Genomic DNA, 134,337 nt, shown 5'->3' with positions numbered 1-134,337 from the left:
AAAAACATCTTTTATATAAAATAGAATTTCAACAGTAGCTTTTGAAAAAATCCTAGCCCAATCAAACATGACCTTAATCATGCATCAAAGTAATTAAGAATTTGATTCTTCTAATCACCAAACGGCCGGCCAATTGTACTTTACTGATTAGTACGTGCCAAGTCGCTATCCGTTTGACAGCAACTTGAGCTAGAGAGTAGGTGTCAGGTCGTAGCATCCATGCCCATGCATCTTCCCCTCTCCATCGCTTCTTGTATCTTGCTGCATATATACCCGGCCTTAATCTGGGTATCAGCTGTTTGCAATGGCCTAACGAACCCATTAACAACACGATTAGGAGCTTGCAGACATGGATTCACATGCCATGGTTGATTGGTGTTAAGAATTAATCGTCAATACCAGAGGAGAGTACCATTGTCCCTGTCGATCGGTCGGTCGAGCTCAACCGCAGCAGCGACAGGATTCAGCAGATTCTCGACCCCGACCATGAACGATGCATCTTCTTCGTTTTAAAAAAATGAACAAAAGGAATATTTAAGCAATGATCGAGTCATGAATTATCCATCGATCTGGGAGTATCTGCATGTACCGATGGATTTGTTTGAACCACTCTTTTGGGTGCATGCATGCATCAATCGATCGTCCCTCTCGTGGAGGGGAGACAGGCAGGTTCACAAAATAAAAATGTTGCAGCATCTGTCATGCTCCTATAAATTAGTACTCCTATATATTAGTGGTCATAGTAATTCGCCTGAATTTCATACCCATTTGGCACGGTGTCGGATTTTCCTATAAACATTCAGTTTCTATAAAAACGTTTCTAGGATGAACTAAAATCAATTTGTACAATTGTTCTATTAGTTTAATAGATTTGAATTTTTAAAGATTGCATGTGAGGGAAAGATGATGCTAGTGAGAAACACCATTTTGAATGATCCTTTTGCTAGTAAAAAAGTTCTCTTAATTTTTTGCATGAATCAGAAACCAAACTACTTATTTAGCAAAAATTCTCCTGTTTCTGGCGAGAATCAAAAACGTTTCTCGGTGACAAACACACCTGAGCTTCTTCTGAATCCCAGTATCATTCAAATGACCCGACCAATGATTTAGTGATAATGCATGCATTGAAATCGATGCATTAGTTTATTTTATTTTGGGGACCCTGCAATGCCACTTGGCGGTCAGCACTGTTTTCGTGTCAACGATACAACCTGAAAGTTGTCCAGTATTAATTGTGTTTATAGAAAGGGTTGTTTTTGAATCATCAGTATAACTCATACTCATACATACATATTTATACCATAATCATACATGTGCTCATACAATATCTACTGAAAATGCGGAGTTTAAAAATTAACGAAATGGATAGATATCTCGTCTAGCACTAAAAAAATCATCTTAATAAGACACACCACGAGTAAACTTGAAGTTTAATATGTAGAGGTTCTTATAGTACAACCATCCAGGTTCTCATAGAAAGTGTTGTTTTTCTCCCCTCTTAAATGAAAATAGGGGTGCTCCTGCTTATTGTAAAAATAAAATAGAAGTGTTGTGTGCACCATACTATTGAAATCTCCACTTATAAGTAGGCCCTTGGATGAGAACATGGTAAAAAAAAAACACACAAATGTCTATTTGTCGATTATTGTGTGTTTGCAGACTCGTCTTAGACAAGTTTGGACTTTCCAGGCGCAGCTTGGTTAATGAGAAATTATGTAAAAAAATCTTGCACTTTTCAACACCATTTTACCTCGCCTATGGTCGACACACTCTTTCTTAAGATTTGTCGATTTTATAGCACCATTTTGGCTACCGGAAAATATTGAGCTCGCCGGACTTTGCCACAACTAGACCATTTTCAACCATTTTTATTTCATTTCGTTCACTTTTTAATTCTCTTTATTTTTTTTTATCTCCAACAGCTTCTCTTTGAATAGATTAATAAAGTGAAATAGGAGAGAATACCGTCATGAAAGGAATGAACTTTAGAATCCCTTCCTAAAGAAAATCATAAAGAAAAAAACTATTAAAATATTAAAAAAAATCTCTTCACAAAAAGATTTTAGGTTGGAAAGAGAATCCATTGAACATACTCTAACTCGTGTTAAAGCATGGTGGCCAATGGTGTGAAGCTAGCTAGTAGCTGCCACATCCATCAGCATTGCCACCAGGCTTTTAGGCCTGTTTTTTCGCTTTTTTTTTTTTTTTTTTGCTGTTGCCAGAAAAGTCAGAAGTCAGAATAAACGTAGTTCTCAAGAAGTGATTCTAGAAAAATTAGGAACTTGTGTTTGAGAAAAAAGAATTAAAGTTAAGAAGTTTACTGAGAGACACTGTCCTAGTAAGCTTTGTTGAGAAATAAAAAGTAATTGTATATTAACAACCTATTTTAAAAACAGTTTTTCAAACAAATTATAAACATGGTTTTTCAGAAAAATTCTTAAATAAAAGCCCAAACAAACAAACTCAGCTGGACGTATCAGATCTGGTCAAACGGAAGTAACAACTGCAAAAATAACAGCGATCTGAAATGGCGTTGTCGCAAATAATGCAGCATGGTCCCCCTGGCAAAGACTATCGCTGCCGACCAGGGCCATGTTGCTCTGATGGCGCCAAAAAAATATGAAAGGAAAAGGAACTCCATGAACCGCCGTCGTCCAAGGAGTAGGCGTGTGCTCGCCCATGCATGCTCTAGCTGGTGATTCGTGCTGTTGCTTTCAGTGAAGCGAGTTGGTGCCTGCTTTGGTTGGCTTGGCATGGGAGAGGAGAGGAGAGGAGGCAGTTCTTCGCCCTGCTCCCTTCTCCTAAACATCCACCGGTTCTTCCGAGCTCTTTAACCCGCACATAAATCGCACAACCATCCCACACGTGCCATGTCGGCCACACGAGTGTACCTGTACTTAAATTGGAAGGGTAATCTACTGTACCAGATGATTTGTGATGACAATAAAAGTTAATAAAGCTTCATTTATCAAAAACTATACCACATGATTCCATCTTGTCTGTTGGATGCATAAACAGGCCAACCAGTGACGAGTTCTCACACAAATCATGTATACTTAACAAGTGTGATTGGAAGATCATGTTCAAAGGGAGGACTGAGTTTTCTTTTCATTTTTTTAAAAGGTGTACTAGGGAAGCTATAGGATGATGCAGATGGATTAGTCAGATTTTTTTAAAATAATATTATTTATTAAAAAAATTGTAAAAATAATATCTAAAATCCGATATTTATAGAAATAAGTACTTTTTGACACTTCACGTGCTAACATACTACGCGTCAAATAGACCTTAGGGCTATTGGTCACGTAGATAATATTAAAAGAAAATTATATTTTTTATAAGATCTCAGAGATAGATGATCTTTATATAAAAATTATATCTATCGATGTATTCTACAACTTTTTAATTAAAAAATTTTCTATTTAAATCTATTTAGACGTCCAAAATAGTTATAAATAAATTGTAGATCTGTTCCGCTCACCAGTCCCGTACAAGCTACTAAGGGCCTGTTTGTTTCAGCTAGAGATTCTGAAAAGCAGTTTATAGAAGCTGGATTGTGAAAAGCTGGATTGTAAAAAGCTAGATTATGAAAAGCTTTTAGGTTGTAGATTCTAAAAAAAAATTATAGACAGTTTAGTGAAATGGACTTTCACAATCTATCAAAAGTTGAGAAAAACCAGCTTCTCAGATTCTCACAATCCAACCAGCAGATTTTAAAAAGCTATAACCAAAAGCTGTCTGTTTGTTTCAGCTTCGGATTGTAAAAGCTGAAAAACACAATCCAAAACTGAAACAAACAAGACCTAAGCTAGGATGAGCAAGTTGGATCAGCCGCGCACCACACGACCGAAACGAAGCAGGCAAGGCGAGCCCCGATGCGGCCGAGCACGGGACGCCGCTTCTCTCCTCGCTTGGTGGTCTGGGTAGCATGCACGGCCGCGAGCGTCCGATGAGGATCAAAGTCAAACGCGTATGAGTCTGCCAGCCCTTTCTTTTTCCTTTCCGATGGATACTCTCCACACGACTGGAGCACCATTGACACCGAACAGACCAGGCCGCGGTGTGGCCCCCAGGCGAAAGTGACGTCGAAATTATCCCCCGTCATTCGTTTCGTTTGTTTATTCGAGAGTGCATGATTGATACATACAGAGTATTTGTTTTGTGTTGTGGCGAGGGCGAAAGCGACTGTAAGACGCGACGAGATGGATGGAGGAGGCAAAATGATGTCGTCAGGCTGCAACTGTGAGAGGAAATTTTACGAGACTTGATCTTGCAAAGAGATACTTTCTAGTGTATGTCATATGTCTTCTGTTTTGTTCTTAGTTATATATATCAGTTATTATATTAGAGAAAAACAGTATATATCAGAATTTTATAGAAATCTTTCTGTGAGATTCTAAAGTTTTCTTTCGCAAAGTGATCATCTGCCGGTTCCCAAGGTACTCCACCAACAAAATCACCTGTGGTGTGACGCTGCTGGGCGCTCGCTTCCGCTTATTCCTAGACGTTCTTTTCCCTTCTTCTGATTCTGATGACCATGACGAGCACGGTAGATGCAGCTGCATCCTGCCGAGTGTCACAAACGGCACGAAATTTGTGGACACATTGGATATTTGTTTGATGTTTTCTGGTAGCTTTGTCTGAACCCATCCTCTTTTGATTTCTTGCTGGCAGCAGTACTAATCGCATCCCGGTGTAGCAGTGCTGTTTTTTTTTAACAGCAAATACTCCTCCGGTCACGAACCAGTGACGTTTTATCCCAAAACGGTTTAACAAAATTATCATAAAATTATAAATTCTTTGATAAAATTATCGTAAAACTGTAGATTTAAGCAATATTTTTATAAAGTTACAGATTTAGTATAAAAATATAATTTGGCGATAAAATTGATATTAAAATTGTAAATTAAATATGTAATTTTACGATATTTTTGTCAAAATATCTGCAATTTTATAATAAAATTGGTATTAAATTTGTAGTTTTTGTAAAACTATTGATTAAGCATGTATTTTTACGATAATTTTACTAAAATATCTATAATTTTACGAAATTTACTTGATGTTTTCATATCGACACCATCCCAAAACATAACTTTGATACTATTTTATTTTAATATATTTATAAAACACAACAACAATATACTATTATAAAAATAGATTTTAATAAATCTACCTATATCATATCTAAACATCCAAAATTTGAGCAGTGCGCATTGCTATGGGGAAACAAAATAATTTCTAACCAACATTTGGAACAGTCGACAGGTGGAAGTATATGCCATTGTTATAGGGAAACGTTAATCTGAGCAGTGCGCATACAATACTCTAGTCTCCAACATGAAGGTAAGGTAATCCCAAAACATAAACTCGACTATTATTTTTTATATTAATATATTTATAAAACAGGCAGCAGCACCGCAGTATCCGGTATGGGGCTTAAGATAAGGTAATCCAGCTAGTTGATCGCTATAAATACTGGATTTAGATTTGGATTTAGATTTAGATATGGATTTGGATGCCACCTTATTACCTTATCGTGAAAAGGGCCCGCAACATCATCAGCAACGGATCAAGAGGGGAGGAGGGGCCAATGAGTTGGTGCGCCCGTGTGGGTCCCAGTCAGCACCCGATATTGCAGCCCGTTCCACAGAAGAAAAAACCGTCTCGTCTACCGGTCGTCCCAGCATCGATTTCAATTCGATGAAACTCGTTCGAATACACGAATTTCAAACAAAACTATTCATAATTTAGCGAATAGTATCGATAAAACATAAGACAATTTATAAACTAGAGCTTGGAGTTTCGCGCAGCATGTAGGTGCTGTGTTTTTTTTTAACTAAAGACGGCAGCACTGTCAGTTTAGACCACCTAATTCTATAGTGCAGATATTTTCTTTTATTCCACGATTAACGGGAGATTTTCTATCCCTTGAGATTAAACGTGAAGTTTTTTTACCAATTACTTTGATAATAAATTTTAGTTGCTTTTGCGAGGTTCATTGCTCTGGGACATCTTAAATCATTTAGATGGTGACTTATGCATGACTCTACGGAACCCTGTAAGAACGTACTCCGTATATACCATGTGCTCGACATGGACGTGGAAATCAGGGAGGAACCATCTTACGCAAAAACACACAATTTTGTTGCGCATGGAACAGTGAAAAAAGAAGAAAACAAAGAACGGAAATAGCCAACACGGTGACAGAGGCCTGGATCGAGTTTTGTAAGATGGGGGCCACGGAGATCTAGATCTATCCACTGCTCCGCGCAGCCAAGAAAAAATTAAACAAAATGCACTCGAAATGCGCAAAGAGCAGACGAAATTCCGACGAATTTGCTCTAAACACCCCGAGAAAACGAAATTGGCATCTCCAGTGACTCGTCCGCCGCCCCGGCACCCCCCAGCCCGAGAAAGCAGAAGGCACACGGTGAAGAAGCTTATAGATAGATAGCGATGCAGCGCGAGGTGCGCACTACGCTCCTCTCCTAGCAGCATAGCATAGCACAGCTTGCCCGCCGCCGCGACCTCCGGGCTCTGGGAAATGGAGCAGCCACTCCAAGTGAAGCGTTGCATAGCCTTTTGAGCAGTGAGTTACTTGAGTTCACTCTGTAGTACAGCGGTGGGAGAAGAGGAGGAAGAGGAAGGACGGGAGGAAGACGAAGCTCGTGTGGTTGCTTGTTGTAGAGTAGAGTTGGCCATGGACGCCTACGAGGCGACCAAGGTGGTGTTCTCGCGGATCCAGGCGCTGGACCCGGACCACGCCGCCAAGATCATGGGGTTCTTGCTCATCCGGGACCACGGCGAGAAGGAGATGATACGCCTCGCCTTCGGCCCCGAGGCGCTGCTCCACACCGTCATGGCCAAGGCGCGCAAGGAGCTCGGCCTGCTCCCGGCGTCCGGCCCGGGGACGCCGACCTCCGCGGCCGCGCACTCGCCGTTCCTGATGTCGCGCCAGAACTCAGGCCGCTGCGGTACCGCACCCTCGCCGCTCTCGGTCTCATCGCCCTCGTCGTGGGCGCCCCCGCCGGTGTTCTCGAGAAGCAACAGCGTGAGCAATGGCGCGGTGGAGGAAATGGTCGGCGTCGGGGAGGAGCTGATGAGCCCGGCGAACGGAAACGGCCCGCCGTCGCCGTTCTTTCGCGGGCCCGGCGGGGACCCGCTCCTCGACGAGCTCCAGCTGCAGGAGCAGCTCGCGTTCCTCAACGACGGGGGCGCGGGGGCCGGGCACCAGCTGCCCCTGTTCGACGGCAGCGAGTGCCGAAGCCCAGGCGCTGGCGACGGCGGGTTCTTCCCGTACGGACTCGGGTGGGCTAACGGCGGCCCCGGGCACCGCCGAAGCTCGTCGGTGAGCGAGCTCTGCCTCGGCGGGGCCGACGGCCTCGGCTGGAAGCCGTGCCTGTACTACGCCCGCGGGTACTGCAAGAACGGCAGCGCTTGCCGGTTCGTCCACGGCGGGCTTCCCGACGACGCCGGCGCCAAGATGGACCCCACCTCCATGGATCAGCAGTGCCAGGACATCCTCCTCCGCTCCAAGTCGCAGAGCCTTGCCGCTGCTGCCTTCCCCTACTCACCGACCGGATCGCTCCCTGGCTCCCCGTCGGCGGCCAGCAAATGCTTGAGCTTGCTCTTGCAGCAGCAGAACGAGAGCCAAAGGTGCCACCCTTCGTTACCATCGCCGAGCTCCCAATTACACTCGCGCGTCTTACGATCTCTCCGATTCTTGCAGGGCTGCAGCTGCAGCGGCCGCTGCAACGCTGATGCTGGGCGGCAACGAGGCGCACAAGTTCATGGGGCGGCCGCGGCTGGACCGCGCCGACTTGGCGAGCATGATGAACCCCGGCTCGCGGCAGATTTACCTCACCTTCCCGGCGGACAGCACGTTCCGCGAGGAGGACGTCTCCAACTACTTCAGGTATTCTTCTACCAGCGCGCTGCTCCAGTTGCAAATCATGCATCGTCTCTAACGCGTGTGCCGGCGCTGATGAACTGAAGCATCTACGGCCCCGTCCACGACGTGCGCATCCCGTACCAGCAGAAGCGCATGTTCGGGTTCGTTACCTTCGTCTACCCGGAGACGGTGAAGCTGATCCTGGCCAAGGGCAACCCGCACTTCATCTGCGACGCGCGCGTGCTCGTCAAGCCCTACAAGGAGAAGGGCAAGGTCCCCGACAAATACAGGCAAGCCGAGCAGCGCGTCCACGCCATTTTTCTTTCTGCTTCCGGCAACTACAGCAGCGACAGCGTTGCTCCAGGCTTGTTGCTTTGCAACCCCGTGACCAATTACCCTGCTGTTACTCTGCAGGAAGCAGCAGCTGCAAGGTGAGAGGGTGGATTTCTCCAACGGGTTAGATGCCAGAGACCCCTTCGACCTGCACCAGCTCGGTAAGGCATTGCAACTTCTTCTGTTACAATCACAATGTTTGGTTCATGATTGATGCTGAGATTGAGTGTGTTATGATGGATGGTGTCATGTCAGGTGCGAGGATGCTGCAGCACTCCAACAGCGCGAACGAGTTGTTGCTGAGGAGGAAGCTGGAGGAGCAGCAGCAGCAGCAGGCAGCCGAGCTGCAGCAGGCGATGGAGCTCCAGAGCCGACGCCTCATGGGTTTGCAGCTGCTAGACCTCAAGTCCCGCTCCTCCGCAGCGCCGAGCCCCATTGGCATGCCCTTCAGTCCTACTCGGGCTGTCGCCACCCCTACCGTCGAGTCGCCGCCTGATTCCGGTACGGATGTTTTACTTGTCGGCCCAGCTGAATTGTTGGTGATATTTGCCGTGCTGAATTGCTTGGTTGATGTCAGTAGGGGAGCAAGGCAAGGGCGGCAGCTTCCTTCTTCCTCAGAGGAGGGCGGTCAACGCACCCGATAAGGAGGAATCTGCCGGCGAGGCGAGTCCGAACGGAGACAGTGACCAAAGGTGGAATTAACGCTAAACAAGTCATTATCTCCATCATTTGTTGCGTCCATCACACTTCCCTTTCATCCAGCAATGCAGAGCAGCAACATTGCACCAAACTGATCTTTTGGCACTCTTGACACAATGTGCTCTGCAGTGTGGATCATAACCTCCCGGACAGCCCGTTCGCATCGCCAACCATGTCCGCAGCGTTTGCTCGTGATCCTTTCGCGCCAAATGAGTCTGAGATCTCAGCCGCCCCCACAGGATGCCACGCATCCTTTGTTGGCATCAACAATGGCGGCAGCGTCACAAACCATCTGAGGCCCTCTGCACTGGATATACCTCCACCGAAGCCCTACTTCTTCCCCATGCCCAGGTACGCAAATATTGCATCACAAACCGCGCAATACTCTATCTGGGTGCCATGATTTTGCCGAAATGCATCATACACACTCTTGCAGGCTGTCCTCCGATCACGGTGCCGGCGCGATCGGGATGTAAAGTTGTCCTCAATGGGACATGGGAGTGAGTAATATTACTTGCCTAATCATAGTAAGCACTTCTTTCTCTTGCCTTTATAAAGCCCATCGATCTTGAGCTCTCAACACCATGCTTCCAAGATGATATGCTTTTCAGCTGTGGAATGATGGCGTCTTACTTTGTTTTGCTCCTCGGTTTTGCCGTTCTCTTGATCTTGCAGGAACACTAGAATCAAAGAAAGAAGATAGTGGAATATAGGAAAAGAACCGAGAAGTTGCAGCATAGTGTTAGTTCAGTTCCTTTTTTATTTATTTGTATTTTACTTTCGAGTTGATAGCTTTTGTCAAACCACAGTAGGAGAAGATGCCATACTGCCATGGCCAGAAGCTGAGAAGCAGCAGCAACAGATTAGTGCACTCCACTCCTATTAATACATCGATTACTACTGATTACTAGTATTACCAGTTACTACAAGTACTTACTGGTACCACCCAGCATAATCGTGATATGCTACTGCTACAGCCACTAGTTGATACACTTGATAACAATCTAGGTGTGATGTTTACCAACAAGACTGGTACCAACCACAAGATACATGTAACTCCGAGGCTCCTTGCTTCCTTGCTGTATGCAAACAACCATGCAAGGCAGTACACAGATGTGACAGGCTAGGAGGACAGGAAGGTCAGTCAGTGTATGTAAACTTTTCACAAGATGAACAGACAAGTCTCAGTGTAGGTGTGAGGGAAGGACCCCTGCTGATGCTGAACCAAGCTGTCGTGTTGTGCCAAACAGCCAACACCCACAGGGAGGAGAGGTGTCAGTGTTGGGGTTCTCGGCTCTCTCAGCAGTCGCTACAGAACATTTTTTTTTACTTTTGGCTCTGTCGAATGAATCTATCGCGGTGAACAGTATTATACAAAGAAAGGAAAATTAAAGATATGGAAATAATTTGCCCTCTTTTTTGTTTCTCTCCCTGTGGTTGCCTGTTGCTTTTCCATCGTCACTCGGTTCTTTTCAGTTGCTTTTTCATTCGGTGGCAGTAATTTTCTCCGTTCTGCGGAATCGAACTGGTTTCAGCAAAATTTCTTTTAGTGGATTGGCTTTTCTCCAAAGCATAAACCCAGGGCGTAAAAGTGATGCTTCCTGGCGATGTGGTAAAAACATTTCGCCACGTCCACATCTGAAAATAGAACGAAAGGGATCCGAATGGGACAGGAAAGCTAAAATAACTGGATTTCTCGAAAGAAGAGATAACACATAATTGTCTCCTGAAAATTATGCCACCGCCAATCATCATCTTAGGGAGCGAGCGAGCGAGCGATCGACCTCCCTCCGTGATCAGCGGCGATATGCAAAGGAGGACGGTGCCGGTGCCGGTGCCGGATAATGCTCTCCGGATCGGCGAGGTGGGGATGTAACAATGGCTCGGAGCTTTGCATCTTAATGCCGGGAGGCGGAAAGTGCATGACTTGCCGCTTTTTCCGATGCTTAATTAAAGCTACTAACCGAGAAAATAGCATTAAGATAGATAGGTATGCCTATCGACTTAGTAAGGGCGTAAACAATGTGCTTATAAGTAGATGTTTAAAAAACTGAGTATTAAGCATCATATCTAAAAAATGTAATTTTTAATAAAACAAAAACTATAGATACTTAAATATAATTAACTGTTCTATTAATAGTAATATAAATAACGGTGATTAAATAAGTACGTCCCCAAAGCATGGCATTGCAGCGGTGCCTACCCTATTTTATACTCCTGCACCGTTCCAGTTCACAGCTCATGAACACAGAGCTCATGTCGGAGCCTGCCTGCCAGTCGCAGAGCTGCAGCCAGCAGCAGCAGCATGCTTGGGTCAAATCAATGTGCCGAGACTCCTCCACAAGACACAGAGATCTGAAAGGATTTCCTGTTATCGTGTATGCATTGCATTGCCAGTGATACTACATGCACTAGTATTTCGTACCTAAACTTATTGGTTTAAATTTAGGTTGTAAATACTACCTCCGCTTTTTTACTTGTCACTATTTTTTATCATAGTAATTTTAACTTTACATTTTTTCTATGAAAAATTTACAACTAAGTTAAAAATACAATATTAGTAAAATGCATTTCACGCTGAATCCAATAATATGAAAGTTTTACATATTATAAAGTTTTGATGGAAAAAACATAAATTATACTTACTATAATAAAAAAACTGGTGATAAATAACGAAAACAGTGATAGTAAATCAGATAGATAATTCATGCACGTGAAGCATTTGTCTCACGCGGTACACCACCCTCGGACGAGACGAATTCTTCATGGGACATGAGTATCTTATCAAAGCAGGTAAATGGTACAGTAATTCTCATTTTTACCGCGGGTCATGCAAGCCAAGAACCACTTCACGGGTTGCAGATCCGATCGGGCGTAGTAGGTAATCAAATCATCAAACGGCGGTGGGGCTTAGTCACGCCCATGTGTCCCTCTGCTTTGATAAAATAAAACCAAATCAAATCAAATCAAATCCAGTCCAACTCGTGGCCTTGTTGCAATCTCGCGCCACTGCTCTCGTACCAGGGACACGGTAGCTTAAAAAAAACAATAGTGTAACTTATTGATACAGGTACACTCTCAGGTCACTATACACGCGCTTACACCACGTCTTAGAGAGAGACTTGAAGATCGGAAATGAAGAACTTAAAAGATTGACTAAAGCATCATAAATATTTGTTATCGATGACGATGAGTACATCGTTTAACCCTGAAAGAAAAGAAACAGAAAAAGGAAAACTAAAGTTTTATTCCTGGTAAATAAGGGTATAGACATCTCTGCTGACCAGCCAAGTCAAAAACTCGGTTCTTAGAGAGGGACACAATAGCTTTTGGTTTCTTTTGCAACAAAAACAACCAACAGGTAACTTTTCTTTTCTTCTTTTCTTTTGGAACAGTAGGATGCGTGCAATGCATCTAGTGTAGCAGCGGTAACTTGCCTTTTCCCTTTTGCCTGACGAAGCACAGCACTGTAGTTTAAAGGCCCCAACCTTTCGGCGCGTCCTCTGTTGGAACGTGAAACGAAGCAGAGCGTGAGAGAATCGCATCGCATCGCTTTCGGCCAAGTGCTATGTGCGTCTTGCTCTCAGCACTATTACCGGAAACGGATCCTCTGGCAACTGCAGAGAGCTACAGTGGGGTGCATTAGAAGCACTCCACAGCCTTTGATTTAGATGTGGATGGATTGGATCACTCGCTACAGTACGCTGCAGTACCTGATGCTACAGTACAGATTCGCGCTACAGTAGAATTAAACGCTGTATCTACAGTAATCGGCAGTAACCAGTAATTAATTAATGCAGAGAACTGTAGCAGCAGACTCATATTACTGTGCAAACAGTAATCCCCTGCATTAATCATGATTAAAATAAGTATGTCACTTACCTAAACGGATACAACAGTCAGTATCCATTGGACTAAACTATAGAGGTATATTACATCCGTCAAGTTAAAATAAAACAGTACATATAACAACTAAATATGCTTCTTACTAATATTATATCCATCTGACTTACTAGATATCTCCTGTAACCAATCACTCACTAAGGTAGTGTTTAGTTGCTTGTATAGGTAGGATGATCTTAGATGGGATGGTATGTTCCTAAATGAGATGGTACATGTATGATGTTTAGTTGTTTGTATAGGTTGATATATGTTTTTGTTTAGTTAGTTGTATGGAATGGTACAAGCTCATACATGATCTTTTTTGGTTGTATGAATGTGTCTAGATACGGTAACCTTCTTCTTAGGGATGGTAACTTTATCTTCATCTGCTGTTGCAATGGAACTTTTTATGTTTTTAAGTCTTTTTCTTACATAGTTCTCAATTAATATTTCTATTATATTTAATTGTAAAAAAATTATGGTATTGACACCGTCAATTTTTCAAATATGTATCAATTTTGAGTCCGTATAGTATATTTATATGTTCAGATCATAAAAATTATGCAAGATAGAGAATAGACAAGTACAACATGGTATAGTGGATGTATGACAAAGAGAAAAACCAATAAAGCATGATAGAGGTCCACAATGCACTAGATTAAACACAACCAAATTATCACAATGATAGTTTTGGTTGATACAAAAGCAAAGACAAGTCTTAGTTGTCCGTCATATGTCCTGTTGTCTGTAGGACTGTATACATAGGCCAAAAGGAGGTAGATGTAGTGGAGTTAAGTTTGTTGGAAAGAAAAGAGTTTGGTTGGTTGTACCTATCTAGACAGATTGAACTGAATTTCTATTTGTTTAACTGAATTTCTATATGTTTGACTGAATCTAAAATCGTATGAGTGGATGTAAGAGTTGGAATTTTGATTGGTTGCTCGTATAAAGATGATTTACCACATTGATAAGTGGGTCACCTACATGAATGGATGCAACAGTCAACAACCGTTGGACCATACTACAAACGTATATTTACATCCATCAGGTCAAAATAAAATAGTAAACATAACAACTAAACACGCTTCTTACTAATATTATACCCATCCGACTTACCAGATATCTCTGGTAACCAATCACTCCCTAAGGCAGTGTTTGGTTGCTTGTATGGGTAGGATGATCCGAGATGGTATGGTACTGGATGGTATGATCCTAAATGGTATGGTACATGTAGGGTGTTTGGTTGTCTATACAAAATGATACATATTTTTATTTGGTTAGTTGTATGAGATGGTACAAGCTCATACATGATCTCCTTTGGTTGCATGAATGTGTCTAAGTATGGTAACCTTCTCCTTAGGGATGGTAATTTTACCATTTTTGTTGCAATAGAACTTTTATGTTTTAAGTCTTTTTCTTACATGGTTCTCAATTAATATTTCTATTATATTTAATTGTAAAAAAATTATGGTACTGACATCGCCAATTTCTCAAACATGTATCAATTTTAGGTTCGTATAGTATATTTGTATGTTTAGATCATAAAAATTGTACAAGATAGAAAACATATAAGTACAACATGGCATAATGGATGTATCTGGCAAAAAGAAAAACCAATAAAGCAAGATAGAGGTCCACAATGCACTAGATTATACATAACCAGATTGTCACAATGACAGTTTTGGTTGATACAAAAGCAAAGACAAGTCTTGGTTGGTACAACTAAACATAAACCACCATAGCTTCCGTTTTGATAGTTAGAAAAAGACCCAAAAGAGTTCATACATGTATCAGAAAAATAAAAACACCAATATAGAAGTCAATAATGCACTACATTAACCTTTAGTACATGTCCATAACACGATCAGATTGTCATAACCAGATTACACACCATAGAACATCATTGCTTAAGTTTTGGTAGCAAAAGAGACAACACAAGGTACCAAGCAGTCATAAATTATCATAGTTACAGTTTTGGTAGTTAGCAAAAGAGAGAATATAAGACACTGGTCATTCATAAACCACCTGAAAGGTACTTGTTGATGTACCTAGCAATCCACATAATTTTGCTTGATAGAGACAACTTGTGGAATACTCTTGCTTATGTAGGGTTCTCACACAGATGAGTATAATAGTGGTCAAGATGTGCCTTTTTGAAGATAGGTATACTCATCAAATCTTCATAAAGTCCATCAAGAATGTCATTGTTTGAAGAAGCAGCCTTATTGAAAGCAACGGCCATTGGTGCAAGGCTCTTGCTCATCATAACCGTCAAGTCCTCATCATTAGCTAGCCTAGGCTTCTTTGCAGGAGGTGATTTAGTACCAGAGGAGTCTCTAACATTGCTACCTGAATGTGTTCCACCATCACCACCTAAATGCTCAATTGTGGGGTCCAATTTCAGCATCTATGGCTTTTGGTGCACACTTAGTTTTAGTCACCTCTGTAGCAAGAGGATCACTTGCTCCCTTAGCATAAGCACCAGTTGTTAAACTATTGTCAAATATTGTGGTCATCTCATGATAGTACTCAATCGGAGTGTTCAAGTAATTAGCATCATCATCGTGCAAATTTGCTACACTAAAACCAGTGGCGGACCCAGGATTTAGCGATTGGGTATTCAGTATTAAAAAAAATGTTCAATCCAAAATACGAGAAGTCCATAGTAGCGTAAATTTTAAAGTATAAATTGTTCATAGTAGAGAAGTTTCAACTAATTAAAAGAAATTACAAAGCATTTAAACAAAATTACAATTTAACTTTGTGTTCCTTTATGGCTTGGAAGCGTTTAATGATGTCACTATCCTTAACTTGCACAAAAAATTTACGCTCAACTGCTGATTGCCGAACTGGGTAGTCACAACATAAAGATCATAAATACCTGATATTTGTTGCTATGTGGGCTCTTTTCAGTTAGGGAAAAATGCAAACCCCCCCTAAAGTCACTTGGATTTTAACTTTCCCCTCCAAAAATTGTTTTGTTGCAAAAAAAAACCCCCAAAGGTTTGATTTTGTTGCAAAAACACGTCCAAAAATTTAAAAAATTTAAAAAAATCACAAAAAATTCTAAAAAAAACTAGAGACAATTATAAGACCTTTTGTGAAATTTGTTTTCAAAAATAATATCCTTTACATCATATTACATGGAGAGTAAGTTTGAAAAAAAAGAAAAACGTGCAACTCATTTATTAATTCGAGTTAAATGCATAGTTAATTATTTACTAATCCAAAAATTATGAAACAAAATTTTTTAGTCTTCTTACATGATCCTCTATATTGTAAAAATACATGAAATCTTGAAATAGTTATTGTAACGTGCAGGATTGAGTAAATATGTTGCAGATAGATTAATTCATAACTAATCCATAACACCCCCAAAATTAGTGAAATCACTTTTATTAGTTTACTAAAACAATTAGTTTACAATTTGCTGAGTGGTCTGATGAATTGAAGCAGCAAAGATATATATACGTAGTATATATGCTATATACTTAATTTTTTTCAAAAAAGTTGGGTATTCGATTGAATACCCATGCATCATGGTGGGTCCGCCCATGACTAAAACATAGAACAATATACATGTTCAGATCTACCCATTTTTTAAACGAATCAACACACAAAGTGCTAGATCTATCGAGATAGAGCACAAATCCACCTCCACAACCAAACCATTTCATGGGACAAAGAGCACTTTAGGAGGTCAAATCTAAAGACTCGAATAAATAATCCTTTTACTGTCGTAAAAACAAAAATCAACATTAGCTAGGTGTGCTCCGTCCACAACAGGAAGTAGAGGGAGAGGCGAAGGGGAGAGGGAGAGGGGAGGGGGGCGTACCTGGTTGTGGCCTAGCGAAGGACGGTGCAGTTGCCCAGTTGTTGCCACAAAAGAGAGAGTGCACGCGAGGTGAAAGGTAGGAGGTGAACTGAGGAGAGGAAAAAGGAAAGAAGAGGCACAGAAGGTGAACCCAATGCATAGCGACACAGTCGTCCCATCTTAGATGATATGATACGTCCAAATTTCTCGTACAAGATGATACAACATCTTCTAAACATATCCTAAAATTTATATAAAATAATCATAGACGAACTCATTCAATTCCACAAACCAAACACATATACAAGGCCTCATCCTAAATGGTTCAGCATAGATTCAACCTAATACAGACAAACAAACCCTACCTAACAATCTGAGTATGAACCATGCATATGCCCCAGCCCAATGCTTCAAAGATACCACCAAACCTGTCCCACTTCTCAGCACCTTCTATCTGGACACATGCCTCTTCCTTCCCTGTTCCTGTTGAAAATTTGCCTAGTTCTTTTGATTTTGATTTCCGTGTGTGTGAGCATGCAGATGCATCTACTCCTAGTACGTACGGCATGGCAGAGCCGTCCTCGAGAACCGCATCGCATGGCATGTGCCGCTCCTCTGCCTTTGTCCCCCGTGAAGTGAAATTCATAGTAATTCCAAGTCATTTGTTCATTCCGGTCTTGCATCATTTCCTGACCAAATTCAGAGTTTTTCTTTCGTAAAGCGTAGCAAAATTTGGAGCTGCATTGCATCTTACATGTCGCAGTGGCTGATCTGTGAATGTGGTCGATTCTGCCAACGCGCTCGTTCAGGTTGCAGCAACAAATGGCTGCATGCATCTATCAGGCGCTGCATGCTCGCGTCAATGGCGACGAATAGCGTTTTCTTTCGTTCCCCTGATCTGAAAGTTTCAGCTGGCGCGATCCATACTGACAACGGACGGCACCATGACTGATTGCAACAAGATCTATTCGCCGGAAATCGGAATAATCCTGGCCTGGGGTTTGCATTGGTCACTCACGTACCGCTGCGGGCACAGCTGCAGATGAAGACGGCAAGGCAGGCAGCGACGGATAACTACGGTGCACGGCATGCCACCGGGGGATCGTTATATTAATTCGCCGGCACCGGCAGCCATAAATCTGTTCCCCGGCCCGGCAGGCCGTTGAACGAAGGAGATCCAAGCTTGTTTCTTTACAAGCTTCCGAGGTGAAAATGCGCGTGGAAGACCGTGTTTCTCTGGCCGCGAGTGCTCGTGGTTTGCTTCCGATGCACGGTGTTCTACAGTACAGTAGTTTTTTCTTTTCTCTTTCTCTTCAGTGCGAGTTCCAAGCTGGTGCTTGCAATGACCGTCGAATTCGCGAGGTCTCTCTCTCTTGCATCCTGTATTTGTGTTTCTCCTGTACGCAGTAGCTAGGCAAGGTCCTGCTGGTCCGTCGTTGGCGTAGGTTTACCGCGAACGATCGGCTTGCACCGTTAATTACTTAATTAGGTGTTGCGCCTCTCTTTTTTAAGAAACTCTAATAAAACATGCAGACGCTCACGCAATCACATAATATTTATGAAAGATTGATGAAGATATTATAGTCGCGTTATCGACAGGTATATAATAAAACCGAGGTTTGACCCTTAGAGGGCAAAGGCACAGTAACCTCTACTAACCACCAAGGTAGCCATCCCGATGCCGGTATCTGTGGCCTGTGTTTGTGTATGCATGTGCTGAGGTCTGAGGGTATGTACGATGGTTCAGATGGCTGTTGTTTGTAATATGATTTTATATCACTTATAAATAATATAATAGATAAATCATTATTAGGTTGATGGTAAGTAATTTAAATGACATCTAATTGTTAAATGACACGTGAAAAATTGAGGTTATAAATAACTTACGATATCCATAAAATATTTTAGACTATCTATTAATTAATAGATGATATATTTCTTTATCTTATTTTTTTTTACATCAGATACAATTTAAAATTTAAAATAGCTTTTTTTTCTAAACAACTGACACCACGTCATTGTACACGCCCTAAATGCGAATCTCACATGCACGGGTCACGCTTATTTATGCCGCTAAAATACACCGTGCTGCCAGAGAAAGTTGCGATGTGCGCACGGCGCTTCTGGGCTTCGATCGTCCTATCCTACTGCGGCCCACATGGAACAGTCTCTCATGAGCCCATATATTATATCTCGTCGGACTGCGTTCCGGCCGGCTTGGTTCTCTCTCTGCCGAATTGGCAAATTTCATGGCGAACAGCCCATCTGTGTAATTAGAATTGTGCCTTCCGTCAACATTCTACTGAATCCTCAAATGGTCAAGAACGAAACTAAAACAATCCACCACTTGTCTGTTTGTTTACACTAACACTTTTTTTTATTCTGAATAATCAGAAAATGCAAATATTGTTCATGGACACAAACACAGACGGTGCACACAAGACGATGGATGAAAAAAAAACTACTCGGTGCAATTGCCAAGTACAACAAAATTCCTTTCTATGCAGGGGAAAATGACTCTTGGAGAGCTAAGATTCAAGAAGCACAGTTAAAATCATCACATGATGGCACACGCGCTGGCCGGGTACTCTTCGTAGCTGAACTTGCTCTCGTGGACGATCCGGCAGCCGTTGCACCCTCTGCACGCCGACGGCCCAGGGCAGCACATGGGCTGCGGCGGCGGCGCCCAACCGTACATGCCGCCGTGGCACGACCCGCACCCTCCGCAGTACGACGGGCCCCCGCACGGCGCCCATTTCTGAGCGGCAACCCAGGGCGGCTGCGGGTTCTGGTGGTGGCCCGGGGCGGGAGACGGCGCCGCCGCCATCCCTTCGCACGGCCACTGAGGCGGTTTCTGCCCCCAGTGCGCCGGGTCGCTGCACGGCCACGGGTAGCAGATGCCGCACATGTGCGTGAACTGCAGGTTGACCGTCGTGGTCGACGACGGCGGCGGCGCGGCGGCGGCCGTAGCAGTTTTCGCGTCGTCCTTGGGCTTCTCCTCACCCTGCTTCTTGTCTTCAGGTTTCTTGCTGTCGCCGGACTTCTTGTCGTCCGCCGGTTTCTTGTCGTCGGGCTTCTTGTCCTCGGGTTTCTTGTCGTCGGCCTTCTTCTCTTCCGGCCTTTTCTCGTCTGGCTTCTTGGCCTCGGTCTTCTTCTCTTCTTGAGGCTTGACGACCTTGATGTCCTTGATCACCTCGCAGGCCTTGCACCTTAGCTTCTTGCACAGCTTCTCTGGGTCGAAAGGACCGGAGATGGTGACCGTGTTCTTCGTGTTGTTGAAATCAATCTTCCTGATGTTCTCCTTGGCTGATGCTGCATGCAGATGGAGAAAAAAGAAACTGAATAACGTAAAGTGACGGCCTGAAATTAAATTTAACAAACAAGATACTAAATGAGGTAGCTTACGTACACTGGAGTTTGAAGAGGACTTTCTCAATCTTCTTGTGACATTTCTCGCACGCGAGGTCCACTTCAATGATCAAAGTAGAATCCTGGTAATCAACGCAGAAGAAACCAAAAGTTTTAGAGCCAAACGTTGTAAAATACATATGCAATTTGTTTTGTAAACAATTCGTTGATCAGAAACCATGGAAAGCCACAGCTCACCTTCGCTGTCGTCATGGCGCGCTGGAGTTGATGCACTTCAGCTCGTCTGCAGAGATTAGAGAAGCCGGAAACGAGCAGAGAGATATATAGGAGACTCAAACCCACAGTCTTCCAAGAGAGAACAAAATACCAATTCCCATAGTCGGTAAAGGAGAATCTCTCATCACATTGGCGAGCTCTCCCGAACCTAATCTCTTATTTATGCGTGATGAGATTCCAATCACCAACCTTGTGCGCCATGATTAGAACAAAGAGTCTTCCAAGTCCAGAACATTTGGTGTGCAGGTAGTGGCATTAGTAGACTCCAAAACGTGGCGGTTGGTTCAGAAACTACTTGCTATAGAAAACCACTGAACATGCTCAACCACCGAGCGCACGCAGGCTCTGCATCTGCAGGCCCGGGTTATTGATCCAAATTTCCCTTTTTCATGTCTACCTACACGGATCGTATTAGACCCCGAGATTTTGTATGATGCTCCTTGGATCTATTGCCCGTCTACATGATTTTTTTGGGGAATTTCCCCGCGCCTGTGTCACCGGCAATTTGGGCTGTTCTCCTGGTCGGTATTTCGGATACCGTCCACCCCGGGAAGAAACTTCTCCTTTTGATTTCTCCCGCTAGAGAGCGAATTGGAGCCTGAATTTTCGCACCTGATTTTGCACACCCACACAGCATATCCACGATTTTTCATGGGATTTGAAATACCATCCACCCCCCACCCACCTGCAGTTCATTCTCTCTTTCATTTATCCCACCCACCTGCAGCGAATTAGAGTATGTAATTTTGTATCATACTGGAGCGCTCTACTCCCCATCTCCATGAATTGCTCCAAGATTTTTGGGCATTTGTGACGCCAGAAAATTAGAATGTTTCCGTGGTCAAGAGTTTGGTTCTCCGACCCCGAGCACCTTTCCCTCTCCATTTGGGTCACTGCTGCGAGGTTAAATGCAGGTTCAGGCAGATATGGCTATGCATTTGGACGAAATTAAGGTTGGAGCCAATTGGGGTGATGAAACTAGCTTGGAGAAAGGAGGAGCTGCAGGTAGAGCACTAACAGCCTAGCTGAATTGAAACAAGCCTAGCTGCAGTTTCTGACTTAACCAGCTGCACCTCTAGTGACACGGGTCCACCATGGTCCTTGCTAAACCATTTGGAGGCTCCGAGTTCCTGTCACACTCTCAATGCCAAGACATGGAAGAATTATTTGTGGCATTTGGAGAAGAAACGAAGCTATATATATAAACTGAATTATTGTCACATTCTAGCTGGTCAGTGCATGGCACTCGATTGACAGTATTATGCTGCTGATTTGCGTCGCAATAAGCGAGCATGGACAATCAGGGATTCAGGATAACGTTCTGTGATGAATTTAACCAAACGGCCGGCAATTAAACTGGAGCATGCACGTACGTACGAACGAACAGACTTATAAGCAAGTTGCAAGTGCAAGGCCCCAAAACAGCTCGGCTCGGCAGCAGTCAGTCAGCGGAGCAGAGTCGCTTACCGACACAGCTGATGCAGCTTCATGATGCAGAAGACGAATGCTCAATCCGAGCAGACTGACGCTGATAGCGTGTACTAGTGCACTCATCCCTTTGAGTACTGTATTATTTACAGGTTAATCAGTCGGTTAGATGGATGAACGTAACAACCACCACGACGCATCGTCATCGAGTATGCATGATAGACGACGGATGACCGATGGAGGAATGGTCGTCGAGCATCTTGTGAGCTGGTCCTTCTTTGCTATTGCAGTGCATGATGATGAGCCAAGCTCCGTTGCGGGAGGATATACCTACCGTTCTGGCCTTCTCCTCCAGCTCATGGCATTTTCCCTCACCGACCAACTTTGGCTAGTAAACATTACTAGCTTTTAATAGTTATCAAGGGCATTTCAACATACGTATGTATTGTCAGTAATTCCAATTAGCTATGTCTGTCCATGTCGTTGCATAGAACCGACCATTGGAGCTTCCGTAGCCTCTTGTCAACTTTCTTCGCCCATGGTGATCGCAACAAAGTCAGCCCTCCTGACACCATTCGAATATCCTAGCATGTCGAAATCTTGCACACTTCTTTGTGTCGTCCATGTATAAATATACCTGCAAACTAGCTTGGAGACGAAGTGTATATGCAGCACACACAGCGCTGACTTGCTACTGTGATATGATCCAAATGTCCCTAAAATACCTCCTTGTCATTGCTCTCGTTTGGCTGGGCGACCTAGCTCCACGTCACGGCGTCCTTGGAAGATATCTAGAGAGCCATGGCGAGAACGGCGGCATTCTACCGGGAGATGCACGGCCTGCGTTGATGAAAGTGCCTGACGCAAAGGCTGGTCGTGATATCAGCCACGTAATAATCCTCTTGCTCAAATTAAACATGTGCTGTAATACATATGGAGTACGTACGTACTTAACTATTTGGCCAGGCAATATCATGCATGTTCAGAGCGAACAACAATACATAACATATCCATTAATTTTATTTGCTAATTTTGATGTAGTGGGCTGGCTATCGGACAGCAGAGGGAAAATACTACGGCACGGTTGCCAGGATAAACGCATGGGACCTGAAACTGAAACCTGGTCAGATTAGCAGTTCAGTCATGTGGCTCTCAAGTGATGGAAACAATAATCAGATCATGGCAGCAGGTTTCCAGGTAACTACTTGCGTGCCTAGACAATGAATGCACTTCCTTGCTGTTTCTTCTTCTTCTTCTTCTTCTTTTCTTTCGAGCAATTCCATCCTTGCTGATTCTAAGGAACCCGGCCAGTGGGAAAAAAAAATCTTCAGACACATTATCTGAAAATAATTTTCAGTACAAAAGAAGTCAGAACCTTTCATCGCACTCCTTATTGTATGTCTTTGTTTTGCAGATTTCCCCAGATGCCTACAACGATACTGATCTTCATTTCTTCGTATCATGGACAGTACGTGCAATTGATTTCGCATGATCATTTCCACTAATTGATTAGAGGGTATATGAAAAATATATGTTTGCGTGGAAAATAAACTTTATGTTTAAGATTTGGTATTCGCTAAAGTATTAACCTTTCTTAAGATTAACGACTCCATATCATTCACGTTATTTCTGCATGAGTGCATGCGTGGGAGTCCATATCAATTATGATGCATGGCACGCTATTTTTTTAGGTTGCATGGACACCGGACTCCTCCTTTGTTACATTTAGAGCGCTATTAGAAGTCCAGTAGGATCCATCCGTCCTGGTTTGTTAGGCGGCTAAATCAACAGGTCTGATGTTTTTCTTTTTTGGGGATTTTCTAGTATGGCTCTTTTTTCTAGCTAGCACATATGGCTTACTAGCTTAGGTTTACCGTGGAGCCCCTGTAAGAACCTCCAATTACTAAATATAGAGTTTGTTTGGTAGAGTTTTTAAAATAGCTCTTAGAGTAAAATCAGTTGAAGCTCTGTTAAACGATAATTTACAGCTTTCAGCTCCCAGAGTGATTCTACGAGAGCAATTTTCTAAAATGAACTAGATGTTAAGAGCTGAAAAAATCAGGTTCCTCTTATATACTCTTACAGCACCATTTTCTATATGGAGTTTACCCTAGAGAATCACTTTTAACTACTAAATCACTTTAATTAGATAATCACTTCTCTCAAAGAATTTAGACCAAAGATAACTCTACCAAACAAACCTATAAACATGCACTGATTTCTCATGGACTAATATTCTCGGCAGGCTGATGGGTTCAACTCAACGGGGTGCCTCAACACACAGTGCCAGGGATTCGTGAGCTCAACGCCGGCGGCAAGCATCTCCCCGGGGTCTACGGTGGCACAACCGTCGGTCTACCATGGCAAACAAGCCGACTTCACCATCACTATTCTCAAGGTTCCACTCGGCTCAGGCTCCTGATCTGATGCGTCGTCTATATACGTCAAACTGGATGGGAGCAAATGCATGCAGGACGTAGGAGCAAGAAAGTGGTCGCTGTACGTGGACGTGTCGGGGACGAAGCAGGAGCTGGTCGGACACTTCCCCGCCTCACTCTTCACCGGCCTCCTCGCGGACCACGCGACGGAGGTCAGCTGGGGCGGCAACGCGTGGTCGTCCGCGTCGGCCGGCGCGGCGCCTCCGATGGGCAGCGGGCACGGGCCGGGCCAGGGGTTGGGCGGGTCGGCGTACATCGCGAGCATCGGGGTGTTCGACGCCGGGGGCAACTCCAGCACGCCGGCGGCCGCGAATGTGACGTCGCTGACGGACGCCAAGGAGTGCTATGATGCGAGCGTGTTTCAGGTCACGAATGATGATGGCGCCTTCTTCTACTACGGAGGGCCTAATGGTTGCGATCACTAGAAGCTGTGGTCCATCCGTCCATGGATGGTTAATTTATGAGATCGTATATATATATTCGTGATGAACAAACGCAGGATGGCTGTTCTGATCGATTTTCTACGGAAGGTCCAATAAATAAACTTGTTTCATCACGGCAGAACATGGAGAATTCCGATGCGTTCATAGTAATAAACGTAGCAGCAGCGTGCTGATCCCGCGGTCTCACCTGTCGTACGTGGCGCCGAGACACAGCCCAGCGACCAACTCTCGGGCGGTTCCAAGGCGCCCGTCCGTCTCCGCGCGGCGGCCGAACAACGTACGTACCTTGCTCCCCACACCGGCGGCCAGCGCGGCGCTCCATCCATGGACAGGCCAAGTCAAGGTGCCGCAGCAAACAGCAACGACCTTCAATTCTGCGGGCAACTTGGGGTCCTCCTCCGGTGGCCGTTCGTGCTAATCATTGCTGTCATGCCATGGCGCGCGGGAGCTCAACTCGTTTGCAGAGAAGCCAGAAACGAACGGAGGCTTATACGCCTCTCGATCACTGAGCTTCATCTGCACGAGCCCAAGCTAGTGATCCCAAATTCTCCTTTTCATTTCTCCTTTTGATTTATCCCTCTACAGATCGTCTTGGAGTCTAAGATTTTAAAGGATGCTGCGGTTCTATGCATCCCGGCTTCATGATTTTTTTTTTTCGGGATTTGTACGCTCTTGTATCACCGGCAAATGGAGGATCTGCCCTGGTCGGTGTTTCAAATACCGACCACAGACCAGCTCAGATCCTGAAATTTTGTACTATGCTTCACGGTTCTACACTTCTACTGCCATGATTTTTTCAGGAACCATGCGTGCATTTCGGTCAAACTAACGGGGGCAATCAAAATCAAACTAGCTTGGAGAAAGGGGAGCTGCAGGAAGATAGAGGACAAGCAGTTTGCTGAAACAAGACTCACGGCAGAAAAGGCATTCCAGTAGCAACCGCGGCCAAAAAATGCATACAAGTTATCCACAGAACTGTCAACAGGTTTGGAGAACAACCTTTCCAGGATCGTACTTTTGATAAATAACCATGCGCTACAACTAAGAACAAAAACATAACTAAAGAATACATGTAGGTGCCCTTATTGGCAGAGGGGTAAATGGCAACAAAAAATCAGCATCGACGACCGTAACACACTGGTTTGAGTAAATGTGCTAAGACTCATAAAAAATCCTATCTATTAATCTGGACGATGTGTTTGACTGTTTACTTGAAGCATAACTCTTATCATCCTTGCTTGCTGGTGCATAGTCATCTGATTTATGACTAGTCCCAGAACGCAGAAACTGTCAATCAAGCCTGTTAATTCTTTGAACAGATGAGCTGCATCTACCCACTCCTTTCAACACTGATAGCCAATGACTGCACCGCTTTTCCTGTTCAACAGCTGTGTTTGTTGTTCTGGTGCACAGTGCCACTGCATTAGTTTTGGGGCTTTACATGCATCCAATCAGCCGATACAAAACTTTAGTGAGGCCAGCGGATGTAGAAATTCAGTTCTGATTTTCAGGTTCATCTGTGTTATGGATTTACATTGCACTCTTCCATAAATCGATCTCCTTGAATGAGAAACCTCCTCCAGTATTCCTTGTAGTCCGGTATACCTAGTTCAAGCCAAGGTTTCATATTACCATTGTAGTGCAATGATGCAGATCTCTGAGCAATCTCTTCATCAATTCCATAATCATATCCAAGTCCAGCCAGAGTCAACTTTTCATCAAGGGGATAGATGAGATGTTGGAAAGATAGCAAGCTTAAAGGAAATGCCGCTGCTCGCAGAGATTCCTCATCCTTGTATTTGAACTGCAACAAAACAGGAATTAGATAAATATATGCACCGTGCTGACCATATGAAGCAATATGTACTAAAAAGATTAATATTTTTGACAGATATATCAGAGAAAATTCAAAGAATGCCAAAGAAAGCAACTTGAAGTCCAGAATTGACAAAATAGTGAAAAAGAAAAGAATGCAGCATTCTAAATAGTTGTTGCAACCTGTAGGTCACACCACATGTGCACCGTGCAAAAGTTCTTCTAGCCTGTTAACTTGCAAAAGAAAAAGAAAGGCAGACCACCCAATGTGAGCGTCCCCTTTTTATCATATATGCTGTAGCATGACAGAACAATACAGACCTTTTTCATGAGTAGCAGATAATTCTCTGTAACATTATGTTCCCTCCATTTATCCAAATTAATCAAATTCACCCCTGACATCCATGCACATGACTTGGGATCATATGCTGTTTTACCAAAGAGATTTCTCACTTGACCCAGTTTCAGACCACAAAATTTGATAGCACCGTTTACCTTGTCCCCCATATCAATATTCCACAAGAAAGACAGATCACGTTGAACAACTACATCATCATCCAACACAACCACCTTGTTTAGATTCTTGAATATTTTTGGAATAAGGAAATGCGAGTGGCTGAACAGTGACAGGTATTCCATTCTTGTGTTCTCAGTAGGCTGCTTAATGCTCCTAATGAGAAAACGAAACTCCTCTGGCAAATAGAGCTGCCGGATACTATATTTTGGCAACTTCTCCAAAATAACGCCTTCATAGTTTATGATATGGAGTGCTGCTTTTTTATACGAATTCCTGGCAAACCAGTGCTTCATGGCATAGAAGTTCTGAGCATCAGTTAGGATATGAAAAGCAAGGTTGTCTGGCTCCTGCAAAAACACACACACACACACACAAAATAAGAACACTAGGGATGCCCAGCCCAAATGATAGTGCAAGAATTGACATTGTAAATATCAGTCAAATACCTTACAGCTGCTCACAGTTGAGTTGATCACGACAGAAGCTGCAAGAATGTTCTTAGACAGTATAACATAGTGCCTATATTTTGGATCGCTGAACTTGCGAGAAGGAGAATCATCTGAATTCAACGAAGACGATTTGAAATATTCTAATGTCAACCTCATAGAAAGACAATGATGACTTTTCGGCAATGTCTGGGCACCGAGATTGTAGAGGAATGCACTCTGCTTCATATGAAAATGAGCTTCATCCTCGGTCATATCAAGTATCTGGCGAAGCTTCCTGTCAACATTGTTACAATCCACGGTGCAAGATTTGGCTCTCACTATTGTTTGCTCCATCTGCTCTATCCTCTTGTTGATACTGAAATCACAAGACGAATGTCATTCAATTAATCTAAGTAGTAACCCCTAAAGATGATTTAGAAAATTATTCGTAGGTTGAACTTAAATCCCTTTTGACTCTTTAATGCATAAATTCTCATAAGAGGCATCCAGAAAAAAAAACAATTTAATTTATACGACTCCCAAAGTCAGCCCAATGCAGTAACACAATCATCATACGATGCAGCTTTAAGACTAATCACAGTGAATTATGTAAGGATCAGAAAGCTTAAGCACCAAATTTAATTCTCACAAGGATGGTAGATCAGCATCAACTGTAGATACACTAAGAACCCTCTCATGGTTTTGTATGTTTTGCTTCATTTCCTGAGTCAGAGCTTCCTGTCCTTGAAGTTTTGCAATGCTTGGATAGTATGAGCGCGCTACAAAGAGCTGGTCCTTCAGCCTTTTCACTATAGAATCTTTCATTACTTCTTTGTGTTCTATGGACCAGAGACAATAGCTCCCAAATTCAAGTTGACAAGCTTTCGCCTTTTCCACTTCATCAGCTTTTGCACCTTTTTGTCGCCCATTTATATCTTTGCCAACCTCCTGAAAGGAATATATGTGCACTATGGATTGTTATATCAGCATAGCTATGGCCGATGCAAAGGTCAGGAGGAACAGGAAGGAACACTGACAGGAAATATGAAGTTATGCTTCAAAAAAGTACTGGGATGCACTATACTCAAGATTGTCATAAGATTATCTTGACTTTTTACATTATTGGTTATCTTGACTTTTTACATTATTGGATTAGTTCGACTACAATGACGGGAAATTATTCAGAATGTTGCATCATGTAATCTTTGATCTTCAAGGTGTTTGAGCTAAAAAAAATTAATATCTGGTCATTTTTGTGTTATAGTTGCTGCCAGCCTGCCATTATATGTTTCTATTGTGTTCAGGAAATATTTTTTAAAGTATAGCTTCATATAGCCAAAGCAGGACACCAGACTTTCATTTTAATGACAGAAAATGTCTTAGAATAAGCAAATTTTGAAATGACATATAGTAGCGGTTCTAAAACAACAAAATACAACTTTGAATGCTAAAGATCCATACTCTTGTGCCTCGAGTTGATTCCGTCACAGCCTTCGATGGTTTAACTTTTGGTGATGGAAGAACTGCGTATGTTGCCAACTATTGAGTCAGATGTCAAGAAAAGCAAAATAACTACAGCATCATACATGGAAAAAACGGATACCCATCCAGAACGGATGGACTGGAACCTATAAATAGCTTGACCAAAGACCACGTGTGATAGTGACAACTATGCGAGAGTCAAAATAAACCAGTGTGACTTGCCTGGAGATAGTTGGGTACTTGGGTAACAATAATTGCTGCTAGGTTCTAAAGTAAATCTTGGAAAAAGGAGGGAACCAAGAGGGAGGCAATGGAAAAATTAATTCCAAGAATGAAATCTTAATGAACATCAGAAAATGAAATGTCGAAGAGCTATGAAGGTAAATCACGTCCGCATATATTTTACTGTAGCACCATTGTGCCTCATGTAACCGGAAAGACCAGTTTTCTCCTAAGTTTACCGGATGCATAACTTAGAGCCTGTTTGGATGGGAGGGATTGCAATCAAATTACTAGGATTTTGTTAAAATTTAACCTATATCCTAAAATTTCCTAGAGCAATCCTCCCTACCCACACCCTTAAAGTTACAGTCCATGAATTATGTTCTAGCATTAACAACAATGGCATTTGCGTCTAGAAAGCCTAACCACACAACTTACATTGAAATCAACAGTGTTGCACGTATGGCCTTTTACTACTATGACATACCTTTTGGTTTAGCACGACCACTGGACAAGTGGTGATCAATCTGCTTATGATGCTGAATGCCTCCAGCACTACCTTTAGGTATCTTCTTTGGTGCATCCTGAGGAAAATGCAACTGTTATGGACTGCAGATGCAACCTTCACAATTCTTGAACAACTTTCTCGGATATATTATACTTCACGAACATGAAACGGTAAAATGATGAATAAACTTTTTTAACATGTATAAAACATTATCCCCCAGAGCCTTAAACAAGTTTTAAAATAAAACATTATCCCCAAGAGCCTCAGATAAGTTTCAAAAATCCTTGTCGCTCTTAAACAGGTGATAACGAATGGGCATTGTGGCACCCCGAATAAAGTTGCCATTCCGAACCAAACAAAATTACAAAACAATCGCCATCACTGGATAGGAGTAACAGCCAAACAAACCTGTCTCACTCCACCGACAGCACCACGACCAGCCCTCTCCTCCACGTGCTCGAACGAAGGGAGAACGACCTCCTGAATTCAAACGTAGTAAAACACAATAAGAAAAGGTAGCGGAAATCGCTGACCCATCTCCCTCCCACATCTAGAATTCCAAATCAATCGACATCAGTCATCAACAACGGATGGGGGCAAACAGTGCTCCACCTGTCGGTGCCGCTCCTCCGTCGTCACATAACCTGCATCACGAACCAATCGGAAAGTAAGCCAACCGAATCTCCAGGATGAAGCAGTTAATCAAAAAAGCCGCGCAGGAATCGAACAACCGCTAGGCGCCCAGATCCACCCGAGGAGGCCGTGCTCCGAGCACGGAGGCCACACCGCACGCCCCCGCATTGAGACTTGAGAAGGAGGGAGCCGTCAGGGGGGCTACATACCGGAGGGTGAGCGGTCGAAGAGGAAGGTGAAGGGCACGAGCAGGGAGCAGAGGACGAGCGCGAGCACCGCCACGCGCGGGCCCATCCGCCTCTTCGCCGCCGCCGCCGGTAGCAGCGGCGGCGCCTTCATGGTATCCTACTCCTCCGGTTCCCGGCGCCCGCCGCCCCTCGGCTGATCATCGCACTGCAGGCGACCGAGTTGGAAGCAGTTGCTGCGGGTCTCGGCGGCCACTCAGGGTTGGGATCTGCTTGATCGCCGCGGCGCAGTGCGGTTCGGTTCGGTGCGTCAAGTGAGTGGACCGGGCTGGGCCAGTGACTGGTTGCTGGCCTGCGCGCCGTACCAAATCAAGAACGAAAGCTGCGCCCGGAAGCGTCGAGGATTAAAACTCGCATGAGATTTGTTCTTTTTGCTGCACAGGATTTTTGGAATAACATTTATTTGATAAACATTGCAAAAATATTATCATTTTCAAAAAATTAAAAAAATAGTACCCTATCAGCAATTAGCCTGCCGATATCTACGATTCACCATCGAATAACTACTGATTCTACAATCCGTCATCGAATAAATTCTGTTTACTTCTATACCATAAAATAAATGTTTCAGTTCCTTATATACCATGGCTTTCGATACTGTCCTCCGCTGTACTGTTCAAGAACAGTACCTGAGAATAAAAAAGTTGCAAAAAAATATGTCAATTTTTGTGCACGCTCTATAATTCATAATCAACCCATTTTAACTATATTCACCTAAAAATACTGTGTAAAATTCAAACTAAAAATTCTCAAAATGAGCTACTTTTGTAATACTGTGCATTACAAAGAACTAATTTTTTCACCGCGGAAGATAATTTTAGAAATTATTACATCACATTAGAGGAATATTAGTAAATTTTCTCAGATTTTTTGTAAATTTTTATGAGGCTTAAAAATTGCAAGAAGTTACAAAAGTAGTACATTTTGAAGAATTTTAGTTTGAATTCTATACAGTATTTTTAGGTGAATATAGTTAAAATGGGTTGATTATGAATTATAGAGCGTGCACAAAAATCAACATATTTTTTGTGACTTTTTTTATTCTCAGGTACTGTTCATACTGTTTATGAACAGTACAACGGAGGGTAGTATCTGAAGTGGATGGTATATAGGAACTGAAATATTTATTCGATGGTATAGAAGTAAACAGAATTTATTCGATGATGAATTGTAGAATCGGTAGTTATTCGATGATAAATCGTAGATTTTCTCTTAATTTATCGACATGTGCTTTATGCCCGATAGACTCCCTACTTATGCCTCAGTACCTCTCGATAGGTCAATTACCGATAGGTCACATATAGATAATTGATTTACCGACATGATATTATTTTTTAATTTTCTGAAAATACATAATACTAAAACTCTGCTGCACAGCCTGAATTCTGCAGCACCAGCCAGATTCAAGCCACGTGTCCCAGTGACTGGTTGGAAGCGTCGAGGATTAAAACTGGCATGAGATTTGTTCTTTTTGCGAGGCATCAATCGATTTTTCTTAAGAAATTTACACTTGAACACCCAATGAAAACGAACGGAGTGAATTTGTAATGGAACATTGGGAAAAGGTTCCGGGATTCCTGATACTCATATACGAGATTAGGGCATTAGGCAGTGTTAATTTCATAGGGTCCAAACAAGCATTCAGCATCTTCTGGCGAGTCCCCGAAACGTGTACGTGCACACCAGCCAAAACAACGCTGGGTTCACCAAACCATAGTCCAAAGCCACCACCAGCATATGTAGAGAGAGAGATCCACGTACAAGCGACGACGACGAGCAACCTCAGTTTGTTACATGATCATGTAATGCCCTTCTTTCTTATAAATCGAAAAGTCGGATTCCAGACTGCTCAATATCTCGACCACAGATTCTCCCTTGGATCCCTTGAAGCGCTTGACAACATCCTCTAATGATACCTGAAACAATATGAATTGTCAACACAGGTAACAGGAATAATATGGGTTTTCCTTGGCGTAAGAATATATCTTACACAAATAAGTGCAGCTAGAGTATACTTAAATGTACAGGGTGTAAATATACAGATATACTCTTACAGAGATAATATACAAACAATCGCTATCCCACAGGGACATAGGACCGATCAAATCACTCGGTATGTGTCTAGTTAAGGTGTTTTTTACCTATAATCAGAAGATATAATCTATCATAGCAATACAGTAATACAAATGTCCCTAGGAACGTAGCGCCCAGCCGATCGTCTATTACGGTGTCGTACTATCAAGATGGCCTACACTTACGTTGGGATATCAGGATAGCCTCCACTTGTGTTGCATTAAATGTATGTCACTTTCTTGCAGGTGGAGGGTGGCTAGTGGGCCCTCTCTGGTCGATCTTTCTCCTAGGTTAGATGACTCTCCCCCGAAACTTCGATGAGCCTGCTTAGACTCCAGAAGGCAAGGACTTTGGAGGCTGATGTTTCAGAAGGCTAGGGCTTCGAAAACTAAGGCTCTACAAGGTTAGGGCTTCAGAAGGTCCCAAAGCCTGGTGATTCGCATAGCCTCTAGGGACCTGTTTTATCCACAAGCGTGGTCCACCGGGGCCAGCCATGTGCGGTGCGCTCCTTCGCGGCTTTTCCTGATGCCTTCGCAAACCTTCCTTTTTATATTCGATGAACTTGTGGCCGACGGTCGTTCAGTATCTTAGATGTGTCCTGGTGGTCCTTGGGCACTAGATAATGCAGCAGTTTCTAAGGATTGAAGTCTCTCGTCGTGGCGGTAGTGGAGCTCACTCCGGTGCTGGTGGTCACCTTCGGCAGCGGTGGACGGAGAAGCTGGGCCCGAACAGGAGAAGACCTACAAGGACTGCAATGTAATTTTACTTTTCTTAGGGTCTATGATGCAATTTGGGGATGTATTATCCTTACTTTAATATAAAATCCATCCCTTCGGAAAAAAAAAACAGTATTTCTCCTTCTAAAATAGATGTTTTAGATTTGTATCTAAAAGTAGAGCATACACTCCCACACACACTCTGCTCAGGATGAAGCAGAATCCACCACGCTCAGTAGAAGTCAGGGATCAAACCCGGATCACGAGCTTAGCGCCCTTGCGCCGCCTTGACCGTCGCGATCTCGCATCGGGTCATGCTCACTCCAAGACGTGTCTGGACAGCAGAAGTTGTGGGGTTTAGGGGCAGCATCATCGTCCATCGAGCACGCTGTCGATATGCATGATATGGGACCAGTTGGTTCACCGGATTAACATACGTTACTTGTAGTCAATATGCATGATACGGGCGTCGGCAATGACGCATACGATCGATTGACGAGTAATAAACCTCGTCTGCACTTCATGTTCGCTTGAAGCACAAGGACTTACGTTAAAAGTTCACTGCTGAAAAAGAAAACGAAATCTCATTATCCTGACATAGCCATTATCTCATACTAATAGCATATTTTGACTTATGCTTGTCAAAAGAACACTTTTTTGGGACGAAGGCAGTTTTTTTTTTTTTGCAGCCTCAATATTAAGTATAAATTGTAAAATCTAAACTCAACACTACACTCAACACACGTGCACACCTATACATATTAAAATCTACAATCTATACACATATATTTTACTGAAAAGATTCACAAAGGCTTCACAAGAACACGTCGCGTTTTTATCGTGGTCTACGTACCCTTGAGGCTCCCGAAAGAAATCCATCTGGGACGACGGCAGTTTTGTCTGAAAACAAAAGCAAGAGAGACGACATGGGCCACAACACGAATATGAACTCAGGCCGATCAATACTAATCAGGCCCACTACATACTGGGCTGTTTCCTCCGCCTCGGCCTTTTCTTCTCCCGTCGTGGATACAAAAACAGCAGCCCAGCCCATGGGATCTTGTGGGGGGGGGGGGGGCATGGAACTTTCGCTCTCCCTCCGAGGTTAAGATGTTCCAAAATACATGTCTAATTTTAAGTGTTGAATTTTTTGTTACTTTTCAGTCACCTTTTTTAACCATTATATCAACAACATCTAAGACTGTTGCAATTTTGAGCTATGCAGTTTTTTTTTAACATAACCGGCAAGAGAGATGCCCTAGTCCCGCACCAAGGAACAAAAGGTATATTCTCGCGCTATAATACACCCTAGGTGGTGCGCACCGGTAAAGACCCAAATCTGGTTTGGCCTTTGATTCACTTAGCAATGGCAGTCACAGACCGCTCCTTTTGCTAAAAAACTCTTCGGTTTCGTTCACTCCAAATCTCTCTAGTGACCAACTTGACTAGCAATTTAAGGCATTTACTTGAGTTAGTGACACAATTAGCTATGGATGTCTATCATGCATGCACCAATGAAGATTGGGGCCGGTTTACAGGCATGATGGATGGTTGATCGACCTGCAGTGCCAGAGTGCACCACACCATCCTGGTGAAGACGCACTCCGAGAGAAGGTGAAGACAATCTTCATTCATCTGCTTACAGAGGGAGCAGAGGGTGTTGCAAGGTCAGCTTCAGCGAGCGAGGTGAGCAGCAGTCCAAAGCCTGTTTTGCAAGGCCAACCAAGCCAAGAATTTACACTTGGGCGGCACCTATGCCTTCCAAAACAGCTGAACGAAGTCCTATGTTTTGCGTGGAACCTCGAAAAAGCAAGTCATAGGCCGATCGGGTAGAGTATTTCCCCCTGTCAAGAGAATTTCCAAGTGATAGAGTCAGGCAAATTCGGTTGTAAACGAACAGCGGTAGCCACGCTCCAAAGCCAGATGATAAAGCAAAAAGGAGCGGTGACGTGCCGTAGGGCGGCCACGTTCTGAATCCAGGATTCAGAATAGACCGTGCCTGGTCTTTTGGCCTGAGGCTCTGCGCCCAAGCCGAATGCTGGAAAGATATGTCCTCTCCACATCCAATCAAAATTGAATCTCCGTTCCAACCCAGGCCTTATGGGGGCGTCCACTCCTGCCAGAGCGAACATTGCCTAAGCGCACGACCAAAAGCCTCAAGGTGAAGGACACCTAGGCCACCAAGGTGTTTTGGCCTACACACCCTCTCCCAAGTCCCAACTGACCTTGCATTTGCCTCCTGACAGAGCTATGCAGTTGAAGTTTTAGGTGATTGACAGACAAACAAGAGACTTGGCGATTGAAATTTAGCCAAGCTGCCAATCTGAACAAGGTGAGGTACAACCACGCGTGCATCAAATCATATAGGTGAATTTTCAAAACCATCAGCCCACAAGACCATGAGATAATTGAATAGAGCATGCACAGCACATGAGTTATTGAGCAGCTATGTGCCTCTCATGTTTGATAGATGATACAATTTTGTGTCAGACGACAGAAGCCGAATTTTTAGCATTGGCATGGTTGTGAGACAAGAGGTCGAAGGCATTCACATCACCACTGGATTAGTAACGACATCACACAACTAGCCAATTAGAAATGCATTAAGGCCACAAGACAAAGATCAGGCCCTGCATTCTGACGCACACACAGCCAACTAGATAGGAGTAAGATCGTACGTTCTTGACGAAATACGGAGCTAGCTTCTCTTGTTCCGTGTTCAGGAGCTAGCTTCTGATGCCTACAGTGCAGGAGAAGCTGGAGCTGATCGACCATCAGGCGCCCCAGACGGTGATCCCCTGCATCATGCACTTGAACTCGCTGAAGTCGACGCGTCCGTCGCTGTCGCGGTCGACGTTGCAGATCATCTGCCGCACGTTGGCCATGCTGCTGGCCTCGGGGAGGCCCAGCTTCTTGAGCACCTCCTGCAGCTCGGCCGCCGAGATGAAGCCGTCGCCGTCCACGTCGAAGACCTTGAAGGCCTCCCTCATCTCCTCCTCCTCGTCCTCCCCCTTGCCGCCACCCTGCTCGTCCTGGTCCGCCAGCGCGCCGAAGAAGGCGTCGCCGAGCGCGCGGTGGAGGGCGTCGTAGTCCTCGAAGCGGAGCCCCGCGGCGCCCTCGGGGACGTAGGCGCCCACGGTGGCGGCCAGGCTGGCGCGGTCGGCGTCGAGGCCTAGCGCGTCCAGCGCCTGCGCCAGCTCGTCAACGGTGATCTCGCCGTCGCCATTGCGGTCGAAGAGGTCGAACACGCGGCGCAGGCGCACCGCGTTGAGGCTGCCGTTGCGGAGCCGGAACGACGCCGAGGGCGTCGCCTTGGCCAGCGTCGGCTTCACCACCGCCACGCTCTGCTCCGTGTTCATCTTCAGCTCGATCGGCCTTGAGCGAGTTGCTCTCGTTCTCTCCTATGGTGTCAAAATCTTTTCTTTTATTTCGGGACAAGGACACGCGAGAGCTTTCGCTGTTTATGGCGTGCAGGAGCCCAGGCCAAGCGCGCGCGCGCGCGTTGCCACCCTGGGCGATGGGACGAGCGCGTCCGGGGGACGCGGAGCGAATTGGTGAGCACTTGGTTTTCTTTTCCTCTCTGCCATCTCTGCCGGAAAATCGATCGCCTGCATTTCATTTCATCTCATTCCATTGCAACACCTTCCAGGTCCAGCCATTGCAGAAGCATCGCCGCTTCACCAGGGTTAGGTGAAGCTCCAACCGGGAGACATTTTTCTGCTCTGAAGATGCTTTTTTTTCTTCAAACATGCAGCAGCGCTTCATTGTATTAACAAGAAATAGTAACTCAATTTATAAGAGAAATTGGTTCCGAAAACCTTAACAAACAGTGCAATACAATCGACGGAGCTTAGCTCGCGTGCAAGACAAAAAAGAAAGGAAGAAACCCCGAACCTCCATAACAACCAAACGACGAAGATACAGAAAATAGCTACAACTCGACAACCACGCAACAAACAGCAACCACACCGAACAACACTACACCGTAAGCAACTATAACCTGCTAACACCTCGACCAGGATAACCCGACAACTCAACAGGCGGAGCCCTACTCCCACGCCTAACTACCCGACTCAGTCGGTGGCTACCATGCCAAACCACAAGCTTAAGGAGGGGGTTCTGCGACGTCAGAGCATAGCCACTGCCGTGAAACGCCGAAAGTGATAGGTAGCCCCACCAATCAGGAGAACGAAGGGGAAGGGGTCGGATCAACAGTAGAGGATGTTGTGCCCTCTAAGGAGTGCCGCCAATTGCAATACAAAATGGCAGAGGGATTCTCTGAAATTACGTCTTCAAGAAGGTAGCGACGAAGGAACCACCGTCGCTCTTCCGAGAAACCGAACAAGGTTTTCACCTGGAGAGATCTCAGGGGGAAGCTTCGTCACGGCGCCTCCAGTGAGGTTACGACACTCGCAGGTGTCACCGTCGTTGACAAGGCATGGAGCATGTCAGGGCTTTCGCCCATAGGTCCCCCTACCACGGCACAATCCCTAAAGCCAGAGGCTTGATGGATCGGCTGAACCAAAGCTTAACCAGCAGCACTAGAGCATAGAGCATCCGCCAGAAAGAGACGACCAGGGACGAAGCCCCAGCTTGCAGCAATGAATAACATGACCACCATGGTAGTACCAATGTCATCTTCAATAACAACTGACCACCACAAGGAGCACAGAGGGCCAGCACCCCCCAACGGGAGATGGTCGAATAGCGCAAGGGCCCTAGAAGGCCATCAGATGGCCAAAATGGCACGGACGACCGTCGCACGCATGGTGCGGCACGACCAGTCGAAGGCCCGATCAAGGCCACTGGCAGAGGCGGCCCGGAAAGCGAAGGAGAAAGCTCGCACACCCAAAGCCCTTCCAGAGCCAAAGCTAGACGATGAGGGGCGAGCAAGCGCACAGGCACGATGCTGCGTGGATCTGAACAAGAAGCGGAGATCCGACAGTCTATAGCGTGGATCTGGCCAGAGCATGCCTCCACACCAGCGGATCCGTCCGGAGCAAGCCTCTACGCCGGTGGGACGTGCCGGAGCAGCACACAACAGGGGCTGGGGAGGGAAGATGCTTCGAAATGGCTAAAATTATTCCTATCCTACCGAACGTAGTTAGGCTACCCATAACTAAAAACCTTGAGCATCAAGCTTGGCTGACTAAAATCTGATCAGTGGATGCTTTCGTTATTTCTCGGCATCGCCAAGACTTTCATCCAGCCCTTCTGCTCCTTAGGCTGGAGTGTTGGTTTTGCTCTACCTCAACTTCATGCCTTACTGAAAGGAGGAAGTTTTGGGGGAATTTCTAATAATTCTCATTGATGTTTACCATGTATATATAAAAAGAGTACACTAGGGATTAGAGAGCGTTGTTGTCTAACTAATGTACAACAGAATACAGCCTAAGAGCTATACTGGTTAAGTTTATAACAAGTCATAAGAATCCGTCTGTTATCATGTATAGCTGGCTGTTGTTGCCGTGATTGTCGAATTAGGATCGCCAATCTCGCCATCTAGATGAGGACGAATCCTGAACCTTTTTCAAGGTACAGAATCCCAAGTCTGAATATGTTATGCATCCGAACTTTTGTTACTTTTTCTTTTCTTTCTATATACTTTTTGCTAAACTCCTTTCTATGAAAAATTCGGCAAGACTCATGCCGTTGTTTCGGAAAAAATAATTCGAAAGCCTACTCTGGATTCGAAAGTAACAGAAAAAGTTTCTTGCGGTAGTCTGCCTGATTAGTTGGGACAGAAAAATCGGGAGGCTGGATGAGAGAAGACTGCTTAATCGAAGCTTGCTCGGCAGCTCGCTCGCTCTGAATTTACATGCGCTTCCTTCTTCTGTCAGATAAAAAGGTTTCCTAGAAACGTGCTCCTGCAACCCCTTGTTGCCGTGGACAGGTTTTCTAAAAAGCTTCATGATTTAACTGTAGACAAGGCTATCTATCGATTATCATTGCGCCGCTCTTCCACCTACTGATTCAAGTCTAAAACTGTTTCGAGATAATGTCAAAACGTCAGCTCAAGTACGTCTACACGAAACAATGCCTGCAGAACCCGTGACGACCGTTTTTTAGCTCATGTCGCAGTCATCGCACTATGAAATCGGCATGTTTTGTAACTATCGGCATCTAGGAACCAGTGATAATAAGAGTCTGCAAAGATTTATGATAAAGTGGTAAATGGTTACAGGGACCCAGGTAGAGACATCCGGGAACCTAGCACGTTCTGCCCCAGAGTCTCTCAACGGAATTAATTATTTAACTATTTGCTATTTTTATCGTGTATCAATTCGATTTTTCATTGACATATAAAACTACTTGAATCACTCAATATAGTACAGAATGACAAATTTGTTGTCACCCACCCCCGACATTCCGAACCAACCAACCCAATCTGTGCGGGCGATTGCGGCAATTCCATCGTCACCATGTGTACCAGATTATTAAAGGTGCCAAAAATAGTATTTAAACGAGGCCCAAAATGCACGAAAACAAGCAGCACATCAACTTGCGGTCTCCCATCAGGCCCAGCTAGATGCTCCTGGGCATTGGGCAGCTGGGCTCCACGTTCTTCAGCACGAGCCGCACGCCGTGCTCCGGCTCCACGATGAGCCTGAGCGCCGGCGAGTGCTCGTACCTCGGCGACAGGCGCAGCTCGAACCTGGCGAGCACGAGCGCGAGCACGACCTTGAGCTCTGCCATGGCGAAGCTCTGCCCGAGGCAGGTGCGCGCGCCGGCGCCGAACGGCAGGTACGCGTGCGGCTGCGGCCGCGCGTCCGCGAACCGCCCCGGGTCGAACTCCCGCGCGTCGGGGCCCCACAGCTCCGGGTCCAGGTGCACCGTCGAGACCGGCACGTAGATGTTCACACCCGCCGGCACGCGCACGCCGCCGAGGGTGATGTCGCGGAGCGCTTGCCGCGACACCACCGAGCCGGCCGGGTACAGCCGCAGCGTCTCCTGGATCACCATCGTGAGCTGCAACATTGGGGCACAGGGTCCGATATATCAGAGCACGTACGATACGTGCATGCATGATACTGTAATGAAAGTGTACCTTCTTCATCTTCTGGAGAGACGTGAAGTCCGGTGCCGAGCCGGCGCAGGCATGCCGCACCTCGTCGCGCACCCGGTCCTGCCACTCCGGATGCAGCGCCAGGAGCAGCATGCACCAGGCAGCGGTAACGGCCGTGCTCTCGTACCCGGCGAAGTAGATGTTCTTGCAGTTGTCCACGATGAAGTCCTCCGCCGCCGCGCTGCGGGCGCTCGCCATGCCGGAGCTGGCCGCGCTGCGGAGCATCGCGTTCAGCAGGTTCCTGTCGTCATCCCCGCTCTCCCTCACGACGTCCAGTATCAGCTCGCGCACCAGCCTCTTAAGCCTCCACGCCTCCCGGTTGCTCCTCGTCGGGAGGAAACTCAGGCCAGTCATCTCGGCCAGCAAGTTCGTCTTCGACACCGTCTTCTGCATCTCCCTGATCATCGCAAAGATCTCCTTGCCCTTGACGTAGCTGCTCCCGAAGCACGTCCTGGAGATCACGTCGGCGGAGTATGCCCGGATGTCGTCGTCGATCCTAAGTTCCAAGAAGACTCCATTGCTGATCTCGCCGAGCAGCATGTCCTCCCACGACTCCACCAGCGCCCGCGCAGAGACCGCCATGAGATCCACCATGCTCTTGACCTTGTCGGGGAAGAACTCGGGAGCGATGAGCCTCCGCTGGTGCGCCCAGGCCTCGCCGCTGGACTTGAGGATGCCGTCGCCGAAGAGGGGCCGGTGCGTCACCTTCATGTACGAGCTCTTGCCCAGGTCCAGCGACACGCAGAGGCTCAGGTCCCGGACCACGTCCGCCCGGCTGACGTGCAGGAACACCATGTTCCCGATCGAGTAGCTGAACATCGGGCCTGCACACAATCAGGAGAGCAGTTAAAAACGATCGAACGAAATATTCTATCTATGTATCTTTATCTTAATATTTGAGATGAAAAGAGGCACTACTTTCACTCTCATGGTCATAAAATTATCATGTTAATCCTAAAAAAAGCATCTAGATCACTCATTATTATAAATGACACTAATTTCATTAAAAAGACTAAAGAGACTACTTTTAATTAAAGATTATCATGATAAAACATTATGACGAGACTAGTCACATTATTAGCATATGTCATCTTGCTAGTTTCTTAATATTCGAGAAGAGAAAAGAGTAAACAAGTTCACTCTCAAGGTCATTAAAAGAAAACATAAAAATATCTAAATCACTCATTATTATAAACATCTAACGATCTAGATTAAAATAAAGAGTCTTTATCAAATATGATTAATAAATAGCTGAATTTAAAATTAAAAATTATAAGAAAATTAGCAGTTCGATTTTCGTACAGTTTGGAAAGCAAAATATCCAAATAAAGAGTTCGAATAAAATAAAATAAATAATAATTAAAATTAGGGTTAGAATAGAAAAAAGAAAGATTCATATCAAATATAGTCTTAAAAATCAAAGTATTATAAAAATTAAATATCTAAACAGAGAGTTTATATAAAATACAATTAATCACATATTATTATAATAAAATATTATAACAACATTAGCTATGCTATTAACCTGAGTCATCTTACAATTCTTTCAGGAATTAATTTCCACTTGATCACCGACGTCGACGGTTAATCAACCGGAAAATACAAGACGGTGATCACTGCGTGATGTACGTTTGATTCGACACATGAACATACAGACAGACAGAGGCCAGAAGAAGTTCGTTGCGTGGCAGATTGGAAAAGGTCGAGAATTTCTGAGAATCCGCAAGCACTGCAACTTTTTTCCATAGGACAAAAGAGAGCAAATCAAAGGTGAAATCTGTGCCTCAGTTTTCGCTACTGTGCGCGAGATATCGATGAGTGAGAACCAAGGGAGCCAAGGACAGCAAAACACCTTGTCGCTTGTGCGGGGAGGATCAAATCGAACAATTATTTTGGGGAACAGGATCAGATGTTCAGATCGAACAATCTTTGGATCGATCAGGTGAAGCGCGACCGACAGCGACGGGGACATGGCGCCGACTCCGAGAGAGCGTACGTCTCTGTCGATCAGCTCAGGCGCGTCCAGGTGTGGGACAGCCATATATAGGCAAGGTAATGGCCATGTGGCCATGTGTCGGTCAGCCATACGGCGTCCATGTGTCCGTCAGCCATATTTTGGCTCGTTTGGAACTTCACGGCGACTTAACTCTACCGTGAGCGTTGGATCGCCGATGTAAGAGTAGGATTCTGTGATACACTGTTTGCAAATAGTAAGAATTAATATAGCAATTTGATAGAATCACTACAGTGTTTTTGCGGCTGTTGGATGGCATAACATTGTTCATAGTCTCGCGGATCACTGTTCCTCCCTGGTTTAAGCCGGAGGATTTTGATCCATTTTGGATCGTCTTTTTCAAGGTAAAAACTAAACACTTCCTAGCTTATTGGCAACCTCTAAAAGTGAATTACAACGCGATATGAGATTGATGGATATTATCAGAAATGTACAGGTAGGTAATCATTGAAACAGGGCCAAAAATGGAGGAGGACTGAAGGTGAAAACCAGCTCGCTTCACCTGGGTGAACTTTGGAGTCACCATCAACGATGACAACCTCTTGAATAATATGTCTATTTTTGTGATACATACGCAAACATTGACTGACCGATTTAGAGGAATTCTGAAAAGGATAGCACTACTTGGTCATAATTATGGCTTGTCGGACTGATAGCAGGAACATCTTAACAAATCATATCATTTGCTACGTCATGCGTATGCTATGCATTTATTAAGGTGGATGCTAATAATAAGTTGCCTTTTTTTTCAATCAGACACTCCTGAACCATCGTCATATTCGAATCCATTGGCAAATCTTCTTTCTTCAACGTTCGTCTCCGACTTTTAGCTCCCTCGCGCCGCCGATTTGCATCTGTCTACGACGGTGCTCCCGCCGCTGGATCTATTGGCATCGCTTGCCGCCGTGCATCCTTGCCTCTCCAGCACCTGCCCACCAGATGTCCTCTGTCACCCATGGCCCGCCGCCCTGTCCCTGCGCCTGTCTCTTTCGCCAGGGCCGACTTGCTTCTCTAGGTATCCCTCTAAGTCCGAAATGCACACCTCAAAAATCTCCTTCATGAAACCTAAACCTCTTTAGTCATGACGTACAAGACGGTTGCTGTTGCCTAATCGCCGCTCCTAAATTTCATATGTGATTAATTAAATACACGTATCATAACCTAGATATTTCTCTCACTCAAAAGAACAACCCCAAAGATCGGATTCTGATGGCAAAGAAAGCCAAACACTAGCCACCATCCAATTGTTTTCAGAAAAGCACATTTTGAACTGAATATATATGATACTCCAGCAGGTAAAGTAGATTAAATACGGTGCATGGGACTAGTTTAATAATTCATCGGTGTAGCAATATTCGTGGATTAGCGATTCAAGTAGCAATGCTATTCAACTGTTGTTTTCTGGCCCTCCTTTTGGACCAGATTGATTGATGTTCGCCACGAATTAAGCATATAGCTAGCTCTAGCTTGTATAGCCAGAATAGTTGGCAGTGTCATTCAATCGTTATTTCTTCTTTCGTATCAGATTACTATTTCTGTACAGGCAGCAAGCATATAGAGCTCCTTTCAATCAGCAATATTGTCGCGATCCTATGCCACTATCGCTTCCACTCAAATCTACGAAAGCACTATGATACGCAAGATCGATCAATGCCCATTAAAAATTATACCTTTTTACTTCTTAACCTTGGAATTTTGACTACACGTGGAAGCATGATCAGTAGTACTGCTCGATCGAATTAAGCACCCATGCATGCCAATCAATCATAATCCATGCATGAACAGATCGATTAGGGGCTGAATGACCACATCTGATGCGTACCGTGCTCTTTCCTCCACTTCTCGTAGTAGGGAAACACGGCGGGCCGGTAGTCGTGCACGATGCCGCGTTGAGACGCCGCCGCCGCCGCCGCCGCCTTGGCTTCGGCAGCCGCCTGCCTCATCTCGGCGCGGTTGCCGTAGGGGAAGGACGGGCGCGGGCCGCCGACCCCTTGCATCCTCAGCGCGGCGCGCAGCCTCTCGGGCGCCAGCCAGAGGACGTGGTAGAGGTACAGCGCCAGGGTGCACGCCCCCACGCAGACGCAGCACAAGGTCGCCGCCACCTCCATCTCCCTCCCTCTCTCTCTCTCTCTCTCTCTCTCTGTGCTCTAGTGTAACTGGCGTTGGTCCGCAGAGTGCAGATCGATGATGGGAGTGGGGATTGTTTGGGAGATCGATTGGTATATGTAGGCCGACACAGAGTGCTGGTGCCGGATCGAGTCGGCCTCAGGGAATACGTGCTGGGGCTGCTGCACGGCGCACGCGGGCGAGCGCGGTGCTTTGGTGGAACACGGACGTCGCGGTCACGTTTCATATGCTGCCGCGGGGGCCGCTGTTTCGCCAGGGAGGAGATGGCTATGTTTGCCAGATTTTGTTTGCGGATTTTGGAGAATTATGTAGAAGCCGTGTAAAACAGTAAGTTTCTGTAACAGATTATCAGTAAGCGGATTTTAAGGATAAGTTATACAATTCAAATAAACATAATCTGAGAAATCAAATTAAAATGTGATTTGATTTGTATATGATGGATCATTTACAAAGTTGGATTTGAAATAATTTTGGTTGTCATGAGCTTGTATGTGTGATTTTATTTATGGTTAACCAAAGTTTAAATTGGAGCAGACTGCTTTAGAATCTAAAAAATTATGCTTCACTAGAACATCCGATGTATAGTTTTTTTACCACACCAGATAGTTCGGTGTTACAATGAAGTAAGCACCAGAGTATTTTTAGTGCTGAAGCAGAAATAGAAGCAAATATCGGATGATCCGGTAATGGATTTTAAGAGCGTCAGAGTATTTTCTGCACAGAGGAGATTTTTAGCACCAAGTTTGATTATATACGCCGGATAGTCCGGTGTTGAGATTGTGAACACCGGAGAATGCACCGGACTTTTTGTTACAGATAGGTTGCAGAAGGGTGGTTCGGTAGATTGGCACGTACCGGATTTTCTAGCGATAGATATGAGATCACCGAAAGTTTTCACTGGACCTTTTCTTGCATAGAGCAAAATTTTCCTATAACAGATAATGTTATACTCACCGGATGATCCAGTGTTCAGGAGCAGAACGCATCGGAATATCTGGTGTTCATGTTTTCTGTAGGATGTGCTCTAAATTAAAGTTTTTGATTTTAGGCTAACTTGGAGATGTTTTGATGTATGGAGAAATATGTTTACTTGTTTCAAGGTGTATAGGTGATGGATGGAATTTAGCGGTCGATGACGGCTGATCGAGGCTAAGCGGGTGCTTGGTGCCGGACGATCAAGGAGGGTTGGACGGAGTCAAGGGTGATTCTAACTTTGCACATAAAGGTCAAGCACAATATGAAATAGAGGATGAAGACAGAGTGTTGATAAAGTCAAACGAAAGAGATATCGGTGTAAGTAACAAGACGACCCGAGAGATCGTGAGCAGGAGAGACTTGCTCGCGATCAAGATCACAAGACGAATAACGCACATCATTATCGGAGCGCTTACTTCAGGTGGAAGCAAGTGACGGCTAGTCACGCTTTGAGAAGCTTGCTAGGGTTTCGCGGTTTTGCCTTAAAATCGTGGGAAAACTCAAAAGCGTGGGAAGACTGTCACATCCCAAAATCCGTAATTACATGATTAAGTCTAATAATGTGTTATTAGTATCGTGCTTAATTTTACGCAATTTATTTTGGCACAGTATAGCACTTCGTTTAAAAGTTATTCGTGCGAGAGAAAGAAATTCGGGAGAGAGAAAAACTAAATTTGTAGTTAAAACAAACCTCCTTTCTCTTCCATGCAGGCCCCACCACCCACCACTCCAAATAGGCACCACCACCTGATCCCCCTCTCTCTTACTCACTCCCCACGCTCTCTCCCTCTCCACCCGAGCAGCTAAGCTGCTGCTCTCCCTCTCTCTCAAGCTCTCTCTCTCTCCCTCTCTCCCTCAAATCCGCCCTCAAGAACTTGGATTCGAGATGAGTATGTGGTATTCATACGATCTCTAGCTTATGAGCTTCCCATCCCTCCAGTGTTTGACCTTTTCTGAAGGATTCAAGTCGACTTCGACTCGTTTTGGTGTCTAGGGTTAAAACATGATGAACACCGGATTTCTTCGTCTCCCGAGTGATTTCCTCTGTTTTCTTCATCACCCGATGGTCACCGACCTCCACAAGTACCGTGGTTAAATCCCTTAGTCTTCCTTCGGCATGAATACGTGATTTGGTTGGTCAATTTTGAGTTAGAGTGAAGTTCTAGAGTTTTTGAACTTTGGAGCAAAATGAGGATTTAGATGAGATTCGAGTTAGGAATAGAATTTGCTAGTTGTTGAGTAAGTTCTATACTCTATGAACTATCTCAAATATGTTCCCTTTGATTTGGAGAAGCTCGCAAAATCAAATTAGCCATTTTTTTCGCAAATAAATGCTTTCTGCATAACTCCAAAGACTCCAAAAAATTGTACGGAGACTCCGTTGTTACTGTTCATCAGCCATTTTCCTTTTATGATGATAGCTTGTAAAATTTGTAATTAATTCATACGAACTCCAAAAATCATGAAACAGATTGCGTTAGCTTCTTATGAGTATTAAATATATGTTAAAAATATTGAAACTCATTAAATAATTTGTGATAGTTAATTACATAAGTAATTGTGTTTCAGTTTAATGAAATCATAGTTAATTTATATCATGTCTTAAAATTATGAAACTCCTGGAAAATTTATGTTACGATTAATACCATCTAGGAAAAATATTTTCATGCATTACAAAAGCATAGTTTTATGTCATTTTATCTTATGTATATTGTGGCATACTTTATTGCACTTTATTTATGCTCATCATTATGCACGTTCTTGTTTAGTGAACGGAGAACTGGCACATGACCCGACCGTGGTCGAATGCGACGCCAATCTCCCCGAATTTTACGAGTGCTGAGCGGGTAGTATCTGGCGATCACCTGAGCAACAAGGTAAGCATCTAAGCATATTTCTCTCAGTATTTTGGATCATATGTAGGGTTGAAAACGGACGGGAACGGTCAGGAAAATCCTCTAACCGTTTTCACTTTCACATTTTATCTCGAAAACGGAATCGAAAACGGGAAAGTCAGAAACGGGAACAAACTCGGAAATATCGGGATATCGGAAACGAATTAAACCGAACGGAAATACGTCGGTATCGGTCGGGAACCGGTAATTCAAACCGGACATAACCGATCAATTTTCATACACTAAATGTTTGAATACTGTCACACTAGTACACCACATTCAACCATATTCGTTCACATAATGACATATGAGTCTGTTATATTTAAAACATTTGAATTTGGTAGTACACTTATTACTTTACATGCTGTTGTTCAACATGAGTCATCTTCCGATACTTAGTTTCAGAACGAAGGATCACATTTAGAAATGGAATATGGATTTCTTCAAAAACCTCTATAACAGTTGTGATAATTCCCTTGTCCATTCTGATATAGTATTTTTCAATGAAAATTCAAAGTTAAATATACACTATAGATACCTTCTGAAAGGTTCGTTCTGAAGGAAGACGGCGTGCTGACTGCTGAGTGTCGGGACTGTCGAAGGCCCGGCCGAACCACTGCTCCGCGCGTTGGCCGCCTGGCTGGGGATGGCGCTGCCGCTTGGGACGACTGACGAGCGGTGTAGCCTGGAGACAGGAGACGGGCGGCGGCGCGGCGCAGCCTGGGGATGGGAGACAGGCGACGCAGGCTGTGGACGGCGGCCGGCGCAGGCTGGGGACGGGGCGACGGGCGACGCAGGCTGGGCACGGGCGACGGCCGGCGCAGCCTGAAGACGGGGCGACGGCTGACGCAGCCTGGAGACGGGGCGACGGCCGGTGCAGCCTGGAGACTGGGCGACGGCCTACGGGCGGCGCCGCGGCGCAGCCTGGGGACGGGAGACAGGCGACGCAGGCTGTGGACGGTGGTCAGTGCATGCTGGGGACGGGGTGACGGGCGGCGCAGCTGCGCAGGCTGGGGACGGGCGACGGCCGACGGGCAGCGCTGCCTGGGGATGGGGCGACGGGCTACTGGCGACGCTGCCTGGGGACGGGGCGACGGGCGGCGCAGCCTGGGGGCGGGAGACGGGCGGCGTTCCAGCGTACGACGTCGGCTGGGGAGTGGGGATCGCCGGATCGGTAGATCTGGCCCTGGCCGGAACTGCAGAGCCGATCCAGCCGCCAGCCGGAGTGCGGCCTGTGGTCTGTGGACATGGTGTGGTCGTGTGGGACTGTGGGCTGTGGGCTGGGCTGGGCTAAAATTAAAAACGGGATTTCGGCGGAAAAATCCTGAATAAATACAGTATTTCGAAAATACGGTCGGGATAACAGAGATACCGTTTTCGATCCCGTTTTCGCATGCACTTTCCCGTTTTTGAACCGTTTTTGCATAATTCCGAAAATACGAAATCGGTCGGGTTAAAAGTAGAAAACGAGACGGGACGGGACGGGATTTTTCCCGCCCGTTTTCAACCCTAATCATATGTGTCTAATGTGATAAATTGTGCTTTATATATGTTCGCATGATGATGAGTCGAGGTCAGGTTTCAAATGGGTAGAACCTATATTAATGCATTACATTCCCTGTCTTAGATATTGACGATCCATATTCTTGTAACCAGGATTTATTTTAATGTTGTCTATTTCAAAGATTAACAGAGATGCTTAGCAATGCATAGGTTATCGGTAGAAAGTTGAGTGGTGAAATGTTCCATCGCTCGCGAGCTATAGGTTTAATTATTGTTCACTATGATAGTGTGGGTTATGATGTTGATGGTTGGATGAGTGGTGAGTATGAAACGAGATGTGAGCGGTGTTAGTGGTACTTTATGCCTTGGATGATGTCTCTAGGGTAGGTCGAGGAAGGAGCCCGCGTGTCGTAGACCACTTGCATTGTTTAAGCACCGTCCGTTAGTGCCGTTGACTTTAGCACTTTCCGTACTCACCACATGCCGATATAATAGTAAGACAAGCCGAATACCTCTGTAGCTGTGATCATTTGGGCCTGAACATTGACGGTGTGAGCGGGCGTGCTAGTAGAGACACTTGTGGTTGCTCCGGGAGTTAACCAAAGTGAGCTCCGCACTGAGCGATGCACGATCCAAACGGTTGGAGCTTATTGGGAAATGTTGACATGAGTACCTCTTGCACAGACCTGTGTGGTCATGTAAGCCATATGATCCTCAAGTCTTGTGGGTTCAAGAGTACCCTTACAGGGTGCAAAAATAATTCGAATTGTCACGCTCTCGGCTATGAGAATGCTTCTATCCATCCGCATTGGTCGTAGAGTTACGAATCTTGGGATGATATGGTGGACATGTCAAGATGGTTTCTTCACACATATGTTTACTATGGTTATTGTTACCGGTATGTTCATGTGGATGGTTCTAGAATAGAGTGATATTAATTTTGGTATGAGATAGGTGCTCACATGTTTATGTTATTTTTCTTTTGCATGTGATTTTTTGCTTAACTATGTGGTCATGTTCTTGACAATATCTAAATATATGATCCTTGGAATCGAGTTATTTTTATAAGTACCTATTATGGATTAAGCCTTGCGAGTAACTTCGTACTCAGCTGCTATATATGTTTTGCAGGTGAGTAATAGGTGGTGTTTGACTACTTCACGCATACCGAGGGTGCTGACGGGCATAAGTAGTACATCCTACTCTGTGGATGTGTTTTGAGGTGGAGCCTAAGGGCATACGGCTCCACCCATATTTTGTTGTTTAGCTTTTATTTCGGCTGCGTAGTTTCTCTTTTATCTAGGAATTGATCAGTTTTAGTCTCTTGCTAGCTATTTTGCTGTAAATTGTTGAACTTGCAAATGCTTAAAAACTTGTAATATGATGTTAATTACTTGCTCTTTCTTAAGTTGTGTTGTGATGCTACATGTTGTAAAGGTATGTGTTTTGATTTTGGGCATACAACACATGCCGGGATTACCGGAACGATATTCTGATTAATCATTGAAGTTGTGATTAGGTAAATGATCGACTTAATGATTAATTAGAATACTGTTTGGGCGGTTTTTTTTACAAAGACTAGAGGAATATGTGGCATCATCGTATAAGCTTACGTCGAGGCGAAGCCAAGTCATGAAGGCGTCGAGGCCGTCCGATGAATAGAAAATAAAATAGACCAAAATATCTTTGGTGGTAGGTATGAGTATTCTACAAGAGATGAGTATTTTGGGGAAAAGCTAGAAAACATAGAGGTCAAGTTTTCTAGGCTTATAAATAGAGGGGTAGAGCTATGAGAGAGGATGATCCAGCCATTTGAGCCCTTTACCACCCATATGAGATCATTGTACTAGGATTTTAGAGGAGATGAGGATAAATAATTAACCTATGTAATAGATAAGAGTTTTTAGAGAAAAATATTTATAATCTATCTAAAATAGGGCTGACCTCTTTGAATAATGAAGTTTATTTTGTTCCATATGCTTGAATTCCCCCTTCTAGTTTCTCTCTCTTGGTTGCCTTATTTTGTGTGCAAGTTTTTCTCTTTGGTATTGATTTTTGTTTTTCTTTTTGAGATAAATTTTTAACACCTTAGGAGTTTGTTCTTCTTGATGCTAAAGGTATAAAATCCACATATACATGCATATGTGATATAGTCTTGATTTTTCTTGCCTTTAGATCATTATCTTGGAAATCTTTTTCACTTGGTGTTTATCTCTTGATTCTTGAGTGATCTTTTCTCAAGATTCAACCTTTTGTGTAGGGATGAGTTATAAATTGGTTTGCTGTATAATCTAATGTTCGATTCTAACCATGAGACTCACTTTTTTGTTGAATATTCTAGTTTGTTTTTTTATTCTTTCTCCGGAGTTTATGGAATTTCTGAGTAGGTGTAGTTTTTCCGTTACATATTTGTGATTATCGTGTAGATGTGCGTTAGATGTTTGAAAAGAGAAGACCATTAATTTCGCAAGAAATTTGTGAAGACGTGTATTCACCTCTGTAGTTGTCACTCTCGATTTTATATAATCTGTTTTTCGCAGGATTCGAAGAGAATTATGCAGATGGAGCCAAAGCACAGGATTCTTCAGGAAGAGAATATCTCGAGCTGGAAAGCGATGCTGCCGCATCTCTGCCTCCTCCTAGATGGCGAGGGGAACAAATCTGAAGCATGCTTCGGTCAGTCTTTGGGCCAGAAGGAACGTTCGTACTTTTGGCTGCATCCGTCCATCCACGTGTAGCTAGCGAACAAAGCAATCCTACGTGCCCAGACCACACGCACGCCTTTCGTGATGACCTGACCCATGCAGGCAGGCCGTGCCGCGGTGCACAGCTTGGCCGGAATTCGTCAGTATCTGCGAGCAACTAGCAAGTTTTGGCGAGTCGTCACGGGACGAAGTACATGGGGTTGGGCACTTTGAACACGCGGTCCCCGACGCAGTCGCCCTGCAGGTCGCTCCACTGGTCGCCGACGTTGCCTCGGATCCGGTAGCCCTCCTCCACCAGCTGCTTCCGCACCGCCGACTTGAACGCCACCGAGCTCTGCCCACGGTAACCAGCACCTCTGCATCGCACACATGCAAAAGCACATCAGGATCATATGCTGCAGGTTAAACTTCGAATGCAATCCTTACATCTAACTACACTGATTATTCTGTCGTCAATACTACACTGATTTCCCTTTTCTTTTACAACCTCACGGTTGATTCGTCATGGTTTGAATCTCGTCGCTCACGTTCATGCACGTACTTGCGCACATTTGGGGGAAGTTTGTGCTCATGCTTCGTGTGGTCGTCAGCCTATACCTCCACAATTTTAGGTGTATGACATCAGTATGCATGCATCGATAGATAGCGTGTGTGCATTTGCATAAACTCTCGTCACCTCGGTCCAGAATTCTGGGTGTATGTCAGTTAGGCGTGTGCGCGCATCTGCATAAACTCTCGTCACCTCGAGATTTTTTTGGGCAGAACACAACCACAGTGAGTCGATGCTGCCATCTACCGATGGACAAGCGAGCAAGAGGCAAGAGCTACTCTACATATATACATATACCTGGTGATGAGCCGGTCGTAGCCCGAGAACCCGGCCGCGGCCAGATTGGCGGCCGTGCTCAAGCCCAAAGCTTCTTCATCCCTCCCCGTCACAAGGAAGACCCTGAACCCTCTGCCTTTGAGCGCCTGGAACAGCCACTGCATTGCAGGTATCCCCGGGCACATCCCTCTGCTCGCCCACATCTTAAACGCCGCCGGATCATACGCCCTGCAGGACCAAATACAGGTTATACCAATAGCATCCATCGTATCTTTTCGCTACTCTCCAACCATAATCAGCTTGCTATATACTGCATCATGCATGCACTTACCCGAACTGCTTTGCCTGGTAGTAGGGCAGATTGGACAGGCACGTGTCGTCGACGTCGAGGACCCACGCGTCCAGGCCGTCGGCGGCGGCGGGCGCGATCTGGGCGGCGTAGGCGGCGACCTGGTCCGCGACACCGCCCACGTCCCGGTAGTACTGGCCCCAGGCCATGTAGCCCCGGACGTAGCCGACGCACGGCGCAGGCACCGTGCGCCACCCCTTGGCGTTGTTGGCCTCCACCATCAACCGCCAGCTCAGGCAGTAGGGGTCGTCGCCGCCGCTCGGCGGCCACAGCCACGGCGTCCCCTCGGCCGCCTCAAACATGGAACCCAAACACGGCATGGCAGCAAGCAGGACCATGAGAGCCGCCATTTGAACTGCTTGCAGAAACTTTAATGCCCTCCGGTGCAGCGGCCGTCGAAGGCGACTGATGAGCGAAGCAGCAGCTGATGCATGGGTTTTATAGGCATGTACGCCATCGCTAGCAGCTCGATCCACAACCTTTTGGTCGACATTGTCCTGTGGAAAAGTAAGCTGCTGCATGCGTGTGGTGGATTAAAGCATGCATGAGATCTCAGCCATGAATTAGGAGGAAGATATCGTCCAAATGGAATCGCCTTTGGATTAGGTGTGGTGAATCCAGCTCAGCCAGTGCAATACGCGCCATCTGCACGCACCGTCGACGGCTCCGGTAATTTCTGTTCTCGATTGCTTTCTGCAAACGGAACAATTGTGGTATGACGCCGAGTGTCAGGAGTATATGTGCGGTGTTAGAAATAATAATTGAGTCACGAAACATCGATACAACGTTTCACTGTTTCAGTGAGACGAGATGGAGGATCAGAGGTTGCAGATGCATACGGCGCCACCGTTTTTCCAAAAGCAGTGTCAGTGAGTGGCAGAGTGGGCGTTGTTGGTGAACCTAGGCTAGCTCCTAGCCGAATGGTAAAATACAAAAATAGATAACATATGTCAGCGTATTTACGAAAATAGATAATATATCGGCGTATTTGTAAATCTAGCACCTGTATTCGGCACCTTAAAATCCGAAAACTCAATTTCGGTACTCAAACTCCGAAAATACGTCGGGCCCACTGATTTTGGCAACTGAAATACCAAATACGGCACTGTTCACCGTATTCAACACCTTAAATACCGAAAACGCAATATATTCGGCAAGTGAAAGTGTTGCGATCTACCGAGGAGTGACAAGGTTTGGTTGGGCACATTTTGCTTCCTTAGTGCAGACAACAAAGGTGCATGAAAAAACAATCTCAATATATTCATGTTGATTGCATCACATGAGAAGAATATTAGCACATCTCATCGTCAAATATGCTGGGTGAGCTTGAAATGATAAAAGATAATGTATGTGTTTATTTTTATTCAAATTGAATTAAAAAGAGAATATCACATGAAATGATAAGAATGCATATAAATGAGGATGTGAAACAGAGGGGATATTAGCACATCTCATCGTCAAATGTGCTGGATGAGTTTGAAATTATAAAATATTAGTACATGAAATGAAATGAATTAAAAAGAGAATGTCACATGAAATGAATTAAAAGAGAATATATGCGTTTATTTTTATTCAAATTGAATTAAAAAGATAATATGACATGAAATGATAAAAATACATATAAATAGATCATTACAAAGGAACTCATATTTTTACCAAATAACATAGGGTTAAAAATATTTTTATAAATTAGTACATCACATTAGAAGAATATTAGTGTTTTTTTCTAGATTTTTGAGAATTTATTTGAGCATTAAAAATTGCTAGAATTTATAAAAGTTAGCTTATTTAGAGAATTTTAATTAAATATTGGCTCATGCTTTTTGGATCAAACCAATTAAAACGGATTGCTAATGACCTCTATTTTGCTAATAAAAATGGTTAGAATTTTTAGACTATTTTTATACTCTCAAATAAAATCGTAAGTTAAATAAAAAAACATGAATTTTTAAACTACTTTCTTTCTTTTACTGTAGCTTGCTAGCTTCTCTGGAGCGCGCACGGCAGCCCGAATATGATTTTCGGCACCTCAGATGCCGAATGCATTACGTTTTCGGTGTTTGAGGTGTCAAATACGGTGAACAATTCTGTATTCGGTATTTTAATGCCGAAATTAGTGGGTCCGACGTATTTTTGGAGTTTGAGTACCGAAATTGAGTTTTTGGATTTTAAGATGCCGAATACAGATGTTAGATTTGTAAATATATCGATCTATTGTCTATTTTCGTAAATACGTCAGCGTATGTTGTCTATTTTTGTATTTTTTCCAATCATCAAGGGAGAAGCAGGAGCGAACCTAGTAGCAGTCGCCATGAACTATTTGCAAGTGGACACTGAAGAAGCTTCGTGCTACTGGAGTACTGAGAAAGAAGCAAAACTAAAGCAGAGGGCAAGTGTTGGGAACTAGCTAGCACTAACGCTAGTGCAGCAGGTACTAATGTTTTTCAGGCTTGTATTCCACATAAGAAGCCCAGGATAATGCACACCTACTGATTGTGTCTGATCCTGCTCGCTTCGGTTCGGCGGGCACAAACGAAAGGCAATGGAAATCTTCTGTTCGAGGTCAAATTGAACCAGAGTAAACTTCCACTCCCGGTCGGGTCGAGGAGCGAAAAAGATTTGGTGCTTATTGGACGTGTTACCACTGAGCAAAAGGAAAACTGATAAAAATTGGAACTCGAACACGGGAGGCCACTCGATCAGCCCTAGTGGCTGGAAGATGGCAATCGCATTTGAGTCTAATGCGCCAGAGCTAGCTATTATTAGATTTAGATACGTTACGATCTGAACATTGCATTGTGGATCATCCGAATCGCAAAAGCCCAGCGGAGGAGTCATGTGCAGCAAGAACATAGACGACAGACAGAGCACGCACTGATGAGGAGTCAGACGCCAATGCAAGTTGCTCGAAGGGAAGATCCATCGCACCGTCTATCCAATTACGTTGAGATTAGTGCTAAAGAGTTAGGTGGATCAACAGACGGATGAGAGAACTGAACGATCCAGATAGATGATGCGTGCGTGCATACGTAATACGTTGCAGAGTTGTATTTCTCCAAGTTGCTACAGCGACCTCGATGGAGCAGGGAAAAGGAGGAAAGAGACGAAGGCGCTGTACATTTCGCCAGGCCTAGTTAGTCCTGGGCTTTTTAGCCCAACTTGAAACATACCAATCGGACCGACCTGCTCTACCATTTTCTCAGTCCGATCCCATCTTGTTACCAGTTACGGGTATAGAACATATTTTACTAATAAAAATAAATGGATAAATTATGAGAGAAATTAGCGGATAATCATCTCCTCATTTTTCAAATCTAATCTAAAATCAAAACATGACATCGCTTCTAACGTATTCGTTCGACATGGCTCATATGGTACATCCACATCTTTATCTTGATTTTATGTTTGATATTACCACGCCCAACACTTGTATTTGTATTATAACATATGGATACTTAGCTAGTACTTAGTAACCATAAATATGTTACACTCACGTAGAATCAATAATATTGTGCCAGGAGCAAAAAAAATTCCTAGAAAAAATAATTTAAAAACAAAAAGCTAATGATATATCACTAAAGCTTCTGAAGATAGCGAATCAAAATCATTTTTACACATGTAAAGTAAATGACATAGTATGTAAAGGAAACGACAAAAAATAATAATGTATTAATACTTTATAATGCTGGTAGCATCTATTAATCATATATTTTTAAATTGGTTGGAGGTTTTTAAATAATTAAGAGGAAAGGAGACCAGATCAATTTTGACGGTAAACTATTTATTCATGTAAGATGTACTCACGCAAATTGTTCTATCTATCCTGACTCATGCATTTTATATGAAAAAAAAATAAAAAAGATAATTCGCAACTCGCAAGGATCCTCCGAGAAAACCCTAGCTGAAGCCCGCGCCGCCGTCTCTCTCTCTCTCTCTCTCTCTCTCTCTCGCGTGCGCGAGCTATCCACCCGTAAGAACTCCCAGAAGCATCTCGCGTCAATCGAACCAGCGCCGGGCGTTCGATCTGACCGGTCTCTCTCCGCTCGGTTCGTGCCGTTGCAGGAATCGGATCGCGCGGTTTCGGATCGGGAGGGGAGGAGGTGAAGGCGAACGCAGCCATGGCGGATGAGGAGCATATGGAGAGGAAGGAGGAGGCCTCGGAGGTGAGCGGCTCACTCGTTCTTCCTTTCTGCCCTGATCGATTAGGCGCTGTCTCTGTCCTGATCGATTAAGCGCTGTCTCTGTCGGTTTTGGTGTGGCTTGGCTTGCCTTGATGCGATGTTGTTCGAACTAGAGCTGAGCTTGCCAGTTGTTGTGGATTGGATTTGAGGGTGTGTTGAGCTTGCTGTCGCGCTAGATACCAGGATCTAGGCTGGATGTACTTGGAGTTCCCTTACAGTGTCATCGATGAGAGAGACTCGTAGGTGCAGCCTTTTGTTTGAAAAATGTGTAGAGTTAGAACAGTGTGACGCTGTATCAGGGGGCATTGTGATTGTTCAAGTACACAAGTTGTGATTCTATGTCTTGTGATATTAGCCTGCTCCCACTTTGAACAACAGCAATTTTACCCGAAATCATTCAGAGATGAAGTAGGCAAAGGTTTGGGATGTTAATTACAAATGGAATGACTACGATAGTTACTTGGTCTGAGGTGGTCAAGGATCGGATTTCATGTGGCTTATGGTTGTATTCAAGTTGTTTAAAAATTATGTACTAGATTTCACTACCCTCTTTCCAGTACCCCGCAAGTTAATTGATCGATGGCTTATGCTTTGTCTCGTTTTTATGACCTCGTGTTTTATTTTCATGTCCTACAGCTTGCTCCGTTTGATCCAACCAAGAAGAAGAAAAAGAAGAAGGTTCTTATCGAAGATCCTTCTGATGAGGTGGAAAAGCTGGCAGAGAAGACAGAAAGCTTGACAGGTATGCATTCCTGCAAAAATTATAACCCACTGGAATAACTTCATTATTTTGCTTCTTGTTATTCCTCAGTCACAGAACCAGCTGAGCTCAACTTCACTGGGATGAAGAAGAAGAAGAAGAAACATGTTAGTTTCTGGACACTTAAGACTATATTGTGCATGCTTGAGAACCAAAAGTTGAATTGAGGCTTAACATTTACTCATCCTGCAAAATTTAGGTGGATCTTGATTCATCTATTGATGATCTTGGAGATGGGGAGGACACTCTAGGTACTTCCACCTATATTATTAACTTAAAATGTATTTTGGTGACTACTGTTGCAATATATGAATCTCTGCTCTTTAGATGATCAAGCTGCAGAGGAGGAAGAAGGGAAAGGCATTGTGCTTGGTGGTGCCCCTAGATATACTTGGGAGGGGACTGACAGGGATTACAAATATGAAGAGGTGGTTAAATATTTTTTCTGCCAAAAATGTTTCCTTTGAAGCATGTGCATTAGTTACAGAAGGCACCTGATTATTCAATAGTTTTGGGGGGAAATGTTATGCAATTTTTCCAGAGCTTTACATCCATGTTAGATTTGTGGTTTCATGATATTACAACCACATTTTATTGTTCCACTTTATGACTTGCATGCTGTTGCCATTTGTTGCTTTTGGAGCATCAAAATGTGCATCACTCTGTTATTGATTTTGTTTACTTCTTTCCCCTGTGGGTCTCACATACAGTACTAGCCGGGAGAACCAAATCACTAGAGCGCCAGGTTACCCTTTTTTGTTTGTAAAATACTAAAACCTTGGGTATTCGTGTTGCAGCTTCTGGACAGAGTGTTCAACATTCTGCGTGAAAACAACCCAGATCTTGCTGGGGACAGGCGAAGAACTGTCATGAGGCCACCTCAGGTTCTTAGGGAGGGCACAAAGAAGACAGTTTTCGTGAATTTTATGGACTTGTGTAAAACGTGAGTTTTGATGTCATTTAGACTGCACATTATACCCGATACTTTCTCGAGTTCTTTTTCCAATGGATAAAGTTATGATGAACTCACTGTAAATTTTATCTCCAGGATGCATAGGCAACCTGAGCATGTGATGATGTTTTTGCTTGCTGAAATGGGAACAAGTGGATCACTTGATGGGCAGCAAAGGTTGGTGATCAAAGGAAGATTTGCTCCAAAGAACTTTGAAGCAATCCTGAGGAGATACATCAGTAAGTTATCCAATTCAATTGCGTTGATGTTTGAAGTTAACCTTGTTTGCACAGATGACCTTGCATTCTGTCCTTTTATAAGCATCTGCTGAACTGATTATAAGGAAAATGGTGGTGGTTTACTGTTTCTGTGACTGTGAGTTGCATTAAGTTCCTGAACTCTACATTTGTTTACACCTTTCAGATGAGTATGTCATCTGCAACGGATGCAAGAGTCCTGATACAATTCTATCAAAGGAAAACCGTCTGTTCTTCCTTCGCTGTGAACAGGTAAAATGTCAAACAAGACCGTGTCAGGGTGTGGACCCTGCATTATTGTATCTAACCTTTATTTTCTCTGGCTCTAGTTGCGCACATATTCAGTTACATCCTGTTTCATTTCAATTTCTACATGACTGTTCAGTGTTCAATGTCACTTGGTAAACATTTTTAATGGACACTATAATTCATCACACCATCACCTCCCTATGGTTCTGCACTTCTGCTGCCCCCGCCAATGATGAGTTGCAACTTTATTGCCTACATTGTTTGAACAATCTTCTGTGATAAGAAGTGCAATTACTGAGGCTTAAACAATGTCATAACTTTTGTGACATGTATTATCTGCATCAGTTTCACTATCAATTATTTTACATTTCTAGATATATTTGCATGTGATTTCCGTATTGTTTCTTGAGTTTTCCTTTACAAATGAAGCATTTGCTGTGCTGAAATTCTATACCTCATTTTTGTGTACCACTGCCCATTGTTTTAGCCTATGATGAGTTGCAGAATTATTTGCCTACATTGTTTGAGTGAAAGAGTGTGATAGTATCTGCAAAATTCTGAGGCTACCTTTCTTTTTTATCATATTGGAAAGGCTGAATGCTCTCTCACTATCAATTATTTTACATTTCTAGATATTTTTGTATGTGAATCCTGTATTGTTTCTTGAATTTTCTTTTACGAATGAAACATTTGCTTTGCTGTTCTGAAATTCGCCACCTTATTTTTGTGTACCACTGCCCATGCTTTTAGCCTATGATGAGTTGCATAATTATTTGCCTACATTGTTTGAGTGAAAGTGTGATAGTATCAGCAAAATTCTGAGGCTAGCTTTCTTTTTTTTTTTCCATTTTGGAAAGACCGAATCCTCTATCTTGTTAGTGTTGTTTCCTTTTTTCTCATCGTCTAAAATTCTGGGTGCAACTCTGAACGAGCCTCATCTTCTGCCGTGTAGTGTGGATCGTCAAGGTCTGTTGCTCCAATCAAGGCTGGATTTGTTGCTCAAGTTGGTCGTCGGAAGGCCTGAACACAAGCCAAAGTTTTGGATCGTTTATCCTGTGTGCTGCCATGTGGTGTAAGAATTGAATATGCGCTCCATTTGGTTACCAATTTTGCATAGTGCCCTTCTGTGGCCATGTGTGGCCTTTTTTGGGGTCATGTGAATGCAATGAGGTTTCAGTTTTGATTATCTATATATGTCTTGTTTTGTGGCCGTATTGCTGACTATGAACAAAGGTAGATGGTGGTTGGGCGTGTCATGGGCACAGGTGGTGAAACCGACCGCAGGTCGGCGTCGGCAGGCGAAGTGGCTGCCCGGGTGCGCTAGCCATTAGGTTATACTGGTGCTAGCAAGTTCTCAATGGCAAATCCCCGAAACTGCTTCAACACCCAAACCGGACCGTTACCATGTTTCGCCTTACGCGGATTTCCCAGCACTCCATTATACACCAACTATTTATTTTATTCCTAGACTGAGTGTTCCCATGCAAATGGTACACATTTGGTATACAACACGTTACATCTCTCTTGTAGAACAGCACTCTGCAGTCTGCACAGCTCGGCTAAAAAAACAAAAGAAAAAGGGTACAAGACTCTGCAGATACGACGCACATAATTATTAAGTACATGTCACAGTCGATCAAAATTGCACGCACATTTCCAATGCGCTAATCGTCCGAGTCCTCCAGCCTAGAGCTGGATGGATTGACCTCCTCAAGGATCGGCGCCGGCCTGACGTAGGTGAACCCCGCGAAGTTGCTGTGCCCGCCGGAGGCGGGGGTGGTCACCGGGGAGTCCAGCACGGGCGTCCTCGTCCAGCACTCATCGAAGTTGGCAATGCAGGTTAGGCCGGCGACGTTCGGCCGGAAGCTCGGCTGGATCTGCCGGGCCTCCAGCTTCCTCCAGTTGATCGGCTTCAACCACTTGTGGTTCTTTATCTCGTCGCTGCCGCTGGGGCCGCTGCCCAGCCGCTTGTTGGCTTCCTTGTGCAGAAGCTGGAAAATGGATTGGGTTAAGCACGTCAGCTGGAAACAATGCAATGCTTCTACCAACAATGAGATCAAGACAAACAAATGTAAAAAAACTTACGCCTTTCAAGAGGGAATGAGCTTCGCTAGACAAAAACGAAGGAAGCTTCAGTTTCTCTTTTACAATTTTCTGCCGAACTTTGTCCCTGTTCCCAACATATGGGGCCTGCAGCGGGTTGCAAAGAGCGGAATGATTAGCCATGAAAGTAAACGAGATGGCAACATTTGCCATGCAAGGCCTCTCTGATCAGAAGATTGCCGTCTCATGCAGCTCACCTTGCCCGTAAGCATTTCAAAGAGGAGGATTCCCACACTCCACCAGTCCGCAGCCTTATCATGCCCCCGACCAAGAATAATTTCCGGGGCCATATACTCGAGAGTACCACACATCGAGTTGGATCTGGTATCCTCACGGAACTCTTTTGCAAGGCCAAAGTCAGTGAGCATGGCCTAGAGAAAGCAAGGCGAAGGAAGATATATCAACCGATATTTGACGTGGCAAATGGAGATTATTGGTTTCCCGAAAAAGGATTATTACATGGCCATCAGCATCAAGAAGGATGTTTTCGGGCTTCAGATCTCTATGCATAATTCCGTTGGCATGAAGGTGGGAGACAGCAGATACAATTTCTGCAGTATAGATTCGTGCAAGTTCCTCCCTGTCAAGTAAAAACTGTTTAGCTTCAGGGCCAGGGTTACTGTCTTCAGACAAACAAAATTGCTAGCAAGGAATGGAAACAACCTAAATAATCCATGCTTGTAGAGCTGGAAGAAGAGATGCCCCCCGTTTATGAAGTCCAGGACAAGGTAAAGTCGATATTTTGTCTGCACAGGTAGAACATTGAATTTGACAATTTGTACTAGTATTTCACCAAACTCAATGGCATATCTAAATCCATTCTTCAGAACAGTGAATAAGAAGACGAGAGTGTGCACACAAACAGTTTACCTGAAATGAATACCTCAGTTGCACTATGAAAGGGTGGTCTACTTTTGTCAGTATCTCTCTCTCAGCTTTCATGTACTCGGCATGGTTATTTTCCAGGATTTTATCCTTCCTCATAACTTTCATTGCATATATCTCTGAAGTCCCTTTCTTTCTCACCTGAAATACTTTGCCGAATGCCCCTTGGCCAACAAGCTTCAAGATTTCGAAGTCATCAAGCCCAACACCCTCATTCTCTGCTGTAGCATTATCAAACTCTTCATCACTAAGCTGCCCTAGGTTCCTTTCCTTTTTTTCCGAGGGGCAGCTTACAAGTTCTGATGATCCCTCTGTTTTTTCTAGATTAAGCTTGCTTAGCCGCAAGGACAGGCTAACAAGTGATGTTGGACCAACAAGAGAATGGGATCGCTTGACGATGACAACAGGATCATTGTAAACCTCTTCATTGGACTCGACAAAAGCTGCAGGGCTGTCCGGATAAAGAACACAAAGGCCTGTTGGCGTCTGGACTGGAGTGGAACCAAAAACATCTGAGAAATCATACTCGACATTTTCAGTGGAGACGGCATCCAGGGGACCCATTGGGAGAAGTACTTTTACCGGGCAGAGGTTGGGGCCCTGCTCAAGGGTTGCAGTCAGAGAGGATGTTTGAGAAGGAACCATCTTTCAAAGGCCTAGGAAGGCAAATGTTGGTGGCTCCTAGGACAAGGTTCCGCACTAACTGAATCTAAAGACTTATGCTACAGTAAAGTTTAAAGTAGGTTCCCTCCACTGCGAATGGTGGCTCCTAGGACATCAAGTGGAAGTTTCCACCAGGAATTCCCAAGTATCCTGCGAAGAGGCAGAGCAAGAAGATGCTGCTGTTCCCTGTTGAATAAGATGATACCAGTGTTTTTTCGGAGCTCATGAAGCTGAAGTTGCCTAAGCTGCAGACAAAATGGATATTTTGTTAGTCTTCTCTCTTATGTGAAGAGGACTAAAAAGGAGAACAAATGTGTAAGGAAAAAAATCAGAAGGGGATACCCTAAGTGAAATTGGCTGTAACTCTGACCAAAATAATTCTTTTGCGGGAGAAGCTACAAGCACAAATTAAAAATCCTAGCTAGTTCTTGGAAATACTTTTCTTACGAGCATTTTAACATTCTCTCAAACTATACATTATGAATGATGCTAAAAAGTAAAAGCAGAAACAGGCATACTGTCTAGCAAAAAATGCTATAGGAAAATTCTCTGAAACCTCCAGAAAAAATGCTGGTCAGTTAGCCATTGCAACTTGTCACAGTTGAGAACGCAGGAGTCGGCACTGCTCACACAACACATCAAAACTCCAGTGCTCAGTCAACAAGCAAACGGGTTAACTATACAATTTTGCGGCTTGATTAAGGCACAAAATCAAGATTGCTCCCAGTGCCTCCCACAAACATTCTTGTCAGTCTGGTAATAGTGCTACAACGGCAAATCTGAAGCTTCGGAACAGAGCAACGAACCATCAATCCCCAAAATTTAGCTCCAAAATTTTAGAATAGACGCACAGACTCTGCTTTTATAGAAAGCAACAAATCATAAGAGTTCTTGCTTTCTAACAAAGCAGGACATATGCCTATAGTCAAAAAATTTACCTCGAATCAACCGTGTAACAGCCAGTATTCGTCCACAGTTCCAGATCCCGGCTGCCAACTACTCATAAAGTCCCAATTAAGCCAAAATCACATACTAGATACTAGCATGCGCAAACAATTGACACTTTGTCTGGGATAACCAATCAATTGGATTAAGAACTTGATCCAGAGTAGGATCCAATTCACATCCCATTGACCGGTAAGGCTAAAAAGCACAAACTCTTCTCCTCCGCTCAACCACATCGAAATCGTAACAGTGCAAGCAATCAACCACCCAAGAAACAAGAAGATTTACACTGGGAAACGAAAGAGCGAACCAATCGATCGAACGCGCCCGGATCAAGAAGCAGGGCCGGCCTGTTCTGTTTCCCCAACTGCTGCGCCTGTGAATTGTCACTTGAGAAAAAGGAAAGGTATAACAGAAAGAGAGCAGGGAGCTCTCGGAGAGACCTTTCTCCGAAGGAGTGATGGATAACGACGAGGCGCCGGCGTGCTCAGCTCCGTTCCTCCGGCGGCGGTGGCGAGGAGGAAAGGGAAAGCGGAAAGGAGATGGGTGTCATCTGGCTTGTGAATTGGCGCACGTTGGGGAAGGCGCCGCGTCCGTGATGGGTCCACGTCCAACTATCTACGCGGGCGGGGGAGGCCCACCGTCAGTAGGTGATGGGCCAGGCTTTGCCCAGCCGCCAGGTCGTTGCCATCTGGATTCTCGCGGGAAATCTTGTTGACCACCGCAGCCGCCGAGTTGTCACCGCACAGCTGTGCAGATGAAAATATTAGGATTTTTTTCTTTATATAATTTTTATTTTCAACATAGTAAAAATAGACTCTTTCCACTCGTTCAACGAGCAATCCATGAAAACCATGCTCCTAGTGGATCCAAGCAACGGATCCCTTATTAAGAGGGTGAGATTTAGAGGGAAAAAACTCTCTTTCAATAGGTGATCTATTGTGAGGAGCAATTTCTCGTCTATTTGAGACTGAGAAATGCATAGCTGCTATGATCAATGTGACTATTGTACTATCCAAACGTATAACTTTTAAGTATAACATGTTTACATCGCATGTTAGAATTCAATTCAATACTTAACTTCAAATCCAGAAGGAAATACAAATTTTATAATAAAAAAGCATCTGTTCTCGCCCACTCAAGAAGAACCTCTGCACAAGTATGTTGGTATGCCACATCATTTCTCATCCGTTCAACGGGTGACAAACAGCTATTTTATAAACTTTAAAAATAGATGTATATTTCTATTAATTTTAAAAAATATATATATATAAATAAAAAAGTTCAGATACCAGGATAGAGTAGGCGAAATCCGTCACTTCGGAGATGGACTACGAGTCCAAGTGGCCCAGCTGTGCTAGGCCATTTTCCAGCCCAGTTATATTGAACTTTTTGGTTCCTGAAACACGTGAGGCGTTGGCCTCTGGTGAACCTCTTGCACTTGCCGCGGACTGCAACTTGCTGAAGATTTGCATGGCATCACATTGCTAACAAGTCATCAATAACTTTGAGGAGATGCCACAATGTGTTTATATGATGATTCTCCAAGAGATCAAGGACAACATTAAATTGTTTTATTGTGCCACGTTTAGTAGGCACGAAAGTAGGAACTCCCAACTGGGAAGCTCACAATCTAGCAAAATTTGCTCACTCATTGTTACGAACAGCTAACATTCTAGGTTAAATCAAAGAATCCATATCAAATACGATTAATAAATAACTAAATTTAAAATTAAAATTATAAAAAATTAGCAGTTCGGTTTCTATACGGTTTGGGAAGCAAAATATCTAAATAAAGAGTTCAAATAAAATAAATAATAATTAAAATTAGGGTTAGAATAGAAAAAAAAGAAGGTTCCATATCAAATCAAATTATTATAAAAATCAAATACCTAAATAAAGAGTCTATGTAAAATACAATTAATAAAAAATTATCGTGATCAAATATTGCAAGGAGATTAGACACGTTATTAGCGTAGATCATCTTACTAGTTTTTTTAAAAAAAGAAAAAACTACATCGGACTGGCTGGTAACACAACCAGGTACATTTAGAACCACTACTATGAAAAAAGGTACATGTAGAACGGCATCTCATATAAATTTACTTTCAGAATGGCCATACGGAAGTGATGCTAATACATAGATCCACCAGCCGTAAAAAAAAAAGGTTTCATAGCGCTACATTTTATAGCCTTTTTATCTATGTACACCAAGCTAGAAAATTGTTATAAAATCGTATACTAGAATTGGTATACTGTAAATCATATCCATGTTGGAAACAACGTATATTTGTAAACAGGGTCGATAAAAACCATTCTTTCAACCGAAGGCCCGATACATACAGCATGGAGGGAACCCTGCCTTTCAACTTTCAATTGACTGTCGCAGCATTGAGCTATCCTTGACTTGCCGCCGAACGTACGTGCAGTGTTGCAGACTTGCAGGCGGCTGGGCCGGCAGGCACGGCACCGTCCGGCGGCGCCTGTGCGACTGCCGGCCGACGATCTCGCATCGTAGTCACTGGCGTCGCTGTCCCATGCTCTGACTTGTGCCACCGACGACGGGTACCAGCTGAGAAGCGCCTTTTCCGTTTCGAGGTCAGGCGGCGTCGCCTCATTTATTCGGCCGCCCCATCCTCACCGGCTATTGCGTCAGACCATGCGACCTTCTGATCAGCCATTGCCGCATGGGCAACAAATACAGTCGCGCCAAGCTAGAAAATTGTGGTCTGTACGCACGGTCTGGCTTCTACTAGCGTTGTACCGCGACGTCTCCTCTGCCTACCAGCGTCATGTGCTGCTTGCTTCTTTCCTTTTCTCGGGTGAGCAATGGTTGGGCAAACGCAACTCCATAACAGGCTGCGCACGTACACTCTATCTTAATCATTATTTATTCTCATTTATCTATTAATTTTCTTATATATTTATAATTTTTTAATCTAACTTTTCAATACGAATCTTAACATAAATATAAGACTGAGATAAAGAGTGTGTGGGTATCATGTTTAACTAAGCGCCGGCTGCCATCTTCTCTTCACTTTACGCCACGCTGCTCTCTGGACTAATCATGCTTCTGGCACACAACCATCTCAGATTTTCGGCCATGCTAGTTTGTAGTTTCGTGATTGCGTCGTGCGCAAGCATGCTTAATTGCTCTCAAACCCGACCTTTGAAATCGTACCAGTTTCCAACTGCGACGAGCCTACCTCCTTAAAGAAAGACGGCACCGCATCGGACCGCCAGCGAACGCGAAATGTTCACATGTCCTTGCGCATAGCTAGCTTATTATTGTTGTTTCAAAATATATTTTAGCAACTTTTTGATTAAATTGATATTGAATTTAAACATAATTATCAGAGCTTGACAGGCATAATGGAACGCCATAATCATGGCAATCATGGAACGCCATAATCATGAACGTGAGCATTTCAACACAATATAAAGCAGGTAAGATGCTACTCAAGTTCAAACAGATACGATGTATGGCAATCAATAAAATAAAGGTAGGATAACAAAAGAAATATATCAACATGCAACTAACAAATTTATAGTCTTGTTATCAAACAATTAAGCTATCAGTAATTAAGAGTGGTTCTAAACAGTCTAACAGAACAAATATAAAAGATTAATTGCCAATAGATAAACAAGAATATACACTAGAATATAAAATTCTACATAGCTAAACTCTAGAAGAACTGCTATATTGTCACACCAATCTACCTAGGCTTGTTATCATCATAGAGCAAACACCCACATTACTAACATGTAATTCTTCCCAATATCAACACATGGATAAACAAACACACGATATAGCAAATTGCAGGTTGAACTTTAAAAGGGCAACCAGAACTGTCTTATTTTTCAATGTAGAAGCCGAAGGCAAAGCACGCGAATGTGTATACCAAAAAACAGAATCACCCTCTCTGTACCAAGTTCAAGGAGTAAATGTTCTGAGTGATATAATCCCAAAGTGTCAATAATAGAGCACAATACGATCAATACTCGAGGAGCGGTACAACAGCTGTAATAGGGAGGGGCCTTGACACCGAGCCAGGGAGGAAGTTGTTGACCACCAAAGCGCACGACGTATCAAGGACAGAGCTCGGGCCGCACAGAGCATGAGCACAGTTAGAGAAGATGGCACATGCACCACACGCAACGAGCATGCGCACAACAAGGACACTGAGCATAGTAAGATCACTGACCGGGAGAAATAAAAGCCTAGATAGAATCTTCGCACAACGATACACACATCACACCACCGCATGCAAATCATGCACAAGAGCATGACTACACAAACCACCCAGGCAACAATAGTAATACCGCCAGTGGACACAGGTCGAGCAGCAAACCACCATGCAATCGGGCACCCCACGGACGAGAAGGCGTACGTCACGACATGGCCCAACCACAGGGACTAGGCTGTCAATCATCATGGGCACCACCTTATTGGAAAATCAAAGCGTAGAGGTCCAACGGCTCACCGAAGATTGGATCGTTGGAGAGCGGAAGAGATGGGGATCGAAAGACTCTATTGCGTGTAACCGAGAAGGAAAGAAGATGACCCACATATAACTTGACCCAAGCTAATCGAGGCGTCACCAACATCCTAACGTCCTCACCCATGATTCAGCCTTGGCCGGCTATGACGGAACCGGTGGTGCAAATGGGATGCTCAGATCAACTGGCCTTGAAGTAGCCTATTGGTCGACAATCTTCTTTTTTCTCTATTTCTTTTATTTTTTTTAATTCATTTAAATTCAATTTTGACTATATTTTAAATTCGAATTTAAAAGAGAAAACCTCTTGAAATTCCAACAATCATAACCATTTATTATACTAGCGCATCAACCAGTGTGACTGCACAAGCTAGAAATTTAGCTTACGACTAAATTGTAGATATTTGTGTTAATAATGGTTGTATGCTAAGATACATCAACTATTTATATTTAAATATTAGAATGTAAAATATAAATATAATTTTTGTTCATAATATTGGAATCATGTTTATTATTTGTGAATAGATCTAATTTATAATTTTCATTTTATGTGTTATGCAAATTGATTTTTATTTGTTTCTTGATTTTTTGAAATTATTATTATTTTTAATGCCGTCACCATATGTCATATTATTTTTTGGAAATACATTATAAAGTCTTTGATATTATTTTTGTGTGATAATCTGTAATATGTTTGCGTTCTGTTGTTTTAATTTTGTAATATTTGATTATAATTGATTTGAAAAAAAATGTTGATTACTAACGTAACTAAGTTGGACAAATGATATCTACAACAAAAAATGGAAGGAAAGGAAAGGCAAGAAGTAGTCTTGGACTGGACTCTATGATTTTTTTTAATCTTATTAGTCAATTAATTAATTTGATGGTTGGATGTTTTATTTTGTATAAAAAAATTTAGAATTTTTTTAAATTAACGTAAAGACATCAAAAAGAGCTACATAAGATTGACAAAACACGCGGCGCCAGCAACCACACGCACACAAGACACGGCTTCACCTCCACGGTGGCATCCAGGAGGCGTACGATTCCTACGTGGGCAGCAGCCGCGCGATGACGACGCGGTGGCAAGCGCGACTGGCCGCTGGCGTCGGCGACACGGTCTCGCCCTCCTCCTCCGCACGGGCGACCCGGCCCTCGCCCAAGCACTGGCCGTCGGTGTCGTTGAAGCGGTCGCCCGCACCCTTCCCCTTTCCCCCCTCCGCATATAAGTATTTCCCCAGCACGCGCCATCGTTTTACATGAGCTTGATGAGCTCGAACTCAGCTAGCCGTCTCTGCTTCTCTTCTCCCCCTTCCTTTTCTATTGCTCGCCCCGCAGGAGCCCTCTCCCTCGCTCCCTTGGCACTTCGCACGTGCCCGCGGAGGCGGAGCTGCCGCTCAGCTAAATTAAACCATTTGCCCGTGCAGTGCTCCCGCAACCACCGTGAGTTGGAGGCCGGGGAGGGATTGGATTTGGAGGGGCGGCAGCCTCCTCCTGCGACTGGGGACCAGGGAGACGGCGAGAGCAAGGAGAAGAAGCTTCTCAGGAAGGGGAAAGGTGAGGTGAGTGGCCGGCTCTGTTCCCATACTTGGCTTTCCTCTTCAGTTCTTTCTGCTGTGCCTTCTTCTGCCTGTTTTCGATTTCAGATAGCAATTTCCTTCTACAATGTTCCGGAGTTTTAGTTCCATCATGGGTAGATGCAGTATGTGGTAGTATTAGGTTTGGAAATTTTGGTTGAAATGCACAGGAATTTTGATGTCAAACACCTGGTTTCTTTGGCTTGGATGTTCTGTCCAAACAGAAGTTATTATGCAACTTTTCTCCTGGAATTCTGTACTGGCCTAGTGGCAGTTTTTTTTTCTCTTTCAAGTAGGCGTAGTGCCAGTTTTGAGTGCACTTATCATGTATTTATCTCAAAGAACAGTTCAAACGTTTCCTTAAAAAAAAGAACAGTTCAAATACAAGGGTCGCTTTTACATGCTTACCGTGCATTTTATGTCATCATTCGAACTCAAGTCAGACTTAGGCCCATATAAGTACAAAATTTCTTTCCGAGTTATAGCTCATAATATTCATTTGTTCTTCAGTTAGAAGGTGCAAATTAGATGAACAGAATGCTGATAAGTTTATCTGTTAACTTTTGCCGACACAGGAGCGTCTCTAACAATTGACAGCGCCCAAAATACCTGTGCTGCGAGTGATGTCCTGGGGCCTGTCGGCTCATGGCAAATTCGGACGCCAGAGGGGTTCGCCGTGTGAAATGTCCGAGGTGCAACAGCGTTCTTGAGGAACCCAATGCCCCAGTCTACCAATGCGGTGGATGCGGCGCTAGTCTTCGAGGTAAAAATTCAAGCTTCACTCTGAACCTCTGATTTCCAGTTCCAGAGCTTGCATTTGGATGACTGCTCAGTGCTTACAAGTATTAGTTTCTGATGGATCCTCTTGTGCTTGTGCAGCGAAAAACCGCTCCAGCGACACGCAAGACGTGGCCAGTGCTTCCCCTTCAAGGAGTGGACTGCCTCATCAGAGCGGACACTTGGGCTCCAGCGATGTCGCAAGCACCAGCAGGTCCAGCACCCCCACTCCTGATGCCACAAGTAGCAGGCGCCAAGCCACCGACACGACAGGCCGACACGAGTCCGGTGATCTCGTGTCGGCGAGGAACCATGGTTCCGGTGATGTTGCAAGCACCAGCAGCACTCCTGATGCCACAAGTAGCAGGCGCCAAAGCACTGGCGCGCCAAGCCGACGTGAAACCGGTGATCTCTTGTCTGCGAGGAATCGTGTTTCTGAGCCAGTGGAAGCGATCGAGAAGAGGGGACATGATCAGAGCGCTAATCAGGGAGTCTATGACAACTCTGAAGCTCACAGGCAAAGAAACACAGGAGATGCAGAGCGCAGTGTTACTTCTCCCAGCGTTATTGTCCCCTTCCCCGGAGGAAGCAAAGATGCTATTTCTGAATTGCAGGATGATACAGAGACGAGGAGAAAAGGCCAGGCTGAATTGCCTGATGCTGCAAGAAAGAAACATTCAGGTGAAGCAGCGCAACCGCGGCCCCGTGATCGCGAAGAACTTGCACCGAAATCAGCTCAAGCCGCAGCTGCGCAACCGGAACCTGCACGAGATGTTGTTGTGTCGCGACAGGAAGATGCTGCTGCTGCTGCTGCCGGGGGGAAGGCGCCGAGCCCTCCTTGCCATGAGTTCCAGCCAGAAAACTTGGCGCCCCTGCGGCAGAAGATTCTGAAGACGGTGGATGAGCTGAAAGGTGACCTCTCTGAGCTCTTCAGGAAATCTCCAGAGGTCAATCCAACGACGCGCGCGCGCCCTCCTCGTCTTCCCAAGCAAGAAGGCTACGTGTCTCGCGCGGCCATGGCCGCAAGCCTCCCTGCCAGAGCTCGTCATGCTGCTGCTGCCGCCGTCAACCACCCCCGCAGCGCAGCTCGTGCAGTCAAGCCCGGTCAGGTCGCTGTTGCTCCTCCCCGTGGTCTGCCGTCGCGACGCTACCGCCGGTGCAGAGCCGATCCATGCTGCGACAATGTGCAGCCAACATCGTGCCATCACGGTTGCTGCCGCCACCACGGCAAGCCGGAGTGCAGCAGCTGCCGTGGGCACTGCTGCAGGCCCAGAGCACAAGAGCCACCTGCGCTGCGGAAGCCACCGGCAGCCAAGGAGGCCAAGCGGCGGCTGCCACCCCGCCACCACTGCCGGCCAGTCCTAAAGGGCGCGCCGTTCATCATCTGCTCCAGCTGCTTCAAGCTGGTCCAGGTGCCCGCCGACTTCGCCGTCTCGACCAAGACGGTGCGGAAGCTGCGGTGCGGCTCCTGCTCTGCCGTCCTCTCCTACTCGTACAGGGATCCCGGCAGGAAGAAGCCTTATGAGGAATCCATTGATCAGTTCAGCACAGATGGTTCCGAGGTACACGGCGGCAAAGGCTACGCACAGCCGGACCCGTTCTCGCCGTTCGCCGATGTCTTCGGGCTGAGCAGCTACTCGACGGAGGACGAGCAGCCGCTGCACGTCTCAAGAAACACATCATTCGACACCGTCGACGCGACGAACAGAGTGGGCAGGCTGCACCGGCTGATGGGGTACGGGTCCGCGAGCGAGCTGCTCCGGCATTCCCCTGACCTGTACGAGAGCTTTAGCGAGCGGGCGACGCCTGACGCAGGACAGTATGACAGGAAAGGGAAATGTGTCTGTGTGGATGCTGACGTCGACATCGATGACGACTCGGACGAGGAAGACAGTTGTGCGCTGAAGAGATCGGCGGTGAGAGGGTCTGGTTGGCCACTACCAGGAATGCTCGGCGAGGGGATTCCTGCACCGGGAGGCATCAGGATCAAGTCCTAGCTGCGAAGACTCGTATATATTGCAGAGATATATAGATAGATTCAGGTGTTGGAGTTCTAATAGTATTTTCAGTCGTTAGAATCCTTATAGGTATAGTGAATTACCATTCATTTAGGTGCGATATTGGATTGATTGTCAGTTTTCCATCCATTTTTTATAATGTGATGCTGTATAACGAAATGTAAATATTCAGCATTGTGAATCTCAGAAAGGCGGGCATGCAGTCCCTGTTTGGGATCAAGGAAACCGAAAATGGGTGATTGAATTGAAGTGCCAAGGTGAAATAGTAGTGTTTTCCACCAACTAGGATACACTTAAGTCATGATCCATTGCAAGAAGATGGCAAAGCGTATGTCGAGGATAATGGGGAGTTGACTAGGCTTTTGAAGATGAGTTTTTTTTCGTCCTTGTAATAAAGGTACCAAATTATAACATTGGAGGTACCAATTTTCAACACCTCCTAAGTTATATACAATTAGTGGTGCCTTATGTTGTAATACTTGGACTTATTAGTGTTTATGATTTTGACTCGTGTGACTCACGAATTCTGATGTGATGAGTTTAGTATCATCTTGATAGTTTAGATAAGTTAAAGTCAACGTACAAGCATTCGTACTCCAAACATAGCATATCCGAGTTAACGTTTTTACATGAAGCGAGAGCGAAAGTGTACGAGATCTGCTATGCGTATATGGGTCCGCCTCACAGGTGGATTGAGTTGTAAGCAATTTTTGAATATGATGTGTTACAGATAGTATTCAGAGCCAACTCTCGCTGCACGAGTGTATATATGTTGGCCCGTGAAGGGGGACATGGCATGCCGTGACACTCGGCTCATTAGTATTTATGGTTTTAGCCCGTTTAGCCTAAGTGTTTTGGTGTGATGGGGTTTAATACTATCTCGATAGTTTAGATAGGTTGAAACCAACTTATAAGCCTTCGTACTCCAAATATAACACATATGAATTAATACTTTTACATAAAGTACGAATGAAATTATACAGTCTCACCCCACAAATAGGTTGAGCTGTAAGCATATTTTAAACGCTGAGGTATTGCATATGTGTACTCACTTCTCGGTAGTATTCTTCAAAGAATTTTGGCCATTGTTAAAAGAAGACAGAGGATGAAGAAATATATTCTGCGTGCATACATGTGAGACGAATTCTATGGCTTGGGGCCTCCGCTCACTGGCCGAACTCTGCACGCAGGCTGACTTGGGGCCTCCCGCCCTCACGTGCTGGGCCGCTGTTGGGCTGTCCGATGCCGAAGCTGATTTCGGACGCCTGAACATCTCGGGGTGTCCTTTCATTTACACAGATAATTTCGTCTTGGCCACATTATGTTGAGACCATCTTTTTCTTCCATGAAAATCTCCTGCAAGAGTGCTTTACCATATTCAATTTTCCGCCACCATTTACAAAAGAAAACTAGTATCAAACTTGTGGGATTTTGAATACCCAATTCACCTTCTTCAGCTGAGGGGGCCGTGGAGGACGTCAGCAGTAGCAAGGTCGACGGAGGATGGCCGATTTTTGTGGGCGTACGGTGGGGAGGCGGGATGAAACAACTCGCATCTAACGCACAGAAAGAAGGGATTTTATTGGCGCCCCTGTGATTCCTTTAATTTCCGACTACTTTAGCCCTTCTTATAACAAATCTCATGAAAATTATCTGGCTGATTCTGTATTTTTCTTCTCCAAAGGATCTACCTAGGGGCCTACGCACAGGGCCATGGGAGTTGAGGCGGCTGCCAGTGACCTCACCGAGGTGCGTCACGGCGATGACGACCAGCTCCCGCTCCCAGCCTCGTCGCCTTGCGCTCAGCGCGACACACCCACCAGGGCCCCGCATGTTCTTCCACGTCACTTCCTCTTTCGCCGTCGTCCTCGTCCTCCCTTCTATTTCCTCCCAACTTTCCACCGCGCACACCAATAAAAACCAGCTGCACCCTATCGATCGAAGACCCTATCTACCTATAGCTACTCTGCAGTCCGCGGCTCCGCAACTGCAGCTAGCAGCATGACGTCTTCTGGCGGCAGCCGCTCACCTGGGGCGGCTACGCCACGGGCGGTGGTCGACGACCTGATCGAGGTGCGCGAGTGCGCTGCGATGCTCCAGGCCATGCTTCAAGGGTCGAGCACGCCGCCGAGCGCGGCCGGGGAGCTGATGGAAGGGATGATGAGCAGCCTGTCGAACGCGCTGTCGGCGCTGAACACCGGCAGCGGCGGCGGCGGCATCGGAACGTCGTCGTCCGCGGGAGGCCGGGCATCGGGCGGAAGGAGAAGGAAAGAGGCGGTGGCCGGGCCCGGGCCGCACCGGCGGAGCAGCAGCTCCAGGACAAGGTGAAGAAAGTTAAAAACCCTTAATCAACTGTGTTACTAGCAGCTCACAACATGTATTAGGATATGACACTATGATTACCTTATGCTGCCTGCTTTTGCAATTTGGGGTATAGCCTAGTTAAGCAGTGGAGTGGGGCTTAACCTTATGTGCCATTGATAGGGGAAGAGGGTGAAGGTGAAGAAAGTTTATTACAAACCCTTAATCTACTGTGCAACTTGCTTTTTTTCTGACAAGATTGATCTCACCTGCCATATATATGTATTCCCTTTAAGATTTGGCTATATATGATGTGTTCTAAATTTTGCATGATTGTCCTACATCTACATGTTTATGATGACAGATCGAACAGCCCCTTCTTCAAGACTGTCACTGCTAATACGCTCGACGATGGCAACTCATGGAGAAAGTACGGGCAAAAACGTATACAGGACTCCCCTAACCCGAGGTGTGCATATATATATGCGTGCAATTTGTATATATTTATCAAATGGTACGTATTTATCCTAGCCTAGTAAAATGAAACTAAATTAAAGGCATGTATACCAAACACTTGCAACTGGTTAGCTAGTATATTAGAAAGCATTATAATTCATTGATAAACACTCGAGGGCAGCCGAACCCAGTGGTTCCTCGAGGCTGCTCTCAGGTGGGAGACCCGGGTTCGATCCCCGGCTCCCACCCCCGGAGACGCTGTGCAGCTCCTGTGCAGCTGCATAGCGTGGGTCTCTACTTTGAAAAAAAATAAAAAATAAAAAATTCATTGATAAACACATGCACATGGGTGCTTCTATACATAACATAGCTAGTTGTTGTTATATATTGCTCAAACTAACAACATGCTATACCTTAAAAACAATTAACAAGATACCACTCTTACACCTTCAGTAAGCCACGTGTCGTCATTCGAATAAGATCGAAGCAAGGTCTAAAGGGTTGATTGGTCTCATAGTTTTTTTTTACGTGCTTCCATTTATGCATGTGTGCACAGGAGCTATTACAGGTGCGCCTACAGGCCAGACCAAGGGTGCCGAGCCACACGGCAGGTCCAGGCCTCCGAGGCCAACCCGTCGGAGTACCTCATCAACTACTTCGGCGAGCACACCTGCCGGGACCCCTCCACGATCCCGCACGTCATCGAGGTAGCCGCTCCGCCGGACTGCGCAAACCTCATCAGCTTCGGATCGTCCACCATTGGCGCGACCACAAGCGCACACACTGTTCCTCAGGGGGGTTTCACGAGAGACCGGGCCGTTGATCCGATGATGCTTTCTCGCTTTGTCAGCTACAGCCGCTCACTGCCGGCACAGGAGTGCTGCGGCAGCGAGGAGGCCTTTAGCAGAAGCTCGCCGGCCGGGGAGCTGGCCGCCGTGGTGGGGTCAGCGGGGACGACCTCATCGGCCACCGTGGGGTCGGCGCCGGAGTACTGGCTGGGAGTGGCCAGCGACATGGCCGGTGTCAATGACACGGGCAGCTTCCCGTCGTCTCCTAGCAGCCTCGGATTCATGACCGGCTCGTTTGGATCCTTTGGGAACGGCTTGGATGACGACTTGTTTGGCTTCGATCCCTGACAAAGGCTGATGCATGCATAATTGCATATTTGCATAGCCAATAGCCAAATGACATGTTTGAAATTTGCATGCATGCATGCGTGCTCCTCTTGTATGTACGGATAGTACTGCTAGTGTACTAGTAGTGGCCTGTGGCCATGAATGGATATCCACATGGATGTATAGCAGTAGTAGTAAATAAATAAGGCTAGCTCTAGGTAATCTGAGCTGGCTATTGTGTAAAATATATGCATATTTGCTGGTGATCACTGTACTCTGTACATAAGGCCTTATTTTGTGCTTTTGTACATACATGATTATATATGATAATGGAAATAGTAATGAGATTTATGGTACCTAACCCTATTCTAATTAAGCAAAAGGTAACAATTTGATCGTTTAATTTAGAAATGAACTTCACAAATTAAGGACTCAATGCACGTTGAAAGTGGAATACATTGATCTCAATATAGACAATGACTTCAGTTGAAGATCTTTTGCCAATCAGTTGCAAACTTGTAATCAAACGCGTTCTAGTAAAGATGCATTTGTTATCTTATGAGAAGTACAGAAATTTCCAATCATCTTCATATTTAATTTGTTCAGCATGCTGCATATATATACATGTTCAGGTTTAGTACAAGAGGGATCTATGTAGCTATAACCTTTGGTACTCATGCAGATGCGCGAATCGAATCTTAAACGGAATCGAATTATGCCAATGGCAAAATCTTGGCAAGGATTCAGAATGTGTATACTTTAGTTAGCTGCATACACTGAACTGAATAATTAAGTAGGAGTACATTCATGGTTTGGTAGAGTCAGTCCGGTTTGTGGCTAGCTCTTTAACCTTTTTTAGTTAGTAGTGGAGTATATGGTTTTGTTTAGATGATGCCTGTCACTAGCCGGGTAACCACTAGGTTCTTTCTGCATCGGCGCTTGGTTGAACCAATGGATATCCACGTAGGCCCTGCCTCGTGACAACAGAAGTAGAAAAAGCTTTTCTTGGCAAAAGTTAGTGTCAATGCAGCTTCAATATTGGTCTTGTCCATTTCCAATTCCTTCACTACAAAGACTTTGACTAGCACATTATATAGTGCAGTTTTTTTTAATAGATAGTGTGTGTATATATATTATGCATATGGACTCAACTCTAGTTACTCTTTTGTCACCTTCAGTTACAATCTAAAAAATAGTAGAGTTAAAATCCACGAGACAGGGGTTACAACCGGATGTAAGTAAAAAAAAAAATTACAATTGTGTTATAGATGAACATAACTTCTAATAAATTCCTTGCATAATGATGTACAACCTAAGAAATACGATTGTAATCCTAGTACAATTTAAAATGTAATTCGTTAGTTTTTCATGTTGCAATTATATACTTCTGTATATGCGGTTGTAACTTATCTACCTAGCTGATTGTAACTGATAGTTTTTGAGTTGTAACTAGAGTGACGCAATAGCCGTATGTGTGTGTGTGTGTCTATATATATATATATATATATATATATATATATATATATATATATATATATATATATGAACGTCCTGACCCACTAAAATATCAAGATAGAGTATATGATGTAAGAACAGTTAATAAATCAATTTTTTTATCATTAAAAATTCTATGACGAACTAGACCATGGTTATTAGTATTCACGATTAGGCACAGATTAGAAAATTTTCAGTCGTCCAACAACTGCAGCTAACTGACTTTAGAGTTTAGCTAGAGACTCCGGTCAGCGGTTACTGGTTAACATTAATATGCTTGAGGTCGACTTTGTTGATCTATTTCAGATTGAGTTAGCTTAATTTGATCATTTCAACAACGAGTGCAAGGATGGGCCCTACGACAGATTAGTCGTTTCGCTAGATCTCACTACTCTATGCACATCTCGAGTGCTTAATAAAGATAATGAGCTCATTCTCTAGCTGTTAAGCATGAGAGAAAACCAAAGAAAGTTCATGGCAAAGTAGTGTGGTCTGCTGTTCCCAAACAATATATTTCTTATCGTACATAAACTTTATAACTAGTGTATGTATGTAAAAGTATATAGTGCTTTTTCCCTTGGCGTATCTACTCATTAAAAGGAAATAAATACATCTGTAGACCTTCCCACTGAAGACTAAAGTCTGATGAAGATAAGCTCTTTCGGTTAAAAGTTTCTGAAGAGGTTGAAACTATTCTGAACTGCTTCTATGCATAGTGCATTGCTAAGTAGTTCTAGCTACTTTACTTTAGTTTGGATCCTTTTGAGTCCTAGTGTATTAGTTTCTTAAGTTGAAGGCGCGCGTGCTCTAATAATAGCTCATGGACTTTGTATATAGTTAAGCAATGATATCAGTTGTTGTCTTTATGAACTTTCTTTCAGTGAATCCACATGTTTGGATATGTGAGACTGATGTGTTGCACTTGATTATTCACAAATGACAGCTGCTTTTTAGGTCCAAAGATTTTACGTGCGGATGCAAACCACCTGCCACGCATGTAAAAATCCCACTAGTGATTCAGTGTTGTTAGATCTGATTATTTTCAATTCACCAACTCCATCTAAAAGAACATTGGAAAAGTAAACCACAAAACATCATGTGGCATGGGTTCATTGGTGCAATAATTCTGAGCTTGATAGACATGGACACTAGTGGTTCTTGTCATTGTTCTTTTGGTCGTGCACAACTGAATGCTTAACTGATTCACTACAGCATATTTTGTCCGATACTATGTCAAGATGCTGAATGCTCAACTGACTTTATATTATCAAGCAATTCCATGTATTTTTTCCTTCTTTCATGTGTCACGCTCTCAAATGGTCGTGTTACGCTACTTTCAAGAGCGTGTTTGGACAGGGTGCTTCGGAACCAAATCCTCAAAATTCGATGTTTGAGTAAATTTTAAAAGTTATTGCCGAAACAATCCGCTCCAACCAGAAATAATTTTCTTTTTTATTTAAGTTCAAATCTCCAACCTGAGCTGATCGCTCACCCACTGATCAGGTCATATGTTAGTATGTTTACTGGTGCAACATCTGATCATGTATGTTATCGGCGATGCAACCGTGTTATAATTTTGGCACATTCTTGAACAACGTTCGGCCCAAACAATAAAACGTTAAACGGGCCAATTCTTATTACTCGGGCCAGACCATGTACCAAGTTAGGTTTATTTTGTTTCTATATTTTTTATTTAAAAAATTATAAAACTATGTGGTTGTTTTCGAATTTTGTATAATAGGCTCCTCCTTCCCATTCAGTAGACAAAAAATAAAAATCACCTACTAAATAGAGGAAGGTTAAAAAATCACTCTCTAATTAGGCGAGTTATCTTCTCACCCAATTAGAGAGCGAGAAGGCGGCACGATGGCATGCCACCATGGATTTTGTAAACCATATATATTACTGTCATCCTAAGCATTTAGGCAGGCTCCCTTGCAGCTACCCAGGCCACAACCTCTACCTACGAGTTAGGGTGGTCTGTGCCAGGTCCTTGAAACATGCACGCACATTGCATCTACATTCACTCGCTGCACCAATCTCGATCCCGCCCATTGAAAGGGTGGGAGACTGGTGTTACGGGGCGCGCCACATCCTACCTGATGGATAGGTAGAAGTTACTTCTCGCCCATTCAACAGGTAGAAAATGTCTCTGCTATCCTTGCTCTGTCCAGGCTAGTATCCACGTTAAACCTCCCGCCCGTTTAGTAGGAATACGCTCACGGAACAGGGGAAGGAGCTTATTTCTGCAAAAAATAAAAAATAGACGCATAGTTTTGTAATTTTTAAACTAAAAATACAGAAACAATAAAAAAAATCCTAAGTTAGATCAGTTGGGCCCCAATAGATAGGCGATCCGTTCGATTTCATGGGCCTCCCAAATTCTTCCCAATCATGCTCTTCCTTGTCTTTCGTAGGCCCACCTGCAGCCGTCCACAGAAAGGGGAACCGAGAAAGAGAGACGACGACGATACGAGAAGGGTGAAGCGCGATTAGCGGCGGCGATGGCTCTCCAGGCGTCGAGCTCCGGCCTCTTCCGCTTCCTCTCGCCCCGCAGCCGTCCCCAGTCCACTGACATCGCCGCCGCAGCCACCTGGGGCGTCTTCGCCGGCACCGCCGCCATCTACCTCGTCCAGGTCAGGATCGATCGGCTGCTCGTATCTCCTATCCGCCTTCAACTTCCACCGTTTTTTTACCTTTGCTTGGGTAGTTCCGCAGCTGTCGCTTGATCCGTGGATTCCTTTGCTGCGTCGTTGTTAGGGTTTGGTTGTTGTGGATTGGATCTGTGACGTTTTGGTTCTCGTTATTGGTCTGAATCTGCGATGTGTTAGATCGGTCCTAAGATCCGTGGCCTGAGGTCTGAGCGACGATTAAACGATATTTTGGGGTTCAGAGAGAATATCTAGATGCTAATTGCGTAGTCAAACTTGATCGCTGGATCTAAGGAATAAGGGATATAACGGGGATGAGCAGCCCATGGTTATGTGATGACCTAACTCACAAGTTTATCTATTGGAATTGGCGAATTGCTATGCCGATTGTCTTAGGACACTTGCCACTTAAATTTTGTAACACATATGGATAGCACAAAATTACAGTTAACCTAAGTGGTGGCATCATTTTGCATTCTCTTGATCCTGTTGTTTTTGCTGCCTGATGCCTTGATTTGCATCGCCCTTGCTGGTTCTTTTTATTGCAATACATATCCTGTGCCTATATGCTCCTGTCCGAGGAGCTTCTGTAAGCATCAAGGGAGTTCAAATTTTAGAGCAATAAGATCCTCTGTTCTCAGTGAAAAAAATATACTTCCATCGAATCAATTAGTTTTAGGAGCATCATTACTTCTGCATTGCACTCTACATGCTTCCCTGTACTAAGTTCTGATAATTTAATATTGTTATTAACTCAGACACTAAATGTGTCCTAAATTGCCTAAAAGTGTACTTGTGAGTCCCAACAATAGTTTTCTACTACCTTTGTTCTCAAATAGATGTCGTCCTAGAATAGGTGCGGTCAAATTTTAGAAACTTTGATCACTAATATACACAAAACTATTAGGTTTTGGCACATTTAAATGATAGTAGTAAATTTATCATGAAAAATACTTTGACATCATCTAATTTTTATCTACTTTTACCAATAGGTAGTTGTCAAAAGTAATAATTAAACGTGCTTATTGGAGACCTTGTTGATGTCCTAAACGACAAGTAAAAGAGAATGGAGATAGTAGTATTTGGTGACTCTCAAACCTGTACTCCTTATAGTACAAGTTTTTTATGGTCCATAGATCATCTAAGGTTGTAATGACAATAACAATGAAGCCTAACTGTGTAGCGGAAGTGGTGTTTCCTTTGGCTTAATCCTTAAGTCCGTGGTTTTGTCCTTTTGGTGAATCTAACTCTGTTCCTCTCACCATAGTGGCCCCTCATGATAAAATTCTGGAGACATCTGTATCTTTTATGAAACTCGCAATTAGGAAGTTTGGTGAACACATGTCATTCGTTATGTAACCATTTGGGGTTACTCTGTTTCACGCATTCCTTTAGTTACTTGATTAGTTATATTAGAGGTACTGTATCTTGATCTCCGGTGTTTGTTACAAATCTTAGTTTCTTTCATTGATGTATGTTCTTCTGCCTATTTTGCTGTGAACCATACTAGTAGGTTTAGTGCCTATTTCTCCAAGATTCTGAAAATCCTTTTGACTTCTTTTGCAGCCATTTGACTGGATTAAGAAAACTATCTTTGAGAAACCGGAACCAGAGGCATGAGTCACCAGGCATAAAAGGCTGCAAGTTTGATACACCACTTTTTTCGAGGATGATTTCTGAGTGAAGAAAACTTGGATAACTCAGCAAATAATATAAGGCCCTCATGTTTCCTTGTTTAATTTTATTCAGATGTAGGCGTTCCTCTTGCATGTAATCCTCGCGAGGGGAGTGGTCATGTGTCTTCTTTTTCATCACAGTGCAACTGTCTTGTGTTCAACTGTGTTATATGGTATTGATCTTTCAAAATTATTGGCCCAGGATGCATGTTTTCATATTTGGGAGCCTGATTATTGCAATATAAATTGACCCGTCAATATCCAGCTCATCGATATTGAACAGTTGAATTGTGATGTCATTTTCTCGTCATTATCATCCATAGATCTTATCACATAATGTAAGGATAGCATCTTCTCTTGGTTTCGTTTCATATCCTTATCGGTGCACGGTGCTCAACGATTCCATTATATCTGTAAGATAGGTGACTGATGTGCAGCTATCGTGCCCAGATTTTGTTTTTTCTTTAGAGTGACGTTGGTTAAACGGGGAGGTCTTGATTGGCGGCTACATGGAAGTGGACGGTGCGCGTCTCACCTCTTTTGCAAGGTATGTAAACAGTAAATTTTAGAAAACTACATATACTTTACCAAAATTATCTCTAAACTATAGATTTAAATAATAGTTTCACAAAACTATAGATTTAATGTTGATTTTATTGTAAAACTACAAATAATTTGAAAAAATTATCGCAAAACTACAGATTTAAGCAATAGTTTTACAAAATTACAGATTTAGTGCTGATTTTATCGTAAAACTATAGATATTTTGATAAAATTATTGCAAAACTACATGTTAAACAAAGTTTCATAAAGCTACAAATTTAGTGTCAATTTTATCGTAAAACTACATATTTTAGAGGAGCTATTCTCAGTCATATTACCATGATGATCGGATCATGTTTGCAGTCTTACAACAACTATCAGTTTATGAAATACACTATCCGGAAGCTCATGAAACTGCATATACTTTGATAAAATTATCGCAAAATATAAAGTTACAGATTTAAGCAATAATTTTACAATACTCCTCTACAATCTGTAGTTTTACAATAAAATCAACGCTAAATATGTAATTTTGTGAAATTGTTATTTAAATCTGTAGTTTTATGATAATTTTACTAATATCTGTAGTTTTGCTATAAAATCGACACTAAATCTGAAGTTTTGCGAAACTATTGTTTAAATATGTAGTTTTGCGAAATTATTGATTAAATATGTAGTTTTGTGATAATTTTGTCAAAATATTTGTAGTTTTGTGATAAAATTGATACTAAATCTGTAGTTTTATAAAAACTATTGTTTAAATATGTAATTTTATGATAATTTTATTAAAATATCTATAGTTTTACAAAATTTACTATTTTGCAAAAAATTGTTCTGTATGAATGCAGATGGACAAAAAGTGCAGCAAACCAACACTAACCAAATGAAGTCGCAAATGTGTCTTTCTTTGTTTAGCTTCGGTAGTAGTGCTTGGAGGGGTGTAGAATTACCGGAGGCAAACTACTCCCTTGATTAAAAATTAAGTGATGGTTTGGGCGGTAGTGAGTCCTTTTGAACTTGGTCTATCCACCATAAATCTACGAATATCTTTATTTATTATTGAGCATATAAAATGATATTTGTCAATATTGTAGTTTTACTAGATATTTACAGACCAAAATTAACAGAAGCCCGTGGTCCGAATTGCAGCGAGACAAAAGTAAAACTTGCATGTAATAGCTAAGTGCTTGTACGTTAAAAAAAATACAAATATTAGATACAATAGCATCAATCATACACTCAATTTTATAGAGATGTGGATGTATTATGGGAGCACCGTCGATGAATATCAGGAGCGTTTGATTTCAGATAAGATCAAAAAGGAGAAGATTAGCTGCTAATTTCACTCCTATTTTTTTATTTTTGCTAGTAAAACGAGTCATATATCTACGGCCGGTAACGATATGAGGAGGTTGGAGAATGATGATGAGTAACAAAAGTATGTAAATTATTCAAATTTTATAGAATTTTATTAGAAATGAAAGAAGTAGGAGATGATGTGATGCATGAACCACTAGTATTTTATATATTAGAGACTGTGCCTAACATGACAGTTTCAGAAGGACATGAAGAGGATAGCTATCGCGTAGGCGCCGAGCCCTGCAAGAAATGACACTTGGGAGCGATTGATACTGGTCGCTGCGGATGTCGACTGACCTGGCTGCTTGGGAGCGATTGGCTGGCCCTCGTCAAGAAAAAGAAACCCCGTTCACGGCGAGCCGTTGATCCGAGGAGAGAGCGCGCGCGGCCGGACGACGTAGACGTAGTAAAGGCGCCCGCGGTCGCCGAAACCCCACGTAACATCACACGACGTTGCGCTGCATGATCTCACCCGGCGGGAACCTTTCCTCGTCACGGCCACCGATACAAAAACCCGCGCAGAGCCAACGAGGAAGAGACCTGCAATTGCTTCCACGAATAAGCTTGCAGTCTGCAACTGCCGTGGAAGCGTTGCAACCCACGCGAGGACGACCCCTCTCTCCTGCGCTCTAGATCCGTCTCACCACTCACCAGCTGCGCTGCTCCCGGCTCAGTCAAATCAAACCCTTCGGGGACGGGGCAGGTTCCTTCGCTGTTGCTCTCGGCTCCCGCAAAAGCCTCGCCTTTCTTGCCAACAAGCCACCCAAGCCGCGAGAGAGACCCCCCAGGCTCTGACCCAAATCGCACGGAAAGCAAAGGCCGCGCCTTGATCGGTGTCTCGATCCAAGAACCGTTTCTTTTCTTCTTCTTCTTGTTCCTCTGCTGTTGTTTTTGTCGGGAAGGATATATCGATGGGGAGGCTGCCGCTGCCGGCGTGGTGGTGGGCGCTGCTGGTGATGGCGCTCACGGCGGGGGAGCAGGCGGCGGGGCGGTTCGTGGTGGAGAAGAACAGCCTGCGGGTGACGTCCCCGGCGCCGCTCCGGGGCGTCTACGAGTGCGCCATCGGCAACTTCGGCATGCCGCAGTACGGGGGCACCATGCACGGGGTGGTCGTCTACCCCAAGGCCAACAGGAAGGCCTGCAAGCCGTTCGACGACTTCGGCCTCTCCTTCAAGCCCAAGCCCGGCGGCCTCCCCGTCTTCCTGCTCGTTGATCGCGGAGGTGAGGGTTCTTCGGTTCTTGGAATCTCGAGAGGAAACAAAATTCCACTCGGCAATTTTTAAATGAGCGGTTATTTGTTCATTACATGTACTTTCTCGAGATGAATAATTTATGATACTGCACGAGTGCACGTTTTGGATATATATCCGCCAACTGCGTTTTCGAACTTGGAGGTTTAGGTACCTTTATATTATGACCCATTAAATCTTAAGTCATGATCTTGGGGCCCAAAACTTTGTCAAAAAGTCCCATTATCAGAGAGAGTTGCATAAAAATCAATAGTTCTCACATTTTTAGTTGGAAATATATGGTTAGTTTTGGATCTTTCCTTCCATTCGCCAATTGGTACTATTTGTGTTACTCGCTATTGGTATTTGGTCCCAATTAGCACTTGTTTGCTGCACCTGGTTCCTCCTGCTCCTTTCAGTGAACAGTACTGTGAGATTTCGTTTAAAAACAGTTACTGTCAGACGTAATTATGTAAGAGGTGATTGGAATTTTGAGCAAGTAGTCTGTTTTGAGAAAGGATTGGTTGTGGCTCCAGAAGATGTTATGTAAGAGGTGATTGGAATTATGTAAGAGGTGATTGGTTGTGGCTCCAGAAGATGTTTCTCTTTCTTGCAATACAACAAGTCTTGAGCGAGCTGTGTCGTCAAAATCTACAACTGATGATGTTGTACCTATTTCCTTTTTCGACCCTAAGACTTACTGAAACGTTACTTTGGCTCGATTATCAAAATTGAAATTGTACATGGAGGATGATGTAAGGCTGTATACGGGAGCTGAACATAGGTCATTGTATAGCGTAAATACCAGCAGAGTGGCGCGCTTCGTTACGCCCATTCATACTACAATGTAAATGGAGGTGTAGAGGGAAAAAAATACATGCATATGTAATTGAATAGTAGCACAACATACATATTTGTTGTCTAAAATTATTATTTCATGGGAAACAGGTTGCACAGTAATGATTAATATAAGTTCTAATTTGAGAAAATGAGGTCGCAAAGATTTTTTGGTCGGCGAATGAAGTTTTCAGAGGGAGGAATTGGGTTTCTATGGTACCACTTGTATGATGGAATAAATGAGTGATATATGGTGTTGTTTTTTTGAATGGAATAAATATCTCTTTAGTTTTTTAAATATCTAAGGGAACAGTAGCTACAGTGGTACACAGCGTTGGTACAGTAATACACTGTATTGATACAGTGATACTACGGTGACAGGCCCACGCATCAGGTACAGTAGCTACATGAGGGAGAGGGACTGGAGCTCGTCGATCCCCGGTCCTTTAGTATATAAGATATATATACGCGCATGGGTGAAGCTAAATAGGACGGAGGGGGTGCAGATGCACCCAGGCCTAAAGAAAATTTCAATGTTGTTCATCCTATATTCACCACATTGCATCCTTCTTGGCTCATTTCAATGCACCCACATGGCCAGAAAGCCAAGCCTGAATGGCCCAACTTAAAGTTGTGCACCCTATCTAGCTTCGCCACTATATACACGAACAAGTTAAGTGAGACCTAGTCTGAACATTAGGTTAGACTGGAGCCAGGAAGTTCTTATATAGTAGCTGTCCATAATTCATCATTTTTCAGGAAAGAGACAATACACTATTAGTACGCGCTGTGAAAATATATAATTGTGTCATTTGGATTTAGGTCCCATCTTCCTTATTCTATTTCTTAGATAACTTTCTCACTGGCAAGTTGTTTATAATCATTACATGAAAAGGGATCTTTAATCCTTTGTGATACGCAGACTGCTACTTCACAACCAAGGGATGGAATGCACAAAATGCTGGAGCTGCAGCGGTTCTTGTTGCCGACAGCAAAGTGGAGCCTTTGATCACAATGGATACTCCAGAATCAAGTGGCAAAGAGCACATAGAGGACATCACTATTCCTTCAGCACTTGTAACAAAGAGATTTGGGGATGACCTTAGGAAAGCACTGGAAAATGGAGATATGGTTAATGTCCTTCTGGACTGGAGGGAATCTCTACCCCATCCTGATGAGCGTGTGGAGTATGAATTCTGGACAAACAGCAATGATGAATGCGGTGCTAAATGCGACATGCAAATGAATTTTGTGAGGAGCTTCAGAGGAATAGCTCACGTGCTTGAGAAAAGGGGTTACACCCAGTTCACTCCTCATTATATTACGTGGTATTGTCCAGAAGCTTTTGTCCTGAGCAAACAATGCAAATCACAATGCATCAATCATGAGAGATACTGCGCACCAGATCCGGAGCAGGATTTCAACACTGGATATGATGGCAAAGATGTTGTGGTTCAGAACCTTATTCAAATTTGTGTGTTCAAAGTTGCCAATGAAAGTCAGAAGCCGTGGTTGTGGTGGGATTATGTGCACGACTTTGCAGTTAGGTGCCCAATGAAGGAGAAGAAATACACACGCGAATGTGCTAATGGTGTTATTAAGTCACTCGGTGGGTCTAGTTAACTTTATCCATGAGAGTTTCTTTGCTGCTTACATCGATGGTTGCTTCATTATACGACAAATGAAGACATACTTCTAGGACATTTATCCATCTGCCATTTTTACAGGATTGGAAATTGAGAAAATCAATAAGTGCGTTGGAGATCCTGAAGCCGATGAAGAAAATCCAGTCCTCAAAGCAGAACAGGGTGCTCAAGTACGATAAACCATTATATTTTCATTGTCTAGGGATGTCCATTCATATATTTTCGTTAGTTCATGGCTGGCTGATCTTTATTCTTTCTATCCTTCAGATCGGCCGTGGTTCTCGAGGCGATGTCACTATACTGCCTACTCTTGTCGTCAACAATAGACAATACAGAGGTGCGGACAGTGTCGTAGTTTACAGATTTTCTTATATAGCTCCAGCCAATGCTGTTTTTTTTTAAAGAAGAATCAATGATGTTTATGTTATCGTTTTAACCTTCCCTTTAGGTAAGCTGGAAAAAAGTGCTGTTCTAAAAGCAGTATGCTCGGGATTTGAGGAGACAACTGAACCTGATGTCTGCTTGCGAGAAGGTTTGTGATCTTTGCCCTTTCTGTTAAAGAAATGTACCTGGACTTCTTCTGATGCTGCATTCCTCTTTTGTGGGGTGGCTACTCTCTTTTCTAGATATTGAGACAAATGAATGTTTGGAGAACAATGGAGGTTGCTGGTTAGACAAGGCTACCAATGTTACTGCATGCAAGGTGCTGCAACTTTACTTGGGGGGGATGCTAATACTGTCGTTTAGCTTATTCATCATTGTTCTTGTCTGTGTGCACATTTCTAATCTGTTGGATGTTATATTCTAGGATACCTTCCGTGGTCGCGTTTGTGAATGCCCTATTGTCAATGGTGTGAAGTTCGTTGGTGACGGGTACACCCACTGTGAAGGTATATTTTCGCATTTTACTTCTTGAAGCTGTGTTGGCAGCATCTAGTCCCATAAGGGCCGTGCTCTCATGGACTTCTTTTTTTTCACTATTCTAATGAGCTTGCCTTTGGCAGCTTCTGGTGTCGGTAGGTGCCAAATCAACAACGGAGGCTGCTGGAAGGAAACTAGGAACGGGAAGACTGTTTCGGCCTGCTCAGTAAGATAACCTCTTTCAGAGTCTTCTAGCTTGCAGTTTGCTCGTGCCTGCTGTTTCAAGTATAAAACTAATTCTTGAACTATACAGAATGAAGAAGCTAACGGCTGCAAATGCCCACCAGGTTTTAAGGGTGATGGCATAAACAGTTGCGAAGGTATCACTCTTACGGAAAATTTTCTGCAACCTTGTGGGAGATATTATTCCATGTCAATATGATACGCTCATGCATCACTGTAGAATAGCATAATTTATATTCAAAACTATGCGGATTTTTTTAACTATATATATATATATATATATATATATATATATATATATATATATATATATTGCAACTTGCAAGGCTGGTATTTGTTCTTGCGCTGACAATTTTTGTTAATAAATTTCTCCAAGAAAAAGCTATTAGTTGAAAACTGATTGATGGCTCCGAGTTTTGCAATCGATAGAGCTTATTAAGTAATTGCTTTTGTGTAAAATCTTTCTGCTTGGCACTTGCAGATATTGATGAATGCAAAGAGAAGCTTTTCTGCCAGTGCAAGGATTGCGCTTGTGACAATACATGGGGAAGCTACGAGTGCAGCTGTGGTGCAAACAATATGTTATACATTAGAGAACATGACACCTGTATCAGTGAGTCGTCTAGCCTAATTTTTTTTGTAGTCTTGTGGTTCAATTATCTGCACATCTGCAGTCTGGGCCTCAATACTGCAACTTTTTGTTCTCTGCCATATTAGATAACAGAAGTAGCTTTATTTCCATTACGCTAAAATTAATGTGAAAAGAAGTGCAATCTTACTTCAAACAGTACTAGTAAAGTGATGCTTTTGTTTTCCTAATGCTGCAGGCAAAGAGTCTACTTCGTCAGTGGGTTGGGGCTTCCTATGGGTTATTTTCTTCGGCCTCGCCTTGGCTGGAGTTGGAGCATATGCCGTGTACAAATATAGGCTACGGGTAAAGCAACTCCTCCATCCGGACCTGCAAACTCTCACAAAATTGCTAGTTCTTTTGTAGATGTCGTGCACGCAATTTACAGCAGACTCATAATTTCCTATTATCGTGCCATTCCAGAGTTACATGGATTCAGAGATTCGTGCGATTATGGCTCAGTACATGCCCCTGGAGAACCAAGAAACTCCGAATCAACAGCGCCCCGTCGAGCACGCAGATATCTGAGACAGCATGGAGCAAGCATAAGACCTATTAACATCGCATCGGTGGTAGTCATCTCTGCAGAGACATCGGCTTGGAGCTGCCCTTTGTGCGCAGAATATTGATAGCCTATGATTCAAAAAGACAGGATAGCCTGTTGCACAGCCTCTCTTTTTTCCCCTGAAAATTACAGAGCAGACTAGGATCTCTCACTGCAGTTAGAATTCATTGGGCTCTAGTTACCTCTTGAGCTTGCGGTCGTGTTTTGCATTCCACAGTAAATGTTAACATCCTGTAAATACTGTTGTTGTTCAGACTTGAGACTTGTAAGGCTCGTTTGGTCGCTTCCCTTATCAAATTTGCCTGGCCTGAGCCTTTCTGAGAGCTCCTAAGTAGTGTTTGATTGGTGCCCTCATGTGCTGCCGGACTCGGGCAACGAGCTCGGGCTCAGGCGTCTGAAATCGAGCGTCTTAGCTCACGCCTCTCACTCGCGCTCGCGCCTGAGTCCTCTCTTTGTTCCACCAAACAGTTTTTGATCAGGCAAGCTTTTCATGCCTGAGCAGACAGCTATTTTACTCGGGCATCTCCACTAGAGCCGCAACCAGGCAGACTCGTAGTGTTTCGATGCCCTGAATAAAAGAGCCCAGAGAGAGCATGAGCCTACTATCCCAAAAGGCATCTGCATCCTTTAACTGTGTGACAAGATAGACTTTCTGCTCCGTTTTGTCATCGCTCCAGTAAGATTTGCTATTTAGAATCGCTGCATCAATAGTTTAGCGAGCTACGGCTCTGACAGGTTAAGAGGCTGGCCAAATGTGACAAGAACCATGATGCGTGTATGAAATGATATGGGCAAAATGATCCTCGCAATTGGAGCACTCCAGCAGTGCTTCAGTGGTGGGCCACAGGGGCACTCCAACGCAACCAGTAAGATTTGCAATGCCTGGGATTCGCTTTGCCTGCGTAGAGTAGCCAAGCTGCCCAAGCATGGCTAAAGAAGTTCAAAACTCCAGCTAGAGCAAGCTAACATAAACCACACAGAAAACAATCTAGTGGTAGAACATCCAGATCACAAGACAAGACAAAAGGAACAGTATATTTTGCATCAGGCGTCGTTCTGTGGTGGTTGGTCTTCCTTAGCACGGGCATCATCCGGTAAGAGCATCAGGTGATGATTAGGAGGGCTGCTGTTGCGCGTTCAGCGCCTGAAGTCACTGTCTGCAGAAGCCCTTGAGCCCCCGTAGTAACTCTTTCTTGCTCTGTGGTACAAGTACGGGACTGGATCACTAGACTAGACTAATCGTACTCATACGTAGTACACATGTCCAATCAGTTTAACCATGATCCCGTCCCTTGGAAACAAATGACCATCGGACGCGTAGGAGTAGCTTTGCTTTGGCGGACAAAATATTTTTTCCTCTTCCATGGACAATTTGGGATTAGACACCATCACACCACCACGACACCATTTGTCTGGTTTTACACAAGTGCTTTTCACACACTCGATCGACCTCTCGCGCACCGAAAGGCGGATTCCCAGACACTGTCATCGCCAATCCAGATCCCGACGTAGATTTCCCAACAACCCACTGAGGATTATTTCATATTATGAGGATTGTTGTGTATGTCGGTGTACAAGATTTTATCAATTACATTATGGTGCTAACTACTTTGTGGATGATTGATAAAACCGATTATATAAATATTTATTTTAAAAAAATAACTGGTTATTAACTATATTTATGGAAGAGGACACGAGATTTTATAGGCCTATATCCTATTTTATCTTGATTAATCTTATGAAAAGATAGTTATAATAAGAATATGTCTAGATCTAATTATACAGATCTTAGCGAGTTCTCACGTGTTCTAAATACTAAAATTATTGTCAGATGAATCTAATCATAGCTTAAATCTACTATTAATCTTAATAGATTATCTTTGCTTCTATCCAATTAGACCTGCCTCGTATTACTTGATTGGCTACTGACTTATCTTAGGCCTTTTGACTCTATCTCTTTTCCCCCTCCTCCTGGGCATAGCCCCTCCTTTTTATATAGTTAGTTATGGTATTTGATGGTAACCTTTTCAAATTGTGCTATTTTTAATATCTAGAGAATGTCGTAATCTAGGAAGGTTTGCGTGTGGAATATGCTAAACTGCTTGTAATATCAACACATGGTTTATTTACTTTATGGTGGTAATACAACCTATCGTATTGGAGTAATGGCACATGTGTAGTAGATATTCATCTCTAAGACATACCTTATTTCTAGTAAATTCTTTAATTATTAATTATCTCTTTGCTTTCAAGCCTACGTATGCAAGAGCGCACATCTTTTTTATTTTTTTATAGCTCAGTTACTTCTTTAGGAAGAGCTCTTGTACCATGTGATTAGGAAAATTCCTATATTTGCATCTCAACACGGTGAACTTCATGTAATATGCACACACATCTTATATATTTACCTTATGATGATTATTAAATCTACTGTATAGGAATATCCAAACATGTTTTGTATTTAACATTCTTGACTTTTTATGGCCTCTAAGACGTGACTTTGATCAATAAATACCCATAAAATTATACTTGTATGAAAGTGTTTACAAAGACAAATAGCTGATCTTGATAGTGTTTAACATATTAATAGTTGGGAACCACATCTTGGTAGGATGATGGAGGCGTACGGTACACTCCATCCACCAAAGTTCAGATCTAAATACTCACGATTTACACAGGCAAATATTTTCAATGGTATTATTCGTGGACTCTATAATAAAAGTGTTATGTCTATGTATGCATGACATCACTTGTAATCGCAGTACGGATTCAGGACGTAAAACAAAAAAGAATGAGGGAGTAGGTGCTACTCACATCAACTTAAGTAGTTGGAGTAGCACGTCGAATCAACATCGATCTGATGGCTGAAACGCATGATGTGCTGTAGCAAATTTATACGCCGTTTGATCTGCAATTTTTTTTTTCGCGAATGGATGGCCGGAATTTGCTATTGTGTCGCCGTAGGATGCCCACCGCAGGCGACCTCCTTCCCCCGCAGTTGTCGTTACAACCGAAAGCAGAGAGCATCGCGGTGCCCTTTTTTTGGCCTTCCATGCGGACGGCGGCCGTGCCGGCGTGCCCGACCGAGCTCCAAAAGCAACGCAGCGCTGGCGTCGGCATGCCCTGCAACCGCCACGGCGCCCAATCGGCGGCCTCCGTCGTGCCCTCCCGCGTCTCTCACACGCACACGACCTACTGCAATGCAGGCAGGCTATAGCTAATAGCGAGGCCGAGTGAGCAGTACAATGAAATATATTCGTCCATTCCTCTGTCCCCTTCAACGCCGCTCATCATTCCTCCCCCCTCCACTCGTTCCACCAACGCCGGCCGCCTCGTGACCTCACTTCCACGCCGGCCCGGAGACCCGTACGCCCCGAGCTGTCATTGTCCGCGATGGATACGCATGTCGGGTGCACGTAACCTCTCCTCGTGGCCCGACGATGGCTCGTGGGTCCCGCGGCGCACCGTTCCGGCGGGACCCGGAAGCCGGTGGGTGTGGATAGGTCCGGCGAGTGACGGCAGCGCACGCAAACGCAGGTCAGGGCAGGGCAGGGCGGGCAGCTTCACGCCGAGACTTCCGGGGGCACGACGTAAGCAAACCGCGACGTGAAGGCGGGAAAGGAAGAGCGAGGGCCCCGCCGCCGGTTGCGGTGTCCACGTCGCCGGAGCCACACCCACCCGGAGGTGGCCTCACCGCCCTCTCGCTCGCGACACGAGGCCGCAGCAGCTGACGACGAACTGCGCTGCACTTTTTGTTTGTTTGTTTGGCACTGGATCGATTTTCCATTCACCCAATAATTCCTCTGAATATAGGCAAAAAAAAAGCCTGGAGCGCAGCGCGGCCGGCTCGAGTCCCGCGGCTCGGGTTCCCACTTGAAGGCGACGTTACGATACGTGGGAGCAGAGCCCGGCGGCTTCGATGGCGCCGGCGCAGGGACCGTGCTGTTGGCTGCTGTGTATTGGCACGCCACATCTTGGTTTCTTACCGGATAACACACGCAAACTGAGAAAACTCTGCTCAGCAATGTTTGTATTTTGCGGAGCGGGATCTACCCGCAGAATTTGAAGCCGTACTAGACTGATTGGCGCCTCCATTGTATCCACAGATTTCTTTTTTGTTTCCCCATCAATCAGGCAGGCCATGACGATGCTACAGGCACGGCAGACAGCAAAGTACCACGCCTGCGGCACAGGCACCTGCAGTCCAGGCCGGCCGGCCGGCCGGCAAAGTCGTGGAGGGGAGCAACACAGCACAAGACTAGCTCATGCATGCTCATCTCTCAACAGCCAGCGCAGCAGGAAGAAATACAAAAGGCCGCAGAGCAGAGCAGAGCATGTCGTGCGTGCGTGCATCCCAAAAAAAGGCCCCGACACTTTGCTATCTGCCTGTGGTCTCTACTCTGCTTTCCTGCCATTTTTTTTTTCTTCATGGAAAAAGAATTCCTCCACCTCCTCCTCTTCTCTCCTCCGCGAGTGAGCAAGCACAGAGCACTGCTATATTTTAGTCGCTAACAACTAGAACAGCTCAGGAGGGGAGCTGGGGAGGGGGTTAGTTTGCTGCTACCACGGCTTCTCCCATCTCGTATTCCTTGCCTTCCCCGCGTCCGCATGCACCAATCGGCCGCAACCTGCAGCAGCGGTCGTTGCTCCCTCCACATCTGCCGGAAAACTACGCCTCCCCCACCGCCTGTGTGTGTGTGTGTGCGCGCGCGTGTGTGTGCGCGTGTATCCCTCTCTCCCCGTTTCTCTCTGGGGGTGATGAGGTGAGGTGAGGTGAGGTTTCATCAGAGGAGTGAGTGGGCTCGCCGCGGCGGCCGGCGGCCATGGCGGGTGTGGTTGGTGCGGCGGCGAAGGGGTGCATGAACGCGGCCTGCGGCGTGACGGCGGCCGCGCTGGGAGGGGGAGGGGAGTGGAGGAAGGGGTGGCCGCTGCGATCCGGCGGCTTCGCCCTGCTCTGCGACAAGTGCGGGTACGGCTCCTCTGTCCACTGTGCTTGTCCTTTGCGCCGTGCGTCGGGTTCATGACTTCGTGTGTTCCGAATGGAGTGGTTGGATGGATGAATTAGTTGATGCCGCCTTCTTCTTCTCTTTGCGTTTTGATGCTTTGCCATTTTGTCCCCTTTTTTTTAAAAAAGGAGAATTTTACCCCTTAAAAGTGCGGCGATTTGTGGATGATTCTTTGCAGTGAATCCACTAAAGATGCCCAAGTGGGCTGATTTGTGCGGAAACCGCGCCGAGGCGAGGTGGAGTGTGTAGAAATTTTAGAAATTTGCGTTGAATCTGTTGTGTCTCGAGTCTCGACTGCTGCTTGCGTGGGTATCAGTTAGATAGAGCAATTTGGTGGCAATAGATCGAGGAGAGTTCGCCCACGTTCAAGCTCATTTGAGATTTCGGTTAACGTCCAGTTACAAAGAGCTCTACAGCGTATCACCGAAAATCTGAAGTACAGTGACATGAGCAAATGTGCAGGTCACATCGGAAATTGCCTCAATGAGCTCTGACCGGATTGATGTCAGGGATGATTGGATCAAATCGCTGCACAGTAAAAGTGTGTGTTTGCCAAATCTCTATGTGCTATATGATTGAATCAAAATTGCTGCTTGGTAGTGAAAGTTTAGCTTTAATGATAAACTGGTTTTGAGCATCAGCCAGGGTGTTTCTCGAGTTTGGATTTGAGGATGGGGAGTGCATGTTTAGTTGAATAATAAGAATCCATCTCTTCCGGGAGTGGAGGTTACTTTAGCCCGGTGTTACCATTTTGCTTGATTAATTTTCTTCTCATGAAGGCTTTACTGTTTAGTTTCCTAGGTTGATCTGTTTCTGATTTTGATTATATGGTTTCTGGTGCACCTAGGTTGGCACATGAGCAGCTTGTATTTTGTGATATATTTCACCAAAAGGAATCAGGCTGGAGAGACTGCTCATTTTGTGGGAAGGTGAGGTGATGATACAGGTCGCGACTTGTATCCAATTTCTTGTGCTAAGCTGTATTGCAACAGTACTCTGATGAATTTTTTACTATTTCAGCGTCTCCATTGTGGATGTATTGCTTCGAAGAACTCTTATGATCTACTTGACAGCGGAGGAGTTCAATGTGTCACTTGCATGAAAAATTCAGCAGCTCAATCTGTAAGTTCCTTTGTCGTATGATCCACCTTTGTTTTCCAAATAATATGACTGTACTTTTTACAGGCTTCCAGTCAAATGGTTCCAAAGCTTTTTCCATGTCAAAATAATCTGCGAATTTTTGGTAAAAGCGACGAGTTATTATCAGGTAGAAAATTCGAGCAACCACCCTCCTTTATGGTGGATTCCAGAAATGATGATATTGCTATTATAAATAAGAGCAATCACCCGTTCATGGTGAAAACCATAGAGGCTGGACAAAGCAGTAGCGCTTTGAGGCAGAAAGAGATAGAGAATGGTTCTAGGCAGATTAAATGGGAACATCCAACCCTTAGTATTGGGGACATGGGAAGGATGCCTTTCTTAACCAGGACTCAAAGTGCATTAGAGTCTCCTCAATGTGCTCGAAGAGATGACAATAAAGATCCAACTACAAATAGCACACCAAATGAATCACTTTCTGAGGCATGTCTCAGCATGAGCTTGGGTATTGCTAATAATGGAAACAAGATGGAGGCTACTTCAACAGTAGAAAGACCTATGCTATCACCAACGAGAGCCATCACTGAAGGAAGAGAACTTGCCACTACGCTATCTCCCTTTCAGCATGCACAAAGGGCTCGGCATTTTCTGACCAGATCACCAAGGGTTGGTGAAGGTGCTGTTTTTGATCCAACAAAAGATGCTTTTCCACATCTTCGTGTTGCGAGACCACCTGCTGAGGGAAGGGGCCGCAATCAATTACTTCCTCGGTATTGGCCAAGAATAACGGACCAAGAGCTGCAACAAATATCTGGAGAGTATCCTTTGCAAATGTATCAACTTTCTGGTGACACTAATAATTAACATTAAGTACTTGTAAATACCATGCTCCATAATAGTTCAGTTAGGCTGGTAAACTTCTATAATATGCTGCATACATTCCGTTTATTGTGGATGATATTGTTTTGTCCTCCTTGACTAAATTTTTCATGAAGTTCGAACTCCACCATTGTTCCGTTGTTTGAGAAGGTTCTGAGTGCAAGTGATGCAGGCCGCATTGGGCGCCTTGTTCTTCCAAAAGCCTGTGCGGAGGTACTTTTCACAAATTTTAGTATGCTGACATTGTTTACCTACAAAATAATATTTTTTTATAAAGATGGAAGATCAGAAGCATACCATCGTCCTCTAATTGTCATTTCAGTTTTGAGTCTTGTGAAACCATGTTAGATCTTAGGGAAACAAAGGTACTATTCTCTAACCAATAAGGTATATATGCATCGTTCATTTATGATAGACTGTATAGAAAAGGAACCCTGGTCCTGTTACATTACATACATATTAACACAAACTGATCGATATAGCATCTTGTCCATATCGTTCAACCTATATGCATCCTAATGGTGAAACACCATTGTTTGTGGTACTTGCATTTGATGTTACTTGGGTTTCTATGTGGCCATGGATACTCTTGTGTGAATGATTAAGTCAAACCTTTTCAATGTTATGATTTTTTGCATGCAATCACAAAATCCTAGTGGGGAGAGCTGCTTGGGGCTATACTATGCTTTCTTTTCATTGTTCCTGTCATCTGAGTTCTTGAGGTGATTTATGTAGGCATATTTCCCTCCAATTTCTCAACCAGAAGGTCGTCCTTTGACAATTCAAGATGCAAGAGGCAAAGAATGGCAGTTTCAGTTTAGGTTCTGGCCAAATAATAACAGCAGAATGTATGTCTTGGAGGGTGTTACACCATGCATACAATCCTTGCAATTACAAGCTGGCGATACAGGTGATTAACAACTCATTTCCTTGGACATGATAGTAAGCATCACTACTATTTGCATCATGCACATCACTTCTTTCTTGATTGAGGTCTGGTTTTAGATGCTACATATATTTTTATATAGCTTCTTATCATTTCTCACATGGGTTTCCATGCTACAGCACATGTTAAAATGGTAGACAAAACTACATCATGTATACCTTGTTCTCTGATCGTGATTTTTTTGGGAAGGCTTTTGTAATTATTGATGGTTCTTGTTTTCTGCAGTGACTTTTAGTCGGATAGAACCTGGAGGAAAACTTATTATGGGCTTCCGGAAGGCCACAAATACTGTCAGTTTGCCAGTAAGTTAGATTTTCCTACCAATCTCGCTGCTAATCTGTTGTTATTGCAAGTGCTTGTTTTTTCCCTTTTATCTTCTTTCTCCAGTTTCACTTAATGTTTGTATATTACTTTTACACAGGACTCACAGATTTCAGCTATTGCAAATGGTTCCCTTCTCAGTGAGACACTCTTTTCTAGTACAAATGAGAACCTAGCAGTAGTAAGTGGTTACTCCGGATTTCTTCAGTCAATAAAGGGAGCCGCAGATCTCCATCCAAGCTCTCTATATGATCATCATATGAACTCAGCTGACGGGGATGTTAGTTGGCTTAAGACAGATAAATTTGGCGGCAGGCCAGATGAGGGATCTTTGCAGTTTTTACAAAAAAGAAGTCGCAATATTGGTTCCAAAAGCAGGAGACTCGTAATGGATGCTGAAGATGCCTTAGAACTAAAGCTTACTTGGGAGGAGGCCCAAGAGTTGTTGCGTCCTGCTCCCACTGCAAAACCAACTGTTGTGATGATTGAGGATTACGAATTTGAAGAATATGATGTAAGCTTGCTACTCATTTCTTTCTTTGTGTTCTGAACTATGGAGCATCCTCTCTGGCTGACACAAAAGGCAGATCTTCATTCTCAGCAAAAGACTTGAATTATCTCTACCTAATCTGTGTTACATACATGCAGGAACCCCCAGTCTTTGCAAAGAGATCAATTTTCGCCATCCGTGCAACAGGGTAAGATACATTAGACAAAGATATCATATGACTTACTCTAACTTACTTTTGGGTAATTCTGAAATAAGTGTCTTTATATTCCACAATGCCATGATGAGTCGCCATTTTCATAACATACTTTTAGAGACTTCTCCGATAACATAAACAATTGGAAATGCCTTGAGTGCTAAGATTCTGCCTCATCAACCTCAGTGAGTGAGATGCATGTAGTTCCAGCGTAGTTTTATCTTCTAGCTACTGAAGATATTGGGGTTTGACATATTAACCATGTCCATGTATACCTTCCGTGTAAAAGACATGACAGTTTCACCTTAAGAGGTGAGAATTAAAAGAACAACAATTGAAAAGTGGTGACTGGATTCAATCAACTTTAACTGTAAAAGAGTTGTCATACAATTTAAGGGTTTCTACTCTGAATGAACATGTTTATATACTTGGTGTTAGTGTGCTAGTTTTTGCAAATTTCTGATTATGCATCTGTAGGGAACATGATCAATGGATTCAATGTGATGATTGCTCAAAATGGCGCCGTTTGCCTCTTAGTGTTATTGTTGCCTCCAAATGGACTTGTGCCGATAATTCATGGGACCCAAAAAGGTAATGCTATTTTGATTTTGTGTTCTCTGTTGATATGTTGGATTCTCTGTGATCAAATCTATCTTTTGGATAATCTTGAAATTCTGAATGCTTGGTATGATTATCACTTTGGTGTGCAACAATGCATTGCATAAGAAAGAGTGCTTTTACTGGATTGACACTTTTAGGCTCGACTTCTTTCCCAAAATCTTCTTTTGATTTGCCTGATTTAATGTTCTTATATGATTCATATCCCTTTGGTTCGTAGCTGGTCTTGGCTGATCCACAGCCTTAGCTGATCAAGAATTTTTGCTACAATCCTTTGCTTTGTAATTGAACACTTTATCCTGGATTTTTTAGATTTATCCCTGTATTTTAAATGGTCTGATCATTTTCTCTCTTGTGTTGAATCTGTCAATAAAGTCTGTATGTTGAAAAACTTACTAGTATTAGCATGTAATGCTGTCCCTAGCCAGACTGTTCTAGCCTCATTTTTGTTACTTTTATCATTAATATTTTCCCCATTTCCACAATACTTTGCTTTCAACTCGGTGACTTGAACTTTATCTATCGTATCATATTTGCAGCTGTTCCTGCTCCACGCCTGAAGAGTTGACCCCAAAAGAGTTGCAAAGTGTTCTGCAGCAGTATGAAGGTATGCTTCGCTATATATTCACTGACCCTGATAACAAAATTACAAGATGCCGAGGACATGCCATGTGAGGAAGGACATTGGGATAGCCTCTCTGACCTTTTTTAAGGAACTTTGTGCATAATATATAATTTCTACCATTGTTGTAAATTGATAATAGTGGGGAAGCGAGACACGTATATTCTAGTGATCTTTTGCACAAGTGAACTTTATCAGCAGTTTGTAGAGAGGTCATACTGTATCTTTTGCTAGTTACAAAATCATAATGGAACTGAATATCAACAAGTTAACTGTTACTGTAGAAATGAGGAGGCGAAAGTGCAGCTACGGTCTGAAGCTGACTGTCCCAGAAATGGTCGCATCCGGCATTGATGCCTTGGCCACAGCCGCGGTATTTGGTGAGGTCGGAAACCAGGGCACCACTTCAGTCGCCGCAACCACGAAGCACCCCCGGCACCGGCCTGGCTGCACATGCATTGTGTGCATCCAGCCACCCAGCGGCAAAGGCCCGAAGCACAACCCTGCGTGCACCTGCAACGTCTGCATGACGGTCAGGCGCCGCTTCAAGACACTGATGATGAGGAAGAAGCAACGGCAGTCCGAGCGAGAGGAAGCCGAGACGAGCAAGATCGCGTGGATGAACAGAGACGAGCCCGAGGGGAGCAACCTATCAAGATCGCCACAGACACTGGACACCACTCGAGAGAGTGACGTGACCATGTTCGACAAGGTGGCCGACGTGAACAAGGGGCATATTGACCTCAACTTCCACCCGTCCGTCCGTGACGATCAGGAGCAGCACGGCACGCAGCCCCGGCCGATGAGCATGATGGGCCTCCTCGAAGTCGCGAGCCGCCCCCTGGATAACTACGTCAAGCAGAACGGCATCACGAGCCTGGCGGGAGAGCAAGGGGCCAGCTCCAGCACGGCCACGGTCCCGCCGGCTCCGGTGGAGAGCGAGGAGCGGACGTCCAAGGAGGGCCGTGTCGTGTCGGTGGAGCGGGAGCGAGAACCGGATGGCATGGCCGTCGACGAGGCCGGCGAGAACCAGCAGGACAAGGCTGCCGACGATGCTGCTGCTTCTTGACCACCGTGCGCGTGCATGGGCGTACGTGTGTGTGTGTGTGTGTGTTGACGTGCCTCTTATCGGCTCCCCATTGTTTTTTCAGGAACAGCTGGTGAGTTTTGATGTGAAAATTTACAATAGGTTTCATCGTGTTGCTTCTTTCTGTAACTAGTACGTGTACTTACAAGGCTGTGCAGCCCAGATTAGCAGATTGTATGTTGCAAGTCTGTAACCTCGATATGGAAAAGGCAGTTGCCTGTGTGGCTGGCTGGTGTTGTATGTAACGCTTTAACAGTGGCTTCAGCAACTCACAGATTCATTCGTGTTGGAGAGTCGGAAGCTGAGGTAGTAGGTGACGGTTTAAATCTTAAGACATTTCCATGGTAAGGATAGTACGTGCGGTGGCCTGTACAAATCTTCCACAGAAATTAAGACCACCTCTCCGAATAGCAATATCATAGCTGACAAATTCTACCGGCCCACATGTACACTTTCGGCCCAATCCATTGTAAAGGCCAAGTGATTTTTTATTTTATATTTTTAAATAAAAAACTGCAAATATATGCTCATGTTTTTAAATTTTGCAATTATATACTCATGTCGTCTGTTGGAAGGACGATAGGTCTACATGGTCTGCCACTGTGGACAAGCCTTGGTACCTGTCGCCATGTCGCCCAATGAAAGCGTAACAGGTAAATGTCGCTCTTCCAACGGATGACAGGTAGTTGAATTTATTTATTTTTTAAATAAAACTAGGAATGATTATGAAATAGTAATTTTTGAATTCTTTTTAAATTGTTGTGAATCCATTCTAGATATATTTTTAAAAGTGGATTAATCGGGCGAGTAGAGTAGAAACTATCAATTTGATTCGCAAAGGTAAACATATACGATTAATACAAAGTTCATGGTATATGGTTGTAAATATTACAATGACAGGGATAGAACATGGATTCTACTGCATGGAGGGATGTTTTCCCCTTCTCTCATGTGCTGCTCTGCCTCTTTTTACTGGCAACATAGGAGACCTTAACGCCTATCAAGTAGTTTCTCACGTTTTTGAAGTTCGGCCTCCTTCCTCCTTAAAATATCCTCCTAGGGGTGGTATTCCTCCTCCTACCTTTGAAGCTCCTCAGCCTGTTGTTTGCGTGGATCCATCCCCCATCATACGACAGCCTCCCCATGTCGATCCATTGCTTGAAGCCACAATGCTATGGTTGATAAACCCGGAGTCAGCAGTGTAGTTCAGAATATGGAATTGACCGGCTCAAAAGAGTGGGAATGAGGAACACGCCATGAAATCAGAGTCAATCTCAGGACACATGAAGAGCCTCCTACCAGAGGTCTTCACATCGAAAGACGACAACATTTGAGCTTTGTTACCACAGGAGCACAACAGACGCTAATGCCAATGTGGCACTCCGAGGGGGTGGTTCTCCAGGAATCCATGGCACCTTGTAAGATGTAACATCATAATTTTTTACATTAGTAAATAATTTTAACAATTATGGTTTGCAAAATAAGAATTAAATGAGACAAAAACTTACAATAAGTTAATAATAAATTTACATCATCATTTCCACATTATTTATTACAACATGACAACAATATGTCACACAGCTCCATAATGTGTGGATGAAGTAGATAAACGATGAGGTCGTGGACGTCTCCCATTAGAAGCCGAGCAAGAAGGACCTGCTTCATCATCGTTACCACCTGACGGACCTTTGGTGCACCTCTTAAAAGTGTGTCTAGTTTCATTACACTTGCTATACAATTTCACACGACGCCTAACTTCGGATTCGTCCATGTCATTACGAATGTGTGTGGTCTTACAACATTCCTTAATTTGCTTCGTGGTGTCGAGATCGGAGACACACATTTTGTTAGGTCCAACAAACCCACTATCCCGATTCCCGAACCTATATAGCTCCTGGTTCCACTTTTCAAAGAGAGCTTCCTTCATAAAGTACTTGGAGACCTACACTACGTTAGAATAGTTTATTAGTGAAGGGTGATAGCCCTCATTAGTGACAGATAAAATTCTCATCATTCTGAATGTGTCACTAATGTGGACACATTAGTGATGCGTCCGCACTCGTCACTAATGACATATATCAACGACATATTTGGATCCAGACTCGTTACCAATGGCTATACATCAGTGACAGGTCATGTCATATTAGTGACGGATCTGCACCCATCACTAATGAAATATATCAGCGACGGGTCTGCAGCTATCACTAATGACATATATCAGTGATGGGTCTGGATCCAAACCCGTCACTAATGGATATACATCAGTGACGAGTCGGGTCCAGACTTGTCACTGATGACTATACATCAGTAACGGGTCGGGTCTAAACCCATCACTAATAAACACTTGAAAACCAAAAAAGAGAGGAAATGGCCCATTTTTTTCCCTTCTGCACTTAATAAGCAAAGATATGAACACCAATCATGTACTAATTTGAACATCTATAATTTATTTTCCATCTAATCCTGTACATATTATTTACATATGTATATGATCATGAACATCTATAATTATCTCTCATATGTATATGATCACTCATCAATAATTCTAAACTGCAATGCAATGACTAGTTACAACACCTGGTTTGAACAAATATGAGAGATCACCATCTCTTAATCTGTTTAAACAGATAACTGATGAGAAATACTACTTAATTACTTTGCTCGTGTTATCAAGCGGACCATTCAAGCTCTGAGAAGCTTTTGTATCTTCAAGCCGTGCATGCTGCAAAATGCAACAATATTAATGAACAACCGAGCACCAAAAAAGGCAATGGAAGAGTTTCATCGGAAGAACTTACCTGAATAAAACCATAACCTTTGCACAGCCCCGCCAGTGGAATCAGACTGTTCTAGATTGCTGACTGACATCAGAATTAAGATTGCAGTTAGACACTTGTAAGTTTGCAAGGGTGTAATATTTTTAAACAAGTGGTTCCACTTGATATCACACAAATTAAGTCCCAAATCGTTAAGTTTCTAGTAGTAAAGTTCATTTCACTTAAAAAAAATTACCTAACTATCTGTCTTCATAGAGGAAAGATACGAAACAAATGACAATAACTGTACCAATAAATTTAGCTAACTAGCAAACGATCTAATGAAACAAGGAAACATTTTATAACAAGAAAGTAGCATGTGATTAGTATGCTCTCACCTTCCCAGCCCTTGATAAGAATGCATAAACATCTTGTTCGTCTGCCTTCAAGGATAGCTGCTGTGATGTTTAGAAATGTTATCTTACTGTATAAAATAACAAAAGTAGAACATGTTACTTAAAATCAACCTAGAAGGCGAAGACATTTCTCTGGTCCCTTTCTGGGCCAACTTATGGTTCTATATCGTCATCTTTCTTATGTATGGGACAACTCTAGTGTATCATATCTGCGCATTCCCATATTAAGGTTCAATATTCAAGTTTAACAATCCTAGATGATAATAACAGCAAGCTACAATGATCTTTAGGGCTATAGATGAACTTGGGACAATGACACACACTATATCGTGTAATGGTAACACTTTGGTCCTCAAAAGCTTAACTACAAAATGACAAATATTAAAGATAAAATTTCAGCATGACAAAGAGATTGTTAGACAAGTAAAATACCCAAGTTGAAAAGAATCATAAGTCCAATGAAACAATTTATGATCAGAGAATTAAAGATACGCATGTTAAAACTCGTGAAAGATATACAAAGAGATGAAGTTTCCAAACCGAAGAGGAGCACGCGGTGGTGCGGTGGTTGACCACAGAGGAGCACGCGTCAGCATAGCGACGAGGAGAGGCCGGGGTGGCAGCCGGGCGGGGAAACCCTAACCGTGGCCGGGCATGGAAACCCTTTTATCTGTGTGCGGGTGCACCCCTCTTTCATACCGGCTCAAAGGCCGCAGTGGTCCAGGCCCAAGTTTTCATCCGTCGACGCGTTAGGACATTAATGACGCATAATGAGCACCCGTCACTAATGCCGTGTCACCTTTGTTGGTTTCTTACGCAGTGATACCACCGATGGCTCAAGTCAGTCTTAGCACAAGCAGCAATAATGTGGGAGCACAGCTTGTGCAGTGGCCTTGTCTTGTAGCATCTACAATTGTATCTTTCACTAGTACGCACACACTCATGAATAACTCTTTCATGATTACCCCCTCCAACTTTTGTCCTTACACAGAATTTTAAATCGATGCTGCATAGACCCCATGGGCTTCACCTGGTCCATCTGTGCCTTCTTCGTCGTATCAACCATGTATTAAGTCAACTTGTACCCATATATCAACTGACTTTCATTCATTACCATTGACACTATTGCAAACTGTCCATGAAGCATTTGCAGGTCTCGAGTAGAATGAATCCCACAATTTCGACTCTCACACCACACATGACCTAGTTGTAGACCTCAGCTAAGTTTGTCATATAATTCCATACCTTGCCTCGTTGGTGTCATACAACAGAGCCCACTTCTCATTCGGCTAATTCTCAATCCACTCGGAGAACGTCTTAACAGATAACCTGATCATCCTCCTTAATTGTAGAGGATCCAATGGGAGGCTACCTAGAGCAACGGTGATGTCCTCATATCCCCTCACTGGGCTCTGTGGATGCTCTTTTGTTTGCTTCATGGTTAGCTTATCTAGTCTTTTTTCATAGGGTGTCACGCTACCGTTGTTGATTCTAACTACACAACCTTTTAAAAAAGGTTCATCAAGTTTTTATTCTTGAACTGTCTAAAGAAGTTAGCATCCAAATACCTCATGCACCACCGACTCTTTTAATCTTGCCAAATGGGTCCGACTTGGCGTTCAACTGAATAATTCTGCAGGTTGAGGATTGCCTTCAAAATCTCTGCATACTAGTCATGTATAAGGTAAATATTTGGTCGATCCCCCACAACAAAAATCCTGATACGCTCTAGGAACCAATACTAGATGTCTGAGTTCTCACTCTCGATAAAGGCGAAGACCACTAATAATACTTGCTTGTTTCTATCAACTATAATTGCAGTGAGTATATGATTTTTGCACTTACTTGTAAGGAATGCCTTGTCGATGCAAATGATAGGGTGACAATGTTGAAAATTTCAAATACATACTCTGAAGGCAAAGCATGTGCACTGCAGGACCAACCTACCATGTTCCTTCACCGACGGGTAGTGCGCGATATCAGTGTAAGTTCCAGGGTTCCTATGAACAATGGTGCGAAACAACCGTGAGAGATTATCAAACATACTTTATACGTCTCGAACCTCTCCTTCACCATAGATGGATTCCGATAGAACTTCACCGCTTTCCTCTCCTTCTCCCCTCTCCTCTCATTCTCAATCAGTTTGGTGGAGGAAAAAATGAGCAATATGCTCAGTGGGAGGGCGATACACTCCTTAAATAAGAAAAAACTGTCATCAGTTGACACCTCCTGTCCAAAGAACGACCTCGTGAGTATAGAATTGCAAAAATTTGAAAACAACACATATATTTGTAATTTTTGGATTAAGAAAATATAAAAATAAAAGCCTCAAGGTCAAGCCACCGCCCCCGTGGGCGATCACATGGTCTCCCATCAGTGATCGATCAGTCACCCTCCCCACAGGGCCCACCTGGTTCCTTTCCAGATCCCGCACTGCACTCTCTCTCAACGGAAAGCAACCCAACCATAGCCGAGCTGAAGCTCTGAACCGAACACGCCACACGCAAGCACACACCGCTGACTACTCTAGTGCAGTAGCCGCGTACACTCCCTGACCCAAGAGCAATGGCGATGCCGCCGAAGCCCGGCGACCCGCCCCAGTGCTCGCCGGCGCGGAGCCCCAACCTCAACCTCCCCTGCCCGCTCCCTCCCATCCCAGGCGGGGCGCAGCAGCCTGGAGGCCCGGGAGCGCCCCCGCCGCGCGCAAGCCACCACCGCCGCGCCAGATCTGAGGTCGCCTTCCGCTTCCCGGACGACCTGGGCCGCGGGGGCGGGGGCAGCTTCGACGAGATCGTCTCCGAGGACGACCTCTTCTCCACCTTCATGGACATGGACAAGATCGCCGGCGCCGACCGCGACCGCGCCGCCGAGACTTCCTCGCCGCCGCGCCCTGCCAAGCATCGCCACAGCGCATCCTTTGACGGCTTCGCTATGGGGCCCGGGAAGCAGCAGGACGGCGGCGGAGGGGTGTTCGGCGAGGTGTTGGAGGCCAAGAAGGCCATGTCTTCCGAGCAGCTCGCCGAGCTCGCCGCCATCGACCCGAAGCGCGCCAAAAGGTGACACATTTTCTTCCATTTCCACCATCCTCGCATTCTGAGACTACTACCTAGCACTCGAGTTGGTGGTTGGTTGGTAGGTAGGATTGCAGATGATACGGCTCTTACTTTTTGTGATCTACTGATGGGAATGGGGTTTAAGGTCTTCTGAGAATTGGTGTGTAGAAAATGAAAGCTTTGCCATCTGTGAGTCATGCCAAATCTTTGAGACTAGTGGTATAGAATCATCATGAGTATTTTTTTTTCTCGAACATGAAGGAGAGCTGCACGCCTTTGTATTATAGATAGAAGAAAAAAACCGGTCCCATTACAAAGCCCCCAAAAAAACAGAACAAACGAACACGAAAAAAACAGCAAAACAAAAACAAAAACTAAAACCGAAAACAAGACACAGCTACATAAACACCAACCGGCCAAGAATAAAAACCAGAGTCTAGACAAGCCAAAGAGCCTCCAGCCCCCTCGCCCCCACCGAGATCCATAGGCGAGCCTCCACGGATAGTTCTTGTAGAACGACCTCCACTCTTGGGGCAGCGCCGTTGAAAACGCGCAATCATTCCGAAGCTTCCATAACCATCAAGCTGTAAGGATGATCAAGGTGTTGAGTCCTTTCTGCTTGTCCTTGCTTGCCCTCCGTTGTGCTCGGCGCCACCAATCAGCAAAATTATCATTGGCATTAGATGGTGCGAGCTGCTGCAATCCAACTCGGCTGAGAAGTCTGTACCACAATTCTCGAGCAAAATAAAAGAACAAAAGATGTGCTGAACCATCTCATCCTCTTGGTCGCAGAGGGGACAGTTCTCCAGATGAGGCATACCACGGCGAGCCAAGCGATCCACGGTCCAGCAACGATTGATGATCGCGAACCAGATAAAGAACTTGCAGCGGCGCGGCGCCCGAATTTCCATAGCCTTTTCCATGGTTCGAAGCGCGTACTACCAATGAAAAAGGATAGATAGGCCGACCGTGTGCTGAAATGAACTGAGGGATCCTGCAGCCATGTGTGAAGATCGACCTCTCCAGGATGCAGCACAAAATGCTAGAGAACATCCCATAGCTGCAGGTACTGAGACAGCCACTGTAGATAAGCCTCCTCTTATATCACGTACCCAGCTGCGATCATCCAAAGCATGAGAGACCGTCCGCTGAGATTGAATCCGTCTCGGTACGAAAGCAACAAGAGCCGGAGCCAAGTCTTGGATAGAGTTACCATGAATCCAACGATCGGTCCAAAACAAAGTGGTGGTGCCGTCACCAACCATTGTTGTGATAGAGATCTCAAAGAGGGCCTTGGCATTGGCATTCACCGGAAGGTCAGGCCCGCCCATGGTCGTTTTGGCTCAGACTTCTTTAACCAAAGCCATCTCATCCATAGAGCCCAGCCCAATGTTTGCAAGTCATGAATGCCGAGACCGCCCAACACCAAAGGGTGACACACTCGCTGCCATGCAACCAGATAATTGCCCCCATTAGCTTCTTTTCTTCCCTTCCTGATAAAACCACGACACATCTTGTCTATTGCCTTTATCGTCCATTTAGGAATGCCCAAGGCGATCAGATGGTAAATGGGGATGGCAGTTAAAACCTCACTGACCAAGGTTGCGCGTCCCGCCTTCGTCATAAGATCAGCTTTCCAGGCCGGAATGCTATCCGCAATTCTGTTCAGCAGTGGGAGGAGGTCGGCCTTAGTTAGCTTCTTAACCGAAAGGGGAAGTCCAAGGTATCGGCAGGGGAGGGGAGTGACCGAGCAAGGCACAGATGCTGCAACTTCTTCAATGTCATGGTCTTGGCATTGGATGGGGATCACTGAACTCTTCTACACATTAGTCCGCAGCCCTGATGCCTCACCAAATTTGTCAAGAATACTCATCATAACATCAAGTTCAGCTGCTGTCGGTCTGAGAAACAGCACGACATCATCGGCATACATCGACACCCGATGGCTAAGGGGACGGGACGCCAGAGGCTGCAAGAAGCCTTCATCACTAGCCTTGACAATCACAGCATTTAGAACATCCATAGCGATGATGAATAACATAGAAGAGAGTGGATCCCCTTGCTGTAATCCTCGGCGATGTTCAATTACTTCTCCGGGCACTCCATTGACTAGCACTCAAGTACTTGTGCAAGGATTGCAGACTTGCAGCAGGCTGACCAACTGAACTGGATATTGCTAGTTCTCACCTTCCTAGCTGAAGTAGGTTTCTTTCGAAGTGAAAACACTTGTAAAAGTTTTTTGTTTGGTAAGTTGTTGTCTTGGTCCATAAAAGGTGCTTTGTGTTGGACTGTCGGTTAGTTCTTAAATTAGTGAAGGGCGTGAGATGAAAGAGGCGGGAAAGGGTATCAATTTGATTCTATGGCATTTTATCTCCACTGAGCACACTTTTACTTCATTCTCTAATGTTCTCCAAGATGTTTAATAAAGATATCATGCACACTTTTTTAATTAAATCTTCTTATTCAAAATTACCTTTTTAAAGCTTACCATATCTCCTTTTGTTTGGTTTATGTTAAGTTGCACTGGGGATTAGTCAGTTTTCTTTTCGCAAAATTTTGTACCACGACAAAGTTATACAATACCTATATTTATGATGTAGGATTCTCCCCGTGGCAATTGGTTCAATTGTTCTTCACATTTTCACTCATTCACTTTGATAACATTTCTCAATAATATCCTTCTGTACGGTAATCTTTGATATAATAATGATACTTTGGGTAAATAAGAATGATAACAGGACCAGTTATTCGCTCAAATGTCAATTTGCTTCGTATGGTAAGTTGCTATTTTAGTCATAAAAGCTGCCTCATGCCGTTTGGTTGTTGGATAAGCTTTTAAATAAGCAAAGAGTGCAGGAAGAAAGAGGCGGGAAATGACAAACATTTGTGGCATATTGCTTAGGCATTCACTGTTTATGGTATTTTCTCCCTGTTGGCAAGGCCTTTTTTTTACGTCATGTCCTAATACCCTAATTATAGGCCTTAGTAAGTTATGCACTTCAAAATTATAGGCCTAAACCTTTTCCTGTTCCACTTGAACACTTAAAATACACAACATATTAGTATTTTCCCCAAGAATTTGTACTACAAGAAAGCTATGTAATACCAAGATTTATGATTTAGGGTTTTGTTAGTGCTAGATGTACAATTTTCTCAATTGCAACCACATGTTGACTTTGATAATATTCTCTACACTTATCTAATATCAGGTGGTCTTCAGTGTAATAGTGTTAACATGCTATGCTAAACAACAATTATATCACAGTGTAGTCATTCCCGGTATGACGTTTTACTAAATGGCAACTACTTCTGCATAATAACTAAGGTTGCCGCAGCTGCATACAACTGATGTAAAAAAACTTCAATTGAGAGTCTGCTGTTTTTCCTTTTCAGTATGTGCCTCTTGGATCTTGTTGAAGCTGTTATGTTTTTATTTGGAAATTAGTAATTTTTTGCTTGCTTCTGTAGAATGATAATCTTTTCCTAAGTCTACAGTTGCTTTCATTTTTTTCATTTCAGAAACTTGTATACCTTAACCGTTTGTGATGACAGACAGAAGAATTTACAGAGAGAAGATCCTGTTAACTCTATTGTAGGCAAACTGTTGTCCATATTGTTTCATGATTTTTGTATTCATAATCATTATATTCGTAATTAGCTTTTGTGGGTCCAAATAAAGTGTTTGAACTTTTATCATGCTGCCAAAATCATTTTAACAAGTTCACTGCATTTGCTACCTGCATATTCATGAGTGTCTATTGACTTATCGAGATCGGTTTGGCGCAGAATTTTAGCAAACAGACAATCTGCAGCTCGGTCCAAGGAAAGAAAGGCTCGCTATATAACAGAATTAGAGCGGAAGGTTCAAACTCTTCAGACGGAGGCTACTACTCTATCAGCACAGCTGGCACTATTTCAGGTAACTTCTATCCATCTGTTTGTCTCATGGATTGTGGTACGGTGTTTAGTTCTTATATTTTCAGTGCGGAAACACACTATGCATAGTAACCCTCCATTTTGATCTTACTGAGCAGCCAGTTGCACCCCCATACTTATAACCTGTATCAGCCAAACTGGAAGTGCTTTGCAAATCACCAGTCAGCATAATATTTTCTTTTCACTGATGCACATGCCATGAGAACTATAACACATGTTAGGATAAGTTATGCTTCCATGTTGACTAATGCACATGGAGTGATAAGGCCAACACATTTCTTGGGATTAGACTATATGGTTATATGAACCATTTGGAAGTTGAATTGTGAAACTCTGCATGTGGCAATAAAAAATATATTCCCTGGTTCTCCGTTGATCAGGACTGTCAGGTTGTAACACTGGGCATTTTTTATTATGTAAAAAGAATCATCCATTCTACCCCATCCCCACCTCTCCACTACCCTCCTAATGCCCCCCCCCCCCCCCCCCCCGCAAGCAGGTTGGATGTTTTTTGGGCTGGTTTTGGCTGCTACACTATCCCATTGATCCTCTGTGCGCACGCGCAATGTACTGCTGTACTACTTATTAGTTGGTTAATCTTACGCAAACAACCTGGAAATAATTGAAAAAAAACCCGGTAGGTAAAGTCCAGTAGAATTTTACTGGACAGTACTGTTTTGAATCCCTGACCAGGACTGCTAGTTTTTAAGTTATGCTTATGCATTGTGTTAAATTGTTTGATATACTTTAAGCCACGCCACTATGTTTTACTGGGCAGAGGGACACAACTGGACTTTCTGCAGAAAATGCAGAGCTCAAGATAAGGTTGCAGGCCATGGAACAACAGGCTCAACTGCGTGATGGTGAGCATTTATTTGCATTTTTTCCAATAAGTTTGTGTGGGAAGGTGACTCAATGTGGTCTATCTCTGCATAGTGTTGAAAACTTTTATACAATGGATGGAAGTTCTTTGTTAACATTTGTAATTTTTCATTTTTTTACGTAAAGCAGATTGGTGTTGTCATACTGTGATAGGATAATTGGAGATCTCAAAGCTTTTTTAATGTGTTTTCCTTAACTTCTTCATTTGTTGGAGCTCCAACACCTGATTACCCTTGATCATTGATAAGCATGTTTCTGCATTTCTTTTCACTAACTGTAGGTTTATGTCCTCAAACATGATAGTATCCTCTTAATTGTTCACTTTTAAGTTTGAATTTATGCTCAAAGTAATGTCAGAATGGCCATTTGATACTGCCGTTTTTATGTAAAATAGACTTCTAGCAAAAGCTAAACCATGTCAGGTCATTTTCACACATCTCAAGCTGGTCGTGTTAACATGCCTGAACAATATGTAGACATCTGCAACCATTTCATGGGTTCTGAGATGGCTTTGTGTTATCTGCTAACAGAAATACCACTACTTTTTTGCAGCTCTGAATGACACACTGAAGCAGGAAGTGGAGAGGCTGAAGATTGCTACCGGTGAGATGACGAAGTCCAATGAAGCGTATAATATGGGAATGCAGCACGTCACGTACAGCCCTTCATTCTTCCAGCTCTCTGAGCAACACGCAGTCCAACACCATGGAAATATTCAGCTGCCACCTCATTTCCAACCACCTCCTCACAATGTTCCGAACCACCAGATGCTCTCCCATCCCAATGCCCTCTCTGATGTGATGCAGCAAGACTCTCTTGGGCGGCTCCAGGGGTTGGACATTGGCAAAGGGTCAGTGGCTGTGAAGTCAGAGGCAGAGGTGGTGGTGAAGTCGGAGGGCAGCTCCATATCTGCAGGTGAAAGCAATAGCACCTTCTAGTTACATCTGCCTGCCAACAAGTGTTCAGTTCGTTTAGATTTCTTTGTTCATAGTCTGACATCCTTGAACTGCTCCCCAATTCCTGTTAGGCTTATTTTTTTATTCAATTCTTTATATCCAGTTAACATTGTTTGGTTGTCGACCATTGTCATCGGGTGGTTGTTTCTGTAGAGACATATATATGTTTTGGGTTCAACTCTTGTGTGTTGTGGGTTGTTTCGAGTTAGGGGTTGAGCGGGCAGTGAGTGGTTCACCAGAGGTTTTTCTTTATCCGTTTTAGTTATGTCGTAGACTTAACAATCATGGATATTCCTTTTGAATTTTTGTACATTTTGTGTTATGCTAATTCTCAACGTTCTCTCTTTCGAGGAATCCAACAGTATCAAATCGTGAGAACATCGTGTGTTGTATAAGCAGCATCTGAAGAGAATGGCTGGAACACTTTTGTTTTGAAAATAATGTTTTACACACATTTTAGCGAGGGAGTGGTAACTGTGGAATGAAAATGCACAGCAAAAAGTTTAGAGTCAAGAGAGAGATCTTGAATTAATATGACACCGCAGAGGTGTTTTCTTGTTTGGGTTTGCAAGAAAAGCTGCTGGAGTTCAATGCTCCATTTCAACAGGACATCACCTATGTCATGTTTCAAATCCAACAACACTCTTCTGGACACTCTGGTGTAATAAAAGAAAAACACTATTCTCTCGCACTTTCATCTCTGTAAGCACACTCCGGTTTGCTAAACTTCAGTTGGCACTTGAGGCGTAGTTGCCAGCCATGTGACAGTCGGCGCGCACAAACCCTCTCTAAGTCTCTATTGAGGAGCCCAACAATATCGAATTGTCAGCTGTGTGTTGTTTCAGCAGTATATCTGAAGAGAAATGGCTTGCACAATTCTTTTTTTTTTTGGGAAACAGAAATGGCTAACACACTTTTGTATTGCAGAAAATGATTTACACACATTTTAGCTAGCGAATGCTAACCGTAGAAATGAAAATGTACGGCACAGTTTAGAATCGAGCAGATATCTTAAACTAATATGAAAACAGTCTTTTTTTTGTTTGCAAGAAAAACTCACTCTTACCTCCACGAGTCCACGCAGAACTGCTGACACACACAGGTTGGGGCTGTCTGGGGTGATGCCAAAATGACCTCATTAAGTATTACCAAAATTTCGTCACTAATTTGACGTCACATGTTTTTTTCCCAAACATTGGCAAGAAAAAAAAGGAATTCTGCAAAAGTTTGATAACAAAATAAATGCTCACCAAATCTGTTCAAGTTACCGAATATTGATAATGGCAAGATTTGGCATAAGATCATCTTCAACAGCTATCTCAAATTTTCATCCTCAAAACACTATTACAGCATCCCCTATCACTATTACAGCATCCCTTATTTTTTCTACTGTAGCAGCACTGCAGCACTGGATACAAGGTCTGTTGAAGATGAATTTTCAGTGCTACAGTAGACCGCAAAACACTGTAGCACTGGAAAAGGGAGATTTGAGGACTCTCTCGGAGATGGCCTAAGGCTGTTAGTTTTTGCGCTGGCCTCTCTTTCGGTCACTTATGTGTTATCTTTACTTTGGAGCTTTAGTCATAAAGACAGGGGCCTCCGTGTCCCCGCACAATCTTCTTGCCATCGCTTCACACCAAGTCGGAGGATCAACAAGTTACTGGCGAGTCACCAAGACTCTAAGACGCCGGCGTACCTCTCGGTGCATGATTGGATCACTTCTTAATACACTTTCTAGGTTGGAGCACCTAGCAACACTTCTCTCTAGGCCTATAAGTACTAATCTCTCTAATGGTGTGCTTAATTTTCTTGGATGAACTCTTTAAGCACTTTGATAACTTGGATGTCTTGTCAAGTGTATATGAGGTTCTCTAGTCTCCAGCACCTTCAAATGATCAAGTGGGTGGGTATATATAGACTCAAACCCGTCAATTAGTCATTGCTCCAACAGCTCAACTTTACTATGAACACCGGATGATCCGGTGACAACAGTGGTACAAATACCAGACCATCCGGTGTGTACATCAGTGGATACTAGCCATTGGAACCCCACTCAAATACATTCTAAACACCGGATTGTTCGGTGTATCTTTCACCGGACTATTAGTGTGTTGTCTTGCACCAAGCTGAGTCACTTCTTCTTTGTGCAATTAGTCCGATGCGTAAACTTTCATCTGCTTCGACATCTTCCTAGAGCTGAGGGTCTGAGGGGCCGTCTGGAGCCCCGCGGCGATAGCCAAAAGCGGAGTCAATGGCGGGGCTGAGGGTCATTGCGATGATGATGAGACCCCAGAGATAACACATTCTTGAGTCCTATTTAAGTTTATCTGGATCTCAGCCCTTACATTGTTCCTGTAATTGTCTTAAAAATAATATATTTTGACAGAGTCAAAAAAATCCTACAATTTTGCATGGTCAGCCAAGCCACTTTCAAGAATTGAAGGTGGCGATCTGTTACTGGCTAGCTCTATCCGCATCTTATGTGCCGCATGCGTCACGCGACGCGTCATCCCCCCTCACGTCTTCTGGTCGTGAGCGAGCTGAGGGCGCTTTTCTTAGGACTGGATTGACTATAAGGTATACCGTCAAGTGTCGTTTTTGCACTTATTATATGTTAATAAGACTGTGATGTGATGTGCTAGCTTCATTTCCCTTCTCGCATTTTATTTTTTTCTTGTACGTATGCTACGGAAGCTTCCCCTTTCCCGGCCCCTTTGCATGGTGCAGCTTCTAGCGGCCGAAGGGTGCGACTGTAGGGACCCTTAGGTGCAATTAGAGTGACGATGAAACACAGTCGTGATTTCATTGTGAGGTCCCTGGTCCGAGGTGGTGGAGGATTTTGCGCTCGATGCGACAGAGGCATACGACCTTCGAGGTGGTGGAGGATTAGACACTCAACACGACGGAGGCATACAACCTTCGAGGTGATGGAGGATTAGACACTCGACGCAACAGAGTCATACGGCCTTCGAGGTGGCGGAGGATTTGAAGCTCGACATGACGGAGGCATACGACCTTTGAGATGGAGTATTAGATGCTTGACGCAACAGAGGCATATGACCTTCGAGGTGGCAAAGCTAGTGCCATTGTGATGAGCTTATGCCATCGTCGTGGGCTTTTGCTAAGGTATGGGACCGTCGAGGTAGTGTGTCATGCGACCAAGGCCTATGGCCTACGAGGTACGGAGCTAGTGTCATTGTGAAGGGTTTATTCCATCGTTGTGAGCTTTTGTCGAGGCACAGGGTCGTCGAGGCAATATGTCACACGACTGAGACCTATGGTCTACGAGGTGTTGAGCTGGTGCCACTATGATGGGCTTATGCCATCGTCATGGGCTTTTGCTGAGCATGAGGCCATCAGGGCAGTGCATCATGCGATCGAGCTCTATGTTCTAAGAGGTGTGGAACTAGTGCCACTATGATGGGCTTATGCCATTATTATAGGCTTTTGCGGAGCAGAGTTTGGGTTTGAGGTATGTAACTTAAATGGCACTGTTAGCCCGGAGCAATCACTCAGAGCTTCACATGGGTGCTGGAAAAACTAGACACTCCTTAGTACTGGTAATACTAAGTACTACTAGCTAGATAATTTAATTAGCAGGCAATAGGCAGTGTGTCGAGGTCTACGACCTTTTGAAGCTATTATTTATTTGTTGATCGGTGGGTCATATGGGAATTCATAGCATTATGAGGTAGACGTAGATAGAAGACAACATGTAAACATACCAATTTAATGCCTGAGAGATATTAATGCAGAGATCTTCAATTGGCTACAAGTAGCCTGTTACCTCGTGTGCTCGGGCCCAGAGCCGTGCTCACAAGGCCGCCGCAACAGTCCGCGCTAGGAGCTATGTGTTGATGAGGCTAGTCCGTGCACGCATAAGTGACCGGAAGAGAGGTTAGTGGTGAAACCTTGTCTTGATGGTTCATCGTATTTGAGATCTTGTCTTGGTGATTTGATATCTCAAGCGTCGTGATCGGAAGATACCAGCGACCGAGAGCATATCTTTTGTAGAGCTCTAACATAGACTAGGGGTGACTTATGTGCCACCGATACCACGAGATAAAAATTCTTTGTGCCGAGTTTATCTCTCTAACTTATTTACGTTTCCGTATTTACATATTTACAATTTACCTTGCTAGAGTAGATTGGAATCCTCTTGAGCGGTAGAGTAGACACACTAGATAAACCTAGAGCATATTTAGATATAAATTGAGATAGGTTTATCTTGTGAAGTTTTTGAAGCTATTAGTTTCTAAACGTCCTAATTTACCCCTCTTAAGATGTCACTGTTCTTCACAACCTCCCACTCGTTGATCCGCGCGATGACCGGTAGCAGCGAGTGCGCGGGGGGCATGAAGACGATAGATAGCGAGTCGGCACGCACAGAGTCATCTCCTCTCATGGTGGCCTGCTTGCACATGAGGTAGCGAGCTGGCGGCCTCCCACTCGTGAAGCCGTGCGACAGCAACCGACAACGAATGCACGCGTAGAGCCATCTCCTATCACGTCATGCTTTAGCCTTCCTTCTTTACGCAACTTTTTGTGTCAAGATCCCCACAGACGAGGCCACCTGTTGGAGCATGAAAATGTACCCCAACCAAAACATGGCGAGAGCCCCTCTCACAGGGGAGGCTCAAGCTTGAAGAAAAATAGTGAGCCGAAAACAGATAGAGAGTCAGTGTAATGGGGAAAGTTGGAGTCCCCCTCTCCTACCTTTTGAGGACTTATTTTACAGAGAAAAAGGGCAGAGAAAATTACACACTGCTCATAAGATATTATATTACAATTATGTGTATAGGAGAATATTTGAATCTTTTTCTATTTGCATAACACGTGGTATCTAAGATACTATAATCGTTATAATAATACTACACTACATCATCTAAGTATTTTAGTACTAAGGTGTTTTCCCTAACAGTGACAGTACGTGTCTCTGTCTCCATCTCTGTGAAAAGATGGCTTAATCTTTCGATGCAGTATTCCATGGCAACATGGATGCAAGCTCCATGGAGAGAAAGGATGCGAAATAGGTGACCAGTGACCCAGAGCTCTGTGCGACGGTGGTTGGTTGGTTTTCTGATGAAGTAGCAAATCTGCGTAGGATATCCAACATGTGCTAAAGATATAGTGTTAACAGCTTATTCGACTCCTAGGTGACTTTCGTGTCGATCCTATGCATGAGTACAATCCTATATTCCGTACGGGCATTATGCTACAACATGGAAGATATGTGGCTCAATGTCCCAGCTTATACAAGTCAACGCGTACACTCGACTGTACCCATATCTTAATTTTGGAACAATTATCAGCTTTCCCGATTTGATTTCGGTTACGATCCTGATAATACTTTGGTTTTGTAAGTGACGGATTTTAAAAATTTATATCTAGTTTTGTGACCATAGGACATGTACGGAGATTTTGGTACGTACATCACTTGGCTAGATGCTGACTCGATTGATAAAAAGAATAACTCACCTTGCAAATAGACACCCCCTTGTTTAAAAGCATAGCCGCTAGTTGGGCAAGGATGACGCCACGTTATAATTTGAGGGTGCACAAGCATCTCCTCCTATTCAAAATTACTACTGAAAACAGCTATAATAAACAGTAATTTTTAAATTTTATATGTTTTCAATGATAATAGACTCTTTTTATTTAGATTATAGGTTCGTCCCTGCAGTTGGGGTGGAAGCCACTTCCAAACATGACTATGCACCACTACAGTGCCAAAATACGACCTAAGTATCACCGGACAAGTGGCTAGCCGAGTCTTATCATGGTATGGTTGATAATAAAATGTTTATAACCTTTTCTTATTTTTTAACACCATCCGTCACGTGATAACACCATGAGATGCATGGACGACTACGACCTACGAGCGACACATTGCGCGATAACTTTAATTGGATTCATGCATTGCAATAACTTTAATTGGATGCAAAACAATATAGTGAACCGCGCATTCACGTGAAATGTGCCTTGGTTAGCTTTCGATATGGCTAACTTGTTGGACCATATCCGCACTATATCCATATTTAGATTAATAACATCTGACCAAAAAAAACATAAAATTCCATAAAAATAGGGAAGTTAACCAACAAATATCCAACAATAAAAAACATGCTTGGACATTGGTACCCGTTATTTGTCGTGATTCGTGCCCATCAAAAGACATACTCTTTTCGTCTCAAAATAGATGACGTTTTAGCCTTTTCTATAATATTTAAAATACATAATATTTTACAATTTTGAGATAATTTTAGTCCAAATTTTTCAGTCTTATCCATCTATTAAATATCTTTCTTTCCAATGCAAATATTATTTTTCATGCAATAAATGGTATTAAAATAGGGTAAGATAGTTATTTTATCTTTTAACTTAATACTTGTACTCAACTCTAAAACGTCATCTATTTTAAGATAGAGTGAGTATACATTAATTCTTCTGCCAATCAACCACCACATTTTGTCGTGATGGTTCAGTTATATTCTCCAACCCTAGTGACACATGTCGGTGCGACTTATCCAATTGTTCCACAACATCAAACCTTTTCATTTTACCTTTTGTTGCCTTTTTTTATCACTACCAGTCCCCCTTAGCGGCAAGAGATATTTATGCTAGAAGCTCACTTCTTTTGTTTCGCAGACTAAAACACTTCTTTTAGGAACTGTTTGGATGGGAGAAATGTTTTGGATTCTGGCCAAAATCAGTGGAATTCCTACCAAACGGTGCTTTTGTCAACTAAGTTGAATCTGAAATGTGAGAAACATTTCTCTTTTTTACACCGAGAAGGAGAAATAGATAAAAGGTGGTTTCTTTTGTTTCTGAATCACTTCCTTCTCATTTATAATTGTCATCCTCTCTCTACAATTACAATCTATCCTGAGAGCGAGATAATTCACACGTAATAGTTGAATTATATTACTCAGAGGTATGCATTACAATAAATAGCCTAGACCGAGAGATACAGCGGTAGGTTGTGCGTGAAGAACGCATACACGTGAGGGCCGCTCTAGACATGCAACGCAGGTGCAGGAGCGGCATGCATGCAAGGCAAGAGTGGCATGCATGGCAGGCCGGTCCAGCATGCAAGGCAGGAGCGGCATGCAAGGCATGGACGGGCTGCCATGCAAGGCAGGTCCATGCGAGGAAAGGATCCGCAGGAGCTAGCTGAAATATTCGCTAACACCCCCCGCAGTCGGTACGTCAGCATGGCAGACGTTCAGACTGGAGCGAAACTCGGTGAAGACGGATGTCGGCAGCCCTTTGGTGAAGATGTCGGCGAACTGAGACGTAGTCGGCACATGGAGAACCCAGACATCACTGACGGCGACCCGCTCGCGGACGAAGTGGAGATCAATCTCCACATGCTTGGTACGTTGGTGCTGGACGGGGTTTGTCGACAGGTACATGGCGCTGACGTTGTCGCAGTAAACCAGCGTAGCCCGAGGAAGAGGGTTGTGGAGCTCCTGAAGAAGCTGATGGAGCCAGGTGGCCTCGGCGACGCCATTGACCACGGCACGGTACTCGACCTCCGCGCTGGACCGAGAGACAGTCTGCTGCCGTTTCGACGACCACGAGACTAGGTTGGCCCCCAAGAAGACAGCGTAGCCCGAAGTGGACTTGCGTGTATCGGGGCAGCCGGCCCAGTCGACGTCGGAGTAGACAACGAGCTCGTCAGGTGCGGAGCGGTGGAGAAGAAGGCCGTGGTCGACGGTCCCGCGAAGGTAGCGCAAAATGCGCTTGACAGCAGCGGGATGATGCTCCCGAGGATCATGCATATATAGGCATACTTGCTGAACAGCGTAGGAGATGTCTGGGCGAGTGAAAGTTAGATACTGCAAAGCGCCTGCCAAGCTGCGATAGTGAGTCGGATCACTGACAGGAGACCCGTCGGTACCAGACATCTTAGGCTGAGTATCAACTGGCGTGGTGCAAGGCTTGCAGTCAGTCATGCCTGCATGCTCCAAGATATCCAAAGCATACTGCCGCTGAGAGAGGAACAAGCCGGCCGAACACTTGTGGACGGAGATCCCCAAAAAGTGATGTAGAGCTCCCAGGTCCTTCATGGCAAACTCGCGCTGAAGAGCCGTGATGGTCTGACGTAGCAGAGCCGGGGAGGAGGCTGTTAGCACGATGTCATCGACATAAAGCAGGAGGTACACAGTCTTGGTGCCGCGATGAAAAATGAAAAGGGAGGTGTCTGACTTGGCCTCCATGAAACCCAAGCTGAGTAGATAGGTGGCAAAGCAACTGTACCAGGCACGCAGGGCCTGCTTGAGACCGTAGAGGGACTTGTTGAGACGACAGACCCAGTCAGGATGCGACGAATCGGCGAAACATGTCGGCTGGGAGCAGTATACCATCTCGGAGAGGGTGCCGTGAAGGAAGGCATTCTTGACGTCGAGCTGATGGATGGGCCAGTCGCGAGACAGGGTGAGAGACAGCACGGTGCAGACAGTCATCGGCTTCACAACAGGACTGAAGGTCTCGTCATAGTCGACGCCAGGACGCCGGGTGAAGCCACGGAGAACCCAGGGAGCCTTGTGTCGATCAAAGGAGCCATCTTCACGGAACTTGTGCTTGAAAACCCATTTGCCGGTCACGATGTTGACACCGGAAGGCCGAGGAACAAGGTCCCAGGTGTGATTTGCTTGGAGGGCGTCGAACTCCTCGGTCATCGCAGCGCGCCAGTTGACGTCGGCGAGCGCGCTACGGTAAGTCTTCGGCAGTGGTGACTAGGGTTGAAAACGGACGGGAACGGTCGGGAAAATTCTCTAACCGTTTTCACTTTCACATTTTATCTCGAAAACGGAATCGAAAACGGGAAAGTCGGAAACGGGTACGAACTCGGGAATGTCGGGATGTCGAAAACGAATTAATCCGAACGGAAACACGTCGGTATCGGTCGGGAACCGATAATTCAAACCGGACATAACCGATCAATTTTCATACACTAGATGTTTGAATACTGTCACACTAGTACACCACATTCAACCGTGTTCGTTCACATAATGACATATGAGTCATAAATAGATAAATTCACATACCGATACAACATAGTCACAATAATAGCCTAATAGGAATATAGGATAGCAAAAGTGCAAAACACATAGGCAAATATTTTTTCACGTAGCCGACAGCCCATCACTCATCAGCATCATTCATCATATCCATCTCTTGATATTTAGATTAATTCAACTGAACTAATTAAAAAGAAAAATCAACACCACCAACGCAAAGAGCAAGGTTTGCAGTCTTGCCGAAGCCAGTAAGCACACTGGATTCATAAGAGTTTCTGCCAATGGGATCATATACAAGTAGGCACAGATATGCTATTAGCATAATGAATAAGATATCCTTTTCTCTTAATAAAAGAAAAGAGGATTGTTAGGCATGTGTGCTTCAGCTTGCAATGCCTGAATCTGAACAACATAGCTGAGTCCTTAAGACCTTAAGTCAGAAAACAATGTGATGATAACACTCCATCTGTTTTAGTACATGTACATTTTCTTGGGGATTATCCTTTTGCAATGCAAGTCCACTACGAAATAAAGAGTAGCCATTGCATTTTTTCCAACCACAGGCCATGCTTCCAAGGCTGTGTGAGAGAGAATGAGTGGTTAACCATTAAAGTATCTATTAATAAGGGTAAACATGACCCAATTATTAATCATTTTCTAGTTACTTCACCTAATTGATTTGTTAGCAAAAGGTTACCAGATATATACTGTGAAACAGAGAAGTTAAATAAAACAATAGGTAAATAAGAATATCTTGCCTTGCTTCTTTCCAGCTAACAGGCCGTCAGCACATGGGCCTTAGTGGGCTAGGATTGATGTATTCAGGCTTTATCCCGCGAAGGAAAAACGGGAGGAAAACGGGAATATCCCGTATAAAAACGGGAAAATAACAAAACGGACGAAAATAGCTCAAACCGTTTTCGGTACCGTTTTCGCCAGACCTATACCGTTTTCATCCCGTTTTCGAATAAGAACCGAAAATACGAAAACGGTCGGGAAAAAATGGGATACGGTACCGGAACGGGACGGGATTTTCCCGTTCCGTTTTCATCCCTAGTGGTGACATGGTGACCGCGTGAAGCAGAAGCGGATCAGATGCCACCCGAAACACTGCCTTCCCGTGTGTAACCATGCTGTGTGCATTGGCGACGGGAGGAACAGTGGTGGCGGAGCGAAGGCCGGTGCGTGTCGCAACAAGTCAGGGCGGCGTCACTGGGTGTGACGCACTGCTAGGACGGGGCGTGTCAGCCGCGCGTGGTGCGCTGGCTGGAGATGCCGAGGCCGCCTGTGGTGTGCCGGCTGAAGATGTCGAGGCCACGTGTGGCGCGCTAGTGGGAGACATCACGACCGCATGTGGCGCGGTGACTGGAGTCGACGTGGCCGCGCGTCGCGCGCAGGCTGGGAACACCGGGGCCGCGCGTGGCGCGCATGCTAAAAACGAAGGGACCGCCATTCCAAGAGGTGAAGAGACAGCCGTGGCGCACGGTGTGGGCGCGGTGTGGGGAGCCGCGGTGTTCACGGTGGTCGCGGCGTCAGTCGTCGCGGGCATAGAGCGGTGAGGTCCTGCAGAAAGTAACGGTCGAGGCGGGCCAATAGGCGTCGACTGATCCGCAAAGTCAGATAAAAAATCGAGGTCGCTGGGAAGCGATTTGTGGGCGCCCGAAAGGGGAAACTGTGTCTCGTCAAAGACAACATGCCTAGAGATGATGACTGATGAGTATCCCAGGAAAACGCACAGAGAGGAGCGGGGTGCGAGTTTGTGGGGTGTGGTGGAGGAGAGATTGGGGTAGCAAGCACAGCCGAAAACCCGAAGATGTGCGTAGAAGGGGTGGGTGCCTTGTACGGCGAAGAAGGGAGTGCCGGAGTGGAGGGTCTTGGTGGGGAGGCGGTTGAATAAGTAGGTGGCTGTGTGGAGACCCTCGACCCAGTAGGAAGGAGGAAGTGAAGCCTGGAACAGAAGTGAGCGCACCATGTTGTTGAGAGAGCGAAGAGTGCATTCAGCTTTACCGTTCTGCTGGGAAGTATAGGGGCAGGACATGCGAAGGGCAACGCCATGCGTGAGGAAGAAGCTGCGGACTGACGAATTGTCAAATTCGCTGCCGTTGTCGCATTGGACACTCTTGATTGTGTAGGAGAACTAGGTAGCCACATAGGATAAAAAGTTAGCCAAGATGGAAAAAGTATCAGACTTGAGGCGTAAAGGAAACGTCCAAGCAAAGTGCGAGTAATCATCAAGAATGACCAAATAATACTTGTAACCGGACATGCTCAGAACAGGAGAGGTCCACAAGTCACAATGAATAAGATCAAAAATCTTGAGAGCTCGAGAGACGGAGCGAGCGAATGGCAAACGTATGTGGCGACCAAGTTGACATGCATGGCAAATAGTGTCACTAGTAATTTTATTACATGAAATAGAGGAAACACTAGCAAGGCTGGAGAGCGCCTCGTGGTCGGGATGTTCGAGATGACGATGCCAGATGGTGGAGGAGACACCGACGAGGAGGGCGTGAGGCTGCGGGCGCGACACGGGCAGATGCAAGGAGTAAAGCGGACCAGAGCTATTGCACCTGGCGATCACGTTCCTGGAACGAAGATCCTTTACAGAGAGGCCAAACGGGCCAAACTCAACAGAACAGTGATTGTCAGTGGTAAACTGGCGCACAGAAATAAGAGACTTAATAATGTTTGGGGTGACAAGAACATTATTAAGGTAAAAGGGGCCAGGTAGGACTGTGTGGCCAGTGTGCGTGACAGGTAAAGTAGACCCGTTGCCAACGATGACGAAGGAAGGAAAGGACGAACACGGCTGGTGAAACAAGGAGATGTTACCGGTGTCGGGAGTCATATGTGAGGAGGCGCCAGAGTCCATGATCCACTCGCCAGTGGAGGGCGGGTTGACGGTCATGGTGCTGAAAGCGTTGGCCAGCGCCTGCTGGTCCCAGGAGACTCCAGCCCAAGGAGTCCATGGTGACGACGTCGAGGGCAGCTAGATGGTCGGGGCGCCGAGAGCTGAAGGGGGCAGTCCAGGCTGCTGCAGAGGCGCTAGAGGGTAGCCGAAGGGCCCCAGCGTGGCAGGAACCAGAGCCTGCGGTGGCTGGAAGGCCGTTGGCGCGGGCGGGTGAGGGCGATGCTGCGACCCGCCTGAGGGACCCTGCCGACCGGGCCACATTTGAATTGTGCTGGTCCACGGGTTGTAGAAGGATGGCCATGGCGCACCTACCTTGCTGGAGTTGGACTGGCCGGTGCCCTTCCCGTCGTTGTCGCTGCCCCGGCGGCGGCGGTGACCGGAGCCAGAGCCAGATGTCGAGCTGGGCTACACGGGGGGACGCAACTGGGAGCCTGAGGAGGCACCCTTCGGAGCTGGAGGAACAGGAGCACCGTTGGTGCCTTTAGGGTTGCCGGGCGTCGTGGCGATCAGGACGGTCGACGGAGTAGACGAGGTAGCCAATGCCGTGAGTTCCTCGAGAAGGAGATCGTCGTGCACCTCGCTGAAGATCGGGAAGGGGTGTTGCCGCTTGAAGTGTGGAATCATGTAGGCGAACTTGCCGCTCAACCCACGAGGGACATTCAAGACCAAAGTGCGGTCGGAAATGTACTCCCCGAGGTCAGCGAGCACATCCGCCATACTCTTCATCTTGCGGCAGTAGTCCGTGATGGAGAGATCGCCTTGCGCGAAGGTACGGAACTTGGCATCGAGGTGAAGGGCTCGGGTCTCGCGGTTGCCGAGGAACTGGTGCTCGATGCCAAGCCAAGCTATACGCGTGGTGTTCCCACGAATACAGACGACGTCCATGAGCTCGGGGGAGACAGTGCCGTAGATCCAGGACAACACGACGCAGTCCATGCGGTGCCATGCCGGATTGTCGGGGAAGATGGAGTCAGATGTCACATGGTCGGCGAGCGAGTAGCGGCCGAGGGTGAGGAGAACGAGATCACGCCACTTGTTGTAGTGAGATGAAGACGGATCCAGAACCACCGGCACCAGGGCGTGGATGTTCTGAACACCGGCGGCCTGTCCCTCGAAGCCACCAAAAGTGCCAACAGTATTGGCCGATGATAGGGACTTAAAGATCGGTGCTTATGGTTGATGAGGATTTCCCTGGCCTGAGATCTTCTAAGCGGGCCTGCTATGCATCGTGGAGGCACGACCAACACCTCTCGAAGTGCCAGGTAGAGGATCTTCTCCACGTCCGGCCATGAGCACCTCAGCGTAAGACATTCGAGATTTGCTTAGCTCACAACAATGGGAGGGAAACAATGGCGTAGATCCTTCCGAGGGGAGGGTGGGAACTTGATTGATCCTCTGACGTTCCCAGATGGCACCAAAAACATCGATCCTACCTATTTCTTCTGTACGTTGTCTTGTGTGACCCCTCAAAGGAGGAAACAGCCGAACCACTAATTTCGCCCTGATTGAAAACCATATCTTCACATGAATTGCAAGCTGATTTTACACCAAAGCTTTCCTTGTTTGGATGATTGGATTTCTCCTCAGACATCAGTACAGGCTATAGGAAATCTCCAAAGGCAACCACAAGAGGCCTCACCTTTGGCAAGAGACCTTTCCAAGGCCGCATAAGCCATCCATGGCTTCTCCCACGACAACCAAGATCCTAGGAAACCTTCGATGGACGGACTGAAGATGTGTCATCCTTCAAAGCAGCAATAGTGGCCCCATCAGGGATCGCTCTATTGGCGATGAGCTAGTTGGCCACAACCTCAACACTACAAGAGGCCAGCGAGGCATCGTCACCATCATTAACCAGTCTGCTTGGATGATCTCATCATCTGAGAAGCCAGCCAGATGAACTGCCTGTAAGAACTCAGATGCTGATGGAGAATGTCCGCCGAGAGTCCACACAGACCTATCCGAGGTCGGGGATCCCCCATCCATCACTCCCAGATCAGGAGCAGCAACCTCGGTCCATTGTCAAATGGAAAGGAGGGACCTCAACGGACAGCAAGGCCAGCGGCGAGCGGCCAGAGGAGCCGCACCGACGCAGGCGATGGATTGGGAAACACAAATGAGATCGCCTCCGGAATATCCAGAATATGAAATTGGTCTAGAGTTTAACAAGAAGTTTCAGGAGATAAACATGAGGAAAAGATCCACATATGCAGAAATTCCATTGAATAGTTGTGCAGGTATGAAACAAGAACGGTTCCTGAAACATACACACAAACATACGCATGCTCTTTAGGTATATATTGTTGATTTCTATTCCTGCTGAAGGTCAATAAAGAATTAAATCTTTGTAGCTAAAGAACAAGGTTCGCATACCCTTTTTGTGGAAAGGTGAAATAATACAAAAGTTGATTAGGTTGTTTTTTAAACAAAAAATTGATTAGGTTGTTCTACATTAAGTAGGATTTGGTGAAATTAATTATATTATACAAAGTTCGGAGACCATGAAGATACTGGATCCTTGAGAAAAAAAAAGAAGATCAACTAACATAAAACAAAAGTATGCATCAGTAGGTGCACTACATGCCAAAGTCTCATCACACTTCACTGTCAGCGAATGTATCTCTACAAACGTAAGTCGAAATCTATGTCAGCACATGCTAAACTAGAAAAAACTAATATGCATCTCGTACACTCTGCATCCCTTTGTTCAGCCTCAACTAATAAATCACATAAATTGTCACAAGAAAAAAAAGACTACTTATAATCCTTTTCACTAAGGTGAAGCATGATTATGGAACCAAGCGTTTCAGAAAAGTTAGCCAGCCCTGCCGGATGTGACTGTTGTTGGGTGTACACGGGACAGGGTGCGCGCAGCGAAAAGAAGCCACCGAACTCTCTCGCGCGCGCTTTATGTGACTGACAACAAAGACCCGTGGCGGCCGGAGGGCAGAAGCCTCTGCTGCTCCGGGACCTGCAACCCAAACACCGGACAGGCCCACCCGGGTGCTGACCTGTCCCTTTGACTTTTTGGACAGAGAGAGAATACAGATGAACTCTGCAGTCCTCTGGCCGAAGCATGCCTTTGAGATTTGGATGCTCCTCTATTAATCAACGCATACGTATTCCAGCTAGCCTGACGATGTGATCTGCATGCCTTGGCATCAAACGTGTGTCGCTCATTGATCATGTCATATATATCTCTTTTTTTGTTTATTTAATTTTAGCCAAAGTTAGCCAGTAATATTATCAACTGAATCCAAAACGATTTGCAGCAGTGAATTACAAAATTATGTAGTAAGAGTTTTTAGCAGAGTTTATGACCGCTGCTGAGACGATACGATGGCACGTACATAGCATATATCTTATCAACTAATTCAAAAGAAATAAGTTTATACCAGTGTATATATCTTCCATTTGTACCCTGCAATATACACATCCAGCAGAGAGAAATACAGAAATTCAAGGGGAATGAATTCAGATGATAAACATACGATCTTGCACCATATTTCTCTTCAATATAATTAATGTGTGCTCGGATCTCCGCTCATGATACACTAGCAGGAATTGAATGGGAATCCAGACTCCTTCTAGGAGATGGAGATCTGAGATGTAGTGGCCTCTGCATGCACCTCGTCCGTTTCCAGTTTTTCTTCAGTAGATGCCGCCCATTTCTGCTCGGAGTTCATGCACGCCGGAACAAAAGTGCTGAACAACCCGCGTCTTCCGCGGCGGTGCATGCACTCCGTTTTCAACTTCGGTTCCTGTCGCCATTTATTTTTCACCTTTGAATTCTATCACCATTCTTGGTATGGGTTTGTATGCATGGCAACGCTGCAATATGCAGGCCACTCCCGTTTTTCTAGATCGACCTACTGGCTCTTGTACATCTTAAGCTAGTAGACATTAAATAGTTGCTAAGCGATTTCCAGGGACGGGTTTAAATACCTGCACAGTGCATGATATGCAGTACAAATTATAGTGTTGTGGCTAAAAATGAAGACTGTAAGTTTTAGTACTCCCTCCGTCCAATTCTCTAAGGCGTATTCCCCTTCGTCGCCTGTACCAAGACGCCGCGCGCGAATACGCGCGAGGACAATTCTGCCCTCATTTAAATACGCGCAGTTCCCTTGCTAGCACGCGCTCGCTGAGCCAGGACCCCTCGCTCGCCGAGCCACGACGCCTCGCTCCCTGCATGCGTATAGCTCGCTCCCTGCGCGCGCGTTTGCTTGCATGCTCGCTCAAATTTAGCCCGCATCCCGTTTTGCATGCGTCGCGCGTCCGCATGTTTACCTCGCTCCCTGCGCGCGCGTCCCGTTTTGCATGCATCGAGCGTTTGCAAATACAGCTAGCTCCCTGCGCGCGCGTCCCGTTTTGCATGCGTCGCGCGTTTGCAAATATAGCTAGCTCCCTGCGCGCGCGTCCCGTTTTGCATGCGTCGCGCGTTTGCAAATATAGCTAGCTCCCTGCGCGCGCGTCCCGTTTTGCATGCATCTTGCGTTTGCAAATATAGCTAGCTCCCTGCGCGCGCGTCCCTTTTTGCATGCGTTGTGCGTTTGCAAATATAGCTAGCTCCCTGCGCGCGCGTCCCTTTTTGCATGTGTCGTGCGTTTGCAAATTTCGCCCGCTCAAATTTCGCTCGAAGTCTGGCGCGAGGAGAGTCCGAAGTGCTGCTAATCTTGAGCTATAAATGACCATTGCCCATATGCCATTCGTGAGATCCCTCTTCAGTCTCGTACAACTATACGAGATCTAGCAGGTGCATTGAACATGCCGAAGAGCACAGTATTCAAGCGTTTGAAGGAAGGTAAAATAAGGCGTCATACTAATGACATAAAACCCTCATTGACGGATGAAAACAAGAGAGCTCGCGTGCGGTTTTGCATTTCAATGCTACAAAGCCGTAGCATACCCCATGAACCAACATTTAAAGAAAACTTTAACGTTGTGCATATAGATGAGAAATGGTTCTACAGAACAAAGAAAACTACGAAATATTACTTGGCGCCAGATGAAGGTAGACCACAGCGTAGCATCAGAAACAAGAACTTCATTGAAAAGGTCATGTTTCTAGGCGCAGTAAGTCGACCTAGGTACGATGAATATGGTAACGTCACATTCTCAGGGAAGATAGGAATTTTCCCTTTCATCCAAAAAGAGCCAGCAAAGAGGTCTAGTGCTAACAGGCCTGCAGGGACCATGATTATGAAAGCGATGACATCGGTAACAAAGGACATTAGTAGAGAGTTTCTTGTTAACAAGGTCTTACCGGCCATCAAAGAGAAATGGCCAGCTGAGGAAAGAGGCAGCCCGATCTTTATTCAACAAGACAACGCTAAAACACACATTGCCATCGACGACGAAGAGTTTTGTAGAGTTGCACAAGAAGATGGTTTCGACATCCGTTTGATGTGTCAACCGCCTAATTCTCCCGACACAAATGTCTTAGACCTTGGCTTTTTTTCAGCTATTCAAGCATTGTTTCATAAGGGCTCTCCTAGCAATATTGAAGACATTGTGACCAAGGTTGTGAATGCATACAATGATTACCCGATTGATAAGTCTAACCGAGTATTTCTCACTCAACAAGGCTGCTTGATAGAAATCATGAAAGATAAAGGGGGCAATCAGTATGGTATTCCTCATATGAAAAAGCAAACATTGGAGAGACTCGGGGAGCTTCCAAGGACATTGCGTTGTGAGACGAAGATCGTGCAAGAAGCCCTAGATTTCCTAAATTAGTTCATTCTGTATGCAATGATCATTTTGTAATTAGCTACTGAACCAAAGGATTAGACGAGTATCTTTTTATCGAAACAAATGCATATCTTCATCGATCATGTTTCAAAGGATTACTGAACCAAAACATCCAAACCATAATTAACAATAAACTCAAAAGAAACGAGGGAACATAATTTTCAGCATCACGTCTCGGATCTCAGCCTCCGCCATTTCAGCTTCCCGTTCAGTGTCGTCTGCAAGGGAGTAAGGGATGCAAGTTTCACCTGCGAGAGAATCTTGCACGTATGCCATTTCGTTAGAGTCAGGATTGCTGGCGTTAGCTTGATCTACACAGTCGATGGAGTCCAGCAAGTACACCATGCCCGGCGAGCTTGGCGCCCTCCTGGCGAGCTCCGTGCTTGCCGCGAGAACGACATCCATACCGGCCTCGTCGCCGCTCCCATCCTCGGAGTCCGGCACCATCATGTTGTAGCCCACCGCCGTCATCCTATCCTCATCCACTGCGACATCCACGCCCAGCGAGCTCCGGCGAGCTCCGCGTTCGTGCCCGACCAGCGAGCTTCGCGCCTTCCCGACGAGCTTTGTGCCCGGCGCGAGAACAACATCCATACCGGCCTCGTCGCCGCTCCCATCCTCGGAGTCCGGCACCATCATGTTGTAGCCCACCGCCGTCATCCTATCCTCATCCACTGCGACATCCACGCCCAGCGAGCTCCGGCGAGCTCCGCGTTCGTGCCCGACCAGCGAGCTTCGCGCCTTCCTGACGAGCTCTGTGCCCGGCGCGAGAACGTCGTCCATGCTGGCCTCGTCGCTGCTTCCATCCTCCGGCAACCAGCGAGCTCCGCGCCCGTTCCTGCCCGGCGAGCTCCGTGCCCTCCCGGTGAGCTCCATGCGGCTTGCTATGTGTTTATTCGAGGAGGGAGAAGGAAGGATGCAAAATACTCCCTCCGTCCAATTCTCTAAGTGTCTGTTTATTTTCCACAGCTGTTGCATTCAATGAGGAAGGCGCATTCAATAAAGGGGTACGACGGGAAGGAAATGGAGAGGCGCCTTGTTGTTCTGGACAAATCGAAAAAAAAGATACGCCTTAGAGAATTGGACGGAGGGAGTATGATTGAAACCACCGCTGTAATATATATTGAGAACCTTGAGTTATCAAAAAATAAGAATAGAGAATAAACAAAATGAATGTCTATTTGGATTTCTTTTTCTCGTGGATATGTTGTATGATGTGCTGGCATAATTTACACTTTTCATTATTCAATGTTAGGCCCGGGAGGATTGACTGGGAAATTTGCAATCCTCGAAGCCTAGATATTCATACAATTACTACGGTCACGTCTGAACAAATTAATCTGATAATAACTCATAATAGGCGTCATGGATATCCCAATTACGTCGATGTTATTTTAGATACCCTAGTTAGGAAGGGGATGTGTAGTGTATATACCCCCAAAAAATCCTTAATAAAAAGAAAATTGCAACCTGTGCTATAGTGATTTGGGTTGATGTATCTTATTCTGCGTTGTTCATGAAATTTTCTCGTAGTTTGGTTAAACTTTAATTGATCGCTACAAAGTTATTGATCGAGAGCAGCTAATATATTTAACCCTACCTTTTATGTGTATTTTATTTTTTGCACCAGTATGTATGAAGACTGAAGAGACAATAGGCGTACCAATTATATTTCAATAAAATCTAAGTGTGCGCCACTTGTCAAAGAATAAAACTCTATATTTGACGATAAGGTTTTAGTTCGTTATCTATGCGACATATTGACATGTTTAAATTGACCTGGACCAACGTGTAAATACAAAACGACTAAACAGAGCTGGACGTACTGGACAATAAATTTAGCGACGGAGCGATAACCGACCCACGAGACGTGCATTTGGATATGCTTATCTTATTATACCTTATCTAGAGTTTCCATATCAGAGTTACTGATACTCCTTGACAAAAAAACACGACGTGTTCCCGCCAAAAAGCGTTGCACCAAATCCTTTTGCAAGCTACCTTCCAAATTTGGTCGTGATCACACTCGATCCAACTTCGAAACCCTAGCTAGTAACGCCAGCATGATCTAACGCACTGTCGCGTAACTCCACGCATATTAAATATATATCTTCTGAATAGCTTTACGTCACGAAACTGTTTTTTAGCCCTAAGAAATCTAGCTCATAATTTTTTTTTCTTCTTCTTATGAACGTTCTTTACCAGAGCTGGTCTACAGTGCCGCTTTTGTGCAGCCTCCATTGCTCCATCTCATGACACATGAACATATATAAAACCGGATCAAAATGTTCATATATATATATATATATATATATATATATCGGTATGTATACGGACAATAGAAGGGTATATGTATATACCCTTTTTTATCCATATACGTACTAAGATATTATATAAACAGAAAAGGAAATGAAACAAAAGGATGGAGATAAATCAAGCCAAAGCCAAAGCAGGCACGCATCTGGTCCCTCTATATATAAGCTGAGGCAGGCCCAACCCAGAAGAGCTGTTCATCTCTAACCTCGGACAACAGAGGCTAGGCCAGCCGGAACCCAACAAACCAAGCCAACTCGATCCACCCGGAACCCAGAGCAGAACAGACCCGACCCCAGAGGAAAGGGGGAAACCCCTTGGATTCCGCCAGCGCTGCGCTTTCCTTTCCATTCCACCCCGATTCCACCGCCGCGCCGCGAAGGAGCGAGGCAGCAGCTGCCGATTCTTATTCGAGTCCAATGGCGCACTGCGGTCGGGGTGGGTGGTGCGGGGCCGGCCCCGACGGGGGGAGGGGCGATGGCGGGAGCGGGGCGAGGGCGACGCTGGCGGCGGTGATGGCGACCAGGGCGCCGCCGCCGTCGATGATCTGGCGGGACGCGATGCGCGCGGCGGAGGCGGCCGCGCGCGAGGTGGTGCTGCGCGTGCACCCCACTCAGGAGGCGGAGCGGCGCCGTCAGGACGTCATCGGCTACCTCAAGAGCGTCATCGGCGCCGCGTTCGGCAGCGAGGTGCGTGCTCCTCCGCCCACCCCACACGGAACCCTCGCGCGCGCTTTGCTTGCTTGTCCGTGCCTTGGCTAGTCCGGCCGCGGTTCGCGTCGTGTTTCGCTTTGGGAGAAAAAGGCCGGGGGTTTAGCTTTTTGTTCGTTTGGTGCGGCTGCTTCCATTCCATTCCCGGAAGCCCCTCGTGATTGGCCGCCACTCCCTATCGCCGCGTACCGCACGGCT

At 44.6% G+C, this 134,337-nt stretch overlaps 14 protein-coding genes and 3 non-coding genes across 25 annotated transcripts; 11 read left to right on the top strand and 6 right to left on the bottom strand.

The window, feature by feature from the left end:
- The first annotated feature begins 6,363 nt into the window (after nucleotides 1-6,363).
- LOC133890485 (zinc finger CCCH domain-containing protein 53-like) lies at nucleotides 6,364-10,338 on the top strand. 2 transcript variants are annotated; one of them, XM_062330867.1, is made up of 9 exons: nucleotides 6,364-7,656; nucleotides 7,730-7,915; nucleotides 7,996-8,181; nucleotides 8,306-8,385; nucleotides 8,480-8,725; nucleotides 8,805-8,916; nucleotides 9,053-9,274; nucleotides 9,360-9,450; nucleotides 9,599-10,338. In XM_062330867.1, exons 1-8 carry the CDS (start codon nucleotides 6,701-6,703, stop codon nucleotides 9,397-9,399), a joined length of 2,028 nt encoding a protein of 675 aa, XP_062186851.1. In that variant the 5' UTR covers nucleotides 6,364-6,700; the 3' UTR covers nucleotides 9,400-9,450; nucleotides 9,599-10,338. The 2 variants fall into 2 exon arrangements, with proteins under 2 accessions (XP_062186851.1, XP_062186850.1); XM_062330866.1 differs by having other exon boundaries at nucleotides 6,365-7,656; nucleotides 8,802-8,916.
- Nucleotides 10,339-19,006: 8,668 nt separating this feature from the next.
- On the bottom strand, nucleotides 19,007-20,887 carry LOC133891292 (protein PYRICULARIA ORYZAE RESISTANCE 21-like). The gene is made up of 3 exons (XM_062332002.1): nucleotides 20,226-20,887; nucleotides 20,029-20,110; nucleotides 19,007-19,931 (listed from the first exon to the last, which is right to left on the bottom strand). The coding sequence occupies exons 1-3, from the start codon at nucleotides 20,238-20,240 to the stop codon at nucleotides 19,177-19,179; spliced, it is 852 nt and encodes a 283-aa protein (XP_062187986.1). The 5' UTR covers nucleotides 20,241-20,887; the 3' UTR covers nucleotides 19,007-19,176.
- A 1,034-nt stretch (nucleotides 20,888-21,921) lies between these two features.
- Nucleotides 21,922-24,555, top strand: LOC133890418 (protein neprosin-like). Its single transcript, XM_062330792.1, has 5 exons — nucleotides 21,922-22,083; nucleotides 22,734-22,889; nucleotides 23,107-23,160; nucleotides 23,938-24,090; nucleotides 24,166-24,555. Exons 1-5 carry the CDS (start codon nucleotides 21,922-21,924, stop codon nucleotides 24,553-24,555), a joined length of 915 nt encoding a protein of 304 aa, XP_062186776.1.
- A 1,004-nt stretch (nucleotides 24,556-25,559) lies between these two features.
- LOC133891536 (probable galacturonosyltransferase 7) lies at nucleotides 25,560-30,696 on the bottom strand. Its single transcript, XM_062332263.1, has 9 exons — nucleotides 30,388-30,696; nucleotides 30,158-30,189; nucleotides 29,954-30,025; nucleotides 29,525-29,621; nucleotides 28,795-28,856; nucleotides 27,983-28,281; nucleotides 27,352-27,709; nucleotides 26,710-27,252; nucleotides 25,560-26,377 (listed from the first exon to the last, which is right to left on the bottom strand). Exons 1-9 carry the CDS (start codon nucleotides 30,515-30,517, stop codon nucleotides 26,096-26,098), a joined length of 1,875 nt encoding a protein of 624 aa, XP_062188247.1. The 5' UTR covers nucleotides 30,518-30,696; the 3' UTR covers nucleotides 25,560-26,095.
- A 4,910-nt stretch (nucleotides 30,697-35,606) lies between these two features.
- On the bottom strand, nucleotides 35,607-36,671 carry LOC133891101 (probable calcium-binding protein CML32). The gene has a single exon (XM_062331805.1). The coding sequence runs from the start codon at nucleotides 36,569-36,571 to the stop codon at nucleotides 35,987-35,989; it is 585 nt and encodes a 194-aa protein (XP_062187789.1). The 5' UTR covers nucleotides 36,572-36,671; the 3' UTR covers nucleotides 35,607-35,986.
- Nucleotides 36,672-39,487: 2,816 nt separating this feature from the next.
- On the bottom strand, nucleotides 39,488-44,593 carry LOC133890037 (cytochrome P450 714B1-like). Its single transcript, XM_062330479.1, has 3 exons — nucleotides 44,115-44,593; nucleotides 40,261-41,102; nucleotides 39,488-40,181 (listed from the first exon to the last, which is right to left on the bottom strand). Exons 1-3 carry the CDS (start codon nucleotides 44,398-44,400, stop codon nucleotides 39,738-39,740), a joined length of 1,572 nt encoding a protein of 523 aa, XP_062186463.1. The 5' UTR covers nucleotides 44,401-44,593; the 3' UTR covers nucleotides 39,488-39,737.
- Nucleotides 44,594-51,432: 6,839 nt separating this feature from the next.
- Nucleotides 51,433-53,049, bottom strand: LOC133890038 (acid phosphatase 1-like). Its single transcript, XM_062330480.1, has 3 exons — nucleotides 52,655-53,049; nucleotides 52,345-52,551; nucleotides 51,433-51,853 (listed from the first exon to the last, which is right to left on the bottom strand). Exons 1-3 carry the CDS (start codon nucleotides 53,020-53,022, stop codon nucleotides 51,676-51,678), a joined length of 753 nt encoding a protein of 250 aa, XP_062186464.1. The 5' UTR covers nucleotides 53,023-53,049; the 3' UTR covers nucleotides 51,433-51,675.
- A 3,449-nt stretch (nucleotides 53,050-56,498) lies between these two features.
- On the top strand, nucleotides 56,499-60,259 carry LOC133891707 (eukaryotic translation initiation factor 2 subunit beta-like). The gene is made up of 10 exons (XM_062332444.1): nucleotides 56,499-56,642; nucleotides 56,735-56,835; nucleotides 57,490-57,595; nucleotides 57,665-57,720; nucleotides 57,813-57,864; nucleotides 57,941-58,041; nucleotides 58,411-58,556; nucleotides 58,662-58,804; nucleotides 58,989-59,074; nucleotides 60,024-60,259. Exons 2-10 carry the CDS (start codon nucleotides 56,791-56,793, stop codon nucleotides 60,093-60,095), a joined length of 807 nt encoding a protein of 268 aa, XP_062188428.1. The 5' UTR covers nucleotides 56,499-56,642; nucleotides 56,735-56,790; the 3' UTR covers nucleotides 60,096-60,259.
- On the top strand, nucleotides 59,293-59,376 carry LOC133891808 (small nucleolar RNA SNORD34). Its single transcript, XR_009904269.1, has one exon. It is a non-coding gene; the product is annotated as a small nucleolar RNA SNORD34 (small nucleolar RNA).
- On the top strand, nucleotides 59,556-59,637 carry LOC133891810 (small nucleolar RNA SNORD34). The gene has a single exon (XR_009904271.1). It is a non-coding gene; the product is annotated as a small nucleolar RNA SNORD34 (small nucleolar RNA).
- LOC133891809 (small nucleolar RNA SNORD34) lies at nucleotides 59,817-59,900 on the top strand. The gene has a single exon (XR_009904270.1). It is a non-coding gene; the product is annotated as a small nucleolar RNA SNORD34 (small nucleolar RNA).
- A 250-nt stretch (nucleotides 60,260-60,509) lies between the features above and the next one.
- LOC133891706 (serine/threonine-protein kinase AtPK1/AtPK6-like) lies at nucleotides 60,510-64,265 on the bottom strand. 4 transcript variants are annotated; one of them, XM_062332441.1, is made up of 8 exons: nucleotides 64,111-64,262; nucleotides 63,661-64,043; nucleotides 62,045-62,967; nucleotides 61,838-61,920; nucleotides 61,634-61,754; nucleotides 61,372-61,545; nucleotides 61,157-61,261; nucleotides 60,510-61,062 (listed from the first exon to the last, which is right to left on the bottom strand). In XM_062332441.1, the coding sequence occupies exons 3-8, from the start codon at nucleotides 62,702-62,704 to the stop codon at nucleotides 60,736-60,738; spliced, it is 1,470 nt and encodes a 489-aa protein (XP_062188425.1). In that variant the 5' UTR covers nucleotides 62,705-62,967; nucleotides 63,661-64,043; nucleotides 64,111-64,262; the 3' UTR covers nucleotides 60,510-60,735. The 4 variants fall into 4 exon arrangements, with proteins under 4 accessions (XP_062188425.1, XP_062188427.1, XP_062188426.1 ...); XM_062332443.1 differs by having other exon boundaries at nucleotides 63,978-64,043; XM_062332442.1 differs by lacking the exon at nucleotides 63,661-64,043 and having other exon boundaries at nucleotides 64,111-64,265.
- Nucleotides 64,266-69,410: 5,145 nt separating this feature from the next.
- On the top strand, nucleotides 69,411-73,047 carry LOC133890097 (protein ENHANCED DISEASE RESISTANCE 4-like). Of its 3 annotated transcripts, none has more exons than XM_062330547.1 (3): nucleotides 69,411-69,723; nucleotides 70,319-70,506; nucleotides 70,623-73,047. In XM_062330547.1, exons 2-3 carry the CDS (start codon nucleotides 70,389-70,391, stop codon nucleotides 72,515-72,517), a joined length of 2,013 nt encoding a protein of 670 aa, XP_062186531.1. In that variant the 5' UTR covers nucleotides 69,411-69,723; nucleotides 70,319-70,388; the 3' UTR covers nucleotides 72,518-73,047. The 3 variants fall into 3 exon arrangements, with proteins under 3 accessions (XP_062186531.1, XP_062186529.1, XP_062186528.1); XM_062330545.1 differs by having other exon boundaries at nucleotides 69,411-69,728; XM_062330544.1 differs by having other exon boundaries at nucleotides 69,411-69,732; nucleotides 70,322-70,506.
- A 1,429-nt stretch (nucleotides 73,048-74,476) lies between these two features.
- On the top strand, nucleotides 74,477-76,674 carry LOC133891262 (transcription factor WRKY45-2-like). The gene is made up of 3 exons (XM_062331972.1): nucleotides 74,477-74,862; nucleotides 75,204-75,308; nucleotides 75,852-76,674. Exons 1-3 carry the CDS (start codon nucleotides 74,540-74,542, stop codon nucleotides 76,429-76,431), a joined length of 1,008 nt encoding a protein of 335 aa, XP_062187956.1. The 5' UTR covers nucleotides 74,477-74,539; the 3' UTR covers nucleotides 76,432-76,674.
- A 7,666-nt stretch (nucleotides 76,675-84,340) lies between these two features.
- LOC133890454 (vacuolar-sorting receptor 1-like) lies at nucleotides 84,341-90,465 on the top strand. The gene is made up of 12 exons (XM_062330829.1): nucleotides 84,341-85,354; nucleotides 87,122-87,808; nucleotides 87,927-88,015; nucleotides 88,113-88,182; nucleotides 88,294-88,377; nucleotides 88,472-88,548; nucleotides 88,654-88,735; nucleotides 88,850-88,932; nucleotides 89,020-89,086; nucleotides 89,431-89,562; nucleotides 89,777-89,883; nucleotides 90,001-90,465. Exons 1-12 carry the CDS (start codon nucleotides 85,045-85,047, stop codon nucleotides 90,103-90,105), a joined length of 1,893 nt encoding a protein of 630 aa, XP_062186813.1. The 5' UTR covers nucleotides 84,341-85,044; the 3' UTR covers nucleotides 90,106-90,465.
- Nucleotides 90,466-94,116: 3,651 nt separating this feature from the next.
- LOC133891679 (B3 domain-containing protein Os07g0679700-like) lies at nucleotides 94,117-101,708 on the top strand. 3 transcript variants are annotated; one of them, XM_062332413.1, is made up of 12 exons: nucleotides 94,117-95,111; nucleotides 95,996-96,077; nucleotides 96,169-96,270; nucleotides 96,334-97,082; nucleotides 97,245-97,341; nucleotides 97,864-98,038; nucleotides 98,300-98,376; nucleotides 98,496-98,909; nucleotides 99,044-99,093; nucleotides 99,577-99,690; nucleotides 100,257-100,324; nucleotides 100,624-101,708. In XM_062332413.1, exons 1-12 carry the CDS (start codon nucleotides 94,966-94,968, stop codon nucleotides 101,406-101,408), a joined length of 2,859 nt encoding a protein of 952 aa, XP_062188397.1. In that variant the 5' UTR covers nucleotides 94,117-94,965; the 3' UTR covers nucleotides 101,409-101,708. The 3 variants fall into 3 exon arrangements, with proteins under 3 accessions (XP_062188397.1, XP_062188398.1, XP_062188399.1); XM_062332414.1 differs by having other exon boundaries at nucleotides 94,122-95,111; nucleotides 96,334-97,067; XM_062332415.1 differs by lacking the exon at nucleotides 94,117-95,111 and having other exon boundaries at nucleotides 95,999-96,094.
- Nucleotides 101,709-106,950: 5,242 nt separating this feature from the next.
- Nucleotides 106,951-113,727, top strand: LOC133891655 (transcription factor RF2b-like). Its single transcript, XM_062332390.1, has 4 exons — nucleotides 106,951-107,654; nucleotides 111,438-111,570; nucleotides 112,366-112,450; nucleotides 113,022-113,727. The coding sequence occupies exons 1-4, from the start codon at nucleotides 107,164-107,166 to the stop codon at nucleotides 113,405-113,407; spliced, it is 1,095 nt and encodes a 364-aa protein (XP_062188374.1). The 5' UTR covers nucleotides 106,951-107,163; the 3' UTR covers nucleotides 113,408-113,727.
- Nucleotides 113,728-134,337: the final 20,610 nt, after the last annotated feature.

The sequence above is a fragment of the Phragmites australis genome, chromosome 14 (assembly GCF_958298935.1).
Source record: "Phragmites australis chromosome 14, lpPhrAust1.1, whole genome shotgun sequence".
NCBI classification, from domain to species: Eukaryota; Viridiplantae; Streptophyta; class Magnoliopsida; order Poales; family Poaceae; genus Phragmites; species Phragmites australis.
The sequence above is the reverse complement of the archived record's forward strand: the minus strand, read 5'-3'. Positions and strand labels throughout refer to the sequence as shown.

Excerpts from the sequence above, each read along its gene's own strand:
- LOC133890485 (XM_062330866.1), top strand. The coding sequence starts at position 6,701 with ATGGACGCCTACGAGGCGACCAAGGTGGTGTTCTCGCGGATCCAGGCG. Across the intron at positions 7,916-7,995 it reads GACGTCTCCAACTACTTCAG|CATCTACGGCCCCGTCCACG; the intron begins GTATTCTTCTAC and ends GATGAACTGAAG. Across the intron at positions 8,917-9,052 it reads AACGGAGACAGTGACCAAAG|TGTGGATCATAACCTCCCGG; the intron begins GTGGAATTAACG and ends TGTGCTCTGCAG.
- LOC133891292 (XM_062332002.1), bottom strand. Across the intron at positions 19,932-20,028 it reads AGTCCTCTTCAAACTCCAGT|CATCAGCCAAGGAGAACATC; the intron begins GTACGTAAGCTA and ends ATCTGCATGCAG.
- LOC133890418 (XM_062330792.1), top strand. The coding sequence starts at position 21,922 with ATGACCGATGGAGGAATGGTCGTCGAGCATCTTGTGAGCTGGTCCTTC. Across the intron at positions 22,890-23,106 it reads TCATGGCAGCAGGTTTCCAG|ATTTCCCCAGATGCCTACAA; the intron begins GTAACTACTTGC and ends TTTGTTTTGCAG. Across the intron at positions 24,091-24,165 it reads TCACCATCACTATTCTCAAG|GACGTAGGAGCAAGAAAGTG; the intron begins GTTCCACTCGGC and ends AAATGCATGCAG.
- LOC133891536 (XM_062332263.1), bottom strand. The coding sequence starts at position 30,517 with ATGAAGGCGCCGCCGCTGCTACCGGCGGCGGCGGCGAAGAGGCGGATG. Across the intron at positions 30,190-30,387 it reads CTTCGACCGCTCACCCTCCG|GTTATGTGACGACGGAGGAG; the intron begins GTATGTAGCCCC and ends TTCGTGATGCAG. Across the intron at positions 28,857-29,524 it reads TGGTCGTGCTAAACCAAAAG|TTCTTCCATCACCAAAAGTT; the intron begins GTATGTCATAGT and ends CAACATACGCAG.
- LOC133891101 (XM_062331805.1), bottom strand. The coding sequence starts at position 36,571 with ATGAACACGGAGCAGAGCGTGGCGGTGGTGAAGCCGACGCTGGCCAAG.
- LOC133890037 (XM_062330479.1), bottom strand. The coding sequence starts at position 44,400 with ATGGAGGTGGCGGCGACCTTGTGCTGCGTCTGCGTGGGGGCGTGCACC. Across the intron at positions 41,103-44,114 it reads GAAGTGGAGGAAAGAGCACG|GCCCGATGTTCAGCTACTCG; the intron begins GTACGCATCAGA and ends GATTGTGTGCAG. Across the intron at positions 40,182-40,260 it reads CTCTCCAGAAGATGAAGAAG|CTCACGATGGTGATCCAGGA; the intron begins GTACACTTTCAT and ends CCAATGTTGCAG.
- LOC133890038 (XM_062330480.1), bottom strand. The coding sequence starts at position 53,022 with ATGGCGGCTCTCATGGTCCTGCTTGCTGCCATGCCGTGTTTGGGTTCC. Across the intron at positions 52,552-52,654 it reads TACCAGGCAAAGCAGTTCGG|GGCGTATGATCCGGCGGCGT; the intron begins GTAAGTGCATGC and ends TTGGTCCTGCAG. Across the intron at positions 51,854-52,344 it reads TACGACCGGCTCATCACCAG|AGGTGCTGGTTACCGTGGGC; the intron begins GTATATGTATAT and ends TGTGCGATGCAG.
- LOC133891707 (XM_062332444.1), top strand. The coding sequence starts at position 56,791 with ATGGCGGATGAGGAGCATATGGAGAGGAAGGAGGAGGCCTCGGAG. Across the intron at positions 56,836-57,489 it reads GGAAGGAGGAGGCCTCGGAG|CTTGCTCCGTTTGATCCAAC; the intron begins GTGAGCGGCTCA and ends CATGTCCTACAG. Across the intron at positions 57,596-57,664 it reads GAAGACAGAAAGCTTGACAG|TCACAGAACCAGCTGAGCTC; the intron begins GTATGCATTCCT and ends GTTATTCCTCAG.
- LOC133891706 (XM_062332442.1), bottom strand. The coding sequence starts at position 62,704 with ATGGTTCCTTCTCAAACATCCTCTCTGACTGCAACCCTTGAGCAGGGC. Across the intron at positions 61,921-62,044 it reads AACTGAGGTATTCATTTCAG|ACAAAATATCGACTTTACCT; the intron begins GTAAACTGTTTG and ends CTACCTGTGCAG. Across the intron at positions 61,063-61,156 it reads CTCATTCCCTCTTGAAAGGC|CTTCTGCACAAGGAAGCCAA; the intron begins GTAAGTTTTTTT and ends TCCATTTTCCAG.
- LOC133890097 (XM_062330547.1), top strand. The coding sequence starts at position 70,389 with ATGGCAAATTCGGACGCCAGAGGGGTTCGCCGTGTGAAATGTCCGAGG. Across the intron at positions 70,507-70,622 it reads ATGCGGCGCTAGTCTTCGAG|CGAAAAACCGCTCCAGCGAC; the intron begins GTAAAAATTCAA and ends GTGCTTGTGCAG.
- LOC133891262 (XM_062331972.1), top strand. The coding sequence starts at position 74,540 with ATGACGTCTTCTGGCGGCAGCCGCTCACCTGGGGCGGCTACGCCACGG. Across the intron at positions 74,863-75,203 it reads AGCAGCAGCTCCAGGACAAG|ATCGAACAGCCCCTTCTTCA; the intron begins GTGAAGAAAGTT and ends TTATGATGACAG. Across the intron at positions 75,309-75,851 it reads CAGGACTCCCCTAACCCGAG|GAGCTATTACAGGTGCGCCT; the intron begins GTGTGCATATAT and ends ATGTGTGCACAG.
- LOC133890454 (XM_062330829.1), top strand. The coding sequence starts at position 85,045 with ATGGGGAGGCTGCCGCTGCCGGCGTGGTGGTGGGCGCTGCTGGTGATG. Across the intron at positions 88,183-88,293 it reads CAACAATAGACAATACAGAG|GTAAGCTGGAAAAAAGTGCT; the intron begins GTGCGGACAGTG and ends CCTTCCCTTTAG. Across the intron at positions 88,933-89,019 it reads AGACTGTTTCGGCCTGCTCA|AATGAAGAAGCTAACGGCTG; the intron begins GTAAGATAACCT and ends TGAACTATACAG.
- LOC133891679 (XM_062332413.1), top strand. The coding sequence starts at position 94,966 with ATGGCGGGTGTGGTTGGTGCGGCGGCGAAGGGGTGCATGAACGCGGCC. Across the intron at positions 98,377-98,495 it reads CAAATACTGTCAGTTTGCCA|GACTCACAGATTTCAGCTAT; the intron begins GTAAGTTAGATT and ends ACTTTTACACAG. Across the intron at positions 99,094-99,576 it reads TTCGCCATCCGTGCAACAGG|GGAACATGATCAATGGATTC; the intron begins GTAAGATACATT and ends ATGCATCTGTAG.
- LOC133891655 (XM_062332390.1), top strand. The coding sequence starts at position 107,164 with ATGGCGATGCCGCCGAAGCCCGGCGACCCGCCCCAGTGCTCGCCGGCG. Across the intron at positions 107,655-111,437 it reads GACCCGAAGCGCGCCAAAAG|AATTTTAGCAAACAGACAAT; the intron begins GTGACACATTTT and ends GGTTTGGCGCAG. Across the intron at positions 111,571-112,365 it reads CACAGCTGGCACTATTTCAG|AGGGACACAACTGGACTTTC; the intron begins GTAACTTCTATC and ends TTTACTGGGCAG.